This window comes from Lepidothrix coronata, unplaced genomic scaffold (assembly GCF_001604755.1).
Source record: "Lepidothrix coronata isolate B3197 unplaced genomic scaffold, Lepidothrix_coronata-1.0 Scaffold1, whole genome shotgun sequence".
NCBI classification, from domain to species: Eukaryota; Metazoa; Chordata; class Aves; order Passeriformes; family Pipridae; genus Lepidothrix; species Lepidothrix coronata.
The window spans coordinates 5,708,401-5,852,579 of NW_016690181.1; the positions used below are offsets into that span (position 1 = coordinate 5,708,401).

General features: G+C 40.4%; 2 protein-coding genes across 3 annotated transcripts; both read right to left on the minus strand.

Annotated features, from left to right (window-relative positions):
* Positions 1-3,430: 3,430 nt before the first annotated feature.
* EXT2 (exostosin glycosyltransferase 2) lies at positions 3,431-77,184 on the minus strand. Its single transcript, XM_017812629.1, has 14 exons — positions 77,131-77,184; positions 74,697-75,256; positions 74,435-74,524; positions 69,370-69,486; positions 66,120-66,315; positions 62,653-62,792; positions 61,690-61,783; positions 41,618-41,749; positions 31,899-32,088; positions 21,054-21,220; positions 13,786-13,929; positions 13,127-13,255; positions 11,853-11,935; positions 3,431-6,020 (listed from the first exon to the last, which is right to left on the minus strand). Exons 2-14 carry the CDS (start codon positions 75,230-75,232, stop codon positions 5,882-5,884), a joined length of 2,157 nt encoding a protein of 718 aa, XP_017668118.1. The 5' UTR covers positions 75,233-75,256; positions 77,131-77,184; the 3' UTR covers positions 3,431-5,881.
* An 8,329-nt stretch (positions 77,185-85,513) lies between these two features.
* ACCS (1-aminocyclopropane-1-carboxylate synthase homolog (inactive)) lies at positions 85,514-100,753 on the minus strand. 2 transcript variants are annotated; one of them, XM_017813650.1, is made up of 15 exons: positions 100,075-100,753; positions 98,336-98,949; positions 96,771-96,830; positions 94,046-94,116; positions 93,433-93,502; positions 92,244-92,310; positions 91,694-91,791; positions 91,052-91,129; positions 89,928-90,028; positions 89,136-89,225; positions 88,096-88,141; positions 87,806-87,947; positions 87,060-87,202; positions 86,533-86,686; positions 85,514-86,325 (listed from the first exon to the last, which is right to left on the minus strand). In XM_017813650.1, the coding sequence occupies exons 1-15, from the start codon at positions 100,709-100,711 to the stop codon at positions 86,027-86,029; spliced, it is 2,670 nt and encodes an 889-aa protein (XP_017669139.1). In that variant the 5' UTR covers positions 100,712-100,753; the 3' UTR covers positions 85,514-86,026. The 2 variants fall into 2 exon arrangements, with proteins under 2 accessions (XP_017669139.1, XP_017669147.1); XM_017813658.1 differs by having other exon boundaries at positions 85,515-86,325; positions 100,252-100,753.
* Positions 100,754-144,179: the final 43,426 nt, after the last annotated feature.

Genomic DNA, 144,179 nt, shown 5'->3' on the forward strand with positions numbered 1-144,179 from the left:
TGCCTTTTTCTCTTCCTCTTTGTAAAAGCAGGTTATTAACCTTTAAACAGATGCATGTACAAAAATCTTCTCATTGGCAAGGAAGGTAACAGCCATGCAAGGTGCATCTACTTATGGCCAGCTGGAGCCCACATGTAAAGGTGTTGCATTTAATCTGAGACAAACAAGTGTTTATTATTTGTGAAGGGATCTTCCACTTTCTCTTGCTTTTCAGTTCGTAACTTAGTCACAGGACAAAGACAGATGCTCTGAGTTAGCTGTAGTCTTGCTGAATTCCTGGATCTCATTTTACAGTCCTTTCTGCTTCGAACATTTCCCCCTGCCTATTTGTATGAAGTGTGGCAAAGTGGTTATTGTTCCCATTAGTCCTCAGCTGAAGGCACCCAGGACTAACTGTGCCTAGCACCCAGCTGAGACCTGGCCCTTCCTATCAAAGAGGGGTTTCACAAAAGAAGGATCTGTAAGTTTGCAAACAGCCAGCAAAGCAGGTGAGAAACAGTGACTTGCTTGAGCGTATGGCACATGGAAAACCTCATGTAGGTCTGCATATCTCAAGTTCTTCACACCTTCATTGGTCAAATGGTCCAGCTTTCACCTTTGTCCAGTCCCCTGCCAACTAAAACTCAGGTTAAAAATCCAGTAGATGCGACTTAATAATTAGGCTGGTATTTTCTTAGTCACAAAATCCACCTTGCATAGAGTCTGGTACTGACCACTAATGCAAGTTCATAGACCTAATGAAATCATGGCCAAATTGCACTGATCTCTGTCCACAGTCACTGCAGAGTTGTCATCCTTATCTGGAGCAGGAACACTTCCTGTGTATGTAAGTAAACAGTCATTTAGCATGACTAAAGGAAATTTGAAAGAGAATTACTGGATCCTTTTCCAGTCAAATGAAGACAGCAAACAGGCAGCCTTGCAGGAAGAACCTTTGAGCAGCACTGTTTTCAGTCGGAAAACTCCCTGCATGCTGCTAACTCCAAGCCAGTCCACTTAATTGCCTCAATTGTCCCTGTTATCCTTTAATGGGAAACATAACTCACTTTCAAAGCAACCACAAGAAGCTGCAGACAGGGGAATCCTGAAGATCAGCAGAGGTGGGACTGCATTACAGACATTTCCATCAGGCTGAAATTACACAGAGTGCACCAGGAATGTCACTAAATGGCTTCAAGCCAGGGCCTGCTGAAACATGCTGATACTTAAAGTCAAGGCTAACGGTTCTCTACCTTGGTAGTGAGCTACCCAAAAGTCCAAATAAACAACAGTTCAGACAAAAGTGTGGCTGTTCTGCTAGATCCCAGCTTTGGGATACTGGTGTTCAGGCCTTGGGTATACGACAGCTTCTCTCCATTTCCTCATCTGCAGTTACAGATCTTACCCACACAGGAGGACCGTGAAGCTCAATTTCTTGCACTTGGATACAGCAGTGGTAGGCATCATAAAAAGAACTCGCACCATCCTACATGCACTTCCAATAGCATGAGATAAAACTTAAGGACCCATGACTCATCGGTAACCAACATAAACTCTAGCTGATTTTTCTGCTAAGCAAATGCTATCTCTGTCACATACCAATGTTAAAAAGAGGTTTGAAATGACCACCTACACATAGGATAACTTTCAGATGCTACAGAGTATTGTGTTCAGAGTTTTCTGGCTGTTTTTGACAAAAATTAATTTTTTTCCACCCTAGGAATTAAAATGAAAAGACAATATAAGTGGAGTACTTGCCTAGGATTTGTTCTGCTCTTCCCAGCTCTTCAGGATCAGACCAAAGTTAGCAATTGGACCAATTGGATGCTCATTTTCTAGCATAAATTTAATCTAATACAAGTTTGCAGAATGCTTTTTTCTTAGTTCAAGTACATGGACAGGACTATCCATGACTACAAGAACTACCCATAGTTTACATTTCAGTTTACAAAAGAACTTGTTTTGCAGCAGTCCTTGTAAAATTTAAGTATGCAAGTCTTCAAAAAGAAAAAAAGAAAAAATTCATACTCACTGTATGGCCTCTGGCCAGGGCATTTAAAATCCATTTTCTCATCAGCACTATCAATTTTATTTTTTCTCCCCTGTATCATGCTTTGACCCTGTTAAGACAGCAGCTTCCGTGTAAAAGGGCTGGACACAAGATTTATGCAGTACCTGCTAACCATTCTGAGATCCTTCCCTACTCTCTACCTGTGAGAAGTACCCAAGGTATAAGACATTCATTATGGAGGGAATTCATGCCAGATCTTGGAGGTACCTTTAACATTAAAATTGCCCACCTAAATCCATTTTCATGTGTCTCAGTATAGCATTTTTCTAGTGCTCAACACTCAACAACACAGCCTAAAAGTAAAATGAGTCAGAAGTACTAGGCATCTCTTAAATCCCTCTTCACAATTATTTTGATATCTATGTCTCCAAGGGCCTTGAGTTTAAAAGGACCTTGAATTGATAATTAACAGGGGTGAACTTGTTGCCAAAGTAAAGCATATTTGAACCACACTGGTGGAAGCATGATGGATGGCAGGAGGTTCAAGATCAGGATCTGGAGATGGCAGAAGAGAGTAATTCAGAACATTGGGGCCTGAACTGACACATCCTCTAATAAGATAATGAAGCTGTGAGGAAGGAAAGATTCAATGCATTGTAAGGAGAGTTGGTAATGCTAAAAATGTATCCTTAAGACTTACCATGAGTGGCAGGGAAGTACTGCAGCACATCTCCCCCTTGCTATGCTCAAGTAGCAAGGTGTGCCATGCACACACACTGTCCTTTTCCAGCATGCTCCACAGGGACAGTGCTGCAGGCTTCTGGAAACAAAGAGCTGCCACCGCACTGGATTCCCTAATCTCAAAGAGTCAGCCAAAACTCTCTTTTCAAAAGCACAATTCTTTAACATCTGCTGTATCTCTTTGCAAAAAAAGAAAGGATCTGTTCCCTGTTTCTCCAAGGTAAATGATATTGTCAGATCTCAGCAGAAAATTAAGGTAACATCTACTCTCCCAAAAAAGGTGACTGGGATGAATTCATGCAGAGCAAACTTCTGCTTCAGAGACAACCATCATACTCCAGTTACGTGAAAGATAAAATATTGACAGATCTTGACAAAGAGCATTGTGGATATTCAAGTTTAACACAAATTTATGTAGTAAAACAGCCTGTCGCTGCAATTCTTCCTTCTAAATTCATTCATGTTTCCTTGTGCCACTCCAGAAGTGAAATACAACAAACACTCCTTGGATTTACTTTTTAATAGACAATTATTAAGCTTTTTTGATATCATATATACAATGAAAAATTAAAAATTATCTTAATTTAAAGATTGACAACAAACCCATTCCAAATCAGACATACAGGTACATCTTACCTTTACAGATTTTCCATCAAGAACATCACAATCATAAATGCAGAGGTGAAGTAGGTAAGTCTACTTTTTTTTTTTTTTTTACAGTCAATTACCCAATTTTCTCCCTGGCACAAAATACAGATGAATTGCTATGTAAATGATCTAGCCCTATAAAAGACCAAAGGACAAAACATGATTGTTAGGGGTCACTGGACATTTTGTCCAAGGGGAAACCACTCAGATGCTTTTGGATGCAGACACAAGGACCTGGTGCCTTTTTACTGACCTAAGACTATAGATCAGTTTAGCAGGGCTGGTTTGGCTGTCCACATCTAAAAATATTGAACCATCTATTTCAAATCCTCTGTGTCTTTTAAGAGTGTGCAAAACATAAACTTTTTACTGGCTTACTGAGAAAGACTCAAGAAATCACAGCAGCTTCACAACTCTGTAAGGAAGATGTTATAACTCAGTTAAACTGCTAAGGCCTGCCAAGCTGAGATCAGCCCCAATAGGACAGCCAAAACTGACTACTGCACTGTCACAGCTACTCTTTTAAAATAAACTTCTCAAGGGAAATATGCTGATATCTCATGATACTCAAGCACCAGGACATAAATCAATAGGTAGATTCAGTAAGAAAGTTCATGTGAATGAACCTGAGAAGCTGCAAAGGAGAAATAACGAGCAACAAACCTTCCTCTATCTTGTAATACCCACTGTGCAGACAGCAGTTGTCACTGCAACAGCTATCCCTCTGAGCTCCCCAATACTCTCTCCCATAGCAACTCAGGAATGAAACAAAGACTGCAGCGAAAAACATTTACTAGTAATTAAACGTTCCCAGAGAGTCAGACAATACAGTTTACAGGCACATCCCAGGGAGGTTATGAAGTGAAGCATCCCCTCAGAGCTATTGTTCCAATATGATTTTCATTCACAGCACATCCACTGCATTGGGCAATAAGATAAGTCTTAGTGGGGGTGAGACAAATAGGAGCAGATGTTTCCTGTTTCTAGCCTGACTTTCATTTGGTTTCTGTCATTGCTGCGTATCCAGCTTAAGAGAGGGGGTGAACCGTGATGTCTAACACTTGTCCTATTGTTTGGGGTTTGGCAAATCTAAGGAATAAGGTTGCTTGCAGTGTAACAGAAAAACAGCCCATCCAGTAGGATGTGTCTGTAACCAGCAGCAGTGAAGGTTTCAAAAGACAGTGAAATCACCCTTATCTAGTAACAAACATTATATCAGTGGAGGTAGAAAAAAGATTTCTTTCTCAGCCAAACTTGGGATCCTCTTTAATATCCAAGGGCAAGAGTAGCAGTCCAGGCAACTTTCTAATTTTGTTGTATTTAATTTTCACATTCAGGTTAACTTCGGTATTGAGGAACAATTCAAATGCTCCTAAGAAATGTAAATCTTCTCCAAAAGCCTTCCTAAGCTGCGTTTCAGTGGCAGCCTGTGGCAAAAGGTTCTTTAAATTACAAGTAAAGACACAACAGTTTTTCCAACAAAACTAATTTACAGGAGTTTGTAAGTGTGCATTAATGGTGTCTCATACATACCTATATACCTGCACATTGAAGACGTAACTGGGAATTTCTGTAAATTTAGGTGTTTTACAAATCAGTACAACACACTGCTTGCTGAAGAGGATTCAGATGTGAAAAACTTACTTCATACTTCATCCCTGTGGGTGGCTAAAATGTAAAACTGTAACCTGATAATGAAAATATAAAAATTAAGAAGACTAAAGATACACCTTTTTTTTATAATACAACTAGTTTTGACAAAGAGTCAGTGTCTTGCATGGATGCAGCAGAAAACCTGAGATTCACGCAGGAGGTGCAGCAATTGCAGTTATGTCCTACAGGTCTCTGCTTTGAAGGAGACTGTCCTCCCAACTACTGTGTGTCTCAATGTCCATAAAAATAATTTAATTAACACAGAATGTTTTGCCCTTTAAGTCATATGACCACAGAAAAATTTTTGCTGGTGATGTTGTAAAAAAATAAACATTGGTCTCACAATGCAAAAGAAAATGTTTGTTACACAGTTACTCAAGCCAACAGTTAAAGCTAAAAAGGCAGAGGCCACCAGCCCACAGGCAGTAAGCTCCTCCCAAAAGAGAGCAGCTCTACATTGTAGACAGTTGCTTTGAATGAATGGATGCTTACTAACCAGAGAGCTGCAACACATTTGATAGAAGAGGTGAATCATGCCAGTGAGACCATAGAGAGCAAGATTCTGTTTTATTCTTCCAGGTGCGTATCCTCCTTTGGACAAAAGTACGTGTCTGACATTTTTGAGAGAACCCATGAATAGACTCAATCCTCTGTGAGCAACAGAGAGCAGTTGTTCAGCTTTCCATTATACCTTTGTGCAAAGTAAGGGAAAGACAACATACCAGAATACAACATTAATTCCCATTTCCCTTCCCACTTTCTAGCGATTCTTCTCTTCGGGGCCTTATATTCCTTATAGCACCTTTTCAGCTGTCATATTCATCACTCAGGTCTGTCTCACAGCTGCCTCTACAAGCTGCCGATATTGGGAAAGCTCTTCAGCTTTTCAGGAAAGTCATCTTTGTACAGGACGGGGTCAGCACGGTGCTCCACCACTTTTAGAGGCATGGTCCCAAAGACAGAGGCAAACTTATTGATGCATTCAGATCTGGTGAAAGGGAAAGCAATATAATTAAGAACCCCAACAACTGGGCTGGCTACCAGATCCCACACCAAAATAACTGGTAGAAACCTTCCCTCTTGCGCTTGGAAGTATTTAATCCATGCTGGCTACTAATAAATAAAAAGAGAGCCTCACTGCAGAGAGAACTGAAAAGAAGCTGGTGGTTTTTGATTTATCCATTTAATCACAGAGACGAGCAAGGGGATGCTGGCAGCAGCACATGTGCACTTGGAGGTCAAAGCTTCCCTTCTCCCTCCCCCTAGAATTCCAGTCATTCTTAAAGCAATGTACATGCTGTAAACCAGAACAGATTAACTGCCAACATGTCTCTTAAAGGGCCACTGTTGGGTCTATTTGGTTTCTAACGAAGGTTTTGCAAAAACCAAGGCTTTGTGAAAACTGAGGTCTTAAAAAAAAAATTTAAGCCTGGGTTTTTTCAGGCTTCTTCAGAAGCTCTATCTTTTCCCACAAAATAAACACGCCTCAGAGAATAGGCAGAGTTGATTGTACTGTAACTTAAAGGTGAAGCTCAGTCTTAATAATCTCAGGTGTCAGTAATGTGGAAGCCATGTGCTTCAAAAAACAATCAAACAGATGTTTAACCTTACATTGCTCCTTTAACTCTTTCACTGAAAGGCACAGTACCTGTGGAAGCAAGGCAGAGAAAACTTGGTTCATCTCACCCCAGCTAGTGCTCCTCTAACATTAGCTGCCTACTATATAAACCAGCTTTTAAGAACTTCAGATACTAAGAATCATGACAACAGTTCCCCACACATAACCGAGATAGCTACAAGAAAACAGGTCACATTTCTTTTGCCATTCACAAGTGAAAACAAAAAAGAAATGAGTATTTTGACTCAGCTACAGAGACTGACATGCTGCAGGCGCTCCCAGAGCAGGTCTCTTGCTCTCCAACCACTGCACCCTCTCTCGACCCCTTCAGAGGGTTAGGGGGTCACTGTGGCTCCAGGATAATTTTCCTCATCAGACCTGGTCAATCACAGCAACTGAGTGTGACAGTTTTGTGATGGGGACTGCTCAACACTGCCCCAAACACTCTTTTGAAGTAGATGGGACAGCAAAACTGGTTTTCAAAATTAATTTCTCAGTCTACATAGCTGTTTCAAGCTATAATGGTTATACTTGAGGCCATTTTCTGGCCTGAGAAAAGTGTCCAAAAACTACTTCATATGGGATGATACTTGAATATACAGGTAAATGTAGATGCTTCACTTTCTGCTACCTTCCCATCCTCTCATACCTCTTCCTATCTCATACCTTCCTACCTTCAGATTCAAATAATTGGGACCAGAAACAAAAGGAACAAAAGAAACAAAAGAAAAGGAATTCAGAGTGTAAGAGGAAACTCTGTACAGTAGGAAGTAACCTCTACACCTGTCATAAGCACTGTTTGCTCCAGGTTAGCACAGACCTGAAAGAGCAAAGGAACCATCAGTGAGGACTGAAGTGAAGACCCAGGTTCAATGTCTGCAATAACAAGGAGAACAGTTGAGAGAGATTTGGGCTCTGGGCACTGAGAGGTTACAGTGACATGGAGAGCAGGAACTGTTTTCTCCAGAAACATTAAGCAGTTTCTGTTGCCTCCAGGAGATGCCCAACACCAGATACCTTAAACAAATCTGATTTTTAGGTAAGGTTAGACTTTCAAATCATCTGTTACTTCTGAGACATGTGGCTAACTAATCCATGATGTGTGTATTGGAGACGTCTCATGGCAGAAAAACCACAAACTTCACAGGCAAGGAGGTAGATGCACTGGGAGATGTGCATGTGAGAAGTTTGCACAGCTGCTGGCCCTCACTGGTTTCTGGAATACAAGAATACTTCTAGTCTACTGGTTCAAATCCTGCCTTTGCCAGTAATGACTGAAAGACATTGTAATGTAACAGCTGCTTGGTGGCCGGTGTGAAATGAATTAGTTATCTCAGCCTGTTGCCTGGTAGGCAGGTGTCCACATCAGACCAGCCATTGTCACAACCGGAACTAAGCAGCACCCTCAGAGCAAAAGACAAAACTAAATGGATAGCAGAGACAAAATTGACCTCTTCCTTCCAGAGGTTATACTCCCAAATCAAAGATGAGGTTTTAGAAAATATCAGGATGGAATCCTTCTACAGCCAAACTTGTTCTCATGGCAAATCCATTCAAGCATAGCAGTACAGTATCTTTAACGACCAAGAAACCACTTCATTGATAAAGAAATGGAAAAAAATGAAAAATGGAAAAATTAGTATGTTCTAAACACTCTGGCTGAAACAGAAAAGTTAGTCCTCAGGAAATCAACGTCAAATTCAAAGATCAGAAACAGGATATTTTCAAGGAAAGAAATGTCATGCACAAGTCACAAAATGTGTTTGAAAGAAGGTCACCTCTTTCCAAAAATTTCATCTCCTGCACTGAACTAAATCACTTGAATTCTGAAGCCTTTGCCACTTTTGGAAAATATAAACCAGAAAGGATATCAAGAACATTAAATGCTGAAAGCTAGGTAGCAAAGTGAATGTAATGTGTCATCTTAATATGGAGGGAAGGTGTTTTTCTTGGCTCTGTCAATAGTTTTGCAAATTCATACTAACAGAGGCATGTTCACTTCCAAGAATTATTCTTTTTGTTTTTCCCTGCTCTGCTGACACCATGCAGTTGTGCTCAGCTCAACAAAAAAATAAGATTATGTGAACTCAGAAATTGAGAGCCCTACTGCTCCTGGACGACTGGATGAACTGGGTGTTTGTTCAGGTGTCTCATAATCAGTTTCCTCACTGTTATAATCCCAATAACTTTTTGGCAGGGTAACTCTGTACCTGCAGCCTTTGGCCAACTGTTACCTGGTTAGTTTGCCTCTTAAAGGAATGGCTTCCTATTTTGACTATAACAAACATTTATATGTCCTAAATAAAACATTGCTGTTAATGTTGCTGCAGAAGCAGCTCAGCCCTTTGCTGTATTTACTGCACAGGCAGTTGCCCTCCAGACTGCATTTTACAGAGTTCTCCATTTTTGAGAGCCAGATGCAAAGATGCTGAAGGTAGAAATCTCGTTGCTACTTAAATAATACCTGTAAATACAGGGATTATGAGATCTTCCTACAGTTTATTTTGTGACCTGATGTAAAAGTTAACCTAGGCCCAGAAGGGGATTCTTGGTTCAAAGCTTTCTTCAGTTAATGTATTTTAATGATGGAGTTTGATAACCTTGGGGACTAAAGTCTTTTATTTATCTGAGATAAATTACACAGCAGGAAGAATAGCAGTGTTGGCTTTCCCATGTTTCACTGTATTGCTAAAAAAAAAAAATATCTCTTAATAAGAGAAAAGAGTTCAACTGTACCATCTTTCCTTTGTCTCTACTGAATGTGTCAAAAGGCCCAACAGAACTGGTTAGTTACATGTCTTTCCTGGCCAGATCTCCACAAACTTTGTTTTTGACTTCTCAAACCTTTTCCACTTACAAAACCATCAGGCAGTTACTGGGCATCTCTCTGCTATTTCTGAATCAGAAACCTCATGCTAAATGTTGTGCATGTACATGACAACCCTGATAAACTGTTTGTTTCACAAACAGTTCGTTTCACAAACAGTAGGTTGACCCCTGGATATCTGGGCAAGTAATTAGCTCAGACTACCTGCTTGCTATTTCTGAATGCTAAAACACAAGGAGTCAGGCACTTTGGGAAGCTGCAAGTGAGGCTGATAATGGCTGTTTGCTTGATACCTCAGATATTGTTCTTGATACCCAACACCATGAAGTTATCAGTATGAAGTTATTCTTTTAAAATATGACAAGGATTCCCTTCTCTCCTGACCCTGAATATAGCTAGTGCGTGTATATATATATATGTACACAAGAGTCTTACTCACTGCTAATTAAGGAAAATTTGCTCTAGGAGTTATCATCATTTGTTATCCACTTCTAGCTCAGAAGATTAAAAAAAAAAAACCTCTTTCAGACTTTCAAATAACTCCCTTATATTGAAGGTAGAGAATAAGCAGTTTCAGTATGATATCAAGGATTTTCAAAATGAAGACTGAATATACCCAAACTGTGTTTCTCTCCAGATATCCTCCTGCACTCAAACTCTTTCTCAGCATGTATTTCATTGGCTGGGCAAATAAAAACATGTGGATTTGCAGTCAACCTTTCTCATGGTACAGTATTCTCTACTTTTGGAAACTACAGAGAAGCAAAGCAACAGTTTAAACATGTTCTCAATAAACTGTCAATGACACTTTACTCTGAGGGTACAAGAACTGCTATAGACATGGAAACGTGACCTTTACTCTGCATCATAATGCACTTCGGAGCAAAAGCACTTTTTCATCTTCTGTTTTTATAGTGTTTACCTTAATGAGAACCTAGTTCATGACCAAAATTCCTATGTGGTGTTGTAATGCTACTTGTAGGATCATAGGAAAGCTTAACTGGCTTCAGGTAGTCCATCCTGTAAGCCAGTGCAGAATTGCCAGACACAGGGCATGCTCTTGTGCTTCCCCTTCAGCTAATATTTAAGATTTACAAAACTTCTAGCCCCTTCCTTAAGTATTTTTCTGCAGAGTAATTTTTATGATCTTAATGGGGTATGTTTTACTTCTGACTTGTATACTCCTTGTTTTAATCCAGCCTTATTAAAACCCATATAACACTTTACACTTGCTGAGTTCTGCAAAGAAGGACAGAAAAAAGCTCACTGTTAATATGATAACTAGGTAGTAAGATAACCATTTTATGCCTCTTGCTACAAATCTGAAATGGTCTATTTTAAATGCAGGTCGGATTTTGTTTTTTGTCACCTCTTAGAATCATAGAATCATCAAGGTTGGAAGAGACCTTTAAGATCATCAAGTCCAACCATCTCTTTCTTCGGGTGGCCTCTTCTAGTATTATGCCCCTGCTTATCTACCCCATCAATTCTATGGCTGCAAATATTTTCCCCAAGTTTGCAGGAGAGATGCAAAAGCCCAAGAAACCTAAAGTGAAATGCTTTAGTCAGTCCTAGATCTCACATTAATGCCACTTAATAACTAGTATGCACATTTATTGTCAGATAGCCCATTGCAAACTTAGGTGTTGAACAGCTTTGCAAAAGCAAAGAAACTATCTCTTATTTTACACATTCAGAAGGCAATGTGGAGAGAAGTTTTGTATCTTGGTTAAGCTTGGGAAGCTCTTTTGCTGTAAACCAGGGATTGCAAACCTCATACTTACAAACTTTCAATATTTCAGTCTAAAGTCACTGCCCTTCCCAATGTGTACCTCATTTAAAAATTAAATTCTAACAAAAATATAATAGCGTTGCCATTGTTAAAAACTGTGACATGTAATTGTGCAGGCAAACGCCCTTCATTAGTGGAAGCAATGTGCTTCACAATCCTTGGAGAAAAGACAATGTACAAATATCACTTCAAATTATATTGCTGCTCTTTGGTAAGCTAGCAACTGTCTGGTTAAAAAAAAAATCATACTTAGTAAGTTGATATTCCACAGTAAACAGCGATGTGGTATTACTGAAAGTACTGCCAAACCCCTGAATTCCATCTATGTACCCTAAAAGCTTTACAGAAAAGCTGCTAAAAAGTGTGCCCTTTTAAAGTCCCTTTTTGTAGTAATCCACTTTTCAGTGACACATCACTGATTGTAGGAATGATTTATGCTAATACAATCCATGCAACATTATTTCAAAATTAGTAATTTACAGAAAAACAGTCAGTGAGCATTCTTGATCCTAATTTAATGAGACACAGGATAAGACTTTAGGGATCAGAACAAGGCAATCAGAGAAAGAGAGTGGTCACTCACCTTTCCACCATGTGTGTCTGGTCCAGAGATAACCCATCAATTGCCGTGCATTCTGGACATTTGAACTTCTTTCGTGGGGTCACCTGGAGGAAGGCATGCCAGATATTATCAAATATCAACAGAAGGGACATTAATCTCCTTGCACAGAGAGCAGTGCAATACCTCTGAACATGCCTGCAGTGTAAGCTGAGCTGTTTCAAAAAGGGGGGGGGGCATATAAAAAAAAAAAGCCACTCCATTCCTCCATTCAGCTCCATCTGGCCCAGCTGACTGCAAAATTCACAGGGGCCCAATAAAAACGGCTTGGAGGGTTTTTTCCTTCTGTAACTGAAAAGAAGTGGCGATGACAAGCTCCTTAATTCCTGTTTAATGACTGTTTTCTCACTGCCAAGGTCCCTGTATAAACACCATTTGTTCTTGCAGCCATAACAGCGATGAAATATAGCTTCCCATACTTCACCGTAACGTTAATCCAACAGACGCTCTTTTGCTCACTCCAGTTAATAGCTGCCTGGCAAACTCTGCAAGACTCTCCGAATCACACAGAGGTGCCAAATTACTCTGCTGTGCCCTCATACAGCTCAAAAACTTTTCTAGCAAAAACATACACTTTATCTTCTAAAGACTATTCTAAGAAATGCAGCCACCAGTCCCAGTAAATGATGATGGACAGATGGGAAAATGGACCCTGCTAATTGAAGTAACGCCTGGTGGCCTCTAAATCTCATTCCAGGTTGACACACTTTGAAATGAATGTACAGAGTGAATGTCTAGACCTGAAAACGTGTCGAAACATGTCAGGAAATTAATTCAGGGATAAAAAGTTCATTTAAAGCTGATCTTGCAATTAACGTTCTTGCAATTAACATTCCTATAAATCAGCTGTTGTCAGGCCACAATAGAGAGAGCTGTGGACAGTTGGCAATTTCTTTGCTCTAGCGCTCTCAAATAGTTAAAATATATGTATGTGGGCATGTACAGACATACACACGTATGTACAGCTGTCATTTAAATTATCTTTTTCATCCCTCATCTAGATGGCTAAAATAACCACCAGAAACAACTGGTAAAAAACAATTCTCTGTTCCCAGTTAGCATAAATGTTTTACTGAAAGGGCTTTTCTACCATGGAAGCAGAACAAGACATCATACTGGGGGAAAATGAGAGAAAAAGGAAGATTAGGTAATATATTGAGGCCCACAAAATAAATTTATGTAAGTACTGTACATCACATTTTTAAATTCTGTGAAGCTAAACAGCAGAAAAGTCCCACCTTAATGACTGATTTGCCAGTGACATTTGCTACTAGAAAATTCATGGCAATATCTTCACAATTCATATGAGCATCCACCCAGTTCTTGATGTCTCCAGGCATTTTATAGGTGTAAAGATAGTTGAAATACTGCATGATAGAGGGAGAGAGAAAGAAGGCAATTTTAAATAAAGATACAGTAACTGCAAGACTAAATATTTCAGTCACAGAACAGCAGGCAGCTAAGTGATACTGCTGTGATACTGCCTTCAGCCAAGGACTACTTCAGCAGATAGAAAATAAATTTTGGGTGCTGAATTGCGTAATTATTCCTTTCCTGACCAGCACACAAATTGCTTTATTATTAGTTTTCTTTTCTTAAACTGCTAGCTACAAAGCTACATTCACTGCAAAATTTGCTATTTACTTTCAGATCATGCAAACTGGCAAGAGTTCTGTAAGTTTATGAAGGTAAATAATGCTTATTTATACAAGGACAAATAAGTTGTTTTCACAGCAACTGAATGAGGTTTAGGAAAAGTCTGCAATCAGTTCTCTGACTGTTGTAAAAAAACATAATCATAGCACCACATAAAACTCATGGAACAATGGTAGACACACATACAACTCTTTTTTAAAGGTTCACATTGTACATTAGTATAGTACAAGTTGTATATTACCTTGTGATAAAAGGCTGCCCCAGTGAGCACCATTGAGACTTCATTGGTCCATTCTGATTCATATTTCCATTTGTTCATTTCATGGTCCCAAAGATGCAGGCGACCTGGATATCCAACCAACCTGTCAGGGAACTCACGCCAAACCTGAAGAGAAAAAGATATGACACGCTACTAACCAGGTCTGCACAGAAAGCAAATGCAAATGTGTGAATGCAACACATCTGCTTTGGAAGGGCAGAGTTACAGTGGTGCAAAGATCAGTTAAATTCTTCTAAGTCCAAATTCTTGGAATAAAAAGTTGCCTGGAAGAAGTACAAAAAAGCACAAGCTTGCTGTGGAAGGACCCTACAACTCAAAGAAGCCATGTCCTAGAGCAAAAGGCCACTAATGCAATACTAAAATAATTGTTACAGAGAAATACAAATGACTATTCAGAAAGATTTTAGCCCTAACTAAAACCGAGCATGATTAAAATGAAACTTTTGATGTTAACTTCAGCAGATATGGCTACAACTAACTACTTTCACAGCTGGCTTTGGATCTAACCAACCTGCTTCCTTTGACAGGAACCGGCTTAGAAAAGGCTTATATTTTAATATTTCTGGTATTCTTTAGTGGGTGCTTGGCTGGAACTACTGCTACATGGAAGGCCTCTTTGCCCTCGACTTGTTCCAGACAGCTGGATACAATCAAGATACCATCCTTGTCACTCCATACATTATTTTATAGCTGACTACAGGATCAAATACAGTAGACAAGAACAAGGAGAAGGGCATCATTAATGCAACCTCAGTTCTCCACACTGCTGGCCACATTAAATAGTGGATAATTTTTGCATTAGGAGAAAAGGGAGAAAGGATTATAATTATTTGGAGGATCCGAATGCTATTTGCTTGCTAAATACAGTTTTTATTTTTGCTGATCAATAATGAAGCTAGTATTTATCTGCATTATTTGCAGACTTATTATTCAAAATCTGCTTAATACAAATAACTGCCAGGTTTATCGGAAGAGTATGAGTCCTGACTCTCCAACATACAGTTAGGTTACAAGAGTTTCTGGTTTAGTTTGGTAGTGTGTAAACAAGCAGATACACAAATTTTATTGTATATGCAAGATCAACAAGAAGAACAAAGCATCTCAATAATCCCACTAGCCAACCTCTTTTCTCTGTACAAAAGGCAAGGGAACCCTACACTTGAATGCACAGTAAAGAAAGTGTTTTCTGGAATTCCACCATCCTGCAAACCTCACCTCATCAGCAGTTCACTTTGGGCACCTTTTATGTGTCAGTCCATTCCAGTTGGGAGGCCTGGACTATGAGGACTCTATGCAAGTATTTTGTCAAAGTAAATATGATAAAACAATCAGTTTTAAGTTACTGCTTCTGCATCTACATTTCCACGATTTTGCATTACCATATACCTTTTCATCTATACATCTCAACACATTTTATTGCTGTCAGTTAATACAGCTTCAGAATCCCATGATGAGAGCAGTTATTATTTCAAATGTCCAGATGAGGAAACCTGCCAAAAATCATACAGGAAACAAGAATGGGAACCAGATCTTCTGACTCCTTGACTTGAATTTTATCCAGAAATCAATCTTTCTAGACAGTTCTAGGGCACAAGTACTGGGATAGTATTTAGATATGACAATGCTCCAACACAGAGGGTTCTTGAAAGCAGAGATAATTTGGAACTGAAGAAAGAGAATTCATAGGACACTTACAAGTTGGTGCCATCAGCTAATTAAAACAATACAGACTTTTGGCAGGCAAGCCAGAGAGGGCTTGAGATATCTATTTTGACACGATGTAAAAACTATTAATAAATAGCACAAAACTAAATGTATGACACTCAAAATTTTATTCCTCACTCTCTAGAACTCAAAAAATTAACGATTTAATTTTAAACCTGAATATTAAGATGTTGGAAGGCACCACCACATAAGCTACTGAGGCTCAACAGAGGATTTGACGGAACACCACAGATCTGCACTGTACTGGGCTAAAAATTCTTATAGAGGACATGGCAGCTGAAAGAGAGATTGAAGTTAGCTACTGCTTCCAAAGGGGCTTCAGTGCCTTCTCAACACAGAACCCTAGATTCATATCCCTTCTAGTTTTTGTCCTTAGTGTCATCTTCAGGAGTCCAAATGACATAAAATAAAAGCCAGTTATAATGCACATTACTCATACAGATTTCTTGTATCACTCTGAATCTCAACCCTACTCTGATTCTGGCCTCTGAAAATTGTCAGTTCGATGCATCTAAAAAATAACTTAGGTGTTTTAAAACAAAGAATCCTTTCAAAAGTAATGCTTTCAAAGTCAGTGGAAAAGTTTGGCTTCACTAGCTCATTCAATGGTAATTTCTGGAAAGGCTCCCAGTACCTCCATCCAGCTCTTTGCCCAAATCCATACATATGCTTTGTGCCAAAATTAATATAAACAGCTACTGCTTATAAGGAAGCTTTCAGAATAAAAATAGTGGTAATTATTCTTATACTATTCTCTATTTTGTACTTCAGTCCATTTTCTTGTTTGATGGCTGCCTATAATTTATTAGTCTGTTAGGAATACATTCCATTTTAGCCAGCAAACTTATTAGCTTTCTCAGACTAAGACGGATGGCCTGATTTAATACTGGTAAGGGACACATCCAAGGGAAAACATATTGCCAAGTGAAGAGGAGGTATGCTTCTTTGCAGACAAGTCATTCCAAAGACTCCGCTAGTCAACCCTGAAGATAAATATTTTTGGACGAAGCATCTCCCAGATGAAATGTCAAACAGAAGTTCTGACTTAGTAGTTTCACTAAAGTCTTGTAAGAAAAACCAGGAGAAAATGATAGTAATTTTGTTTCCAAGTCAAGTTCCCCAAGTGACATTAACAGCACAGCTAAAACACCCTCCAGTCTCAACTCTCCAGAGCTATTTCTGCCTCACAGTCTCAACTATTCTGTGCTATTTTGCTGTGTCATCAGAACAGCTCATTCTCCACATAGCCAGAAGGACAGAGAAGTATTTCCTTTTACAAAATATTCTCAAACATTTATGCATTAAATTTAATAGACTTTATTAAGTCACATGCAACTTCAGCAATTTAATGAACAGAAAAATAATCAGCATTTCTAAAGCTATCATGGCAACATTTTAAGAATGAAACAGACTATCCTCTATAAATGAAAGAAACCCCAACCTATCAGTACTCCTTCTGTCTCCCAGAGCCCCATCCACTCTTAATTCTCCCCCAGTCCTCAAAGGAATGGCTTGTGCTATTACTGAAAAAAAACAAAGCAAAATGTAAAGACAGAGTCCATTAAAAGATAAGCGATGCTTCATGTGCACACAATTTGTAAAACATCATCAGTTTGAAGAAGAGCTTTGAATGAGGCCAGCAGTGGATAATTCTTTTGCTAAGAAGAGTTACAGTATTACTCATAAAGGAATGCTGAAAACTAAACTTTCAATTGTCAAAATGGGTATGAAAGAACTTTTCTGAAGAAGGCATTCAAACTTTACGACAATTTCAGCCTAGTGAAAATGCAATTCAACAGAGAGTAGATTTTTTTAAAGGAATGCCAGAGACATGAAGCACTGAAAACCAGTTCTGAGACAGAATAAGATAATCTACTAACAGAAGACCAGTTTTCAACAGACAAAATGCAAACTTATCAATGCACCAAACAGTACATTTTATGAACAAAAAACATGGACTCAGAGCAGTAATCCCCATTTAGATTATTTCTATTATTGCTGTAATAAAAACACTTTATTTTTGAAAGGACAAAGTGCTGCATAAGTATGTGATAAGAAATCTTCATGAACTTCATATTTGGAACCTGTTATCCCCATTTTTCAGGATGATAGAAATGCTAAGTCATCTGCCTCAAGGCCAGCTGAGATGCAGAGGTGGGAATACTACAGTGCTTACTTTCAGTCTCTCACTCAGACATCAAACACTTCAGAGGTGGTCAATGGTTCTGCTTTAATTTTTTTAAGATTATGATAGTCTAAATATTTGCTCCATTTCCTGGATCTCTCTGATACTCCCTCTGAACAACACAGATTGGTAAGTGGGAAAAACATTGACTAGTTCTAACAGGTTTTTTTCCAGTGTCCCAAGTCATGACTGTGATTTTATCATGTAACTTAACAGAAATACTTTTTTCAAAGTCAGAATGTCAAGAGTATTCTTCTGCTACCTTAATACAGGAGCACACAAGGACTATTTTTCTGCTTGCTCCAATAGATTTATGCGAGGTCATAAATCACTGTACCATAATAGTTCACTTTTAACAAGTAAAAAATGTCTGACACTTTGAGTGTTACTATAATTTTTTATGGCTGAAAGTGTACAGAGATCAAAGTTTTCTGAATTTTTTTTTAGGCTTGCTCTATACATTCAGACAAGTCTGTGACAGAGGGGGTTTTGCCACATGTTTAAATGTAAAGTCTCAAGGATGTCAGGAGGAGAAAAGAAAATTACTGAATGTCACGTTTCCAGCCCTTCATATGACCAAAGCAGAAGCAGACCTACTTTTAAAAGAAAACTTTCTAGTAACATTATATGCTGCTACTGTTCCCTCTGGATTCCCCTGCAAATGAGTCAAGAGCTTGAGAGATACTTTTCTGGTTACACACATAAACAGATAAATAAATTATCACAGGCTGAGGACAATTTAAACATCTGGGAGCCAGCTCAGGCCTGTCAAGCAAGTCACAGACACTCAGGGCCAGAAAAGATCAATCTTCAGCCCCTGATTTCTGTGCCAGAGAGTAGGAATTACATCACCTACCCCCTATACGAGGAAAATTGTGTATTTATAAAATAATCCCCTATGCTTCTGTATTCAAAGACATTTCCATTCATTTATTCTACAGGGGGGGAAGCCAAATTCAAAATATAAGGATTCAGACCACTCATAGGTTTGTCTGAACTATCTGCTCAATAAGGCAATTTAATTTTCCATTGACATTACTGTGTAGTAAGCTGAATTCCCAGAGTCAAAAAGGAATAGGACTTATATTAAAATGCAAAAAACTGCAAAAGCAATAGTTTTCAGTCTGCCAGACTAAACAATCTCATGTCCAAACAGTTACATTCACACACTGAATATAAGGACTGTTACTCAGACAGTCCCTGCAACCAAGGCACATCGTCCACAAAAGGTCAATAAATTAGCCAGCACACTCCAACAGCTAGGCCTGTTGGACTTCATCCTAGGGAATGAAGAGTTGTAAGTCCCAGCTGCCATCTAATCACACTGACTACAGGGGAATTCATGTCAACTTTTCTTAGCCTCATTTTGGTTTTCACTTCACTGTGTGAGTGACCAGACTCAATATATGTGATGTTACAGATACTCTTCATTGAGGGTGTTAAAATTAACAGTTCAGACACACAAACACCAAGGTTCTGCTTCTCACAACTTCTGGCTGACACAGTTGGAAATCAGCTGCAGTTTGAATCTCTACTTCAAAGCCCTTCAAGCCTGCTTTGCCAGTAGCAGTGATTCATTTGGAACTACTTACCCAAGTCACCTACGTGACTAAGTCACTACTTACACTTAGTCACTTTATTTACTTTGAGACAGCCTGATGAAAATGAAAACCAAACTGCAAAGGGAGCCAGGATTTACAAAACATGCACATTATTGATCTGCCATCTTAGACTCCATCAGATCACTCTCAAAACTAGTAGTTATAAGCACCAACACAGACAAAAGTAAGTCAGCTTGCAGAACTGCCAACACTTGATTGCTCTGCTGCTGCAGTACAGTCAGTGTAGACAACAAAATAGAGAGAAGGCATATGTGGCCAAAAAAACCCCTTCCTTCAGTTGTCTTCTCTTCATTCCGTCTTTCACACTTCATGTATTAACCTGCAACTCTTAACCTGGCAAGGGAAGTATTTCCTTCCTGGAGACACATATGATAGATTAAACCTCTGTCTCCACTACTTAACATCTTTGTTATTACATCAGCATACCTACATCACCACCAGACATTTCTGGAGCACAAAAGCTTGTTACAGAGCTGCTAACAGTCTCTTTCACTGGAGAGGGAGAAAGAGCCATGTTTTACCACATACATATACATGTTAAAGAAATACTTCCAACATATTTTAAAAAATATCATCTTGTACTGACAACTCCACTAAAGACTGCTAAAAATGAGACAACTATCACATTTACAGAATCACAGAATATTCTGAATTGGAAGTGACCCACAAGGATCATCAAGTCTAGCTCATTGAATGGCCCATACAGGGATTAAAGCCACAACCCTGGTGTTATTAGCACCAGGCTCTAACTGATTGAGCTAACATCAGGGTCAATTTAGTTAGCTTCTCCCCTTTAGAGAAATAGTTTTCATAATTTCACTCCACTTAAGTAAGTTTCATGTTCTAGCTCTCACATACAAAGCCTAGTGCTGTTTTGCTCTTAATACTGCATATACAGATGTGACTAAATAATTCAAACCTTTCTTAAAATATGGTATTACATTTTCTAATGTTTATGATTTATTTACATATATAGCATGTTTGTCTTAAACATACACATAACAGCAATGTCAGATTGTCGACTGTGTCATACACTCAATTAAAAAGGGAAGATAAAACTAATTTGAAACATAGTTTTGAAAGGAAGACAACAGTGTTGCTTCAAGTGTACCTTCAACAAACAACTCAAATGACTATGAAGATGTCACCTCTTTGTCCTGCCACGGGTAACTGACTTGGACAAACTTTCTTTTTGTCCATACCCTCCTTACCACAGCAGCTGTTGAAGCTTTGCCATTTAAAGCATATGATCCATGTGTCCCCTCCTTGACATTTTTCAGTTCCTCTTTTCATTGCACTCCACCTTACTTCGGCATGTCCTCAAGAGGCCTTCTCTGTTCCCAACACTTAATCTCTGAAACTTGTCTGTCGAGACTAACTTGGCTAGCACCTCTGATTTGTTTGAAAACTGTTTGGAGCTGTTAAGAGCAGTCTCCAGACTGCTTCCACTATACCAATTATACAATATTTTCTGGAGTCTCTTGGCATTCCTATGCCAGTGACCAAAAACCTTCTCTTAACTGGAAGGTTTTTGCATAAAGTAAAGACTATCTGTAAAAATATTTCAGTCAGCATTGAACTGTTATGGTGAAGAGGGATGCAACAATCTGAATCAGCAGACTGCGCAGTGGTTCCTCCACTTTATATACACATGCAATGTTGAAGTGGACAGCCTAAGAGACAGGAAATTCTCTTACCTCATAGCCAAACTGGAGTTCATCTGAGGTTAGCATAATGATATCATCATCAATAGCCAACACTGCTTCTGTTTCAATCTCATCATAGGGGAAGAAGCGGTTGCTAAGTTTATTTTCTGCAGTCCTAACAACTTTCAAGGGAACACGAATCTTTGGCCAGAGAGAATCTAGAGAGAAAAATGAGAAGAAATAGAATTCAGTATAATACTTTACTTCTGCGCACCTGTCTTTGTGCCTCTTTACTCTTTTTTCTTCAAATCTAACAAGACCTTCTTAATGGTGAATTTACACCTGTTTCAGTTTGGCAAATGTGAGCATATGAAGGTGAGAGACAGAAGTTCAGCCACCTCTGTAGCTCTCTACAGAGAGCTTCAAGGACAGCTACATGGGGCATAGCTTGCCCAAAACAGCAATCTGCAACAATTACAAAAGAGTCAGAGATAATATGTATTGGTTTAGGACACACAGCAAGAAAAGATACTTCACTCAACTGCAACTAAAATAATTTGAAGTAGCAGTATACAATCACTGACTGTGAGTCTAGGGTCATAAAGAATTTGAAAAAAAATGTTAGTTCTATCACGTGCTGAAAAAATAAATTTTATTATATCAGTAAAACATTAATCACTATTGACAGATAAGGAGTAGATTCTGTGTCTCAGTAATTTCTTTCATCTTCAAAGTCCTAAGTCATAGTGATAATTTTAAGCTAAATAAATACAAATGGATTCTAACTTGTGCCCTACAGCATCCTTACAAGTAGAACAGAGCACTGGATTACATAACATAAATATTAAAATTCACAAGTCAAATGATGATTTAAAAAGCAAGAAAATCCTCTGTAGATACAAAACTGGACCCAATTCACTCTATGATGGGATTAATTTCCATTTCTTGCTATGTGTTTAACATGTAGCACCTTAAGTGTCACATTAACAGCTTTGGCATATATTCCATAATTTTCAAAATCCTATTTTATTCCTACAAAGTTTAACTGCAGGTGTAAGTATAAAGCACCAAGCTAAAAGAAATAGAACTAAAGACTGAATATTAAATCTTAATTCTGAATGCACATAACCATATGTTATGTGCATATATATTTTCTAGCACAAAATATACATTTTCTAGCACAAAGCTAGAATACATTTCTAGCACAAAGCTTAATAGTAGTCATTATTACAGTTTGATGTATCCCAAAAGCAACTATTCATCAAAAAGTATTTTAATTAAAAGTTAAACAAATAGCTAAACAAGTACAAATGTGATATGTTGGTTTCTTCCAGCTTTCACATAAACGTGTATTTTAACAAAAATTTGAGGGAAAAGAGAGCATTTTAAGATGAGTCTAAGTACCTTCCAAACAGCAGACAGATGACCACTTGAGTTTCTTACACTAGTGAAATGGAGGGGATGACAATGGTAAGAAAAATAAGGGAAAATACATTAAGTCAAAACAAAAGGACTGCTCAGAGAATTTGTAAGTTGTACTCTGTGTCAAATGAAAATGTGTATAAGGACACACCTTGATGGAGCTGATTCTTTTTCTCTACTCAGGAATATTGAGGCCATACCTGGAGTACTGTGTCCAGTTCTGGGCTTCAAAGTGCAAGAGAGACATGAGGAGACTGTAGAGAGTTCAGCAAAGAACCATGAAGGTAATGGAGGTACTGGAGCTTCTCCCCTATGTGAGGAAAGACTGAGAGGTCTGTGGCTGTTTAGCCTGGAGAAGAGAAGGCTCAAGGAAGGTCTTGTCAATATGTACAAATACCTGAAGGGAAGGTGTAAATAAGATGGATCCAGACTCCTTTCACTGGTGCCCAGTGACAGGACCACAAGCAATGGGCACAAAAAACCACTAGAGGTTCCCTCTGAACATCAGGAAACACTTTTCTGCTGTGACGGTGATTGAGCACTGGCACAGGTTGCCTGGTGAGGTAGTAAAGTCTTGACTCTTAAAGATATTCAAAAGCTTTCCGGAGATGGTCCTGTGCAACCTGCTTGAGATGGCCCTGCTTGTGAGGGGGGTTTGACAGGATTATCTCCAGAGGTACCTTGCAAGCTCAGCCCATTCTATGCCTCTGTGGTAAGTGGAGTCTCTAAGAACTGATACTGGGCCCTAAACTACTGAAATTTTCATCAATGGCCTGAAATACATATGAATTGCCAGTGCAATCTGCAAGTGACACAAAGCCTGGAGACATGAAAAATAGTGAGGACAATAAGGTCATACAGAGCTTAGTGAAGTCTGTATGACTGAACTGCTTAGTAAACTAGATGCATTTCATCAAAAACCAGACTGTCACTCAAACTGACACACGGTTAAACACTAGAACCAAGGTGATTTTTTCCCTAAAAGTAGCTGCTGAAAAGGATTAAAGGCTCAGAGTGGACATTAGTTCTCAGCACACTGATGGGGCAAAATGGATTGATGCAATTTTTGCATATGTAGATGGGTATGTAGAAAGAAATGGGGGCAGAAAGAAGAAACGTTACTGTACACAGACTGAGACAGATGCTAAAATACTGTTTTATTCTACTGTTTGTATTTTTCAAACCATATTAAAACACTGAAAATGGTGCAGGAAAGAACCATATAAGTTATTTGACAAAATGCCTTGTGGTAGAACATGAAGATCAATTTGTTTAGCTTACTAAAAGAAGGAACAAAAAGTGGATTTGATTAACATGTACATGTACCTACACAGGAAGAAAAATGCCATGTATCCTCAACAAACTGGAGAAAGACATAACAAAAAACAATGCCCGGAAACTGAAGCCAGGCAAATTCAAAGAATAAGACATTTTTAATAGTAACAGTGGTTAACCTCCGGCAGAAGTTAACAAGGACAGCAGCTGGTTCTGTACCTCTTATCTTTCAACAAGACTGGGTATTATTATAGAAGATGCACTCAAGTTAGAAGGCACTGGATTGAAAAGAAAAATAATGTAGTGACTCATGACTTAAAGGTCAACCCAAATGGTCTTACAGCACCTTCTGCCTCAAACTATGAACGGTGAGATTGTTGACTGTCACGATGAGGAGAATAGGAAGTTCATATATAAACTACTAGAACATGAAAAGTAAACACAGAGATTCAGAAAACAGCACAAAGAAGTAAGATAGTTGTTTCTGTGTTTTCAGAATGAAAAGTGGAAATGAAAATAGGTGTCGATGAAAAAAAGCCACTGTAAGGACCAAAATAAGAGAAATCCTAACCTGAGAAAATGGTTTTGGTTTTTAAACGACAACATATAATCAAACTCTGGAAGTGTTCTCAGCAGAAGAATCTGAAGAATGCTGGCTGACAGACATCAAAAATAATGGGTTTCAACATGATACAATTATGCACGGGCACTTCCAATTCCATTATAACCCAAGAATCAGGTCTGCTTCCAAGACAGTTTTGCACTCTTTCCACTGTCAGTCCGTTCCACTAGGAAGATAGATAGTACCAGAGAAGAAGACGAGCTGCTTCAATCCCATATGCAAAAGTAAAACTTGCTCTTGGGAAGGAACGTCCACATCCTCATTGCCACTCAGATTTAACAGCTCACAGAACACTCAAAAACCCACAAAGCTGCACACTTTTTAAAGACACCAGAGTCCAAACAGTGCTTCACTGGGGAAAACAAAGCAGTATTTCCAAACCACAGTAAGTCTTCAAAAGTCAGTTTTTCTTGGAGCTATACTTTAAAAAGGAGGATTGGCATGCATGAGTGGCCAAAAGAAAGGAGAAGAAATATAGTGTGATATTAATTGGCAAAATTTTTATTCAGTTTCCTACCCTGAGGTTTCTATTGTGGGATTGAAAAAGTGACTGTAAAATCTACCTTTATCTGTGTGGTCTTGTATACCATGGTCTGTATTTCACATGTATGCACGTTCTTGTCCTGTTTTACTTACCTCTTGTCCTTCTACCAGAAGGCATGAGGCATCAGCTCAAACAACACCACACTACTTGAATGGTTTATAATATTGATTAGTATCCAACTAGAAGGATTCAACCCCATTACTGATGGACTCCAATGGAAGTCACAGTCACCCAACAGGTGGGGAGATACAGCAAGTTCCTTGGGGCCACAATAAAAATGTTTCAGAGCACTGATTCCAATTATAGTGTTACGAGCTCAGTAGGACACCACTGAAATTCCAAAATTTTCAGCTTACTAGTTATCCTAACCTCAGGAGTCAGTAACACTGAATGACCAGAACCGTTTACTGCAAATTAGTACTCTTGAGTCCGCTCACTGCTTTCTTACTGGTTTACCATATAATGTGCAAATACCCATTTATAAGACAGTTACAGGTACCTAACAAAGACACATATCACTGCCTCATAAAGACTGCAGACTGTGTAATGTTTGCAAGTTACTTACAGACTTTTAGATAATTGCCTATAATTATCCAAATGTAATCCCAGCATTGGTATCAAATAAGTTTAAGCAGCCTCCTAGATCCCAAAAATACCAAAAATTTGTATTTATAAGTATCAACAAAGTTTACATTTTATACATGTTAAGTAGCCTTTTATTCAGGCTTTATTTCCTTTCCTGTCTACTGCATGTTAAAAAAAAATGACAACCCAACTGCAACAAAGGAACATACTGTAACAAAAATTGAAACTGAAGAGTCACTAGGACTGAAAAATAATAATTCAGAAAAACAAGCAGACATACACTTTTAACTTCCAGTTCTTCAGAAAAATCAATGATTTGAGAGCTTACTAACAGACATGCCACTTGCATAAAATATGGTAACAGAAGAAAAAGTAATGAAAACTGTATGAAAAATGAAGATGTAATCTAATTATAATCAGCACTCATCTCGGATGTCAGTAAATCCTGTTAAATCCACATGATTTACTAAGGTCTTGGAAAGTCTCTCAAAATGACCAGTTCTCAACAACAGGTATGTTACTGTCAATGATTTGTGCTTTGAGAAACTTAATATAATATTTCTGAATTTAGCCTTAAACTAATGAAAAGAAAATGCAAGCCTTTTGGATAAACTTTGAATAAGACATGAGGGTACTAGTTACTCTGCAGCATGTAAAATGCACAAGGCTACTTGCTGCCTAGAGGCTGATTTGATACTGAAGGCTGCTGTCCCTGCGGAGATGGAAGTGCACGGGAGATGTCACGACTCAATGACACCTGGGTAGCCACTTCAGCAGTCTGGGCAAAAATGACTATCACAAAGGACAGCAGGCTCCACTCAGAGATCTAATTATTACAAATTCGCTTTGCCATAGGAACTCCAAAAAGAAATATAAAGTCAATAAAAAAGACAAACTCACTTCAGAAATCAAAGTTTTAGAATCCATCGGGAGGGTTAAAACTGCCTATATTTATTTTAAAGGACCACAAAAGAAGAGTATTTGTACTTTTCACACAGGAGGAATGCACTTTAAAGAGAAGTCAGAAACAGGGTTTGCCACTTCTGTGATGTCACATTTTGAATTTTCAGATACTGCTTTGAAAGTTCTGAGAAATCTCAGCACTAGTAAAACATATATGGAGGAAATTCTCAGTTTACTACTTTGTTATAACCAAGGTAAAAGCATAGGCTTTATTCTTACAGTAAGACGGCACTGCACCCTTTAACAGAGTATGACAAGGACAAAAGAAGCCCAAGACAGGAAGGCAGATGAAATCTCACATCATGGCGTGAGATCCTTTCAGCATACAAAAATAAAAATGCATATTTGGACTGGGGACTACCCTTATTTTCTAAAAAAATCAGTGAAGACTTTCTGTGATGCAGCAGAAGATAGAGGTAAATTATGAAAATAAAGCTCTCTGGAGTGTATACAAGTCTATGGATATATGGAGTTTGAAGAGAACGATATGTGTTGTTTAGGACTGATAACCTGGCTCCAGAGTATTAATTCACAGTATGCTCTTACTTCCCAAAACTTCAAAGGAGCCCACTTAGAAATATAAAAAGGAAAAACCTTTACAGAAGTTGTGCAAGGTAGACTAAGATCAATAATAAACTGGCACAAAACATCTCTAAACATGCTGTATGTACCTGCAGTTGCACAGAATCCCATACACCACACTCAATTTTCATACCTAATCTTTTGTACAACCTCTTATCCAATGCTCATTCTAAGTGGTCTACAATAGTCTGCGTGGATGCAATGAATTGAACATTCTTGATGAAACCTACTAGTACTTTTTCATAATAATTCTAATACTGAATGGCAGAACTTAGCTGGAATCTGAAGTTTCAAAAAACTGTCAGAAACAACAACATCAAGCATGTTACCTCTATTCATTACCAGAATTCTTTCCATAACGGCTGAGTGAAAAAGTCTGTCCAGAGTTCAAAACAGTTGCTTTCTACCTACATTACAGTGATTATATTGTTCTACAGAAATGCACAGAATTTCTCTTGTATATATTAAAATAGAATATTTGTTTCTAGGACACTATTTGGGGCCCAGTTTTGTTAAGATGGGTTTATTAGGCTAACTTTCTAGACTTTCTTAGGAAATAATATTGCAAAATGTTTGTAAGATGACTTACGGGAGACTAAAACCATCATGAATTAGTTCTCTAGCTAACCAAGGAAAATGGCATTAAATCCATCATCGAGAAGCCAAATTAATTCAAAACTTAAAGAGAAGTTAAAAAAATTCCTATCAGTGTTGACTACTAAAGGCTCACTATGCAGAAAAAAAACAAACCTGCCACTGAAGATTTTTATTTTAAAGTTAATGCTTCCTTAAGATATAGTAATCCAAAGGATACTCAGTTTCCTTATCCCCAACTGTTTATATCAATGTTGCCTATTAGTAGCGTAAAATAGAAATACAAATATTATTATTTCAGTAATATCATAAGCCTTATAGTCTGTATCTTACTCCAAGTTTGTCAGCAACTCAGCGTCAGGAACCACTACCAACACAACGAAATAGGAAGGACACATTCCTTAAAATATACTTTTAATTTTTATAAAACTGAACCTACAAAGGAATCAAGCTACCACATGTAATTTGTAGCTTGTTGTGTGTTTACTAACAGTAATGCATTTATACATTTTAATACAATTTATGGGTAGACAAAATGTTTTATTCACTTGTCTGAAACAAATGTGATGACGTGGTGGTGGAAATTTCTATCACAGATTATTTTCTTGAATTTCAGAACTAGCAATTTAGAAAAATACAAATGAAAGGACAAAATTATTTGGCTGACGGAGAAAACCATCATTTCTATACAAATATTCCCAGCACCAGGCACTTAGACCACAATGTTTATTTTAATTGATGCAGAGCAAGTGAGGAAAAAAAAAATTGTTTTTTTTCCTCTGTAATATTTCAAAGCTTTTAATATTTTTATTAGTATTATCCACACAGTCCTGGGCCTACTGACATTACTGCTGGATTGATGAGCTTCTTGCACACAATGCATGGCAGAGAAAATATGCAAAACTCAGCTGAAGACACAGAGCAGAGATCACATTCTCTAAATCCAGAGAATACTTAAGATGAACAGGCTGAAGCTATAAAGTTTTAAGGTTCCAGATTAGAATCATTATTGTGTATGATATTTTCTCTCTGCTATTTCACCTATATAAGATTCAATATTTTTACCGCCAAAAACACTCTAAACTTCAAAATGTTTGCACAAGACATTTGTGTTGCTCATAGATTTGCGTTGTTTCTTTTCACTGATCCTAAAGAAAACACAGAACAATAAGTTCAGACTTGCACAAGACAGCTCTCAAACATGCTAAGTTACAAGAGTGATCCTTGCAAACTCACAAGACAAAGGGAAAAACAGTGCTACTGATGTCCAGCCCACATACATGTAGATCTCCAACTTTGCATTTTTATATGCTATTTGGTTGAAAATTTTTCAGTCAAGTGTTCAACTAATCCATTCCCCTCTTACCTGCTTACTTTTTTATCAGCCAATATGACCAAAAATTTGTCAGTTGTATCAGAGGTGCATCTGTCCTGATGGGCCTAGGTTTGCAAGGAGTTTGTTTCCACATACCTTGCACACCCCCCACACCTGTTACCACTACACAGCACAGCAGGCAAGTTCAGCTACAGCCCCTTACCTGTCCTGAGGGATGCTCAGCAGTACTGATGGCAGAGTGACCACAGTTCCATCTTGTCATTCATCTGACAAATTATCACCATTACTTCATTTGCAGGTCATGCTGACAAATACATCTTTTCACTTACATTTTACTAAATGCTGAGGACAAGTAAAAAAGGGGTTTTATCTTATGGAATATTGCATTTGTTGAGGGGTATAGCATCTTTTTTTTCTGGATGCAATTCTGTGCCATAGGATGACTCTGCCTGAGCAGGGAGGTTGAACCAGATGACCCACTGTGGTCTCTTCCAACCTTATCCATTCTGTGATTCTGTGATCTTAAATTTTGTACAATAATTAAGAGTCTTTAATTTTTATTCTGTTTTCCTCCTAAGTCATGAGTTTCATTATGTAAAGGCATTTTTGCAAGTACATAGCATTTACTAAAACAAACAAACAAACAAAAACAAACCCACCAAAACACAAACAAATAAAACCACAAACAAAACCCCCAAAATGAAAGACCAACATTCTTTTTAGAATTTGCATGTACTTCAGAACTTTCCATTCCTAGGGGCAGATTCCTTTTATTTCCAATACATATTGCTTTGATATTTTTCTGGTGCTGATAGAGGAAAGAAAGGAGCGGCCACATGTCACTTGTGTGGCACTATGCCAGCAATATCCCAGGAAACTTAAATCCAGTTCTCAATTTAGTGTACATACTCTCTAAGGAAAGCAATTTGGATGCTCTTCACCCAGCCCTCATATTTACACATGAAAAACAAAGGGTTGCAACAACAAAAGCCAAGATCTACCTATGTACTGAAACATGTCCCTTACATGGAAAGGACCAAGAAATACAGCATTTGATGCTCTAGAAGGTTAAGCACCTCTGCTTTACTACAACCAATTAAAAGAGAATAGCCATAAAAGTGCAGATACTACTGTAGGGTAATAAACCAGATTTTACCAGTGACAGTGGTGCACATTACAAACTTCAAACTCATTCCTTGTTCTAATCCATCAGAAACTTCCTGGCTTTAACAGGCTATAAACAGCAGAAGCTTTGAAGTCCTAGGATTAGGATCACTAATAGACAGACTGAACAAGAGACTGGCTGAAGAGCCAAGTGGAATGCTCTGCATGGACCTGGAATAAAACAAGGTAATTTAATCAAACTGACCTCTCTCTAGCCATAGGCCAAGAGATTACAATGGTTGTAACAGCAATAAAGGGATAAGGGACACTAGAAACAAATAGTTATTCACTTTAATGCAATGGTTAGGCTAATACAAGGACAAAACTGCCTATGCTTTCAACTGTGCTCTTGAATCCACAATTTTAAGCTCTACAAGCAAAGGCTTTTTTATTTTTTTTTAACCAGTTTATGACTTAGCAGTAGAGGCAGAATTAAACACACTTTAATTTAAAAATTAAACACACTTTTAACTTTCAAGATTAATACAATGATTTAAAAGAAAATGTCATTCTAATGATCTATTTGCTTCAACTCTTCTTTATCTCAAGGGAAATGTGGAAATAATTCATTTGGGTCAAATCCACCTGCATTCAGTGATCACATAATTAAATATAGCACTAAGCCTTTTTGCATCTAGAAAAGAACTTCTTACTGCAAAAATTCCAGTTGTTATCAATTTATACACAACAATTTTTACTCTAAAGGGCTGTAAAACATTAAAAAACCCACTAAACTAAAGGTATTTAGCGTAGCAGTATTACGAAACACTTTTAAAAGCAAACAATAAAACTACTGTGCTTTAAACTGGAGCAAGTTGCCAAAATGGCAAATGAGCCAAGTGAATGGTAGCAATGGTTTGGCTCTGAGAAGTAGTTAGGAGATGGTAAATTGAGACAAGCGGTCAGGGATTTATCTTTACGTTGTATCTTGCTGCTATGCAGAATAGCTAAGTGAACAGTAGAATGCTGCAGCAGCTGAAGCCTCTGAAAAGAGAATTACAAAGTGAGGAGTCCTAACACTACAGAAGATAGAAGAATCCACAACACAGCATTTTTTTGAACATGTATTCCTAGAAGGCAACATTTCTTTTCCCACAAAATCACCACATTTTCAGATGAGAATGACAGATTCATATGTACAGCATATGAGAACCAGGCTCATATACAGCTACTCTATCTACAGTATTTAATCCAGAATGACAAGAGGAGGCTCTAATTGCCTAGCACAATGCTCAGGATTTTAGTACTAGCGTTCAGAATCTGGAAGAAGGTCATTCTAGGAAGCAATAAGCATGGAAATAAAATGAGTAGTGTTGGAGTGTCTGTCTAGCACTGGAGAGGACTACCAAAGGCCAAGCCTAGCTACCTTCCTTTACACGGGGCAATGCCTCCCATTTACTTCATGGTGATTTCCTAATGGAATTCAGCAATGTCAGGACTTATGTTTCCAGCTGAGGACCTGGGAGAAGACCAGGAGCAGCACGTCCTCATGAGGCAGGTGGCCCAGGGCTGGGAAAGAAGGAAGTTGGTCAAACACAGAGCAGCCATGGAGCATGCAGTGGGGTTGCACGGAAGGAGTCAGAAAAACAGGGGTTTAGGTTCTTGGGTTTGAAAATGTAGGCAGCAAGCTGTGAGGACTGGGCAGCCTGAGACACAGGTCCTGGCATGAGGGAATACAATACAGCAGTATTATTTTGAAAGAACCATGAAATACTCCTCAAATACTAATGAAGTAGAAAAGAAGTCATTCTGCAACAGGTGCTATGCCCCGTTTCACCTTCCTCCACTGCACCTACCACAAGGTCTTACCTTCTGGTGGATTCTTATTCTGGTTGTTCCAGACAACTAACAATTTTGATAGACTAGGCACTTTAGACACCTCTGTGATGACTCGGAAAAGGCTCTCCACTCGGTCATAGGTCAGAACTACGGCTGTGAAACCTTGGGACTGAGGTGGGATCAGTGGAAGGAAGAGTGGGTTGCTCACACTGCTCCATTTCTGTGAAGGAAAACAAGAAAACAGAAAAACAATTTGATTAAAGTGACTTTTCACAGTAGGGAGTAATTTATATAGCCAGGACCAAACCATCAGATTGGAATTTGCTCAGACCAGGCAGGTTGACTCTCCAATTCTGACAACAGTGGACTTCAGAAATTTCTAAAAACCTTTATTCCAATCTCTTTCTTAATTCAATTTTCATTTTTGCCTAGCTGTAACATTGAAAAGAAGTAAGGGTTTCGGTAAAAAACAAAGTGGAAGAGGCAGATAGATTTGTGGAAACGGAAAACCAAGGTAAATTCTAAACCCAGGTGGCACAACTCTATTCTCATTTACTAATCACTGTTTCAAGACACCTATATTTACAGTCAGGACTCAATAAAGAGAAACTTAATCAGAACTACAATTTCAGAAGTGAAAAAGCATTAACGACAAAACCAAAGCAACAAAACCATAAACCTGGTACAAAATGTGCACCCAAGCAAAAAGGGCAAAAGCAGGCATGAAGTGGAATAATGTACTAGCTTCTACAAAGCTGAGTTTGTTCCATGGTGGAAAAACCCAATCTATTACATGAAATAAATAAATAAATAAATAAAACAAGGTATGAGATGCAAAGATGAATTTCAGAGAGTTATCTGCTTCTTGTGAATTTTAACTAGGGCTTCCCTTTTAAGACTTTAAAGGTCTTACTTTAATACACTCTCAGCATAAGGAAGCCAGCCCAGCTGGCAAAAGACAAGACAGACAGCTAAATTGTCACTGAATGTGCCAACTTCCTTTGGAGCTGACAACGTGGGGGAGGAAGCACGAAGGGCCCGTTTGACAAGAATGAGGGCACCAGCATTTTAGTTTCGGTTTTTGCAGTCCAACTGACATTCCAAGCAGGGGTCAGACTGAGAAGCAAAGGGAAAAACCAGACCCTTTGGGAAAGCAGAAACTTAGTGATGCTGTTTTGCAGGGAAGTTTTGAATCCTAGCCTGTAAAAACTATGAACACTCAGAAGAAGTTAGTAACTGCCAGCAGTTTACAGAAATACTGTGAAAATCTCCAGCTAAACTCATACCATAAGCTTGCTTGTATCAGGAAGAAAGAAAGTTTTGCAGATTCAAAGCTATCAGCTCATATTTGCAAGAAGTAAACTTTGCAATTTTCTGTTTTGCTATTTAGTCTGTGGTTACTTTATACACCCAAAAATCACCTTCCCATGTTTAATGGTTAGACACCTCTAACTAGAATAACTTCAAGGATGAGGAGAATAGAGAGCTTATTTACTCAAAGACATAATAACATTTTGACTATTTTGGCAAAGGAGAAAAAAATATGATGTGAATATGATTTCCTTCTATGAGCAAATCAAAACTGAAGTAGGGATAAATATGTGAGGTGGGAAAGTTAAGCACAGAATTGGCACACTGTTTTGTCCAGGATGGTCTGAGGGTATGTTCCAGGCAAGGATCTGTCACTAGGAGTAGTATGTTCAGACTTCCTGAAATAGTTGGAAAGACAGACTGGCCCTCAGCTACACATAGTTTATCAGGTCTGGTATAAGCTGCATTCAACTTAAACCATTTGTGAGGTTCCTAATGGAAAACATGAAGCTCTAGTTTTTACCCAACGGGAATAATAGGATAATGTAGAAATAGTAACAGTACAATATGGAACTTGGGTTCATGAAAGGGACATGGCTACCTGTGACAGTAGAGGACTACAGTTAGTAATTCAGAAAGATACATCCATTACTTCAGCAACTCATATGTACAGAGACAAATCTGCTTTCAGATTATTACATTTTCTAAAATGAAAGCTTTTGTACATACTTTGTTAATTGTGCAAGATGACTGGGGCAGACAGAGACCACCCTCTCATTTTGCTGCAGCTTCAATTCCTGCAGCAAATCACAATCTAAATGTTACCAGAGTGTAATTCACCTCATTAAAGCTTTACTACAGACTTGTTTCCACACAACCCCCACCCCAAGACTGCTATTATCCAAATGACCCTGGTAATGTCAAGCAGCTTCTTGAAACAACTTTTAGAAACCTCTTTTGATTAATACTTGAAACAGAGGTTTAACATCATAATCAGAATGCCAAGAAAATATTATGTTTCTGCCCTACAAGAAGAAATAACTGGTAGAGTAATCTATGGACAATGTTTTATTTATTACTTATGGGTGAGAATTGCTACCTTGATTAATGGCTCCCATTTGAAGTTTTTCTAGAAACTTTTTCTATGTCCACAGCACTTCCTAACAAATTGCTTGACATAATATCTTTTGAAAAGGATTATTCCTTTTCCATCATCTAGGACTATTTTAGGTACTTACAGAAAAAAATACATATACAAGCACACGCATATGTGTGCAAGCACACGCATATGTACCTAAAATGGTCATTATTTCTCTTAAAAACTTAAGTTTTAGGTACGTTACTTAAATCCCAACTTTTACTACTTTCAGAAAGGCTTGAAAATTCTCCCCTGCTGGTCATAACTTAGGAAAACTAAGTCAATTTTTGAGGTGATTTTGCTCATGCACCTACTAAAGGATGATGGAGGGAGGGAAAAACCTGTAGACACACACTAATGGATGGGAGAACCATGCCTCTCGTTTGAGAAAAGCATTTCAAAAAGGCAATTAACCATCTCTCAAGTGCCATTAAGAGCCAACCCCCTGCTGCCTGCCTGAAGAGTGTGTCTACAGTCTGAGACCTATTGACCCCACTTTCTGCAGGAAATCGGGCAAATTCAAGCCTCCATAATTTGCTAAAGTCTTCCAGATTTCTGCTTGGGAAAAGCAAACCATACAGGCAATTAATTCAACAGCAACCTAATTAAATGTCCATTATGGTAGCAAAGCATGAAATGGTTAATGACACAGGGATGGGTTCTCTCAGTAACTGTTCAAGCAACCAAGTGGTGCCTGTTCTCATTTTTATTAACATTCTTGATGGAAATTCACAGGAACTTTCACTCTCAGAGAGGAGAGCAAAAGGCAACAGTAGATTGATCATCCATCACCTTTCTTTGACAAAGTGCTGACACTCAGCTACGGATAAGACAGCTCTTCACTATCGCCCTCCTAGCTAATATCATTAGAAGAGCCAGGATAATTAATCCAAGATTAATAGGTCACTTGCTGTGAATCATTTTTATGGGCAAAAAGGATCAAGTTCAAATGCCAGTTTCCTATGAGTAATTTCATGTCACTTAAGTCTCACAGTCTCAGTTGCCTGACAGCTCTTTGCAGTTCATATGAAAATCCGAAGCAGTGGGACCTGAGTGACAGTGAGAATTTAGGAATAGCCTGAAGCTAGGGAGAGAGGAGAAGTCAGGAATGGTTATGTCTACATGTAAGGATTCAGACTGCTGCATCTGTCCTGTGCATGCTTTCTACAAGTGTGCATGTATAATAATGTCTTAGCAACAAGGCACCTTCCTTTATTATAGATAGATCAAATACTGTCCTCCCCTTTGGTCATTAAAAACAACCTGATTCTATTTCAGGAAAAGTTAATACATTAAGGAGAAGGTATCAAGGGTGCTAAATTCTCATTATGTGGGAGGCTCAGACTGGACTCGATGTGGAGTCTTCAGGTTTAACTTGGCAGAGAAATTTTTAACAGACCACTCTTAGCAAGACACAGAAGGGAGATAGGTGGGGGCTTCAGGACATCAGAGAGCACAAACAGACTGAGAAATGGACAATCCTAACACAAAAATGCTACAGAGCCTCAAAGACACTGGGAAAATATCAGACACAACTTAGATTCAGTCCCATCCCAAAACTTCTGATTTGGGTGTTCACCACTGAAAGACCTGCAGAAAGATATAGCAGACTCATTCCACAAACTGCATCACAGAATTGTCTATAGGAAAACAAGGCTATGTAAGATGTTCCATTTTAAAGACGAATCAAGAACTTCCCAGATATCACTTAGTGGAAAAACTCAGCAACAGCACTTAAGAAGAATAAAATGTCACTGCTCCCATGAACGAGACAGTGGGCTTTCCTTCCTGTGTATTTTATTTTCAACACCTGGATGGCTTGTTATAAACCAAATATTAGCGAAACCACACAGTCTGAACAACAGCTCACTGTCTTTTAAAAGCACAGAGGTAAGGATAGCAGTGTGTTGAACTTAGTAGTTAAGCAGTTCTTCTATACATCTAAGCAAAACAGAGATATATCCCCTGACACCGCAGTTAAGGCTTTTTCGGGGTTGTTCTTAATATCAATCTAACCTCAATGTGGTTTCAATTATGAATTACCAGACCAAAAAAAGCCTTGATTTATTCTATTTTTCCCCAATTATTTATGGTAAGTTCCTATTGAATACTTTGAGAAAGTATTTCATCATGCTTCCCATCCTCAAGTGGTCATAGGGCAAAACCAAAGGAATTAACCCTCTCTACTTGTCCAGAGCCAACCTCAGTGCTTATGCTCAGCAGAATCACTAACCAAGTTGCAGGGGCCAACATTTCATGTTTTGATGAAGATCATAAACCCTCCTCCAAAAAAAATTAGCCACAAGACACACGGGAGTTTCTACATACTGTAGAATAATCCACTGTGTAAAAAAAGAATCCTAATCTCTGGGCAGGTAAGTTAAAGAACCAACTGTTAGATCATGTTCCCCACTCACATAAAAATATCAATATTTACAGCCAAATACATGTGGTATACTCAACTTATCCATAATATCAACATCTAAAAATGATCAATAAAGTGAAATTTATTTAATATAAAAAGAATACCTATCTTCTAACATGATTAATACAGCAAAATTTTATCCAGTTGATTCAAACCATCACACAAAGCAGCTGGAAATGCAGCAGAAACAGAAATCTAATATTGTTCAATGGAAAAAATACCAGATGTGCACTGCCCAGAAAGGTGCTAGCTTGTTCTCATTTACAGATAAATAAAAAAGTGTATGTTAATATTTGCTTAATGCTTTGAAAATGATAAATAGTACTAGGATGGAAGTACAGTTGTAACAGTGGCATTATCTGGAAACTGAGGGCTAGAAAATACTAGTCAAAGAGGTTGGGAATAGTCTAATTTTTTTACAAGTGTCAAGTGCCTGGTAATTGGCAGAACCCACAAACTATTCTGTGAATGAACATCCTACTTAGGCTTTGCTAAATGAATGGCACTTTTGGCACTAAGTTAATTTTGCTATTTTAGTTTAAACCAATGACAGTGCTGTTTTCTGCCTCACTGGAAGAAATGAAATCTGGTATGTTTATTGTTCAGCATACCGATATTCTCAAGTGATTATTAAACTCTGTTCTGTATCATCCAAGGTTATAGCTCAAAAGCAGCCCCTGACAAAAAAAAACCAACCCTCTAATATTTCATAGATATTTTTATAATCAGGCGTGAAAGAATTTCAATAAAAGCAACTGAAGAAATCTGGAAAAACCCTGTCATACTCATTTTTCAGAAACCCATATACGTTAGCAAGGTGTGAGACAGAGAGGAGAATTTAAATTATCTACAAAGAAGCACAAGTGAGGAAGTAATTTACCTCTACTAGAACATAACAAAGTACTTAATTGAAGATAACAGATCACATCTCAAACGTAAGTCATTACTGCTAATCCAGCCCAAACTGGTAACCATCAAAATGCACACCACAGAACTGGTCATTTTCTGGCCTACTTGAACATAACTGACTGCCTCTGCCTAGTGGATAATGGCTAGCCCAAAAAATACAAAAGACATTAAACTCTCATGCTTGTAGCAAAAGACTGTCTGACATATAAAGGACTCAAATGGTCCAGGAATGAATTTCAGGCCCCAAAAGTATCATTTGCTCCTCTTCATTAAAAGGAGGAAATATAATGCATTTTTATTCAAAGTACTATTCCATAACATATTAGCATGTTATATGCTACTAGTTTTCCATTTCCTCAACAGGACAGTGAATGAGTAGAAAAATAATCCACTTTATAACTTTTTTTTTCTTTAGAAAGGCCAACAGTTTTCAGTCAACCCATACAAACACATAAATGTGCTTGGATCACCTCCCCAGTGCAACGTACTAAGTATGGATTTAAACCTATATGTATTCACCGTCTGTGTACCTTATACTCCCTCCTGGAAAAACACCCTCCTGTACTGCTGCTGTATCCACACTTCAGTGAAGATACTCAGGCAACAGTCTCACTAATATTTTGAGCCAATATAAGTCTAACTAATGCCAAGAAAAGCAGCCTTCCAGCTATCCACTCCCTCCCTTACACCACACCCCACTCCTTTTTTTTTTTTAATTTTGCCTGATAAGTTTTATATGAGGAAAATTATTTTGGCTAATTCATCAGAAGTGAATTAGAAAAATCAAAAAGAAGGTAGCACATTAAAAGAGAAATTATCCAACCGTAGAAGAGTGCAGGATTGCTTCTTTGGGTAGCAGTACCTATTGATAGTGGTTTAAAGTGTTTGGGGAAACTACAGACTCAACACAAATAGGCTGGTGCTTATTTGTGTTGAGACTTGAGAAATATATGAGGAACAGGAATAAGGTTTATTTATGTGCAGATCTATCCATGAGCATGCCTCACTGATTTTAAGTGAGTATCACTTTCATGCTGACTGTCCAAAAATCAATGCAATTTTGTGGTAAAGGGAATGTAATCATTAGTAAGTTTGCAGATATGTCTTAATTCCTAATCTGAAGTATCAAAATTCAAAAAAAGCAAAGAGAAGCCTATCAGTCCTACTTTGCAAGTGACAACAAACTCGTGGAAGCCTTTTGTGAAAGATGCAGCTTTTTTTCATAGGTGCTGCTGTTACAACTTACTTAATTGAATACTTAAGGCCTCTAAAAATCTTTTATCCAGCATATTTACAGGCTGCAATCTGCTAAGTATTTGCTAACTCAAAATAAAATCTATTCTACAATACTATCATCAAAATGCTAAATGGCAGAACTATACAAAATCATAGAAAATAGACTGAAGTCAGAAAATGAATCTAACTTTGGAAGCAAACTCATGAGGCTGCAATAGCTCAATAAAATGCACAGTACAATGTGCACTTTGGAGAGTTATGAGCTATCTTAATTGTAGAAATAATGGTTATACTGCTTTATCTAACACCTGAAGTAGCTGTAACAATTGAGCAACAAAACAACTAGTAATCAGAACATTTTACCAAACTCTTTTTCTGTTACTTCTCAGGATCCTAGTGACATATTAAACAAAATTAACCCCTATAAGCACACAAAGAAAAAGAAATCTTAAACCAAGGAGACAAGCAGGCAAGCAACCATGGCCAAGGATTCTTTCTAAGTATTCTCTGCATAATAATCTTGCACAGCAAGATCTTCTTTCTTTTAGAAAGGTGAATTTGTCCTAACAAGTAAGTTTACAAACCCTAGCAAGTCCTAGTAAGTAAGTTTATAAAGTTGGCATTTTCCGTATAAATATTCCATAAGCAAATCCATGCTCTCATTTTCAAAACCTCACTATTCAGAGCACAGGGATCTGAGCCCTATTAACAATCTTGTACTGATTAAAGAAATCTCTGGCTCATTTCAGTAAGCCCCTTGCCTTAAAACAGTGATTCCACCTCCGCACCTTCTGCTAATGTGCCTGCAGCTTCTACATATTCTTTCTGCACCTTTGTGTTCCTATCTAAACCACGTAACAGGAACAAGAGCATACAGAAGAGCATTGCACTTAGTCCCTACTGACCACAACAGCACAAGGAACAATAAGCAGAGCTAAAGGAACTCGATGCTGAATCAGCTGAGTTCAAAGGCAGAATACACACAGCAAGTTTTGGAGGTTAGTTCTGACCAGTAACATAAGAATTTACAACGCTCACTTACTCACACTTTTCACCGTGATATTAATGTCAACTTGCAGGTGCTTCATTTTAACAGTTAGCTATATCCTGGCCCCAAGGCTGACCTGAAATGATTTGCTTTAAAAGCTTCGGTCATGGAGTTTATTTAGAGAAGAATACACCAATATTCTCGTAAATCAAAAGCACATTCAAGCCATCTTTAGTTACTTTGTCATCTTATCAGAGTTAGAGGATACAGTTGCCATCTTCTGCTACCTCAAAAGTACATACCTAACTTCTTTCCAAGTATAATGTTTCATCCAGGCTTACTAGAAATTGTAACAGTTCTATGAGTGGATATTAGGTAGGAACTTAGATGAGAAACACTCTCAGGCTCAAGCGGATCATTGTTCGCCTAACAAGCAGACACCAACTGTGGAATTCTGACTAGTATAGTTATTTAAAAAAATAAGCACAGGAGAGCAGCCAGGAGAAGACATTTTTGCATTCCCTTTAAAAAGTGAGTGATTCTTTAGCCATTTTCTTCATTTTACTAGCCATTTAAAGGTGCTTGGTTTTGCTAGCATAATCTAAAGGTGTTAAGATACTCTGATCCCCTTCTTGTGAAGTACATCTTGTGCAGATTAATTTCGTCCTTAAATACTGACAAGGGCCACATTCCCTCTCCAAGCAATGACAACAGGAGATTATTAATGCCTTTGGCTAGGCAATGGAAAATCAACTCCTGAAACTCAGCAATGAGCTTCTAACTCTTTGTCAGCAACTGTTCACACCCCTCGGCCTGAAGAGTTTAAAGTAACACACGGTCTACTCCTGGAAGCACTCCTACCCAGCTTTCAGAGAAACTCCCTCTAAACCATCATAAAGCAAGACAGTTACCAAGTTTTGTTTTCTTAGTAAAACAAAACTATTTTTTGTATTTTGACACAGAGAAAATTAACTGATTATGAGTCAAAAACATCTACAGGCTTTTATACAGTAAAAAATCAGAACCAGCTGCTTGGTGCAAAAGGTTAATTAATACTCCAGTGTATTTTCTTAACAGAGGTGGGTTCAGTCAGTGAAACTTTAAAAAAACAAACAAACAAAAAACCAACCAAACAAAAAAACAAAAACAAAAACCCAAACAAAAACCAAAACAGAACACCAAACAAAAAAAAAAAAAAAAAAAAAAAGGAAAAAAAAAAAAACAGTAAAACTTTGATCATCAGTTTCTGTATAAGAGAAATTATTAAGAAATAACATGGAGAAAATTGTAGGCATAGGAATAATTAGCTATTTCAACATAATGAGATAAAAGATCCTTGCAGATTGTTTAAGATCTGCAGCATTTCCACTGACTATTTTCTCTGCGGTCATACATTTTTAAGTAGAAACTCCCTAAATTCAACAGAAATAAAGAAATGTGTGTATGTATGCATACAGGAAAAATAAATAAATATATAAACAAGGAAGCAATTTAGTGTGTGCAACAGCAAAAGTTAAAAGTTTGCATTTCAGTGCCAGGACATAAAACGAACTGCTAGTTATTTTGCCAGCTGTCATAAAATATATTAGCTTCATCTGTGCAAGTTACCAGCACAAGACATATACACCCAAATTCACATACACAAAATTATTACCAAGTTTCATAGCACATACCTTTTATACAAAAAAAACCCCACCACATCCACAATTTGTTTTATGAGTAAATCAAACGAATTTACTTACCACAGCTGGGGGATCATTCCATTCTTCATAAGAAATGGCAGCATATGGGTAAATTCTGTCATTGATAATCTGAAGAGTAGCGAGCGCAATTGCTTTCATTGATCTAAAATATGCTTCCCAGAACCACCTTGCCTGTAAAGAGAATAAAGTTCACTTTCACATTGCACAGATCCAGTGCTTAACAATCAATTTTGGTTTGCCATGCACAGTCTGTTCCATGAAGTCTACATGTCAGGTGGAAATTAAATTAGGAGGCATGTTTATTGTAGATAGAGTATCTCCACAGAGCCTGAAGGTTTCAACTCAACTCCACCTCCCAGAAGAAAACGACTCACAGCCAATAAAAAGAAGCAGCAGCATTATTTTCGAGTGATTAAATAGAATGAGAATATTTGAAGGAATCAGGTATTTTCACAGTTTCATCATATGTTTTCCTCTTGAAAAATGTCAAAAGCAGTTTGACTGTAGAACAGAAGAAATTGCTGTTATACTCATTTTTTTTCCAAGGCAGAGGAAACCACAGTGCAGCTAAATAGCCAAGTAAAATCATTCTCCCTAAAAAGTGGAACTTAGAAGTCACTTTTTAACACCAATATTAGAGACAGTTGATCAGATAGAGAATTTCAGTACTCATGAACCCTACCAGACTAATACCTTCCCATTCCAAAAAACCAAATTTTATTTATACAAGTAAATATTAAGATATTTACACAAAAGTACATGCACATGCCAATTTTTTACAATTGCTAATCTTGGCTAATTTATAGTACAGGCAGTGTAAAACTGGTGAAATGAAGCATGAGATTGTTATGCACAGGTGCTCTGAATTTCACAGATGAATCATTCTCAAGCTAAGGTCCTGTGCAGCAAGTTTTCATCTTGTCCCAGTTTCTGTGTAGGACAGAAATGCTAAAAGAAAAGCAAGAGTTTTGAAATGAAAATGCTGACTTATCTCTGTTAGAGAAATAAACATACTTTTTAAATGCCTAGAACCATCAAATGATCCTGGATGTCCCCATCCAACCCAGAAGGAAACATGCTTTACCAATAAATGTAGTTCAAGAGTTCTGGCCTAAGAAATATGATTTTTTTTTAACCTAGTTTTTCTTTGGGAAATGGCAGAACCTGAACTGTCCAGAAAGTAATTTAATTTTCAATCTTCTTATGGTTCATTATCAACTATGAGTATGTGTTTGCATGCAGGAGGTAGAACAATAAAAAATGCATTTTTTTTTATTAATTGGAAACTTTAGAAGCTTTCAGAGTCAGAATACAACTGAAGACAATGTACGAATTCGGGCAAGTGCTATTTTACTCATGTTACAGATTTCTTAAATGGCAAAAAAGCTCTACAAACAAGCCATTTTTAATCACATGCTATGAAAATATTAAATAATATTATTTACCTTATTTAGTTACTGTATTATTTACTTTTTTTTAATTACTGAAGGAATACCAAGCTTCTGGAAGCAAAGACCTTAGGATGAACCAAAAATAACTCTTGTTTAGCTGTTGTTAACAAGCGCCAACATGTGTCATTCTGCAGGTCAGTACTTTTTAACAGAAGACAAACAGTGCTTCCTATATGTACACTTTCTTTTGGAATATTCCTAGGCTAGCTAACAGTGTACAGGAAGGATTTCAAGTAGTATGGAAAATGAAAATTCACAAGCAAAAACTTGCAGATATTCATGCTTATGCTACCCATTCCTTTATTTTGAGTGTAAGCTATGGGATTCAGAACTACAGACTTCTTGTCAAAACACCAGCCCTAAAACTCTACTCTGTGGTTAGTTTGTAAAACAGATTCTGCAGAAAAGTTCTATAAATATTTAAGATGAAAACAATCCACATTACAATTAAATAAACAAACTAGGAAAGAGATTAATGTTCTCTGAAGCACTACTTCTCACTTTGATTGAGAGAACAGCCATAACTCCAACTACTTCAGACTATTTCAAAATTTTATTTAAGAGACTGATGAGTATGCCCAAAAATGACATTACTCTGGAGCTTGTTATCCAGGGAGAGTGCAAAGTAACTTCACTCTAGAATGGAGTCCCTTCCCTCTCCTTATTTCTTTCCCTAGTAGGACTTTAGAGCTGGATAACAGGCTGATTACCAAGAACACAGAACAAAATGAACACTACATCCAACTGTAAAAGCAGAAGAATTATATAAACAGCTAAGAATAAATAAAAAGACACTAAATAAAGCAAACACCACATGCTAAGCAAAGGCATAAGTATTCCTTTCCCCATGCTCCATTTCTTAGGAAAAATGTATTATCCAGAACTCAGCAGCAATTGATTTAAAAACAAAACCAGAAGCAGAATAAGAATTAAAATGGACTAGAACAGTCAACCGTTCAAGTATTCTAAATAAACAGGAGTAAGAACACAGACCTCAAATTTTATTTTCATGTTTAGAACGTGATTAGAGCAACAGCTATAAGCAGCACTAAGCAGAAGGAGAAACTATTTTATATAACCTATTGACATACAACTTTATAAGCAAGTAGCTATTAATAGTGTGAAATGCACACAGGACTATGTATTCCACTGTTACTAAATGACAGCATTCCTATACCGTTCTAAGATTGTCTATTAATACTGTAATATCTATTATTATCTAGCTTCATAATAATCAAAGCTAGTTTTCCTCCTTCAGCAAAACTAGGATGGATCTGATCTAGCTTCTCCTTGCTCAAAGAATGCTTCCAATGTCAGGCAAGATTACACCTTTACAGCAGAAGCAAATCTGGAGAAGAGGGCAGAAGTAATTAATATTTATGAAATTAATTTTTTGTAAAGAGCCATAAAACGTTCCCACAGTTGGTTGTAATATTTTTGGAGTTGTGTTTCTTTAAGGCAGAACTCAAAACTTTCTAAGGGGATTTGAAGTCCCCAAACAGATGTTTCAGGGTCTCATTACTTCCTCCCCACCTTGTTTGCTTTTATAAGGCAGAACTGATTAACATGGCTTGCTAGTGTCTGCTGCTCCACATGCTGAGTTACTAAATATTTTGGGCAAGTTTTCTATTGGGAAGATGTATGTTGATTTCATTTAAAATGTATTTTCTGCTCTACTTGGTGAGGTTGAAAAGCTTGTGCTGGAATGTAACAAACAGAGGGGATAAAAATCCCATGAACATATTCGTGATACAGGAGAGTAACAACAACAACAAAGATATCTGTTCAGGACTTCTATGCCAACTTACTTATTATTCTCATAGTTTTACTGAACTATCTGTTTGTCTTTTCCATATCTATGAATAAAAAGACTCAAGAGTAACGTTATTACACTGGGTAGTGTTTTTAAGGTATGGCAATTGTAATATACTAATTAGAGCTACCTGAGTGCGTTCCAGGATCTTGAAATAAAAAATCCATAAGCCTAGATCTTGTCTTTCACATAGACATATACACAGACTACAACTATGATCAAGTAAGGCTAGCATTCCTTTCAACTTGAACTGAAATTAGCTTCTAGTACTCTAGAAGTCTGTTTGATGAGGTTTCCAAACTTTCTAAGGAAACACAGTATGTAGACCACAGACTTGTAGAGAAGGCTAACTTTGTATACACCTCCATACTGCCTAGGTCACAGGCAATCTAAGTGGTAAATAGAGATCAAACATGTACTTTGTACAACTGCCAAAACAACACAAATCAATGTACATTGATTTCCAGGAATTGAAAACAGCTATTTAAGAAACGTAACTTCTCTTCTCCTTCTAAATTTCTGGATAAATAGAAAATTTAGGATAGATTCAAAACGCAAGACAGAAAAGCATTATATTCTGTAACAGTTTTATCAATGTTTCAAAGAGTCAAATGTAGCATACTGTATGACTTGTTTGAGCATGAGAAGTACATTGTATTATTGGGTTGCCCAACAGGTTTGAAGTGACTGGAAACTGTCATTACACAATAGATTCCCCATGAAATTAATTCACCTGAATTCAATTTCTGCAGTAAATTTAGCAAAGCCATGAGAACCTCATCATGGAAGCCATAGACTTAAGGAATGGGAGGCCAAACTCTCTCCTCTCACCAGTGAGTTCTGCAGACCAAGGTCACAAACACTGGCATATTAGTAAGTAGTTCTAAGCTGTTGCCTTTCCTTTCTTCCTCCCTGCCCCACTTTCAACTGCTGCATCCTCATTAGATCAGCCATGAAAACTTTATGTAGAGGTTAAAATTGCTTAATATAATATAGTGTTATAATTTATACTCTAAAAATACACATTCACACCTTGAGAAAGACTAGCAATATCTGAAAGACAGATGTTCCTTCAGCCAAATAAGCAACCATCCAAACCAAAAGTTCAGTTCCTCTACTTTTCAGTTCTGGGACTTTGTTCAAGCGGACTATGAAGAAACCAAACTGACAATATTCAGCACATATCGGTACATGCAAGAACTTGGGAAGGGGGCATTTGCAGTTATTTTCATAGCAGACAACAGGCAGCAGCAGGCAGCAACAGGGTAGCCTACTCACTGAAAGTAACATTTATTTAGGGAAGGTGTTATTTTCCTTAGGAATAAACACACTTGGGGGCCCAGCATCTCTTTATAAGCTCTTTACAAGCCAGCATAGCATCAGATTACAGAGCCCATTCATATAATGTTTATAAGTTCTAGTGTTAATGCCCCTAATGGTGCTCCGGTGTAGAAGGCAAGACAGATCAACGTAAATCTTCTGATTAGTTTGTGAAAAGACAAACACTGGGCATGAGGCAAGGAAAGAACTATTTTCTGTAACATTTAGATCAAGAGGAAACAGTCCATGAAAGGAACTTTCTAGCTTCCTGTCTTTTCACAGCCCATGATTTGGTGGGAGTTAGTAAAGTTAGCAAAAGGGGAAAAAACCAAAATTCACAGAAGAGTAGTAAAACTTAACTGCCCATAAACCACCACTTTTCTCAACTTTTAGGTCAGGCGCCATGATGCTGTAAGATTCTGCCCCACTGCAGCAGTTCAGTGTTTCTAAAATGCCTTGAAAAGGTTTATGAGGGCCTGAAATATGACTTTCACACTGGCTAGGATGACTCTGCTTAAATGCTTTCCCTTCTCGATGGCTCTTGATGTTCCTGGTTTTTACTCCCAGCTGGATTACAGAAGTTTAGCCAAAGAAAAGAGTGTGGCCTAGATGCTGCAACAGCTCTGGCCTGGAAGCTTGGTGATCTTACTTTTATTCCTTTCAAATTTTAGGATCATAGCAGAAAAAAAAAAAAGAAAAACCAACAAAACAAAAGAAAACAAGTTTATCTTCTTTTTAAATTTCTAAATAGAAACTTTAAACTAATAAAATTAATACTTGGCTAAGTAACTGAAGATACTGACTGCAGCAACCCCTTGCTAAACCATGTACCTTCAGCAGAGATATAAAAGCTATTACAATAAATATCTATAGCTCAGCTGTGCATCTGACAGCTCTGTGCATGTAAGTGCATCCACTAAGACCTTCTCAAGTTATATGTCATACTGTAATATAATCAAATGTTTTCTAACTTAGTGAGACCTAACAAGTTTTGTCCATCAAGTAAACTACTAGGATTGGTCACAGGCAACCTTTCCTCGCCCTAGCCTATTTCCATTTTCCAGTAGAATTAGATGGGCTACTGGGGTTCAAGATAAATTGAATTTTTATGTTTGCCCTATACCAGAGATGCATATGAGGGTAGTTGATGTTATACAATAGTCAGATAGCAAGCTTGAGCTCTCAAGCACCCTACTGACCTCCTCTGCAAAATGGGACTGAAGAAAGCATAAATTCCTCTTTTGGAGCAACAAGCATTTTATACAGTTTCCCAAGATAAATTTTGGGTTCTATAGCCCCAAGTTCCCACATTTTCCTGCTTATAAATTGTAATCTGCACCCTTTTTCTGTACTGCTTTACTGTTTCTACATCTGGTTCTCTGTTTCAACAACTTCCTTGCTGATCATACATACTACTTTCAGTACGTAGTTCTTCAGCAAAGATGATACCGGCTGGGGCAGCTAAAGCCAGTGCAATCTTTGGGTTTTTTTACACAGGCTTACCAAAACCCTCAGAAGACTTTATACTATTATGAATTAGACAGTATTTAGTTATTTCTCGAAAATGGTAACAATTTGGGGTTAAAAAAATTGCTTAATTGGTTTAGGACCCTTGGCAATATCACACAATCAAGTTCAACACACCTAGAACTGGTTGGCTCAATCTTTGTAACCAGTGCAGGAAAAAAATAGGGTCATTCAGAGAGACATTTAGAGCTCTGGTACCTTAAAATACTTCCTAGACAATTCGTTCTCCTCTTATTAAGGGAGCATGAGAGGATAAAGTAAGTGACTAGCTGTAGGCCATGATCCTTTTTCCCCTTAAAGTTATGTCTTCAGTAAAAACCTGAGATCCTCTCATTTTTCCCAGGGAGGCATGAAGGTTTGAAATGAGAACAAACAAAAATGTAGGCTATGTTTTTCCAAAATAATTAATGTGTTTCAGACTATGAAAAAAGTGAGAGAGCTGTACTCTGGAAAGTTGGGTCACTTTTGGGGTAGAAAGTGCAATTCCCTGAAACTGGAGGTAAACTCTTTAGAAATTGCAACCTGAAAGTAAAAATTAGTTTCTTGTCTCCATACATAGACTATGAGACAAGTCCTTTAAATCAACGGAATACTGGTAAAATAATGCTAACTTGCCAAAAACTGAAGTTTTCAGATTTATTTTCATGTTTTATAGAATATCAGCTTAAAAGCACCTTCCAAATTCAATCTAAACTGGTTATGTTGCATCTGTTTGTCAACACAGGCCTATCCAAGAAAAGCAGCAGTGCAGGCAGCATATAAAGAGGGCTCAGAACATCAGTGTGTCACTTCCAAAGCTAAAAAAATGGGGATTAGCAAGGAATTGCATCTTCGGGGGTGCCTGATCACTTCAGAAAAAGACTAATCCATAATTCAACATTGGGGTTACCTGAATCTCAAATCAGAAGATCCTCTACAAAGGAAAAAGAGGAATGAGCAGTGGAACAATGCAAGGCACATACTGTTGTTTCCAGTTAGCTGAAGCTTGCTTCTAATGTAACAAGACAACATTCTTTTAATATTATTTATGAATATTCATTCCATCTTTCAACTCTTGTTTCTGAGTTATGCATGATTCTCAACTAAAGCCCTGAAAATACTAAATTCATCTATATAACTTATACAAATTATATGAGTGGCTTACAGAGGAATATTTCTTAATTACAACACGCTTCTGCAGGATAAGAAAACAAAACAATAATTTGTATCATTACAGTCAAATATTTTAAGACAGAAATTCTAGATAGACATTTCATGGTGCTGGTTTTTATTGTAATTCAGCCTCAAAAATTATCTTTTCAAAAGTGAAGCAGCAAGTGGATTTAATCATTTGGCTCAATATTCTCTACTATAGTAATTTCAGCCATGAAACAATAAAATTTGCCTGCTTCAGACACAATGGAGAGTGAAAATTAAATTTTTCCATTATCCAGATTTCTTTTTTTCCCCTTTTTCTTTTTGAAGCTGCCGATTCATAAGGGGACAGGGGTCAGAGTTCAAAATGCTAGTCTTACCCTTCAGATACCAGCCACTTGGGAGTAACTCACTTCTACTGGCTCTCAGTTTTACTGCTGTAGACTACTTGATGACTCTTAAGAGTTAAGGGTAAAGGAAAATGTTAATGCAATCTCAGATATTAAGCTTCTTGCAGCTTTCCTCAGATTCTCCTCTTTGGTGCTTTCAAAAAAATCACTGACATAATTACAGTAACCCATATGCACAACAACACATACTGTGCATATACGAGAATAGTTCTTTAACAGACATGCCTCAAAGTTAATATTTTCATTCTTGCTTCCGTACTTTCAAACAATTGTGGGAGTTTGGGGGGTTTTCTTGGTTTTAGATGTTGTGTTGGTTTTTTGGTTTTGCTTTGGTGGTTTTAAGGTTTTATGTTCTGTTATGAAGAACCTTATTATGCTTAAATATATGACATAAAAGATGGTATTTTTAATAGAAGAGTTCCCATTCTCTCTCATGAAATGGTAACATTATACATAGTTTTGAAATCTTGCATTATCTTTACCTTTAAAATACGGATTTCCGCTATTCCTTGTCCCAGTGATAGTAACTTAGTTCTAAAAATAGCAAGAACACAAAACTTGAATAGATAAAAATATCACTGAGCACTGGTGTTCTCCCCTCCCTGTATATATTTCTGCACTTCAAACTTGCTTCTTTGATTAATGAGTATGTCAACTTAACAACTCTGTCACAGAAGGCAACATTGCACCAGCCAGGAAACCTGACTTACTGCCCTGGCACCCTACAAATCCGTGGCCAAAATACATTTCAGTTATGGAGCCAACAGATACCACCACTATTAGCAGCAAGGAAACACCCCATTTTCAGCTGTGGCTGGGAATACTGTTGCAAAGCACGGAGACAGAGCCAGCAAAGAGAGGAGCAGGATGAGAAGGAAAAAAAAAAAAAAAAGGCATTTACAGCTTTAGAAACATGTGATGTAAAAACGGCTACCATTTTCTGAATTTCCTTTGCTTCCAAAGAGCTTTCAGTCGTGTCTTCCTATTTACAGGCAAATGACATCTGTTGACACCACAGAAATAACACAGCTGAAAAAAAGTAATACAGCTGAAAAAGAGAAATACAGATCCTACTGTGGCTTTCAGATAGTCATTATCTACATAATCATCAATAGTGATGTAATGACACAAAAGTAGGCCACTCTCTTCCCTCCAGTTTCCAGGAGTTTACATGGCTCCCTAATTACTCCACTTTCACCAGGCTGTTACTGTGAAGGAAGGGGTAGACACACCTAACCTGAGGAGCAGTCAAAATTACCTGGATCTGTATCATCTTTATTATGATGTTTGTCCTTTGCACTCTCCCTGTTAACATGAAACCAGACCTACAGTAAGCTAGACTTACGCTATCATTGATTCAATGGCAGCCTAAAAAATAATAGAAAACAAATTCATGTATGTAATGGCAGGGAACATTCAACTACTGTATGACCAGAAGTTGGGGGTGGGAGGACATTTTAGCCACGTTTCTTGACAAGTGATGGACAGCTCCTGAAACTGAAAGCAATAGGTTTCTAGTCCTAGGGGTATTGCCTTCAAATATGTCTATGTTCTCAGGGTAGATCAGTTTTCCCTGCTGCAGGCATCCTGCTGAGAGGTGAGGTCCCAAGCAAAACACAGGAATCTGACTGCAAGCCTTTGAGGTGGCAGGAGCCAAGGGAGGTTCAAAGACAAGGCTGGCTGGTGGGCAGCACCTCTGAGTATTGCAGAGGTTAGAGGTTAGTAAAGCAGGAGCCACTGGCCAATAAAACAGTGTTTGGAGAGCCCAATCTACAGATAAATTGGGGATCTGTTTACACCTTTCCCAGCTTTCTGAGTTACACACAGTGATGCTTCCCACTGTGATCTTGTCCTCTGTCCACCAGCATCTCCCTTCCTTGGCAGCTGCCCTGCTCTCTGCTGGCTGGCTTTATAACATGCCTCAAGGATGCTTGGAAACTTTTAATCAGCATCCAGCATCAAAAATAAATAAATAAAAGCACAACCGCTTTTATTTGTGTCAACTGCTGCAACAAGATCTGGCTTGTTTGAGATTTCCCATGACTGCTGTACTAATGCTGGGAGAATGGAAGCTTAAATTCCCTTGATTAGAGAAACTAAACACAAAGCAAGCCCAGTGCCAATCACACACATGAAAGGACAGCTTTCTGAAGGAAAAAAAAAATCTAGGTAGGGTTACCACCATATTATAGCAGTCAAAAATCAGCAAATACCTCAATTTCAGAGCTTAAGCTCTATACCAGGAAGAACTTGCCCTTTTGATGAAGACATGTCTTGCTTAGTTTCCTGTAAGCTATATAGCTCTGTTTTATACAAACACAAACATAATACACATACCCCCATACACACAGTTCTCAACACTGGACAACTTTAACGACAGACATTACTGCCAGCATTGCCTGAACACAAATATATCTTGCTGACTTCTGGAAGGATAAAAGTGAAGGACAGCAGTCATGAGGTTTTTTCCATATCTACTTGAAAAATTCCATTTAGAACATGGTGCTACTTTTTTCCTCTGCACTTTAAAAATAACTGATCTTAGCTCAAGCTGTTTAAAAATACTTCATCCTTCATGGCTCAAACTGCACATGACTGCATGGCTATCTGATGAAATAGGTAAGGTGATTATTAATCATTGGTTGTGATAATACTATGTGGTAGTCACACTGCAATGGAACAGGGTTGAAAATAATTTTACATGAACAAAACAGTTGATAAACATCAACAAGAGTTATTTATTTCTTCTCAGCAAACATGTGAAACACCATGATATCCTTTACTGCATGAAATTGAATTTTGTAAAAAAAAGAGAATTAATCTCAAAGATAAATATTAAGGCTTATTACATAAATCCTTGCTACCCAAAAAAAGATGGAAAGTACTAAGCAGCATTTGCATATTTATTATGTATTAATCTTTTGCTTCACCTGAACAATTAAAAATGTGAGGAAGGAGTTGTTTTCCCTCTCCCCTTGATACATTCTGGCTATTACACATAGGCAGCAACAGACCAGAAACAAAACCAGCGGTGAGAGGAAGAGTGCAGAGCCTGGGCTGGTGCTGCTAACTTACTGAAACATTTCAGACAGTTGGTTCATGGTCACGTTTAACCTAATCACTAGATTCAGGATCAGGAAAGTTTCTCCCAATGCCTCAACAGGCACCACTGATATTTTTTGCCTTTGTTTGCTACAGTGTTGGGAAGCATATTTATGATAGACTCACTGTGTGAGGGGAAAAAAGATGAAATATTCTGTGGACCCCCTGAGACCAGAATTCCACTACCACTTGAATCTGGTTGCAGGAAACTGGATTTCTTAATCTTAACCATAGTCTAACAACTTCTATCCATGATTCCCTACTTCATCCTTAGTATCCTGGAATATGCACACCCTCTGTAGTCCTCCTCTCCAGAGCATCTGTACAGATTTAAGTCACCAGGATAGAGTATGTATTGAAAGACAACTAATGCCAGGTGCCATTTTAATTTCTAAAGAGCATTCAGAACTGTCGCTAATGAAAAAAAAGAAAGGAAAAAATTTAAAAAGGAGCAAAAGGGAAAGGAAGAAGCCAACCCCTAGATACAAATTACACCATTGGCAAGCCAAAGGGAATTACAATATATTCTTAAACAGCCCTCTATTCAATTCATAACAAAGATACATAATTTTCCCACATACAGGCATCTAAGAAACTATTGAATATATCTGCATAATTTACAAACAAAGATTAAAGGAAAAGCTGTCCAAAGATTACCTGGCAGCAGATTGTTTCTACAGAACATGTAAAACCTTTCTAATTTAAAAGACAAACATTCCTACTGTGTTGTAAGATATATTTGATTTAGTCATTAAGACATGATCCAGGACTTCCAAATTCCATTATTAATTTTATTATTTGGCCTTGTACAAGTTAATTTATGTATCTATCTACTCATCAGTAAAATGGATACAAGACCAAGGCGTATTTACTACCACTACTGAATATACTCACATGCAAATTACTACAGCACTGCAGTGTACTTATGCTATACAGATAAATGCTGAAGTTGTAACAATTTCAATAATGAAAGGGGCTAAGTGGAGCAAGGGGATTTGATAAATGTGATGTGGTACACACTAAGCAGCAGCAGAGGGAAAGCAGAGAGTAACAAAGAGAGTGGGACACCAGGAGATATGCTTAATCATCCATTTGTCTGCAGCTAACTGCTTCATGTGCACAACAGAATATTTTCAAATAATTTTTCTAAAACTATATGCCTTTCCAATTTTTGGATCATCTGGGTTTATTTGTAGTCAATCCAGGCTGTGTATAGCAACCTGAAAAGTGTAAGTAGCAAAAATTCACTGTGCAACAAGATGCAGACTCTTAAAATACAGACTCTTAAAATCTAATCTTAAAAACAAACAAGAAAATTGTCTTAAAATAGCATAATTTCCCTCTTACAGTTAAGTTTCACCTTTTGTTGTTTAGAAGCTGCAAACGTAGATACAAAAGCAGCCCAACTGTGTCCTATAAAAATTATTCATTGAGGTGTTGATTGGTCTCGAATTTTGTAGTTCTTTCTCAGAGATGCCATGAAGACAGTTTTCTTCATTCTGAAAAGCAACAAGGCAGGAGAGACAACAAGAAAAAAATCTAGGATAAGGATACTCTCTGCAACAAATGAAGGGAGTGGGGAGCAATGAAAGTCTCATATATAAATGCCAAGGATTCTACAACTCCCATGGCGATCCTGGCAGTAAGCCAGGAAAAAGTTTTCTCTTTCCTTTGCTGTTTGCAGCAACAAATCTTTCCTCTGGGGGAGGGGTGAGAGGGCTGGAACTAACTTCACTGCATCTGATAAGATGGCAAATTGTCCAGGCCTGACATTTATGGGGGACCCAGAGCTCCACTGAAGCACTCTGGGAGGATTAAGGCAGGGTTAGCCTCTGCAGTCGCGCTCCTTAAAATGCTACAAATGGCAGACAGATGAAAGTTTGCCTAAATTTGATAATGATGAGTCTAAGGAACCCTGAGACAGAAGCTGTCCCCTGTCAGAGAAAGAACTGCAGCTGTAAGTTTAATATTCTCATTAAAAGGACTTGTAAAAATCTAACTATGCTCAAAGAGCTTCCAGTGTCCAGATATTGAAATGAATTTCTGTTTAATTGGTTAACAAGAACTAAATCCCATCTCTTTTATGTAAGTTGCACCACCCACAGAAAAACTCCACCACCCATTTGCTTTAACTCTATCCAAGACCATTTCACTGCAAGAATGGGATGTTTCACACGCTGGCAGTGATTGCCTGGAGCCAGCAGAAAGGCTCATATAGCTGTCAGCAAGCTGATAAGAGCTGAAATTACTCTACAGAACTCTCTTTAAAGAGGAGCCAAAGAAGCACATTAAATGAAAAGGAGGAGGGGTCAGAAAAGCCAGCCACTCATGTTATTTTAACGTGGCACTAAAATAAGTCATTGATTTATGCATATGTCTTCAGCTCTGTTTGACCTGGAGTCTGAACTTTTCTTAAGGTCAGGGCTGAGGCACATGGGACATGCACTACAAAAACCACAACAGCTTGTCCAGGTATTCTGACTGTGGGAACAAACATTGCAAACTACATGCTTTCTATTCACATTTTTTACACTGAATTTACACTCCTTTTTAGTTTTTAATTGTCCACTTGGGCTGAAAACACAAGAGGTTGTGAGTATCTAAAACTTTAATTCATGAAAAGCAAGAATGCTGCATGGCCACTATTTGAGAAAGTACCTTGTGGGGCTTCAGAAAAGTGAATTACCCATTCATCCAAAGGAGGAAACTATACATCACAGTCAATATTCTACCACTGAAGTGTTCGGCAGCCAGCAAAGTCAAGACACACTTTGAAAACCATTGATGATCTGACAAGGTTATTCCACAAGGCATTATAACACCAAGGTCTTCTGTAAACCCAAGTCCTGAAGTTGCATTACTGTGCCTGCACCAAATGGCCTTCTGCTCCCATATTCTCTCTGACAATGCTCTGACAAGCAGGTACCTTAGGAACTCCCCTCCCACAGACACAGCAGGCATAAGCCACCACTTCCATAAAGTACTCTACAGCTTTCGGAACTCCGCAATGCAAGAACTCCTAAGGCAGAGGATATATCTTTGCTTTCATCTCTGACAGATTTTCCTTCTCTGGATTTCTTCATTCTGCCTTTATGTCAGTAAAACCCCTTCACTCTCACAAAATGATGATGCAGTGATCTCACAGACTACCTACTAGTTCTATGAGAAGATCATCTCCTTTTTAATTTTTTTAGACCACATTCCCAGTAATACAAGTCTTACGAAACATGAAAAGAAATCGTATCAAACATTGTAGAGTCATATCCATTCACTTTTTTTCATTACATTCTTATAGTTCTGTACTACATTCTTGCTTCACCTCATCGCCAATTGGTCATTTTCAAGCTGAAGAGTGTTAGGCTATTTAATTACCCTTCTCTTGAAACTTTTGATTATCCTTGTTCTGTAATATCCTTTTTAAGATGGGAGAGCCATAACTACAAACTGTATTCATGGTGCAGACATACAATAGATTTACATGGTGGCGTAGTATTTTCCACTTTCTTCCCTACCTTTTTTCTAAAAATTCTTGATTCTTTTGGTTTTGGTTTGTTGGGATTTTTTTATTAAAACTGACCATGGAATTTATACTTTCACGTAACTACTTATTACAGCTCCAAGAATTCTTTTCCAAGTGATTGTAGCTACTTGAGAGGCCATAACTGCCTATGAGAAGGCTGTTTTAAATTGTCTTTCTTTGTATACTGAATTTAATTTGTCACTTTATCATTTGGTCATGCTGCATCTGAATTTCTGTGGCCTAAGGTGTGCCAGTTGCAAATAAAACCTCTCCCAAAGCAGATCATTCATAATGGGTAAATGCAAGTGGTTTTCTGTGACTACTAACTCGAGCTGCAAATTTTCCCTTAAAAAGCCATGTTGTTCTAGGATGCTTACCTTCTACACAGCTACATAGCTTTATGGAATTTCTTATCTCCAACACCTCCATTTCTCTGTAAGTTTGGTCGAAATTGAGCAGTAACAGATATTAAAAGAGAAATCAGCATGCACATTTGTATGTGATCATACCCTTGTTTCCCTAGGAAACCAGGATGGAAAGAATTCCCATGCTCAAGAACACTTGCTCTTCATTCTTGTACCATCAGAGCACACAAAGTCACCCAGTCTTCCAGAACAGATATTAATTCAGAAGTTTTATTTTTGGGAGATGGGGAGTATTATAAATTCAAAAAGGAATAGGTACACAAAGCCTTCTTTTGAAAGTAAACTCCTTACCTCAAATCTGTTCAGTGAGAAAGAAAGCCTAACTAAACAGAGGAATAACTCTTCTATTCCCACTGCACAGTACTTCCATATTCTGATCCTATGCCTTAATGAGTCTAGTTCCATTGAAAGTATACTTCTAAGTATGTTGCTATTAAATGAGGAAAACTATTTACAAGATGCTTGTATATTCAGGTAGACTGAGTCATCTCACAAAAACAGGAGGAAAAAGGCACAGAGGCTGAGATGCAAGCTAAGGAAAACATTCATATCAGTTAGAGACATTTATATATCAACTACACTGCTGAAACATGTTTCCAGAGACTTAACAGGCTTTCAAACCAAAACTTATTTCACACTTCAGGAGCAAGACAAAATTTCAGATTTTACTCTCTATCATACATTTACTTCTATTTCTTGCCCCTCCACTTCTAGAACTTTGCTGTTAGCTGGGTGCTGGTTAGAGGTGCAGAGAAAATGAAAGCATCAAGTCTGCTGCATCAGAAGCTGTGTAGCTGAGCTGCTTATCAGCTTGCCTCTGGGCACTTCTGCCAGTGTTTCAGACTCCATATGGAACTATTTGTGAAAGAGGGATAGTTCAAGGAAGCTTCAAAGAAAATGAGAATGACAACATTACTGTAGAAAACAGACAAGACAGCAATCCCAGAGATACGCAAGTTTCATCCAGACTGCTATTAATTTTAGCAGGTCAACTTGCAGAGACTGGTTTTGATGGTCAAAATGTTGCAGTTTTTAAGAGTCATCACATGCTAGTCTCCAATTTTCAGAAACATAGGCTGTACATGTAGTATTGAAAATATGTAACAATTTTTTACAACAGCGTAGACTAGGCTACAAGCAGAGAAACTATTCCCTTCCATGAAGAAAGACAGGAAATTGAACCAGGAATTGTTGAGAACAAAATTTCTGCAAGTTTGAACAATAAAAGCATAAGTTAATACAGTTAATTCCCAGAGATCTCAGTGCAATCAGGTATAATGCAGGACAGTAGAATTAATTCTGAATTCCCACACTCTTTCCCAGTGTATACCATGTCCTATCTGATAAAACAACTGAGCAAAATGAAATTGTGTTATAGGAAATCACAGCTCAGATCGTATCAGTCACAAATCCTATTAGATGATGTCTCCATAACTAAAACACCTGTATTTAATCCTCTTCATGACAGTATTGTGTGATGCCCATGATAGGTGTACAAACTATAAGAAAATACTTTCAAATATGGGTTCTTATATAATTTAAATGTAATGACTTCTCTTTAAGAGCTTTCCTCTCTTCTCCAGCAGATGTATGGCTAGAAGTATCTCCAAAACCAAAGCAAAAATATAAGCGTAGAGAAAATTTTACACATTAAAAGCAGACAATCTATTTCAACTTGAAAAAAATTACATATATGTTTGTGTATGTATATATGTTTCTGTCTACATTTTAACCTTGATGGATGATCTCCAGAAAATCAATTGTAATAAAAGACTGCAAAAAGATTACCTAGTCCACAAAGAAAATTGGCAAGCTAACATTTACAATAATATTTGTTTTAAGTATGGTGTTTTCCAACTAAGAATAAGAATTATGTCACGAGACAACACTGAAACCAATGTAATCAGACAGCAAGGCTTCAATTCCACAAAGGTTATCAGACGTAGAAAGTCTGTCAGGTATGATGAATGCATGCTTCAGCCCACTAAAAACCAGGAGAAATTTAGAGCAAAGATTTGTTCTAGAGATAGGATGATCTCAACCATACACATCAACTGATCTCAACCCTATATGTCAACTGGATTCGTAATTTAGTGAAAAAGTACATTAATTGGTAGGTGCTTGCACAACATACTTCACAAGTCTTTATCAAAAATTTATAGTCTCCCCCAGTGGAACTCTTTTGTGCAATAAAACCAGTTTTTGAAATAAAACCTAAATACAACCTAACCACAAAGGAAACCATGAGAAGTTGTAAGACAATTTTCATACCAATTTTAACAAAAGCTCTTTGCAAAGATCACATTTGCCCCATTTTAACATCAGTAGCAAACCCATCTTTTTATAACTGTTATATCAAACTCCAAGTGTTCCACAATGTGAAAACAAGAAAGAACATAACTATTGTGATCTAACTATCTATGTTTCCATCTCAATAAGAGCAATGCTTAGTGAAAACTAGAGTGGGACTGGAAAAAAACAAACATACCAAAAGACCAGTGTCAGTCATTCCTTTTCACTTGACAAAAAACAAGCATCAAAATACTGTATATCAAGTGTTATTAGCCCTTGAAGTTGAAGGAGCAAAACAAGGTGCTTAAATATTATTGAGAAATAGGGGTTACTTGCAAAACTAGAATATTTTAAAGCTTTTGTTGCCCTTCCATGGCTAAGTAGCATGAAAAACTGCTATAGAATACATCTGAAAACATGTATAAATCACTCCAGTTCTTTTGCAGATTCATTCTATAAATGGCTATTAGTTGTTTCATTTCAGTAATTCCTTGCCCAAGAAACAAAATAGAGTACTTGTGATGAATTCATGTTGCTTCTGAACTTCCCTTTAGCACCAGTCTCCTCAAGAAATTCATTCCAACTTCAAATTCTCTCTTCTATCATTTCAGGCTTATTATGCGAATCTTTATTCATTCATCCCTGTACATTGCTGCTGAAGTGAAGACACTGAAAAAATCTGAGATGATGTTTTGTCTAGCCAGAAAGTCCTAGGATACTTTCCCAAACCATTTAAACTGAAAACCAGAAAGTAAAGTGTGCAACTGCTCCCTACTGTGAGACTGAGGAGGAGGAAGGAAACAAAAATTTGTAGCACAGGTGTAGTATTAGTGCACATTTATCAATGAGGAAAAGTAATTAGGTTACTGGTAATCCACACAGTATCAGTCACCAAGATCTCTTCACCACGTTAGATAGCTAGAACATAGAACTATGTATCAGCAATGGAATTTCACTGGGATTTTGCCTTATAAATAAGGCTGACAGGACGTGAAATGTATGGATTGCATGTTTAAATATTCTTAATATGCAGACAGAAATAAATTCATAAAGACAAGAGAAAGGCGGACCTTATGATTTTATCCTATTACTTTTACTATCAAAACACACAACTATATCCTTAACAAAAGCAAGAAGGTGTGAGAGGAAGCTTTAGAAAAACACACTTCAGTCAACAGAATCACATTTTCCAATGATATTCAGGGATGCTTTGGACCCAATGACAATGACTACTGCAAACCATCTACAATCCAAGAAAACTCACTCCAGACAGAGACTATTATTAGTATTATTATTGGAGCATTATTAGTATTAAAATATCTTCTATTTTAACTTAATTTTACTGGAGTTACAGATAACATAAGTAATTTATGCATCATCCGAATTTAGGGAGTTATTGTTGGTTTGTTTCATTGTGAATGTTTAAGGGGTTTGCTTGCTTGTTTTCATTTCATTTGCTTGTTTTTTACAGACTGTAGTTGTTTCTTGATTTTATACTTTGAAATTAGTGTTTAAGCTGCCCATAACATCCAGTGCATTCTCCATAGATGGAGAACACTATCCTGAAATGATGATTTTATGTTTTTAGTAAAATGGACAACAAGAAAAGTAATGCACACTTTAACAGATGACTAATGTCAGTTTTTAAACTTTATTATGCAAAACTCCCTAGTGTTAACATCTCTAAAGCAAAATTGCATCTCTAGGAGCTGTAATGCCAAGGCTACTTTATCACCTGTGTTTCTGGTGGCATGTCTTGCTGCCAGCAGGCTCCACCAAAACGGTTCATTTGTGTGAAGACACTAAAGAGAAAGGAGACCCCTGACGGCTGCTGTGGTATTTGCACACTCTCTGTACACAGAATGAAGTTGGCAACAGAATTCAAGTGTGAAAGACATTTACTTCTTAATTTGAGAGTCTATTTTCTCTACACGTATCAGTATTAACATACACCATGCAACTTTTAGCACTGCCTAAGTAGAAGTAACTAGAGTGTTTTAGGCTACACCCTGAAAAACCATGTCTTGGCTCACTTTTTACAAGGACCACACAAAAGATGACTTTGTCACTAAGGTTGGGTAAGGGAATTTCAGAAACATGACTTCACAATTCTTGCAGAAATTTGACTGCAGAAATTCCATGCATCTTTAAAAGTCACCTGAGATCAGACAGTTAACTTTTTCCTTTCATACCTCACTCTTACTTCCTCTATGTTTTTCCTGATGAGGAACTGAGGCGATAATAAGAGTGTCTTCCTACCTTACAACAATATATGCTCAGGTACAATAAGATGTCAAGGATGAAATATCCTAGATACAAGTGTACCATATATGTTAATATCTTTGCTGGCCTGAAAATATAATCTATATATTCCAACCACCAAAGGAACAATGTGCTTGAATCTGAGCCCCTAATCTGACAGCAAAACTTCACAGTTTGTGAAAATTCTCATATGGCTAAAAGTCCTTGTTGCTGAGCTTGCTCTTTCTGTGTAAGGTCTAGAATTAGAGCAACTTATGATGATAGTATCCATAATAACAAGGCCAATAAACAGGAATTAGCATCAATTGGAGTTGGAGTAAACTAGGAGACATTTCCTGTGTACCCAGCTGACACAGGCTTCATTCACAAGTTTGGACAGTTCATGGTCTCTGCTCTTCTCTTATTTTACCAAATAAGTAAAACATCCCTCTCAGAGGAATGATATTTAAAACCTTTTGGACTTAATGCTTCTCTCGCATTCTAAGCAATTAAAACTTACTACAAACCAAAGCTTCTTTTGAGATAAAGACAAGACTCTTGAACTTCTTTGATGCAATTTAAATACCACGTAGAAAAAAGAAACAAATATACACTGTTATTTCAACAGAAATATGTTAATAGTTGTGAGTAGACAGTACATTCAAATTCAAGGAGAGCTTCTGTCCCGTTGGAAAATTATGGTGAATGCAGATGTTTAGCATAAGGAAAGAATAGGGTCAAATAATCAAAATATTAACATGAGAGTACAGTGGATGTTTCTGCATTCCAACAGCTTTCAGAGCAAGGCCGGTATATGAACCTACACTCCAACTGTAAATAAAAGGAAAATAATTTTAACACAGTACATTATTTTACCTGTCTTTGCATTTCTTCAATCTGTCGCTGGGGGATACTTTGCAGAATACTATACATTTCAGGCATCTTTTCTTCAGGGATGACAACAGAGGCCCTATAAGCAAAAAACAGAAAACAAATGGCAAGAGGAGAAGAAAGAAATTCTACACTAAAAGATGTCAACTGCTTCTCTAACCCCGAATTTTTTACTATTTTAATAAGACATGTTCAAAAGACAAGAGCAGAAAGAAGTAGTCTTCTGTCAGTGTAATGAATTACTCTGTAGCAGTTCCCCCACACCACCAGCCAGTTTGCCCACAGATAATGTCGCCAAAGTCTGTAGACTGATCTGTCCAGACAATCTAATAACTATGGAAGGGACAGAGACCCAGAAATCCTGAATTCTCATCTTTGGATTGCTACTGAGTTGCTGTCAGCAGAGATTTTTGGATTGACAAAACAGTAATAGCATATACAGTGTAAAACTAGTAATTTTTACACATACTATCCCAAGATCACATAACTGGGCATAGGGCACGCATAGAAAAATAATCCAAGCTCCTTACACAGTGTACTCGGCTACAAAATAATTATACCTTTCCATCTCAGATCAATTTGGGAATCATGATGCAATATAGAGAATTTACATTTCTCTGATGCAATCTTTAGTAAATACTTTTAAAAGCCTGAATGGAGACCAGTCCTCATTGAATTCAAGCACAAGATAATAAAGCAAAACTGTTTCAGAAAAAATATAACTGGCTACAGGATAATCAAATGCTCTGTTATATCTGTCTCACTTATTTTCCTCTCCTATTTTTGATATACAATATATCAAGGGTAAATACTGTGTGTATCTTACTCTGTTTTCTACTCCATGTAGCCCCCAGTACACTTCACTTATCACACAGATTTTACTCAAATCACTGAAGGTAATGAAGTATCTAATGCAGCAGTATGATATACAACAGTGAGGGTACAGACCTCTTCCAGTCCAGAACCTCAGAGAAAGGTAAAATGTAGGAGTCAGCAATGATGACTGGGACACAGCCAGCTTGAAGAACATCACTCAGCACAGCCTGCCCCAGGCGGGCTCCACGTAGAACAACGCAGAACGTAGACTCCTGTCAACAAAAGCATCCAACACACAAATGAGGAAAAAAAAGAAATGTCAGATTTGCATTGTGTGTGTATGTATATATGCATTATGTTTTCCTGTTCTTCCCCTCATAAAAAAAAAACAAGTCAAAAGGAAAACTGTCTTGCTCTGTGCAACCAATATATTCTGTATTATTAGCTAATTAAAAATAATTATACAAATAATAATAAAAAAATCATAAGTAGAGGGATGAGAAATCAGCTAGTGGGTCGATTCTATTTATTTTAATGGCCAAACTGCAAGAATTCTAATTGAGAGAACTCAAAGAGAAAAATAAGTTTAAAACATTTTGAAACTGTGGCATAATGAGATGAGCAACAATTAGTATGAACTTACTTGAGTACAAACTGTACAAAGCCAACTTAATTTTCTTCTGTTATAAGGTAATGTAGTTCTATGGATAGCAGGGAAGTGATGGACTTCATATCTCAATTTTAAAATTCATTTGACATTTTTGATAGCATTTTCAGAGACAAAGTAAGAAATCTGGGGCTAGATAAGGTCCTCATAGGCTTTACAGTTACATAAATTACAGTCAGAGAACTCCAATAAAGAAGTTAGCAGTGGCTCACAAGTAAAAACAGTGATGGACCAAGTAATCTATCCTAAGTACAACAGCATTCAATGTGTCCTTTTGTTAACTGAGTAGCAGAATTAAGACCACACTTATTAGATCTGACGACACCTATGATTTTGTAGGATTAGCTGGTATTAAGGATAGCAGGATTAGACTTTGACATTATAGGGATAAATCAGCTAAAAAATACCGATACGTGTAGGATTCAACACTTAGATAGAAATAACAAACTGCACAAACATAAAGCATGAAGTAACTGGCTAGGATTTGCACTTTGCAGAAGAGGACATTAACTACAAAAGAAAAGGCAAAGAAAGGATAGCAATGTTGTACTGTTGAAAAAACAAACCAATCCACCCCTAGTAGTATTACAACACAAAAAGAAGAACAATTTGCGAAACCTGAATGATTCACTCACTCCTCTCAGTAACTAAAGACCTCAGACAGAGCAGTGTTCAGTCTTGGGCAACGCATTTACAGTGGTAGGCAAAGGATGGCTACTTACCTTGTAAGTATGATCTACAAGGTAGAATTGACTACATCAACACTACTTATTCTGAAGGGGTGAGGACAGGAAGAAGGGAGCTTCAAAGACAAAAAAAGTTGTTGCAAAAAGGAAGAACATAATCCACCTACTCACATCCATGACACACAAGACAAAATGCCATGAGCTTAAACTGCAGCAGAGAAGACTTCTTGACTATGCCACACTCACCTGTATATAGGGACTTTAGTTCTCACTGCCACTGAAGAATCTTGCTACAGATTCAAGACTGCAAAATAAATGCTAGTAGAGTTCGGCTACACAACAAGGAAAAATCCTAAGTCAGTACTATCCCTAAGTTTAAGAAAGAAAAATTTTAAAGTTGATACAGGGGCTCCCACAGATAACAAAACATCTTTCCAGCTTGTGTTCTGTGGCCTGAAGAAAAGGAGCCAGAAGCCTCAGTAGGGCAGCAAAACATCAAAATGGAAATAGGAAATACAAGGGGGTTTGCTGGCTCTGCACTTGTTTCCTACTGCAATCAGAAGACCTATGTTCATACCCATAGACTACTAAAAGCCCCAAAAATCTCATCTAAGAGAAGATTGCAAACAGGAAGCATTAACAACACAGAAGCCCAAGGGCCTGTCTAGTAGGAAGTCTGTAAAGGCAGTACTGGAAAGGATGAACCGTGATCAAAGCCCCCCTTCCCCTACTCTTAGACAGGTAGAGAAGGAAAAGAAGGGTGTGGGGAATGGAAGGAGCTGAGAGAATGAACAAGCATTTTAACCATTGACTCACTAGATCACACAGCAGCAGGTGGAAGAGAATCTAGTAAGGTCTGGGAGAGAAGAAAAAAGCACAGATGTGGACACACATGTTCATCTGCCCAGATAACCATTTTTCCTGTCTAGACAAAGGTTACTATAAATATATCTCCTCACATCACCGCTGTTATCAGCCAGACATTCCAAAGGGAAATGCAGGGCTCTACAAAGGAAAGTATTTTAACAATCTCGGCATGCGCCAGCTCTCTTCTGAGTTACAAAATCATACATAGCAAGATATAGATTCCCTGACTTGCTGTCCTTTAGCAATCCAGTTTGTATTTAAAGAAATAAAGCAAACAAGTTTGTTTTTTTTCTTTATTCCAAGTTTAGGACTCCGGGTGACCCTTTCCTCCATCTCCTCCTCCACACGAGGAATTTTAAACATATTTCCTACAAAACATAACAGGGGGGGTGGAAACTTTGCCTTCCCTCAGCTTGTTTGTTATTTTTCCATCATTTGCTGAAGTTCAAAGACGGATTATATGCTGGTGGCCACAGACAGAGCACAGTGGCCTATGGCACAACTCGCTTTACCACACTGCATGCCGAAACACCTCTCTGTTAGTGAATTGCCAAGAGACACAGGGGTCTGAGAACACTATCTAGTTTTATCTTCAGTGACACATCAAAAGGCCTCTAGAAGTTGAGTCAAAGCCATGAAACACATTTCACCTAGATGTTTTCATAGCTGCATGCTGACAAGTCTTGTAGCTCAGTCTGTCATATCTATACAGATAGTTCTGTACGATTTAACTACTAAACTACATACACAAAGTGTAATCTAACTCTCCTTAAATGTAACACTTTTTTTGGCCAAATACATCCACACATATGCTCTTTAAAGTTCATTTAACCTATCCAATTGACAAAGCCATCTTTTGCTCCAAGCTTCATCTCACAAGGCCTGGACTGTCACATGTGACAAATCAATTCCAAATTCATGCCTGCTGAAGGGCCTTTTACCAGCTATTTTGGAAGCTGTAGATTCCAATGTTCCTCCCCAGTTTTGAAGTCAGCAGTTTTATCTGGCCTCCAAAAGTTTCTCCTCACATTACTGCTGGATTTGGCAGTATCTTCGTGTAATTTTTTATGTTTACATAACATTGTCTTGTGTTACTAGACCACCATGACCAATCTCAAGAAGTTGTTATACACAAGCAGTGTTTTCAAATTGCAGCATAGCCTACATATCAGTTTGATTATATAGTTTTTGGCCCTCTTAAAAATAAGGATAAAGTTAGGATATAATATTCAAGCTTACATAACAAATTATGCAGTTTCAAAACATAGTCAGCAAGTTAATTAAATACAAGGAAGTACCCCACCAGTGCTAAACAGGAAGAGCACCACAGCTAAGACAGACATCAAGGTGAAGGGACGTTTGCAGAGAGACAGCCTTACCTGAAGCACCTGAGGATAATCAAAGACTTGATTCTTGTAACAGCGTTTGCGAACAGCAGGGACCCCATCTGACAGATTTGTACATTTGTCTAGGATCAACACTGATTCCCCATTCTCAGCCTGAAGAGCTTCCAGCTCAGACTGGTATTCTGGGTGCAGAGCCATTTGAGATGACAGAATGAAATACCTGCGAGGACTGAAAAACCACAGCAAGGTTAGCTAGCAGCACTGGGAGGTTACTTCCAAGATGCCCTAGAACACATTTCCTTCCATCCTGGAAAAGCAGAGCAGGATTAACTAAATGTGGACACACTGCCAAGACCATATTTTCAGACAGGGCTGGAAAGGGTAATGGTGCAATATAATTGAATCTGGGATAGTAAGATAGTTATTTACAACTCTGAATAAATTTGTACTTGGAAAAAATGCTTATTACATTAGAATAGGCACTCACATTATAACCTCTATTATAAACTGAAATAAACATTATTTAGCTACATATTAAAATAGCCTGCTACTGATGCCAGGATTGTTTGTACTTTTGTTTGATGCTAAAACAAAGTAGATAGGACACTGAATGCTGCTGCTAGTTTCTCCTCCCATATATTTTCTCACGAATTTTGATTGAAAAAAGATGCTGAACTGGCAACTCAGTATTTAGTATTTAGCTTATTTAGTGTCAATATGGTGACAGAAGCAATAGGACAAGCTCATCTTTTTTAACTGTGATTCAGTTCTGTCCCTTCTGGGCAATATAAGGTAAAATTTCCAGGGAAGAGTTGAGGGCCTGTTATCCCATACACTCTCAAGTCCCACCATGTTCCAAAACTATGAATATTTAAAATGTGCCTTGACACTGAAGTGCTTAAAAACACTAATTAACACTGGAGGTGAACCACACAGGAATACAGGCTCAAATTAGGTGCTTGCTGCTCTAAAAAGCTATATTAATATTGGAAAATAGCATGTCATTTAATTGTTATATTGGTCTACTTGGGTTTCCTTTTTAAACAGGTCAGCTAAGTCAGACTGCTCTACCACTCCCCACTGAAAGGAACACACAGAGAGTGACTGCCCTCATGCTGCCAAAAGAACACAGGAAGCACGAGGCTTGCACTTAGGATTCCAGTTTTACTCCATGTGATGCTATCTTTAATTTACAGCTCTGAAAGCACATACAAACACACACACTTTATAAAGTCAGACCTCTCCTGCTGCTCTTCTCACCTCTTCTACTCATTTTCATGCTGGTCACTTTAGTTGCTCCAATTAACAGATGAGACTTGCATAATATTTTTTTTAAACATTCTTTTTCCCAAGCTTCCAGCTGCTACCAATTTGCTACCAGCAGCTCTACAGAATATATATTTCTAGCAGAAGTGGATTTTAAGCAATCCAATTAAAAAGACAAGCACCCTTCAGTTCAGCTCGATAAAAGGCCTTTAAAAAAGGAAATAATGATGCAGATGAATGAGAATAAATGCCTAATATCAGCTAAAAAATATGTAGGTTTGTTTGTGTGTATGTTCAAAACCAAATTTTGCCTTGAAACCGTCCTTGTTCTATGACACTCATAATCTAGCTATCAAATCTTGCAACAAAAGAAAATACATCCTATCTCCCAAGAAATAACACAGTAGCATTGTAGAATGTAATAGTTCATCCCAAGCAAGCCCAAATTCTGAGCGGTGTGTCCTTGCCACACGACTCCTGCACAAAGCAATTAAGCTGTGAATGCGTCTCACTAGCAACGCTAACTGGCCACTAGATGGCACTCCGTAGACCAGTTTTCTCTTCACCATCCAAAAAAAAAAAAAAAAAAAGTTGAGGAAACGAAAGCTCCTACACCTTCACTGAACACAAGACTTGTTTTCTCTTATCAGACCCAAAACCAGGCATAGCGTTTAGCTGACTACATGGACACGAACAATATGACTATATCTGTCTTTACAGTTAGTTCTATACATGCTGAAGCCTATAATCATGTTCATGCTTTCCAGACAGAAACATAAAGTGTGTTTTCACTCTGTGTCAGAACGTAGTAATACTTGAGACCTGTGAATAATCAATTGGGATGCAACCAGATGCCCCTACGCTGGTCTGGCCCAGGAGCATCACAAGCAGGAACACAAAGGGTGTGAGCAAAGTAAACCACCACTGCACAAGGTTGTTCTAATTGACTGCAGTATTGTACTTGGGAGCAGCCCAGAGGAAGAGCAAGAGCATTGCCCTTACCAGAAAAGACAACTTAAACCAAAGACCAACAACTTTTGTGTCTGACAGAGGCTGTGCCCTTTCAATCACAGTTTTCAACTTTGAAAATTCCTATTCTCTACAGAATGCTGTCAGAAGAAAAGAGCCTAAAGTTTCTGCATTTCTAAACCTGATCTTCACGAGAGGAAACACCATTGATCCCCATTGCCTCAATCGACAGAACTTTTAAACCATAGCAGAGTAAAACCCTGTTACAGTGAAACACTTTCAGCTCTGTAATTAAAAGATTTATGAAATATTAAAAGAGCAGCCTTTCATAATCAATTAAAACATGTCTTTCAGACTTCTACTTCCTGTTGTTCTGAAGACATGAATGGATTAGAGAAACCACCATTTTCTGGGGTAGCTCATTTCAATGACTAATTACATTCTCTGATAAAATTAGTGCTTTATTTCCCAATTGTCTTGTTTTACTTCCAACTACAAGGTTCGGGGAGGAGGGGGTTGTGTTGTTTGTGTTTATGTCTTACTCCACTATTTTCAAAAAGAAACAAATAAAAACAATATTCCAAGCTCTGGATGTATGTATTCCCATAATCAAATCAGTTCTCATTTTTCTTTTTCATGAGATAACCACAGGTTAGGCACAAAGAGTTATAGTGAAAGGGGTAACATCAGATGGGCATCCAGTCACTAGTGGGGTTCTGCAGGGCTTTATTCTCAGCCCAGTTCTCTTCAACATCTTTGTTAACGACCTTGATGCAGGACTCTAAAGAATACTAAGTAAGTTTGCCAATGACACTAAATTGGGAGGAGCTGTTGACTCCCTTGAAGGCAGAGGCCCTGCAGAGAGACCTGGAGAAAAACAGAATCACTCAAAAAAATCCTCAATTCATAGCTATATTGGCAGATGAGCCAAGACTATTAGCATTGGAACCACCAGTTATAAAGCTAGTAGCTATATTTATATTTTATCATCATCAATACCAAACATGATATTGAATATACTTTTCCAAATTCATGGTGATTACTTTACCCTGGTCCTCTTTCTGGCAGATCTACTTCTGCTGACAACGGGCTGTAAACAGGAATACTGACGTCATAGCCTTGCCGGTAAGTCCATGTGGAGAAGCCTCCACCAGCCAACAGAGCTCTGGAAAATAAAAGAAAGCAACTTTGAACAGAGAATCTATAACATTCAGACTCCAGTAATTCACTGCTTGTGAATACCAGAGAGAGAAGATGCATGCTCTGAAGTAAGTTTTTCCCTCAACTTTAGTCAGTGGCATATTTCCATGTTGTTTTTAGGTTCACTTTAGTTTTCATGATCTGAGCATACTGCTAGATTGGAACTAGTCACCAACAGAATGCTTACATTTGTGTATGATCACTGAGGAACGGACTATTTTTGTTTTAATATAGGGAAATTTAATATATTGCTGTCATTATGATAACTTTGCAATTAGTAAGCTTACCTGTCCTAAGTCAATTTTAACTTAAAGAAATACATTCTGAATTATTTATACTAGTTAAGATATTCCTTGATGCCTGCACTAAAATAGGGTATGGCACAACTTCCAAAATGTTAGAGACATGCTACACTTCGGATACAAATGATGTACAGTAAGATAGTAATTTGGCATTTTATAGCAACTCTGGACTTCTCAGGCTGCAAAATACAACAGTTATTTGCCACTGTATTTTCAAAGTTATCATACAAGCTAGTGAAATTTATTTCATTTTTATATTACACAAAAAATTCTATAAACAGGAGACAAAAGAACAAGAAATCTGCATGTTATGAAATTAAGTTCCAACAGCTTGGGACATTATGTGCTAGAGAGCATGGAAGTCACCAAGGACTGATAAATTAAAATGCAATTCAACCTTCCAACAGGATGACCCTCATTGTGCCTTTTCCTAGATGGAACAATCTTTTGCCACCCAGAAGTGCAGAAGACAACAAAGTGTACAGAAGAAAGCAATATATCATTTACAATTCCAGAAAAAGGTTTGTTACTATATACTATCACAAATCAAGCTTCTTTAAAATATGCTATTAGAGGTCAGCAGCTTTTCTGTTGCCATTTCATCTCCAGTGACCAGGTGGCACCATTAGTGCATCATCCTAGTTCCAAAAGAAACTCAGACTCAGCTTCTTTAGTGAGACTTCTCAAATAGCTGATCAAGCTTTCAGTCCTGTGTCACTCAACAAGAGGGTGCACTATACTTTCAGTTGCCCCAGGATACTGAGTCTGCTTAAGGTACCCTACAAAGTACTTTGGACAAAAATATTTCTCAACTCCAGTTTCTCTCCTCTTTCTGTGGAAAGAAGCAGAACACAAACACACCACTAGACAAGGCACTACGGAAAGGATCTTGAGGAGCTGTATGCATAGTTGTAGCTATGACTACAGCCAAAAGCCTTACTATCACCAGCCTGCATCCTGTCCCAGTTCAGATCAGAGCACCCACACATCTCATCAGTAATCAGAACAGACACATAGGAAGTTGAGACTGGAAGAGGCACTGACAATCCATTAGCTGATATTCTTGTTTTCAGATATCACTGAATGAAATCCTTAGTATGGTGTCTGGAAAAACAGTTTTTCCACAACTGTTAGACAACAGATTATCATTATACCTAATTATCACCAAGACCCATATTTTTTCCCATCACAAGACACCCTGGATGAACACCAGTATGTTCTGCCTGGTCTAATCCCCATCAGATGTCCCACAGGATACTTCACTTCCTGTTCTGACTGGCAACACGGTTGTTCAGTGTTCAAATATCATGATCACGCTTTGCCATAAATGTGACTGATTTCACTCAAGTAGTCAAGGCAAACACTCTCTGAAGATCCCAGGCTCTGGATTAGAGGTTCTGGATTGGAGATGCATTTCAGCTTGGTAACTACAAAATCAAAACAACTTGCCCTTTATTACTCTTCATTCAGAACACAAACAATGATAGGAGCAAAAATCAACTTGAAAATAGGATGATAAACCAAGTACATGCTGAGTTAGAATTTATATTCCAAATCAAGTGATTATTTTTAATTCCCTTCCAATGCTCCCCCATCTCCCTGCCTTTGGTGACATGTACTGCTAGAACTAGGTCTCACCCTTGAAGCTGCATGTTCCATGTCTTATCCATACTAATTCAGTCACAAGCAGGGAGAAAAAAAATTGGCTTGGGTGTTGCTGTTCTTGCACTCTATATCCCCCTCCTCTTTGTCACCCCCCAGCCCCCAAATGGGAAACCAGAATCAGATTGTTTTAATTGGATCCGGTGAAAACATGACAGCACCTCATCAGCCTTGAGAAAGCAGGTGTGTGTCATGCAGACTTCTACCTAAATAAACCCACAGGGAACCAACACCAGTTAAGTAACTCCATGCGGATTTTCATTTTACAGTGCAGTAAGGGAGTAGGAATATTAACTCCTAATGTACTCAAGACAAATAATCTTTAAATTGCACCGATCAGTGAGGAATGAGCCTGTTCCCAAGCAACTTTTCACCACTTTTCAAATAGTGATCCTTCTCTCTCTGCATGAAGTGTGCCAGCTGGCCTCTACTCTAAAAGTTTCTGCCCAGCTGCCAACAGCAGCAGCTTTCTGCCAACTGAAATCCAATTCACAAACTGTAGCAGAAATAAATAAAAAGTATCTTAGTTTGTATGTTCAATTCTACAGCTACAGATTAGCTTTGCAAAAGAAATCCTTTCAACATCATTATTGTACCAAATTCAACAGCACTAATTAACGAATAATATAGAGCTTATGTTTTAAGTTTCATAGCAGGAGATTACATGCATTATGAAAGCTAATACCAGCAACATAGTCTCCATGCCCACAAGGCAGACTTCCACCTTTGAAATTATGGGATAAAGCCCTTTTGTACTGTCTTTGGAAATTCGATGTAACGATTTAATAAACAAACAACCCCTTAGTGAAGTACCTTAGATAAGAACAATTCCAGATGTAAAATTATCATAGAACTCTATTCCCCTTTGTGTGTAAGGTCTTACTTTACCTGGATTAATATTCTGCAGAAAATCAGCAGAACACAAATCTACCAAACCTCATGATCCACTGTCATTCAGCTATTTATGATCTCTGATACATGCTGACTGTAGAAGGCAGGCCACACTCCCTGTGCAAACTTCACAAATACTACCTATGTATTTCACAAAGTTCCACAAATGCAGTGTTTCTGGAGTTGTCTCGGTACAGTTCAGACAAGTCACTGAAAAACAACTGAACTCTACCAACATATGTTTAATTTGGCCGGCAGCCTCTCCTGCTGTGATGCTACAAATAACTGTCTTTCACACTTGGTTAAGTACCCATCCTGTAGCACCTGCAGACATTCTCAAATACAGAAAACACACTCAGGTCACTTGTTCAGTTAGACTTGAACTAAGAACTCCAAAGGTCTCCAATATCATACTGAAAGCTCATATTGCATCACTCAGGCCTTTTCAGTACTAGGTCCACACTAGTCTGTGACTTCTTTCACAGTTCTCTTGCCTTCACACCTGTGACCTGTGGTACAGGTTCTGTAGATGGAATACTCTAACTGTTGGCTGCCTACAAAAAGGAGTTTCTACTTTTTTGCTGTCCCAAGTGCTGTTATTGCCTATCTCACATATTACAGCTCATGATCATACAGCTGCAGGGTGAGTCAAATTGGCAAGTTACAACAACAGCTGTATGCCAAAAAAAGATTTTAGCTTTTTACTTAAATTACTCAGCCTTCCATGATAGTATGAAAAACACTTAGGACAAACACCTACCGAAATAATACATTTCCTGCAAACTAAACCATATAAATGGAGATTTCAGATGAAAAGAGTAAAAAAACCAAAAAAGTTTTGCAGTAGATCTACTGCATTCTCTTAATAAATCCACTTCTTCAATAGACACATGCATCCACAAACATGCAGTCCATCCCATTAAACAGAGTATTCTCAAATGAAAATTATCCTTAAGAATCATAAATCGAAGATAACAAATGCAAGTATCTACCATGAGATTAACAGGTTTCGTTACGTGAGACTGATGCTTGACTGCCCTCTCCAGGCTAACCCACATACATACAACATATTTCATGCAGAGAAGTAAAAAAGTAAATCCTTACTTCACAATGAGCAAGTTTACTCTTTAAACATGTCCAGAAAAAAATCTGTTCTGGCACTGAGGGATGTTCTAAATTTTCTTTGCTGTAAAGAAATCAAGATAGACTCCACACACAATCATCTCAGCAAAGATCCCATATCTCAGGCAAGATTTTATTGACATTTAGCAGGAGAAAGTTAACCTTGACCTTCAAGAAAGGCACTGGTTACGTGGGAGCTAACTTAGCAGAACTAAGCACACACAAGCTAATACACTAGAAACATATTCAGTAACAGCATCTAAGCTAAATAAGTTTGTCTTCCTCTTCTTCCTATTTTCTTTGCTTTACAACCTCCTTTCCTCTTCCAAAAGTAAACTATTCTGCAAGTGAAAATGGAGCTCAGAATTTATGCCTTTTAAGTTCCTGGCAAATATTTTCAAAACACTTACCAGAGAATAACTAAGAGCATTTGTCCAATTACTAATACAGATTAAGTATTAAGATAACAAACACAATTGAAATTCATCATAGTTTTGTCAAGCAGAGAAGCTGCTTTAAAATGCCCTGAAGTACCTGACTTCTATCAGAAAACTGCAGCTACAATCATCTTTGAACTTCTAATTTGCATCAAATGGGACATTCTGTAAAGCATTCAGGTTCAGTAACACACCAGATCTAGGTCTAATCTCAAGATTCTCCAACCTTACAAGTCCAACACTTAAAAGCACACAATTTCAGCCACATCCTAAATAAAATTAAGGATGGGGATAAACTTTCAGATTTCAGAAGTAAACACCTGTTTTATACAAGGCAGGGACCTCTTTACTTCCCTTTTTAAGAAGAAAGAAAGTCATATTACAGCTTCGTAGAGGTTAAGGAGCATATTCTTTGATATCAACTGCCCTTCTGAGCTTGTTGCTTCTTCAGTGGCATTTAAACCCAGATCTGTGCACTCAAACACAGCACAACACGTACCTATCTCTAGGAACATCTAGGGCAGTGTTATAATCTGGTGGCCCTCCAGGCAGCATATTGAAGAGCAGGTGATTTGTGCCCCGATCCCACCTACAGCAAAAGAAGAAACAGACAGCAATTAGAAAGGTGTTCTCTGCATATAGACAAATTCTGTCAAAGCCTAGCTCTGGCATGAACACACTGCATCCTCCCCTCCTGCTTTAACCTTAGTTTTTTCCACTTTGTGTTCTTTAAATTGACACATTGAAGTTTCAGCATGTACCTGGATAATTGTGCCAAAGCCTGAGCTGTCTCCTTGATACGGAGCACGTTCTGATTGAGGACATCTATGGATGGCACAAAAAGGCAGGCCCGGTTGACATCGTCAGTGTAGAATTCGCTGTCAGAGATGGCCGTTAGCAGCTCATTGTATTCCCTGGAAATGGTGTTGCTCACTGCCGCCCCAAATTCATCCACATACTTTTTCAGTGAGTAGATGTACACCTTGATTTTGTTTTTGGGATTGAAGCCACATCTATAAACGTCGAAGCAGGTGTGCATCCTACAGCTGAGGTCTCCCCGCTCAGGAATAGGGCTATCAGCAGGAAGCTTGACCACGGGCACATCATGGACGCTGCGTTTTTCAACAGTCCAGTCACTGGATGACTCAATGGAGTGAGGCCAGAACTGAAACATTCCTGTGGCAATTAGGCCAAGTAGAACTATAGAAAAGAGAGTGATATAATAGATGCGATGCTTGGTTTTCATCCTTGGGATGAGGGCTGGACCCCGGGTGTTATATTTGGCCGACGCACACATAATGGAATCAATTATCTCTTGTCTCTACAAAATAGAGAGAGAGGTTTTAGGATGAACTCTAGAAGAGATACATAGTTATCAAAATGCAGAGAAACATCCAGTTAGCCCTTTCATGGAAGGTTCCTCATTTCAGCAGATTGCAGTAAACTTTCCTCAAATGCTCACGTCCTACTAGAATGTAAGATGCCAACCAGGACTGCCACCAGATCATCCAGGACAAATTGAGGATGATCTGCTGGGCCTGGTTGTAACAAAATGATGTTGGCCGGTTAACAATCACAAGTCAGAAGAAGGCATGGCTTGGACAGTGAGGGGAGGAGGAAATCTCAGACACAGCAGAGCGCTGAGACCCAATAGGTCCCACTCCACCTACAACCAAGTGTATTGATAGTGAATACTAATAAAAAACCAAAACACTTATCTACAGAAGAGAAACAACTTGGATACCCTGCAAAAGACTTACAAAAGGGCATCACACAGAATGTAGGATTATGATACCATCTCTAAGGTAAAGGTGCTTTCAAACTGAATTTCATAGCAGCCCCACAATATCTGACTAGAATGATGGTAACTACTTCTGAAAAGGAAGTAATTAAGGAAAAGGAATTAATTTGTCATCTTTGTCAATATGCCTCTTGGGGCAAAAAAGTGTTCTATGAGCTGCCAGTGCAGCCACATTAAGAAAAACATTTAAATAATAGTTTGCTATAGTCTGTACTACAGTTGTAATGAAAAACATGATGCAATCTCAAGTATCACAAACAACTGTCACACAAATATTGTCATCTTTGATAGTTTTTACAAGTTTTTACACACAGAATTGTGGTTCCTGCATAAGGCAATTTACATTAACTACAGACTGGAGAATTGGCAAAAAAAAACTTGTTTAGGTTTCTGACTAAAACTTCCATAACAAATAAATTCAAACTGTATTCTCCACAGTGAGAGCCTTTTAAAAGTAGTAAGTATGTTTTCCAGAAAAAGAATGTGAATGGTATAATTATGTGTTTTCCTTTAGGACAAACGGGATATTTTCTTGCTTTGTAAGCTACCAAGAAATTCTGACAAGTCAACTGTCCAGCAGACAACAAGAATGAATAAAATAAGTATCAATTAGCAAAAGAAGTATCAGTTTCATTATCAAACAAATGGTCTTTATAACAAATTGGGTTATTTGGAAATTCTTAACAAAAGACTGTTAGGATAGGGTGGGTAACACATGACTGTACTTACACTCAGTAGCACTAAAATAATCTGAGATGACAATAAACATTCCATTTTAACAGCCGCTCTCATCAATTTACATCCACGTTCTGACTCTGGAAGAAGCTTCTAAAGCTTCCTGTACAGGGCAATACCTGTGTGATGCTGTTATCAGGACAGATGCCAGAACGCTACATTACTATCAGTTTTATAATTAGAAACTTTCCTTACGCTTCTGACTCTTAACGTCATTCCTCCTTCCTGACACAGCGCCAGAACCACCTGCGTGATGACAAAGGCCGCACATGTGCAGCGAGCATTTCGGTCACCCGGCAAATCTGTCCAGACCTGAGCCCGAGGGGAGGAACCCTCAGCGGAAGGTACCTCTCCATCCATGGACAAGTTCATTCAATCTCACACAGCACACGGTCCACTGGGGAAACAAGGCGCACTCGCACTTGGAATATTGGAAGTAACGGGAACAAGAAACAGCAGAGAGGTGGCAACAACACTACGGGACATCAGGGATGCGGGACGGGACGGGCCCCTCCCGCCCAGGGACACGGCGGGCGGGCCCAGGCCGGCCCGGGACACCGTCGACAGGAGCCGGGCCCCCGCCCCGCCGCGGCTCCTTCACCTCCCGCTCTCCTGCCCACCCGCAGGGACAGGAGGCCACCCCTGCCGCCCGCACTCACCTCCGCCCGCAGTCGCCGGGGCCTCCCGGCCGCTCCCGCTCCGAGCGGGGCCCGCCCGCCCCGCCGCTCTGCACCGCCCGGCGCCCCCCCGCGGCCGGAGGCCCGCACTGCCCCTGGGCCGGCACTGCCGAGGGCCGGCACTGCTCCGGGGCCGGGCGGCGCTGCCGGGAGCAGCGCAGGGAAGGGGTCTGTGCCTGTCGTGCGCCAGGGCACGGATGGAAACCCGCGTTTCACACTGCCAGCGGCCCCAGGTTAAGGCCGTGCCCTCTTCTCCTGCCCTCGACAGCGCTGTCCACTGTACGCCCCCTCACAGCTCCCTCGCCCTGGCTCCCCCCGGAGCCTGTTTCATTTTGGGGAGTTTTCTTCCCTGTTAGTGATTTTTCTTCCAACACTGCTCCGGATTAAGCCCCACCCCGGTGACTGAAGTCTGGCTGCAGGATTTGGGAAGGCCTCCCCGCTGACGGGACGCTTCTCCCGTCAGAACAGGCACTGGGACAATGTTGGTGTTTACCTGGGTGTGCAAACTTTGTACCAATGGGCCAACACCTGACTTTCGATACATTCGCATTTTTGACTCACTTTCCTCCGGTTCTGTGCACCTTTCCAAAACTATATTGAGATTTCTTATTCACCAAGGACTTTTGGGTCATGTGTCCCTTTCCCACCTGCTGGATCACACTACTTGAGTGAAAAAAACAACCCAAACCTACACCTTCCCCAAACATTTCTCAAAAGTGACTTGAACCAATGTCTCTCCTGATAGAAAATAGAGGAGGACAAATTTGTTGCACAAAACTCGAGCTGTGTAGGAATCATGGACACTGGTTTCATTACCAAAAATGGGCGCTGACAAGGTCTATAGGAAAGGGGGGGGGGGGGAGGAGGACAGGTAAGATCACAGAATCATAGAATGGTTTGGGTTGAAAAAGAACTTAAAGATTATCTACTTCCAACCATTCTTCCAGGGCAGGGCAGGGCAGGGCAGGGCAGGAACAACTTCCAGGACAGGGACACTTTCCACTAAATCAGGTTGCTCAAAGCCTCATTCAGCCTGACCTTGAACACTTGCAGGGATAGGGCATCCACAACTTCTTTGGGCAACGTGTGCCTCATCAACCATATAGTGAAGAATTTCTTCCTAATGTCTAATCTAAATCTACCTTCTTTCAGTTTAAAGCCATTTTCCCTTGTCCTATCACTACATGCCTTTGTAAAGTCCCTCTCCAGCATTCTCATAGGCTCCCTTCAGGCTGCTCTAGGGTCTCCCCAGAGCCTTCTCTTCTCCGGCCTGAACAACCCCAATCCTCTCAGCCTGTCTTCATAGCAGAGGCTGATGCTGCAGCTGAACTGTGCACACTGCAATGGTACAGTGGAGACGTTCCAGCAGCAGCAGTGTAGTGTCCCTGCATGTGGCACCCATATTCTTTATCTTTCTCTGCTCTCTGGGCTGATACACCCTGACTATTTTTTGTGCCACTGAGGTGGAAACAGGGATTACTTTGTATCTGTCACCCTGTAAACAGTTTTAACTGTTACAACTGTCACTATTTCAATGGTTACAATTTAACACTAAACAGTTTTTGGCAGTTTCCAATTGCTTACTGGTTTCTCCTGCCAAGCTGAGGACAAATATGGGCTGTTTGAGGAGTAAGTCCTCTGCTTCGTAAAGCTGCAGGTCTCCAGGGAACATTGCCACAGTCTGCCTCTGGAGCTACCAGAGGTCAGTGATATCCTGCCACAAAAGCTTCTCCTGCTGCGGCCCCTTCAGCCACCCGATTTCTGGGACAGAAGCATCTCCAGCCTCATACCTGGTCTCTGCTGCCTGGGCTACCAGTCAGGCCAGCTCTGCTCCTATCCTGTAATCCTTCGTGGTTTAAAAGACTCTTACCATGTGTATCTTATAGTGTCAGCTTTTGGTGGCCTGAAATGTATTATTCCCCTCTTCAATTTTTCTTGTAGTCATTTTTATGTATCTGTATCTTACGTACAACGGTGAGGTGGTGGTGGGCTATCCTATAATGTGTGACTGCGAAAGGATAAGAGGTTGCACCTGTCCCTGCTCCAAACCTCTAAAGTGAGTCTCTTTCTCTCTGTCACACACACATGGAGTACAGTGTCCTTAAACAGTCTTAGCTGTCCACAATGGATTAGTTCTCTTTCATTTCACCTGCCCTTGGGAAAACAGCTTTCTGCAAAGCCATCCACATGCACGCACAGAGACAGCCTGGTACTCCCACAAGAAAGGCAAAATGCTGTCACTGCAGTTGCTTTCTCTTTTCTTTCAACCTCTCCTCATACACGTTGCATAGCAGGTGATGTAGCATTCTGCTCAGTCTCACTGATACCTTCTTGACCCTGTCTGTGACATTCAAAGCCAATGACAGAAAGCACTCACAGATCTTAAAGCATCTTTCTGAGGGCTGGTACTGGCTTCTCCTTCCTCCCAAGTGCAAGCTACTGAAGTTTGTTAGAGTACATAATGTTTCCGGGTTTAACCCATCAGCTTCAAATTGCTGTGAACTGTGACATTCATAAAGCAGAGGCAGGAACTGTCCTTCAGGAGGCAGATGGACTGTGTCTAATTTTTTGTGAATTGGAAGGGATACCGTTCATGTATTGGGAATGCCAGAATGAGCGCTGGATCTCTGCAGCATACGGGGCTCATCACCATAAACCGTGCCTGGATGTGTCTGAGCCACAGAGGGGGGTCCCCGGCCCTGTCGCGTGACAGGGACACTGGCCGGTCCCCGTGCGGCGGGGGGTCACCGAGCCCAGCCTGCGCCAGCCCATGCAGTGCCCGCGGGCGCTTCCTCCGCCCCCCTGCTCTGCCAGGGAGAAGAAAGTGCATCGAATCAATTGTAGCTGAAATATTCATGGAAACCTGATGATCCTTTCATCCCTGTAGGAAAATCTGGAAATCAGTGCAATTCTATTAAAAGCTAGAATTAAACAAATGCAAGCAGCATCAGCTATTTTATTTCAAAATCACAAGAAAAATGGAAGATGTAGTCTGTTTTGATAGAGATTTCCCTGAAACCACATCAGGGAGCCTGTTTATATTCTAGTGATGTAGCTAAGCCAGACAAGTCTGCAGCACAGACTATTTTTAGACTCCAGGTTGCCATTTATAGCTTGTAAAAATATTCATCAGCATCTGGATAACAGGCTATCAATTTTTATAAATGCACAGGAGAAATCAGATATTTTACCTCTCTTTGCTTTGCCCTTTTATGTCCTGTCTTATATGGCTTTTTGGGGGTCATTTGGAGTTCGTTTTTAAGGGCTTTACCATCACATCATACATTAGCCTGCTGTCACATACAGCATCCTGTGTTTTCTGCTGGGATGATCAGTATACAGAAGAGAAAGAAATGTTCGGAGAACCTTCTGTTAGCTGTTGTATCTCCACATATGAAGTAGCTGCATGTGAGATTATGGTGCACCTTATGCAGTCAGTGATGAAAGCAGCACATTCTGAAAACACCTTTATAATAAAAGGAGATAATTTTAGAAGGCAAATATGAAGGGGAAAACTAATGGATTGAGGACATCTTTTCAGCCTTATTTTCAACATATGACATAGCATAGCCAAAAACTCATAGCTCAATTTATTCTTCTGAAAAATTTGGTAATGGTTACTGCCAATATATAAGGTACTGAACTAAATGAAAGAATTTCTATTATTAAAAAAAAAAGTAGAATATTGCAACAGCCTTGGTTAACTGTTCCAGTTTAAGTCTTACAATTAAATGATACCTGCATCTATATCAGTAGAGTTTTTAACTAGTCTGATCAATAGCTAGCAGCCAATTGCATGGTTCTATCTATTGATCCAGACCATCATACACTTCCAATGCTGCTCCTTTGTGATGGGTGGCACTGCTCAAAACAGACCTTATGTCTGTAACTATACTTCCTCTACCACCTTCCTAAATTGAAAGGAAAAAGCTGAATATACTTTGGAGATCTGTTGCAATAGCAACCACTGAAGGATGTGAGACACAAGAAGATTCAGTTAGGCAAAAGTTCCCTTCAAAGAAACTATAATGTAGCACAAAGGTGTAGGTAGAAACACTCTGTCAGTGTAGGTTCCCCCTCCCTAAAGCTTTCAGCTGTCACGGTCTGCAGATGCATTAATCTTTAATCAATTGAACTCTTTCTGCAGTGAGGTATCCAGGGAAAGGACAGGTCACGACAAGCATTCGCCTAGAATAACTAAGCACTCGTGCATGAGCTGTGCCATCAGACCTTGCTGGATAGCAGCAGGGAATAGACAGAGAGCTAAAAATAGCCTTTCCTTGCAGTGTTTTTCCAGACTATTTTTGATTCTTCATTTTGATAAGGTCGACTGGCTATTTGCTAAAAATAACCAATCCAGGCAAACTGAGGACAAAAAGTAGAGTATTTATAACCATCTCAGACTCTTTAGGACATTTGTTGGCTGCAGATAATTTAGGATCTTGTCGTCAGTCAGTTGACAGTGTTTTATGTAAGTCGGTAATAAATAAAGCATTAATTGGAATGGAAAAGGAATGTATCTTGCCACTGATTTTTTTCAGATGGAAAACATATCTTTTTGTCTATATGTCTTGCCCTGTTCTTCATGGTGCAGTCTGAACTGCTTCAGAAATAGCCAAGACAATCTCCTGTTAGGTCAGCCAATATTACAAAAAGAGTTGCATATATAATTAAAAGTGCAAAATGCAGTTTTATCCTTTTGCATGCTTGATACTTCAGATGCAGAAATTTTTAGGGGTGTGACTCACGTAGCTTAATCCATGAGAGTTTTTTTTATCCAGCCCTTGTGTGCCACTATCTCTCTGATTAAATGAAAACACCACTCTGCCAACAGGATGAGAGCTACAGAGGGATTTTGTAAGCAAGTAACTGGAGGAAGACTGCAGAGAAATTGTCAATATAAATGATAATTTGACTCCAAGGCAGGTTTTAAGAAACTGGGTCGCTATGGGGATGGGAGGAGCACACAGCAGTCAGCTCAACTGTACGATCACTTAGATGTTCCAAGACAGAAAGACACAATTAAGGTATTAACATTTATTTAAAAAAAAAACAAAACAAAACCAAAAACAAAACCAACACCAAACCAAACAACAAACAAAAAACAAACAAAAAAACCCCCCAAACAACAACAAAAACCTAAAACCAAAAGAACAAAAACCCACAAAAAACAAACAAACCAACCCACCACCCCCCACAAAATCCCAACAAAATCTATCATATAGTATATTTTAGCAGTTATCCTTCTTTAGTTCAGGTTGTTATTACTGAATATTTTCCTTACAGATATTTTGCTTAGGATCTATTCAATTTCTGTAAGGGAAAACTCAGCTTCACAGATTCTTTCTTTAGGAATGCATGATCCTTCCTAAATACTTATTTAGAATGGGCCTCACTTATGTTGTCTGTTTAACTACAATGTAACACAGGTTAATAATTTGGAAATCCAGAGATTTTCCCCTCCCACAAGCATGAAAATGTCAAGTCTATGCCTGAAATGTGTGTTAGGGAAGTTTCTGTGACTGAGAGCAGTGCTGCACAGGAAATTCCCACTTCTAACCTAAAAATGCTGAACATTTCTCTAGAGTAGAGAGAGAGAATGGGGTGGGGGTGTGGAGGAGGTGGACAGAGAGAGAGACAGAGAGTGTTATTGGAACATGGCAAGGACCATTAAACTATCTAGGATCCTTTCTGTGGTCAAATAGATGATAACTGGAGCACAAAAGTTGTATGCAAAGCAGATTTTATCGTCTTGTTTGATTATAATGAGCACAAGCTCACACTGGTATATCAGTCTTGGTGGCGTTACCTACTTTAGATGAAACGCAGCAATTTTTAAAAATATAAATCTGACTGGATTCATTTGAGATGCTGCTCTTTTTGCCTATTGCTTGACAAACTGGTCAAAAGAAATGCAGGGGCAGGGGCAGGATGGGAGAGTCCTTAATCATTTCTCTATTTTTTTTTCCTGTAAAGATTTGACACACAGGAAGAAAAAAAAAAGGCCATTAATGAGAATTATGGTATACAGCAAGCAGAGAGAACATCTAACATGGAGACAGCAGAAGGAATGAACAGTTTGTACAGACAGAGCTGTGTTTTTTCTCTCAGGGTACTCAGCAAATAAGAGTTGATTTAGCTTCTATATACATATGCACAGGACTTTCTACATGTTTACCAATTCTTGTCAACCAGTAAAGGCCATTTGCAAAATTTATGGGGTTTGTACAGCCGAAAAAAACATTGCTTATTTCAACAGCATACTCATGACACCACATTTCTGTCTTGCCTCATTTCCAGTTAATTTTTTGGTTTCTGTGACCAAGCTAAAATTCCTTAGCAGAGAACTCCTCAGCTGAAAAAAACTGAACAAAACATGGAAAATACTCCATGCAACAAAGTTGTGTTTGTGTGTTCTATTATTTTGAGTTCCAGTAAGCTCAGATGGAAGTGACTGTGGGCCATACTATATTAGCTGTGAGGATTTTGAAAGCATATTACACCCTCTTTCCTACAGAGGTGTGCTTTATCAGCTGCATCCACAGAGACACTACAATAAACCCACTTTCTGAGCAGTAAACATACATGTGTGAAAAATATTATATTAATTGTTACTATTGTATATTCACATACTCCAATCATAAGAGTGACCAGAACATCAAAAGAAAATGAGGAGTCATTAACAGGTTGAGTTTGTTGTAGGAATTCCCTGAAATACCACTTCAACTAATGCCTATACTGTCTTATCTGGTTCTTGATTTCAAACAGCTTGCTCCCTAAACTTTTGTTGCTTAGATCCTCCTTGGGGTACTAAATATGAGGGGGTAAATCAGGAAGTCCATTTGTATTTCGGCTGTTCATCTCACCCTCCATTCCATTAAGGAGACTTGTCTTCTACTATAGCTTACTTTGTGGACACCTAAGATGAAATGGAAAGTAAATTACAACAAAGAATGTCCTTTAAAATATTGAACATGGACAAATGCCAAACTAGTAAGCAAATATGATGCTGATAACTATCCCTGATACTGATCTTACCAATCACCTTGCCTCATTGCTGGCTTCTGAGGGAGGAATTGGTTACTGCTAACAGCAGCCACGTGCAGCATCATCTCCTCAGCCACTGCTCAGACTTTTCACCGTCCAGACAATTCTCCACCATCACCATACATTAAAGTGCAATCACATTAATTATTTGCTACCTATGCCTGGGTAATTTGGTTTATAATGCAGACATATGCTTTTGTCGCTCTTGCCCATCTACCAAAACCTATGATGTCCAAGAACAAAACTAACAGAGCAATAAGGGTACAACTGTGAGCCAGCATTCCCTGACATCCTACCTCACAAAGTAACTATAAAATGGTTTTCTTAAAGATTGAAACAGAGACTAATCTGAATTTCCTGTTAATTCTCAATAACAACCTTCTTCTGAATGAGTTACAAATCTAAGCAAGATGCAAGACTTCATGGGACCGAGGATTTTTTTCATATTGGAGCTTGATCAGAAGAGTAGAAGATGGTTCTTCATTTGTGATCAGCAAATTTCAACTGTTTTGACAGCACAGAATTTAGCCAGAATTTTATCTTTCACCTCTCTAGCTCATTATATAAACAGATTCTATAATGCCACCAAGATGAAACTTGGTTGCTATTAGAACAAATTACAGGAGGGGAAAGGTGCACTTCCATTCCATCTTCACGGGCAATTTCCTTCAACTCTGGACTAATTTGTATGCAGAAGAAACAGTTTCAATTTCTTTAAGATACATCAAGTTTTACAGTACTAGAAATTAAAGAGTTTTGTATCTGTGAAAGAAGCTTTCCAACTGAAATACTCTATCACCAGCATACAGAAAAGTGTCTTAAAATGAGAAAGGAAGGAGTGGAGGTGGAAGAATACTGTTTAGTCAAAAAATTACCCTGCAAATTGACATACATAGATAAAAAATTGCCTTAATTATCCTGATAATGGTGGAATGTGCCACCTTGAAAATCTGTGGTAGGTGACAGAAGCAGGTGTACTTGTAGGAACACCTAACATTCTCTGCACTGTCCTGCCAATATACTTCACTGTTAACCGGACAGGATGGACTTCCAGGAATACGAAGGCTGTAGAAAGAACATTCAACTGCCTCTCTGTTCGCAGCTCTTTTGTGGACATTCTATCAAGAGGCCAACGGATGCTGTTTATTTACATGAATATAAAAAAGTAGAATAAAAATAAAAATGGGCATTTCACCAACCGAGGGTGTTGGATACTGTCTGATCTGAGGTTAGATCTGGTTTAAACTGAAAAAGAAAGTTTTACAGAGCTCTAGATGACCATGGTTCAAACAGCCTCACTCATGCAGATGAATCCATACACATGCTTATTTACCCTTAACTGGGGCTAAGTTCGGGCTGACACCAGGTTCTCTCTTCCCAAAACACCTCTTTGAGACAGCAGTCATCTTTTGTCCCCAAAATAGTCACATCCGATCATCATTTAGGAAAAGGGAAACTTTACACATTTTAACAATCTCAAGTCTCTGTCTTCTTAGAAAGTGTGAAGTAAGAAGAATAAAAAATAACACCACAGAACCTTATAAGAGAGTTAAGAGCATATTCATTAGAAATGAAATACAAAATACAATGATGCTGCAGGACAGGGAGCAGCAGACAAACAAGACCTCCCCATTCCCTACCCTCACCCCAATCCAAGGAATACACCTATATAGTACAAATTAGAGATCTCAAACAGAGGGAAGAGAAGGGGGTTTACAAAGTAATTTTCTTGCTATACAGAAAATATATTATTTGCTGGAAGTCACTCCTGAGCTGTAAGGGGCCCAGGGTCAGTCACTGCTCAGGAATAGCCCTGAAGAAACACGGACCGCTACTGCTTCCCCACCAGTTTGCTGAACACATCATAGATCTCTGGCTTTTCCTGTGCAAACTGCTCGGCTGTATTTTTCTGTAGCCAGTCAGAAGAACGCATCTGTTGCTGCAGGAGGCCAATGAGGTCACCAAGGTTGGAGCTGCTGGCGCAGGTAGGCTCCTGGTGGCGGGATACAAAAATGACTTCATCTGTGCTATCTGCTTTGCCATCCTGATCTGACTGACAGGGCTGCTCCTTCTCCTCTGCCAGTATCTCCTGCTCCCGCTCTTCCAAAACTTTGCGTATCCGTTGCATACCTGCAGTGGTATAAGGAGGAGAAAAACTAGTAGATTAATTTGAGCCACAAGTGCCCCCAGATCCATCAGATCCAGAAAAGGAGGATGGAGAAAGGAAAGACAAACAGAGAAGACAAGAGGATAGTAATAGACTTCGGATTAAGGAGAGAAGGGAACAGTGCTACAAAAATTCTGGTGAGAGAAAAAAGAGAAGAAAATATTACTTGCCTAACTGTAGCCGGTGGGTCTTGTCAGCAAAGATGATGCGGAACCATCCAGGTTCACTGCATTCAAAGGCTTTTCCGCAGGACAGGAGGACCTTATTATCCAGAAAACGCTTCCAGAGTAGCAATTCCTCCTCAAATGTGCCTGTCTTAAGGTACTAGAAGAGTCATCAGAAGGGTCAGATGTTAGTAACATATAGATTAGATCACTGAGATCCTCATGAATTTGTGATTCCCATGAGGTCTGCAAAGGCCAAGGGAGACACCTTTTACCTCTGAAGTACAGCAGTTGTGATATAAAGGAAGAAATGGGGAGGAAAGTAGCTTGAGAGTAGTAAGATTCCTGCAAGGAGGGAAGTTCACAGATAGACGAAAGGAAAAGAACAGACTGAAACACCTGACAGTCCTTTCCTCATTAGACAACAGATTCGTTAAAACAAAATGCTTATCACAATATTAACCTTTCCCCCAGACGCAGTTGCACTACCTGCCCTCATCCCAGGAGAAGCCTCATTTTCTAAGACTACCAACCTTTCGGAAATCAATCCAGACAAAGAAGCCTGCATTGCGGTTGAGAAAAGGAACCCCAAGTGTCTTCAGCTCATCTGTCACATACGTATGGGCAGCTTTTAGGCGGGCATGGTTGGCCCTCAGGTACACCTGGTTGATCCAGTCTGACCAGAAGGAGAAGATAAAGAAAAGAATTGCAAACTGAGAAAGTATTCTGATCTGTTCAAGTTTCCAAAACACTCCGTGTCTTTTTCCATTTCACCTTTTTTTCCCTTCACCTCCTTCTTTTGTTTTCTGTTTACTCAAATAGCAAAAAGACTAGAAAGGCAAAAAGGCAAGAACTACTTAGCAGTTTCATGTCTGTGCAGAAGAGTATCTTCTTGACCTTCCTAAGGAAGTTTCCCTACATTCATAGCTCTTAGTTGTTGTAGACTGTTAGCATTCCATCCTGGGTGGAGTTAGAAATCAACTTCCATTTCCCTTGTCCCACAAGGTGTGGTTCTACACAACACTGGCTATTTCTGTACAAATAGCTACCACACTTCTTCCAAGCTGCTCCTCTAATTCTGCTGATCAGAAGCTCTGCAGAAATGATCCTTTTATGTAGAGCTGGCAGCCTTGTGTTGCATGGGCAGTTTCAGGGTAACAGAAGACTGTCAGTTAAGCTGTACAAACAGGAGACTACTTAAGAAAGTGAGGGGAGGGGATCCTTCGGGTACCAAGACACACAGAATGGCAGAGGATTTTACATGGAGCTACTGACTCACCTCTGTCTTTAAGCAGCTGCGCAACCTTGTGCTGGATAGGTCCACAAACCCCATGGAAATAACACAAAGAAGCCACTGCGTTAGCAACGTCTTGGTTCTCTGTATATAAAGTACCAAAACGAATCCCAGAAACAGCAAAATCCTGGAGAAGATGCAGAGAGACTACTTTATTAAACAGGAAGGCTGGGATCCTATTACTACTACCTTGCTCTTTTCAGCCTGAGAACCTGAGGACCCCAGACCAACCCCACCAGTCACAAAGCCACATCACAATAGCAACCAGCACTCACCTTGGTTATTCCCCACATCACATGAGTCCGCTGTGGATCAGGCAATCTGTATGTAGAAGGATGCAGATGGGCAGTTAGTGTCATAGGTGCTGAAGCTTTTGGATCACCAGTGCAGCATTGCAGAAACAGAGAGGCAGCATTACACAGTGATAGATAGTGCACCAGGAACATTAGTCAAGTAGGGAAAATTCAAATGCAAATAACTTTAGAAGCTAGGAACTCCCTGGAAGTAGTTTTAGACAGAATTTTTAAATATTTCAGATATACAGATGCATATCAGTGCTACATTTTATACACAGATTTCCTGAACATATGAAGCTTGTACATATAATGCTAGAAATCAGGCCTGTGCCAATGCATATTCCAAGAATCAAAAGTCATTTTCTTTTACATCAAGCCTAGCAACACTGTGCTAACACCTAACAAAGAATATTTTATTTCCTTGCAACTGTGCACAAAAGGAAAGATAGCACCACTGGTAAAGACTAGAAATTTAACAAACAAACAAACAAAAAGCCCACCTCCACAACAACCCCTCCCACCATATTTTAAAAAGATTTGAAAAGTTTTTCATCTCATTAAAAAATACTTAATAAAAGCCTTTATCAAGTCTGTAATACCAGACTGTGATCTGTGACTACTCTATTAAAAAAAAGGAACTAAACAGCAAAAGAAAGTTTTTCCAGGCATCAACAGAAACGTGGTAAAGAGATTACGATGTTTAGGTAAGAAGAAAAGTCTCAGCATCTTCGACAAATGAAACATCTGTTTCTAGTTTTGGGGACTGCCACAACCAAATATTGAAGCACACCTTGAAAAGTGTACTACAACAGAAAGCTGTCGTTTTTTACTTGCTAGATTGCACACAAAATGCATTTGCCATTCAGAAATTACAAGAAAAAAAAAAAAAGAAAGAAATCAGTATAAGACGGATTCAGAATTTGCTTGCTCATGACTTAACTTCCAGTCACAAGTTCTCAGCAAGGCATCATGTTGAACTGTCACTGGAAGATGGCCAGGGAAGTAGGAGCTGATTTTACCTGTCCATGCTTAGGACACTGTGAAACGTGGCTGATTCATCAAAAACTGACAGCATGTAGATCTCATCTACTATCACATGCAATTCATGTCTGCAAAAGGACAAAATGGAGATTACTAAAGAAGGCTGCTTCACATTTAGAAGCAGGGGTAAATTCAGGCCTGCAAATACTTGCTTTAAATAAGGAAGAGGGGATGCCAAATTTTGCAAAGTAAAGCAGTTTTTCTTAATTCAGGTCTATTATATGTACATTGAAGTGATTTGAGGTACATCCACTTAACTGTCACCCACTGCAACCATATAACAAGACAAAAATCCGATAATTTTCAACACACTAGTGAAAATTAATTCCTGTATGTACTATCCATCTAGAAAAAGTTGTATTATCATCCACTCAGCATCTGACGGATTCAGAATCTCAGAGAGTATTATGATCCATGATGAAGCTGGGAACCCATATTCCTATACTCCTTTGTCTTAACAGATACAGAGAAATCAAAAAGAAAAGAACTCAGCTTTCTACCAGGGAAGTACAGCACTACAGTGTTTGCTAGGATTACTGAAAAATAAAACTTGCATTCCTTGATGCAAGTTGCTTTACCACCCCAGATGACTGCATGATCCATGTTCCCAGTGCTCCCCTCTCCTGTCTTAAGTCCACTACTGTGTGTGAAGAATAGACAGTTTGCCTGACTTGAGAAATATTCACAGCAATTCAGGGACATCAAGCAGCACACCAGGTTCTGGAAGCTCTATCTGACTCAGTATGCCTCAGCCTTCCAAACTGACATACCTTTTTGCAAATTCCAGGTAATCCCGTAGCTCTGACAAGGAGTAGATGTCCCCAAGGGGATTTTGGGGATTCAGAAGAATTAAGGCCCTTACAGTGACACCCTGCAGAGTACAAATAACACAGTATTAAGAGTCCCCATTATGGGATAAATTTTCAGTCCCTCTACTTGAGCAGTGAGCTTGACACAAGATTCCCCTTAAGCTTCCACCATAATTTTTCACCTCAAAGGTTAGATTTGTATGAGAAAACTTTTAGCCACAAATCAAGATTTTTTTTAAATAATTATATCGCCTGCGAAGTGAACTGAGGAAAATATTATAGAATGAATCTATGATTTTTAAAAGAGGGAGTTGCTACAATCACTGCCATCTGGTCAACCAATTAACGAGAAAGATGCTCTCACATGTTCTCAGCATGGGAGCACTTTCTCTGAGCTGTATCAGTAATTGGGAAGTAATAAATTACTGAAGTTTGCCCACGAATGTGGCAAGAAAGATGAGAATCTGAGTTATGTGGATGCAAAGTTACTCATTTAGAGCACACTTGGCTGGAGATCTCAGAGCCAGTAATGATCCAAAGATGCAGCTAAGCATTTATGGGACTTACGACAATGTCAAAACTTAGAGATTCACTCTTCAGAAAAGTGATATTCATCTGCATTTTGTCATCTAGATTTGTACCTCTCTCTCTTCTGCAAAAACTCTCAGCGTTCTTAGTGGATTCAATTGCGCTGCTGTGGCTGTATAGAGCAGTCAGTTTTGGGGTAACTCAGTTGGCCTGCCTTGAAGGTGAAACCCTGGGTAGTCCCAAATTTTAGTGCAAGCCCAAGTATTTTATTTTTTTTTTTTAGTGATATGGATGGGTTCCAGTGCTTTGTGAATGGTCTGGTACTCCTAGTTTATCCTTTCTGCTGCGACCAAAATTGGACAGACATGACACTGAGGGAGTCCCCCTAAGACTGCCCCCGAGTTTGCAAGCAGCCTAATCTCAGGAGGTCTACAAGGACAAACAGAAAGCCAGGTGATAGGTTTTGAAAGTGCTTTGATCTTTAGGCCACTTCTGGGACATCATGTCTCCAACATATTGTAGACTGAGGTAGTAATGTAAAGCTCAGCTAAACTCACCTCTGCCTGGGCATCCTGCAAAGCTTTTTCCAGTTTTTCCACTGTGAGCTGAAAAGGTCGAGTGTTTGTTCCAGTAATCTGAAAGACATAAAAGAGATAAAAAAGGCCAAGTTATTTCAATAGAGACTGCCCTCAGCCAATCCCTTGAAAAATCTTTCCTGAAAGAAAAAAAAAACAACAATAATGACCTAGCAACCGTCTTCTTATCCTTTCATACTACAGAGATAATAAATAAATAAATAGAATCAAAGAAATGGTCATCATAGGCTGGCCACAAACTGAATTCTCTGGCTATCTTTGAATAACTAAAACAATGCAAGATCTCCATCTGCTCTTCCAGCCTGGGACCATCTTTAGTAGGACAGACACACTTCTCTCTCCAAGGTTCAAAATGGTCATTTTTTTCCTTTCAAGGGCTGTTATTGGGAGTGAGATACAAGAAAAGGACAGAACTGGAATCCAGATTTGCAGTCTCAAATTACTTTCTTGCAAATTATGTGCCCAGTTTCCTAGTAATAAACTGGGAAAATGTCCGCTGGCTGCAATGTATCCTTGTTCTGAGAACGGCTTCCAGAGGTTCCCAAAGCTCATCACTTCCCAGTATCAATTTCACTACAGAAGCTGGTATTCCTCAGATCTTACCTTACTGTCTAAACAGACATACACCAGCTTGACATTACCATAGAGGAAGATACTCTGGGTAATACCACCATAAAAGGGAGTAGCAATCAGAACAGCTTCTGGAAAAGAGAAAACAAAAATGGTTATCAACAGGTCATAATCCTTCTCTCTCCTACTGTTCTTCAGCTAAACATGAAAGCTTTTTTACAACTGAGCCCTCTGGAACCACTGCAGTGTTACTGCCTTTGCCTTCATTTTATTTTTACATTAATTCTTTAATCTTCTGCAAGAACCCAGGTAAACATGAGTATAGCCCATGTTTAGTCTAGTAAACTAAAACATAGTGAAGGCAGACAGGGCAGACATCAAGTGTAAGTGCATGACATCTGCAGACCATAAAGATGAAGAATTTCACACCACAATCTTGCAGGAAACAAGAACTTTGAAGAAGGCAAATGGCAATTCCACTACTTCACTTCTGTCAAACAATATTTAAACGAAGTAACACAGTATTTTATTTCCCAGCAAAAACCCAAACCAAACCAAAAACATGTTCCAACCATCCACTTACCCCCTGGATCACAAAGGACTGTAGCTAATGCAGAAAATAAAGAGCCACAACCATTTAAAACAATCACCTAGAAAAGAAAGAGAGAAGATAGTGATAAATCTGTACATAGAAAGACAACACTATAATAATTCCTGACAATATCACCGAAATACATTTTCTCCCCAGTTGTCTAGTAGAATTTTTCTGCTGAAATCCCACTTCTACCAGAAATAACTTTAATCCTGTTTTTTGCTTCAGAGACACTTTGTTCTGATGCCATTATTGATTCTAACAAGCAATTTAGAAAAAGAATAGGGAAAAACTGGGGAGCAGTTCTGAACTGCTATGAAGGCAAACTACTTCTCAACAGCTAATATGCGATATCGTCTCCTTGTGGTAATAACAGTTCTGACCTCCTAACAAATTTGTGCAAAAGTAGAAATAGGTCTCGTACACGAGCAGGTTTGACTCCTGCTTCTGGAAGACAAAAGCTCACAGGTACCATGAGTTTCATTCCAAGTAGCAGGAAGAATCAGGTGCCTTGGAGAGGTAGTGATCGGCGAACTGACCAGCAGTAACTTCAGTTCACGAGAAGAATGGGATTCTGCTGAATCACTGCAGCCAGAAAAGCAGTGGCTGCACCAGTTCCTGTTGCCCTGAACGCTGTAGGGAGTCCCTGATCCCTACAGGTACCTGTATCTCTCCCAAGTCAGCAAGTTCTGCAGAGACTCAGGTCTTGATCCCTTCGTTACAACAACGCCATGAAGTTTGAAAAGGTCTATTTTACAGGCTAAAACTAAGTCTTGGTTCAATTACAAATCTTTGTCTTGAGGTATAAGAGCAGAATGGGATGAAATTAAACTCAACTGAAACAATGGGCACTCTTTGAGTGAGGAATACAGGCATAGTAGGACCCTGAGCTGAATAAGGAGATGAAAACATAAAGCCCCACTGAGAGTGCTGGCAGGAGACATTGGCACGCAAAAGAAAAGCATGAGGCAAATATACAGTAGACCTGAAATGTTTTGGCTGAAGTGTGCATCAAAAGCTACCAAAATGAAAGTGTGCATCAAAAGCTACTGAAATGAAGAATCACTCTCATTTACATGATAAAAGGCTGCATTCTTACCAAATCATTTGTTTAAAAAAACTGATTACCAACAAATGGCAATACATTAGAATATACAGCAATGAACACTGGGTTACTTACATTCTCTGCTTTAAGAGGTGCAGGGGCCTTGCAGTAATAGGTCAAAAATCGAGCCACTTCCTCACGTAAACTGAAAAATACACAAAAGCAAATATTGATTCAGCTTATTCTCCAAGAGGCTGGGCTTCCAAGACAGGTTCACATCTTAGGAAAATAAAGTCAGGGCATAGTAAAGTGTGATGGAAATGGTTAAAAAACAGGATAGACCCATGCAACAGACAGGATTTTTACACACAGCAGAGGTCACGGATAATGTTGATAATGTCAACAATGGTGCCGGCATTTCTCATGAGCTTTAATCATGCACAGAAGAGAAGGATTACTGTCCCCAAGCATTCACATTTCAAAGAACTGCCTGGAGTTACCCAATTTGTTAACGTATGCAGTGCTTTTAAAACTGTGTTTTATTTAGAAAACTTGCACTTTCTCTCCATAAAAGAGCTTTTGATTGGATTAGCTGGTAGGACAGCTAATTTACAGTTTTGCAAAGAAAAAGATGATTATATGACCTAGAAAATTTTTAACTAGCAAATGTAGCATAAGTGCTTTGTCTTCATCCACTCTGCTTATTAAACAAGTAGTCAAAAAGAGAAGCATTACAGAAAAGACTTACAACAGATGTCCCTTCCAGTCAGGATACTGAAGCAGTGAAGGTTCCATCAGATCCATATCAGTCTGTGTCAGCTGGAAGCAATGAGAAGAACCATTAAAAGCACATTCACTACTAAGGGAAACATGCATATAGATGGGATCCATGTACAGGCACACACCTGCATAGACACACACCCGTGCAACTTCAACAGTTGTAAAACTGGATTGGGAAAGCCAGTGACCATCAAAATTAATGGATGTAGGAGAACAAAGGACCAGCAAACTGATCAGTGATAACTTCAGGTTATATGAAGTATGGGCTTCTGCTAAGTTGTTGCAGCCAAAACTTCACTGCACAGAGACCTACAAAAAAGGATACAGGACAGGCAACACACATGATGCCCACAACAGAGATGCCTGCAGAAGACTTTCGCAGCAAATGAAGAAACCCCAAGAGTGTTTTGCCCAAGCTCTGAGGACAAGAGCTTTCAACTCGAAAGACAAGTCCCAGTTGTAAAAGTTCATGTCCAGACTGTTAGAAGGAGTTAGAAAGAAATTTGAATCACAGTCAGATACATATTTTATTTAATAAACTTTCAATATGTTAATTCTTCATTAATTTCTTTTTAATGAATAGCTTCCATTAATGTCTCAGTTCCAAGTTACTGCAGCTCCTTCAGTTCTATAATTCTGATCAGTTTTGGTAAGTGTTGAAGTATAATGTGAGCTTTCAAAAGACAGAAGAAAAATGAAATTATCTTCTTGATAATTCTTCCCCTGGGCAGGCAGTTTTTTCCTTATGAGGAGTTCATTTTGCTCTCAAAGACAGATTCACCTGAACTGTGGAGTCCATTTTAATGTTTATATTTAGATAAAGTATGTACACTGCTTTTACCTAAATATTTTCGAGGTTATAAATATCGGGGTTTCACATAATCCAGTTCTGTGAAGTTGCAAAGGAAAGCAAAGCATTGATACAGATAAAGAGAATAGGACATTTTAGATAAACAAAAAGGGAATAAACAAGTATCCTGTACAATGTACCTTCCAAATATTTAACAGCAACCAAATCTATGAGTTAATATTAAAAAAAAGTAAAGGCGGGGGGGACTCAAGTAGGTGATAGTGCAAGGGTGGAGGAAAATTCAACATGCAGCGTGAAAATTTCACACATGATAACAAAACCACAACATTTTGTATAGGTGTTCTAATATCTGGTGCAAAGCTCTGGAGTTTAAAGGCACTGTCCTTATCCCATGCAGAATTACAATCTGATATTGTAGGATTAAAGTTCCTTTATTGAGCTGTAGATGTTCTTGGAGCCGACACAGCACAGAACTGTGCCTCAGATCTCTCTCTTAAACTTATCTAGAGAATGCTACACAAAACATATCAGCAGACTTGGTGAAAAATGACTATGCAATAATAAGAGGAGAACTCTTAAAAAAAATGTGTTAAGGGCTAAGGAAACCAGATGGGCTAACTAAAAGGAAGACCATCTGAGATCTCACACACCACAAAATATTGTCTAATTTAAGGGTCAGAAGTTGAAGACAGAAATCGTATACATTATTCAGTGGCAAAGTTAAGTATTTATTGCCCCAAACAGCAAAAAATTATTTGCCTACAATCCCAGCTGGTGCTGCATTCAGTGAATCCATACTGTAACTCCAGGCTGCGATGACTGAGAAGCTGGCAACAGTATCTTTGTTCAACTTGTTGCCACAAGCTTAAACACTATAGCTGAAGTCTCAACTCATTTTCATAGAAAGGCTAATTAGGATGTAGCTGACTACTGTCTGGCTCTGCACTACTTACTGCAGGCTTGGTGTTAGTTTAAAGGGGAAAGGATAGCGAAGGAAAGACGGTACCACCTATGCAGCCTAGAAGGCACCATTTTCGTTCAGGCAGCAGCTCCGCCTTACCTGTTCTTTTAGCTGGAAGGCGGAGTGGTGGGGTAGCATCCCCCACCCCGAGTCAATGGAGTGGCAGGCAGAAATAAAACAAGGAACATTTTGAAGGTGGGAACTGGTGGAATGGGAGCAACCATGAACTTCAAAATGTAGAGACTGAGCATCCAACCCTGAGTCACCTTCCCACCCCACAGACAACTGCTGGCAAGAGAAAGTACCACCTGCCCACCTCGAAGGCTGCCACCTGGGCAGTGATTTTAATGAAAATCTAGAAACATTCCTCTACAATTCCTTCGTTTTGGCTTTTTCTACTTTTTCAGTTGTGCTGCGTGTTTCATTCCTCTGCCTGGTGGAACTGAACAAAGTGAGCAGGTAGCAGCTGACCCAGTCTGATTTTGAGGGATTTCACTGCTGCCACCCTTGCACATTTCAGGTGAGTTCAGAACCATTTATCCAAATTGTGTGACCTCATAATGGACAGATGTGAAGATCCTTGAAATTAAATAGAGTTCAAAACTAATTTCAAAGCATCTGTATTAAATCATCAACTGTCAGCAGAGGAAAATAAAATGAATCTTATTTTCATTTCGTTTTCTGAACCAAGTACATCCCCAAAGGGAAACCCATCATAAAGAGGAAGAGAAAAACACCCATGTTTTTATCCTCCTGGAAAAATAACATAATGGATTCAAAAGTGTCTTCCAACAAATAGGAAATTCACAATGAAAAACTCTACCAGACAAGCCTGAGCAACAGCAGTAACTCTAGGAAAGTGCAAGCATTGAGGAGGAACTATAGAGCAAATTCAGTGTTTCTTTTTGGAATAGAACTTACCCGCTTAGACATCAGGTCAAAGCAGAGTTTATTCTCACTGGTGCCAAAGTTTATTATACCCTAGAAAGAAAAACAGTGTATTGTTTATAGACACATAAAATCTGCAGACATCACCTTAGCTATCACTTCACTAAATTTCTTCCAAAAAGCTTACCAAGGAAAAATCAAAACACAGTTCACATAAACTTCACCATATATAACTCGAGACACGCATCTATGTGTGTGTGTTTCCATATATATCCCAAGTACTCAGCTTCTGAGCTAATAAACAGTCTGTAAATGAATATGTACTAATGGTTTATACTTCTTTACAAAATATGTTTAACTTAATCTTGAATTCACTTACTGGTATATGTAACTAAAAAAAGAAACCCTAAAACAACTTTGAAAAAAAAATGGGGTTTACCCTTCTGCAGCTGTTTTAAACAATGTTTTGGACACGTTTCTTTACCTAAAAGCATTTGTGTATCAGACCTTACCATTCCACACCACTGATTTGCTTAGAAACCACATAAACATGTAGTCATGAAAAGTGGTTATAACACTGAATTTTCCCCTCTGGAGAGATGGCCCTACAGTTCCATGTACGATTTGGCCATATATAGCATAGCATTAGCTCCTGAAGAGTTCAAATCTACTAGCACATTTTCATTACTGAAAGAGGTTGGGTGAATAAATTTTAAAAATGTGAAAGAAAATCTAAGTAACTGTATGCTTCTAATGTTATTAAAGTACAAATCCAACTTCAAGTATTTGTTTAAAAAGCTGCTTTCTACATAGACAACAGTTGGTAGAAGTGGCAGCTTGTGCCTCATAAAACACCTTGTAACAAAAACTTGCCCACATTTTTCTAGCTTAAAAATCTAGTTTTCACCTCCCAACACAGGGTGACTAAGTCAGGACTAATAATAAAATATTTTTAAAGTTTCAAGCAGTTCAGTATCTGAATGAAGGATCTATTTTAAAGTAATCCACATATAAATCATTATTTATATTTAGTATACTTGTTACTCAGCAATAATTTGCCATGAAGTATTAACACACAGCCTTTGTGCCACAAGAGGGCTATGATGAGCTACTTAAAACTGAACAGCTAAGCATAAGCAGGTAGAAAAAGTGCCGAGTGTTATTAAAAGTAATTAAAATAAAAAGTCTACTACTTAGTAGTTGTATCTCCTGCACCTATCACCTGCAATAATCAGATATAATCAGATAATCAGAGATGGTGTTCATTGGGTAATAGAGGTGATGAAGTGCAAGGAGGAACATGAGCTCTGTTCCTATAGATTTCTTACATCTTTTAAGGTCTACCACTGGTATTATTACCCCAATAGGGAAATCAGAGTGTGCAAACCTGAGCTGAACACAGCATTCATCTTTGATATCTAGATGATCTGCAAAACTATTTCTAATTTTTTTTCCTCAAACAAACAGTTTGATCCGCCTTGTATTAGAAACATCAAAAAAAACCCCCACACTTCTGGCATATCTGTCAGCAAACCTCTAAGAAAGTGGTTTTTTTCCTAGCAATAAAGCCAGGAAAACACTTTGAGCTTTTCACTCACATTGGGGTTCTTGTCTTCATCATATTTGTCAGCATGATAAGCTTTGTACCCTTCCTCAGTGGAGCCCTGAAACATGTTGGCAAAGTTGCCACGAGCAGAGAGATAGGGGCTTCTCTGGAAGCCGTTGGGGTTACAGAAGCCATGCATGTCAACCCTCCTCTTGGTAAGTGGACGAAACCTCATCTCTTGCAGATTGCCCCCTCCTCCTCCCATTCCCTCCATTTCGGACAATGCCTGGCTGAAGTCCAAGCTCCGAGGCATGGCAACAGAGGAGGAGGAGCTGCTATGGCTCTGCTTTAGGATGCTGAGCATTTGAGCAAAGACATTGAACATGCGAAACTCATGCTCCCGCTCCAGTTCAAACCGTCGCTGCTCCAGTTGCATTCGACGCTCCTCAACATCCAAATCTCGCTGAAATCGGCGTTCCTCCATCTGCAAAAAGCGCTCTTCCATGGCCCGCTGAGATGTCAGAGTCTTCAACAAGAGATCATCAAGTGGATCCCTCATACGTTGGCCTTTCCGCTTTTTTCTCAGTCGATGCAAGGCAGAGAAGCCAGGTCTGGGAACAACATTCTGAATCCGTGATGAGTTTGCCATATTGGGCTCACTGAAACCTGTGAATACATAAAAGCAAGGAAGAAAAAGTAAATGCGCAGCAAACAAAGTGGTATGGACATGCTTTGCTGCCTTTCCCTGCCTGTCCTTGGAATGCCTTTTGATCTACTACGGGGTTTACAGAAAAAAAACAAAGTAAAACCTGTCAGGTACATCTTGAGGTTTGCAAATTTTTTTGAAGTTTGTTTTTTAACAGCACACGTTGGGCATACCACTATGGTGCCAGCCCCAGCCCCATACTCGGCCTCCGTATTAACCTGAATGATCGATCACCAGTTGCCTCCACTGGACTAACTATGAAATCACCACAGAGAAGAGAACATAGCATTTCTTCCCGATCTCAGACATTAATCTCACACTGATTATCATCCCTCTTCTCCAACATGTCATGCTCTTCCATCAGCCTATTCTAGACTGGTTTGAAATCCCCAGGATTTCCAGACTGTACCCTTCCTGACAGCTAAGCAATGGCCAACTCTACTGTCAGTGCACGAGTCTAATCTCCTATAAACAAATATGCTGTTTCTGCCCGTGACTTCTTTACAAGTCCCACTAAATAGATTAGAAAGCCAGACAATTTATTCCCAAGTATTCTTCATTGTTGAATATCCTAAAATATTAGATCTGGAATACATTTTAGAAGAATGCAAGGGAAGTTTCACCTGCAGGTTTATAACGCAACCATGGCAGAAGAGGGTCTCCTGATACAATTCAGCATGAGGACTGCAGACAGCCCTGGTTATGTTCAAATTATACCAAAAAGCATGCAATTGGGTTTTTTTTTCAGTAAGGTAAGCACTGTCAGCACTATATGCAGAAATCCAGCACAAACGCCTAGCCCAGCTTATGGCTGACATTCCAGCCCTTTGGATTTCATACACAGTATTTAGCCTAGCTCAGTAATTCTAGACTTTATTTACCTGCAGCAAGATACATTTTAGGAATGGCCAGAAGACTATGAATGCAGATACCAGCCTTCTACTTTAAAGCTTTTTGGGATGTGGAAAAACAAGGATCCGAATGTCAGTGTGACAACCAGGTGTCTACCTCTGCACCAGGAAAAAAATCTCTTTCTGGGAAAATGGGCAGAAACCTTATGCTGGAATGTAAAAGGCTATCCCTACCTGAAGGTGAAACATTGGTTTCAATGGGAATCTCCACCCTGGAGATGGGAGAGTCGTTTTGGGCCCTCTCCAAGAAGGCTCTCTCCATCTCCTGTTCTTCAGGGGAGCCCTGCTGGTAAGACATGGCTTGTGGGGGCTCTGGGGTCAAGCTGTGGTCATCAGAGTTCACCTCCTCACATTTGATTTCCATCAGTTCAGGGTGCTGGGAGTGTCCAAAGGGCAGGGCAGAGGAGGCGAACTGGTGGTGGTAGCTCTCCACCATGCTGCCCTGCAACACCTGCTGAGCCATCATGCTGCTGCTCAGGGACCCATAGGCCAGGGCTGGTCGGCTGGTCAGCACCCGGTCCATCACCTCGTAGAACTTCCACGTCCGCCCGCCCCGCGGGGCCTTGCTATTGTCCTTGATCCGCCGGTACTCCAGCTTCATCTTCTTGATCTTCTCCCGGCACTGGTCGCCCGTCCGGTGGATGCCCTTCTCCCGCAGCACCTCGGCGATGCGGTTGAAGACGTGCTGGTTGCGCAAGCAGCTCTCCAACTCTATCTGCACCGACTCATCGGCCCAGAGCTGCAGCAGCTCCACCACCTCGGGGTCCGACCAGTTACTGCCGCGCTCGTACTTCTTCCCCCGAAAATCCATCGCTGCCGGGGGCCCGCCCGCCGTTCGCCCCGGGCTGCGCACCTGCCCCTGCCCCGCCGGGAGGGGCTCTCGCACCTCGGCCCTCGAGGGCGCCGGGGGGCCCGGCCTCCCCCAGCCCCTACCGGGCTGCAGGGATGCGGGCACGGCTTGGCACGGCTCGGCTCGACACGGCTCGGCTCAGCCCATCCGCTGGAGCCAGGCGGAGCGAGCTAGCGGGGAGCCGGGCCGGCATGTTCACATCCGGGGTGACGCACATGCGTGCAGCCTTATTCCGGGATAACTTTATCCCGTGCCAGGCACTTGTCGCGCTCCCGGGGTCGGGCCGGGCTCCGAGCGGCGCCGTGGGGTCCCTCCGTCCCTGCCTCCTTCCTTTCTTCCCTGCCTCTCTCCCCCCTTTCTCCCTGCTCCCGGCGCGGCCCGGCGGGAGGCAGCACCGTGCTGTGCCGGGCCGGGCCGGGCCGTGCCGCACCCCCCGTGCCGGGCCGTGCCGAGCCACAGCGCGCCACGGCCGCCCCGCCCCGGCCCCGCCCCGGCCCGCCCCGCCCGGCGCTGCCAGGCACGGCCCGGCACGGCTTCGCCCGTGTCACCCCAGCCCCGGCGAGGCGGAGCCCTGGGAAGCGGGGCCGACGGGCACGGCCCCTCCAGCCTCGAATGCCGATCCCGGTCCCACCGGGCCCGGGTCACTGGCGGCGGGGTTGGGGGGCGCGGGCCCGGCCGGCGAGAGCTGCGGGGGTGCGGGGGCAGCCCCTGCCCGCGGCTGTGCCCGCTGCCCGCCCGGGCACTCGGGCAGGGCTCGGGGACAGGCAAGGGGACGGGTCACTGCCTGCGACCCCTGGACACTAGTGAAGGACTTGTGCTTCCAGGCTGGCCGTCCGGAGGGACCAGGCACTACACCAGTTCGCTCCTGTGTTTACACCCCACGGTCAGTCAGCTGCTGGTTTCCAATCTTTCCGAGTACCCCCCGTCCTCGGACTGCCGAGAGCGAATGCAGGATTTCTTACTTTCCCTCTACACCACCAGCTCAAATTCCCTGCAGGGATCTATAATTGCGGAACTCGACTTCACAGAGCTGTCTTGCTGCATCAGCCATGAAGATGCCTCAAGCCACACTGCAGGACAGAGCTAGCAGCACCGCGGCCCATCGGTTTGGAAATTTCAGTCCAGACTCGAGCCTGGCAGGATAAGGAATGAGCTCTAAGGCAGCAAATGCAAACATAAAAACAATAATTTATGAGAAGACCAGAATGAAACCCAGTGTATCCATATCCTGTGTCACCTGTGGCCAATGTATAGGTGGTGAAGCACATACAAAGTTCTCAATTTTCCATTTAGATCAAAAGATCTACTTCATTGCAGCACTGTAGGTTTTTTATCCCACTCTTATTAACTTCACTCTGGATTTTAATAAATCATTCACAGCCACTATTATTCCATTTCTCAGTCTGTGAAATGGAAACAAAGATCTTGATCTTCATTACTTTTTGTGAAACACTTCAAATACTTGTCTGTATGGGGGGAGAAATTAAAAAGAAAAGTGGCAAGACAGCTTTAAAAATGACACTACCTTTCTTAGTAATTTATGATCAGAGAGTAGTTTGGATTTTTTTCCAGTGGTCTGCTTAGCTAGAGGTTGTATTTCCACATGCCCATAAGAAAGATGGTCCTTTACTTTCCTCTTGTGTTTTTTTTTTTTTCCCATGGGAATGGCACTCTATGTTCTACAAGTACAGACATAATTATATAAGGATTTTTACATTGATTGTATGGGATAGCACACAAAGACCAGGGCAACAATGAATAGAGCCACTGATGATAGAAGTTTAATAGTAAATATAAATAGATTAAAGGCAGCATGGAACAGTCTTTTTAAAAAGCTTTTCAAAGAAACCTGAGAGCTTGGCTGCAGCCTATTATACTTGAGGGCCATAACTTAGCCAGACAGCAGTAAACCATTCTCAAAAGTAACTCAACTTATGCACTGGCTTCAGAAAGAGCCACTATTTCAAAATATAAACATTAAAAGGAATTGAACCTAGATTCATGATATAAAACAATAAATAAATCTTGAGCTACTGTTCATGGTTCAGTTGTTTTCACCTTCTTATGCCTTGGAAAGTGGAAACTTGAATTTTAAAATGAGATTAAGAGCTTCCCTTGCAATCATGGGTCAGGCACGCATCGGATTGAGAAGAAACATATCATGTGCTGTTATATTGCTGAGATAGTTGTTTGAGCTGCTAGTTCTCTGAGCTGCTTTTCCCGTTCAAATGGAAAAGAGGACTAAGTGCAAGAAGCGATGGTGTTGAAATGTGCACAGAGCAAGCCACTGAGAATTGCAGAAACAAAAAGAAAGACTTTATTTTCTGAGCTGTTTTGTACACCTATTGAAGTGACAAAAGTATAGGTGCCATATTGAAAGGCTAATTCTTTTAACACTCTTTTGACAAAAAACCCCTTCTCTACCTTCGCTTTTCATGCAGCAAGCTCAGGAATGCAAACCAAATACTGTCATGGAGTTCCTTCCTTGTTTACAGCAAATTTAATGCTTCAGTTTCATCTCAGCAGATGACAGCCAAGTGCTGCAGTTACAGAGCATTCCTTCCCCAAGCAAACCACATACCACAACTCTGCTTCTAGCAAGCTGTGATGTGTAATCCTGAACATACCACCTTTAAAAGATGGTATTAAGCTTCACTATTTTGTTGCTTTTAGTTTATTATAGGACTACAAGAGGTTGATGCAACTAGTTGACAATCAGCTAAATCTTAGACGATGTTTGCCCTACACATTGCAAGCTATTGGAGCAGGGGACTGTGCTCCTCTGCCAGTGCTCCTCTGCCAGTGCCCGTAAGCAATGATATTCAGAACAAATGTCTGTCAAATCTGGAGTCTTGCTCAATGGCATGGTCACAGGCAGCACTGAAATGAAATCCCTGGAAGCCAGAATTTCTGTTTATTTCCAGCACGTTTGAAAGCTGAGTGGAAGCTTGAGTACGAGGCCTTGAGCTGGCAAATAGGACAACCATCACAGTGGTTTTGGTAGGGAAAACTTTCACAAAAGCAAATGGAGGCCTTGCAACTTAGTTCAATGTTGGATGGTAATAATAAATTATTTTGTTAATTACAGAAGTTTTTCTTAAAGAATATTAGAGCCTTAAAATTATAGATGCCTTCATGCTGCAAAGAGGATGGTCCATACCAAGCAGCACTTGGGTTAGCATCTCCATAATCATGCTGCTCCCCTTTCCCAAAGTATGTCCTTCGCATCCCCTCCCAGCAGAGCAGGCATTTTGCAGCTCCCACTGCTGACACTCCCTGAACCGAGGCGTCGCACAGCACAATCCCTCTGCCCTTTTAGCTCCGTCCATCTCGACAGTGCGGAGGAGCGCTGTGGGCTGGAGGTGTCCCTGAACACCTCCTCCCGGGCAGGCGGCTCCGCTGCCGGCGCCGTGACGGGAGGAAGGTCCCTGCAGAGGGTGCTCCAGCCCCGGCTACCTTCCTCCGCCTGGCGCTGTGAGTGTGCGTGGAAACTCACCGGTGGGAAGGAACACGTACGAGCAGGGGACTCTGCCAAGTCGGGACTGTGTTAGCAGGAGATTTAACCGGAGGGACAGTTGCCCACAGGCCTATTTTCCAGAAGTTAAGTACATGGTCCTCCATGGTTTGGTGTAAATGGGAGTGTCTGCTGCAGCAGAGTAAAACAACCATTTTCAACAGCCTCCAGCACGTGGAAGGATGCTGGTTTGGCTCTTACAATGCTGTAGATCAGAGGAAGGTTACTTCCCTAGGATGTGTAGTGGCTACTGGCAGTACTTAAGTAAAGCCCAGAAGCACCATGACCGAAACCACAACTCTCTGATGCCCATTTCTGTGCTGACTTGAGTCTTGAGGAGACTCAGGTCTAGTTCCTTGAAGGTGGCACTGGTAAAAATTCATTGCAATAATTGCAGCTTACAAATTAAAATCCAAATAGACTATTGAGAAAAAATATTTTGCATCTCTCTAATTTGGTAGATACTATAAATAAATATGAGATTTAGCCATGTTATTGGACAAATGAAAACAAATTGAAACTCTCTTAATTCTGTAGTTTCTCTGGAGCTGAGCTAATGCCCTGGACAGTAATGGTGCAGAAGAACACCCCCAGGCACTGTCTGTTCTGCATCTCATTCCCCAGACTGCCAAGGGACGCGGAGCAGCTGAAGCTAAAAAGCAGCAGTTATTTTTACATTCTTTAAAAACTGACCATTGTAGAGAAATGCCAGAAAACACCATTTCTGTTTCACAAAGAGTTTCTAATGTATAAATCTTATCAACAATATTTATTATTCACTCAATTCTCTGGCAAAACCCCTCAGCCCAGCCTCTGAACACCACAAAATGATGACTGAAACAAAGCACCTCAACCAAAACTAAGGCAGGATCTCATATGTATCAGGATCTTCCTTCCCAACTTATCAGTAGTTCTTCCATTTCTGTATGTTTCTTTGGAGATGAGTTTATATCTCACTGGCTTTCAGAACAAGCAAGACCAAACAGCCACTACAGATGCCTTCTCTTAGGCTTCTTAAAGCATTGGCAGCCACATGGGGGGTGGGAGGGTGTACAGTTGGCCTTGTTAAATTAAGATATCATTTTAATAAGCAGCTGCAGCACATGGGCATGAGAGAAGCAAAAGTTTCTGAGGGAGTCATGTCCCAACACATGCCCAAAGGGTTATTTAAAGGTACTTTACAATAAAGTCCACAGAGGGCAGTAGGACAGTCTTCAAAAATCTTTTGTAAAGTGGAGCTGGACAAGGAAAACTGCAGAAGAAAATAAGAGTTTGTCTATTCAACTCCTAGATTTGCTGAAACTGATTCTTCTTTCTTTTTTTTTTTTCCTTTTTTTTTCCCCCCAGGTGTCAGTTTTGTAATTGATTAAACAGCACATTGTGTTTTTGGTGAAAACTACTGTGGGCAGAGGGAACTACTGGAAATGCTGAGGGTTTTCCACCCTCACAGTAAGTATAACATCTACACAAATAACTAAGAAATTGTGTTTTTCACACTTTCTGTGCAAATTACTTTGATAAGAGCCAGGTCTGCTTACTTATCCAGTGCCATTATTTTAAGGTGTTCCCTGGAGCAGGAAGCGGTGTTCAAGTTGGATGTGTTTTAAGTACTGGCTAACCCTGTGACTAATAGCAAACAGAGGTAAAGTGAATCTGAGTGTCTAAATTCATTTGCTAGAGGGATGCAAGAGAAGAAATGGAACCAGATTCCTATGACCAAGCCTACTTCTGCAGTTGCAGTCCTGAACAGAACTAAACCAAAGAGAGACCAATTCTCTTCTTTAAAGATATCTAAATTCCTGTAGATTTAGCTGCCATAAGATGATTTCTGTAAGTTGTGCCTGAATAAGTGTTTATGTTACAGATGAAATAGTGGCAAATTTCAGGGCAGGAGAAGGTTGCACTTCTGCTAAACTGATGAGCACACTGCATTCAACTAGGGAGTGACAGGGTGTGAGTTTTCTTCTTCATGGTGAAGAAACAGTGGCAAGAAATCAAATCCAGTATGTCTATTAGGGCAAATAAATTTAACTTTCTATATGACACTGACATGTGTCATATAGACTGCAGAGAAAGCTCTTGCAGTACTTCATGTCCTCCACTAAGGCTTGTCAGGCACTCATGGCCAAGACAAGCAAAGGCATCTCAGCACTTGCAGATTCACATGTACATGTAAGTTCCTTGCAGGGCTGGTTGAAACCTTCCATTTCTAAACACAGAGATTTTTGTATTGCCCTAGAGAAAGAAACCCTGAGAGGCTTCACCATGAAGGACATGGTGTGGCAACTGATAAAGTGATCTCTGTTTGCAGATTCTTTATGGCCACCGACACTGGAAGAGGACAGCAAAGAAAAACCATGTTGAACAGAGTAGAGGAAAAGAAGAGCTACTGGCTCTAGCTAGGAAATGAGCACTAGAAGTTGTTTCCCTTTTGACATGCTGTTTATATTAGCCATGCATTTTTATTTGTCTGGTTTCTTTCTTTTTTGGTTATTGCCGCTTCTTGGACTGACTCTGGTCTGCGAGTTCTTTGCAAATATTTTCTCCCTCTCTGCTGCCAGAAAACAACGTGGGTCGTTTCAGAACCCACAGACACTGAACCAAGAACCCCTTGGCCCCTTTTATGGCCTTCAAACTGACAATTGCAGATCACTGAGGTAAATAAAAGAGATAAAATTCCCCAAGTAATGACACAACAAAATGAGGTATCGACCCATTTCTCTTGATGTGGCTGGTTGGACTGTGCCCTTCAGTTGCCATGAGGTTTTTTTGTCTCTCTAGTTTTATGTAAGGAATATTCAGGATCTGTTACATCTACCTTAAAACAGAAAAGCCATCTGATGTTAAAGATAGACACAGAGACCTCCCTGTTTGATCTGATAGAGTAAACAGTTGGAATTCAATTTCTATATAAAACCACAGGTGAGAATTCTTCTGTATTTTAATTTATAGTTGTGAGGAGTTTACACTGCTTCTGCCTGAAATAACTACGTGAGTTGAAACAGTGATCTTGTTTTCTGTAGTATGACTAAGAGGATACTTCTAATGTCCCCCCAAATGACCTGTTTGTTCACAATAAGTCTTTTTTAACATGGATGATGATGTTAGTGAGGGTTGGTGGTGTCAGTGTAGTTTTTTGCAATTACAGGATAATTGAAGTATTTTACACACTGAGAAACCGTGTACATAAAGACAACTTTCCCTTAAAGCTGTAATGCTGGCCTGCAACACCCACTGCTGTGACTGTCCTTGGTTTTCACAGGGCTCTACCAGTGCAAATCAATCCTGCCAGAGCTCCACAACTATTCTGCTCCAGCCTCACTGCACTGACAGCAGATCATCATCCTCATCCCGACCTTCTTTTCTGCTTTGCCAGGCCTGAGAATCACAAATGATGCCAAAACTGGTAGCCTTGTTTCTGGAGCTGAAGGCACAAAACTTACAACTGCTTGCCTTGATCAGAGAGCTACAAAGGCAACATCAACATACCCATCCAGTTCAGCTGTGCTCAGCTTCTGCTTTCCTGAACCGAGTATAATCCACAAAAAGGGATGTTTCCCTTACACATTGTCAGTGCTGTCTATCCTTTCTTAATAAGTGCTAATAAATACTCTTTTATTCTGGGTTGATTTTTGGTTTTTTTAAGCTTTTTCTTGCAGTCAGTTCATGAGAGCTGGAGACCTTTCTGTTCTCCTTCCCTCATTCTCCCCAACTCTGAATAGGAACAAGAGCTCCAGTGCTGTTGCCCTTAAAAAGTCAGTAATTTCTCCCAGTAACTTTATTGTCCTTGTGTAACTACCAGCACACTCAGGGAACAGCCTGAGATTCTGTGGGTCAACACTGGTCCTGCTGACCAGTGTGATGCCAGCTGCCTGAGCTGTACAACTGGTGCTGCATCCAGCTACATTATCATTATCTGAACTTGATGTGGCCCAAAAATAAAGTCCCATTTTTTAAATACTATTTTACTATTAAATACTATTTTATGGCAAACTTACTGAGAGAAGGCACTGTCTGACTGTGCAAGTGAGCAAATGAGAGGGAGGTTTTTGAGCTTCCTGAAATAAATTTTTAAGTAAAGCTAGCAGAAAATTTATGCTAATATTTAAATTAAAATAACCACACTGGATTGATTGTTGTCTGGAAAGGAGACACAAGCAGAAGTCAGACTAGTACAAAGTTCTGATACCTATAAGTATCTGTATCAGCCAGTGCTGCTAAGAGTCTATCTTCTCTTCAGAGTAGTGAATGGATGAAAAAAATTGGTCAGGAAAAGAAACGTGGAAGTGGTTGGGATGGAAGTCAAATCTTCCAAGACTGGAAATCCTTCCAATTTCTCACATGGCTCCAGAACCAGAACTCGAAATCCCTTTAAAGCCAGTGGCCCCCAGACCATTAAAGTGAAGCTGAGAAGAAGATCCTCTTGTTTCAACAGTTGCACAACCTGTCGTTAGTATTTGGAGACTAAAATAAGGCAGAAATAGTCAATAGAAGTGTGCAGGTGGTGCTGCTACCTCTGTTTCTAAAAACGCTGCCAAGCACCTCTTTTCTTACTGAGTGATTTCTCTTGCCCTCAGCACAGACTGGCAGGGACACCGTATGGTCTGTTCCACAGCAAGATTACCAATAGGTTGAGACTGGAAAAGAAACTTATTTGCCCAAAGGCTTGTCTAGTTTTCACAACTATACTATCTGGGTTCTCTGTTGTTTTTGTGTTATTTACATCTCTACCCATGGCAGCACTACCGTGACAATTCCTGGAAGATGTGAAGGTTTTGAAATCTCTCATAAAAGACTCCCAAGCTCCCCTAAGCAACTTATTCAGTGCTTTACCTCACTTGGCCTCAGAAGGGCTTCCTAAAGCCTAACCCTTATATCTTCTGCTACAATGTAAGTTGTAAAGGAGCATTCTTATCCTATCTACCACTGACTCAGAAAACTCTCTGCTTTCTTTCACAAGAAGCTGAGAGCTTAGTGTACAACCTTCTCAACAAATCCAAAAAATGCAGTGACTATCTTCTCTACACTTCTGATTATTTTTGTTTTTCTTGTCTCAGCTCTTTTTAACTAATCTATAGCTTTTGTGAAATATTCAATCCACAGTTAGGCATAACACTCAAGCCAAAACCCCACCAGTGCTATGCAGAGAAAGGAGGCTATTTCAGAGTCTATACTCACGTCTGTTTGTCCCAGGATAATGTTGGTCTCTTAACAGTAGCAAGGCATTTGAAACATTCATTTTGTGATCCCTTAAACCCACTAAAACCTTCCATTCCCTTGCTGTATGGATTCCCTTGCTGTCCTGCAAGCTGTCACCTACCTTGTATTGGTGCAGTGGATTATTCATTCTTATTTTGTACCTGTCCATATTTAATATTGTTTCATTTGGTCCTCCCTTTGAATTCTGACCCTGTTCTCCCATGTGCTTGCATGACTGTCAGCATGACACTGTCATGACATTTGATAAGCATTATCTCTGTTACAACTATGGAGCCATTAATAACAAGTCCCCTCATTACTCTCTCGGTGTTTGATACAAAGTTCCAAGGGCTGTTCAGTGAATAAGCCTTCCCCTTGGACTGTGCACTCATATTACATGAGTTTCACGGGGTGTGGGTCTGTAGCTGCCTTACAAGTGTCGTGGGAAGGAATATGGAAAACTTTACCCAAGTCAGAAGAAAGGACATCTTTTTCTTCCCTGATTGGTTCCTCTGTCAGAAAGAAGAGGGCAGGTGGCTCCGATAGGATTTCTTCTTGACAGGCCTGTGTGCCTATGACTTACCACCTTGTTATCTTCTATATGCTTACACACTGCTCATTTGTTCCACTTTTTCCAGGAATTGAAACTTAGGTGACTACTAACCAGTTCTTTTCACTTCTTTTTCTCCTTTCTTAAAAGAGTATCACTGCATACACTCTTTTCCTACATTTTGAGATTTCATCCATTTCCCATGATAGCTCTGGAATATTCCCTAATATTTCTGCAGCTGTCTTAACCAGTTTCCTTGGTGCTGGACTTCATCAAGTGTGCACGAAGACATGGATCTAAGTAGTGCCTGAACAATCCTAGGACTGGCTTTGTGAGTGGTACTACACAAAGCCAGCTCCAAGCTTTCAGAGGCCCATTCCCTCCAATGCTGATCCTGAGACAACCCAGTCCTCAAAGCACAACAGCCACATTCATGCAACATTGAGTTTGACACCATTATCTCTGCCAGACCTCAGTCTTCTCACTCCCTGCATTACTATGCTGTAGAAGGGTGCAGACACATCCAGGAGATTGCCACTAAACTATTTAGATCATCTGCTGGGCCTGGGTTGGATTTGGTTCAAGATGCAGCTCCTCCATCCCAGTATCTATCTGTTCTCCCTTTCCAGATAATTATTGGTGTGTTGACTAACAGTCAGTCCACTGCACTGGTCCAGTTCCAAAAAAGTTTGGCAGAGGAAAATAATTACTCCTAAAAATACAGCTGTTTGTCATCCCAGTCTTGTTTACTCTTGTAGAATAGGCAAGTGCCTCATGTGTGTTTCTGAGTGTAACACCACAGCACAGTCATACAGCTTGCTCCCACTTTACGTCTAAGAAAGAGAGGCACGGAGCAATTCAGAGGCTTGGCACAGGTCAAAAAAAAAACATGTAGGGAGAAGCACCATCATGTCTTAGAGTTCAGTGCCTCATAACAACAACAGTATCATTTATCCATATCTAGAATGCTTCAGAAATTACTATACTCATTGTCTAAAGCAAACAAAAATGCTTCTCCATACCTTACAGCTGAATCAAAACAGAGTTGGAGTAAGATACAAATAGTCTGCTCTTACCTGTGGACTTCACTGGTAGAAGAAATGGACGGACTGATTGACAGACAGTCAGTCAGATTTTGCCCTATGATCCTGGGTACAGCTACAGTTATAACTCTGGAAAAAGGCTGAGGAAGTGCTCTCTGGTGTTTGTTTGCTTTGTCAGGTGTGTTCATTAGACTCAGATTGCATCAAGGAGCTCCCAGAAAAGCACGTGTGAGAATCACACACCCTCTTACAAGGTTTTCCCAATCAGAAACCACGTCCTTGTGCCCTTGGTTAGGGTCATGTACCTTTCTTGCAGTATTTAAAGAGCAGAATGTGTCCTGGTTATAAATCATCAGGTGTATGCCTTCTGGGGTGGAAGGGAACATTCAGAATTCACAGCTATTGCTAGAAACTTCTGAAAATCTGATTATTTGGAGGCTGACAGGTGTTTTATTGCATTAAGGAAAAGAACAGAGTTTGTTTTGCAGCTTCTAGCAAATCTTTTCTTTGAAGACTCAATCTTAGTTCAGATTGTACTATGTTCAAATCACTTTAACTGTATGATGTTTACTAAGCTGTTGTTAAACAGTGATTCATTCTAGGGAATTTCTTAAAGGTTATAAAAACATTTAAGAAAATAATTCTAAATCTACAAGTGACAGGCTATTCAGCTACTTACTGTTCCAGACGTCAATAATAATCAGATGTTGGTGCCTTGAAGAATGTCAATGCTAACTATGTTTTTCAACCTCTTACTTCAGAATTGCAAAGATGAGGGTTTCTGCAGAGACCACCTCCTAACCTGAGACTGTCACAGCAAATTCCCATTCCAGAGCCTGTGGCAATACTGTGGACTCCTCTTTCCAAAGCTAATAAATCTCTGGCAAGTTGAGGCCCAGCACCTTTTGCAGGTGTGTGTCTCTCAAGCCTACTAAAAGCCAGTTCCTGCTGCTGACAAATTGAGGTCACTTTCCAAATACGCTACATGGTGGGAACAAAATAATCTCCTCTGGTTTAGTAGGTTGTTTTTTAAAAAGAGTAGGTAAATGCAGTGCCAGTGAACTGAGTATGGGTACTCATACCCTGAGTGCAGCCAGAAGGGGAATGTCGTGTTCAGTCAACAAAAGAAGCTTTTGCCGTGCAACCTGTCATCATGGCACAGCTTGAAACTGGTGGGTGACTGCAAGAGATTAAATAAATTTTTGTAGTCACTGTTTAAGTCTTCAATGCATCTGGCAAGACTTCAGAAAGGGAACTGCTTTTGTGCCATGGGAGTTGTGCAGTGGAAACTGAGCAGAGGCCAGTTCCACCAAACTCTCCCCTCCAGACTACTGGACTGTGTCCAGGACCATCACAACCCTAGCTGACAGATGGAAGGAAATGGAGATCACCAGTATTAAAGATGTGAGCTGCTTGGCTTGAATTTGAATTCAGTCTATAACCAAGACTGTAGTAGCAGCCTTCATCCTTCATAAATCAAGGACAGGTGGGAGAGAGAGGAAATGCGATCTCACCTGCAGTACTGCCAAAGACTTACAAAGAAGAGTCTTCATATCATCTTCCCAACTTCTCAGCCTTTCAGTTTGTCCTGTTATCTGACTGTACGTTCCTTGAGTATGTTCCTCACCCTTAAGAGACTTTGTTTTAATTGAAACCAAATTCGAGTCTACCCTAAAGTTAACTTACTGACCACATTTAGTTCATGTCCCTTCACCCTTTCTCCTCTGCAGTTTTGGATCCATTGTGACTGAGTAGGGTAATTATCAAGGAAGACACACATAAACTTTCCCTTTGCAATGTGTATATTATGGCCATCTTTTCTCCCTCTGCTTTCCTGTTTTTCAGTTTGACTGAAGCTGCTTTCATTCAGAAGTGACCAAAATTACAGAAAAACTCACGAAGGAAATCAGTTACATTTCAAATCAGTTATTTAGGAATGATGAAAAACTCATAGAAAAGTCCTTAAATGTTGCTGGCCCAGAGGTTATGACTCAAGCAGGCTGTTTGTCCCACAAGGGAACTTGCCTTTTTCCAATTGGAGGCAAGAAATATTTTGGCAAGCAGAGGCAGCATACATTGAAGTGTGTTCTGCCTGTGCCTAGGCTGCTTGAGTCTAAAGGATGGGATTTCATTCACTCTATCTCCATGCAAATATGCAAAAAGAGAGATATAACAGTATAGTTATGGTCAGAAAGACAGCACAAATTTCCAAACCAACTCCCCTCATTAGCATACTTTGAATTTCTTTGTCTGCAGACAGAAGAATACCTCTCTCAGAAAGTACTAGAGTCTGTTTAAGCTAATATTAATCTGCTTTAACAGTAGGAGTTAGTTTTAAACCACTCCAAATTTCATCTGCATTACCAACCTTTGATGCGCGGGCTTTGCTAAGTGGCAGTGGTCACTCAGTACTCTGGAGGCAGCGTTTTCTCTCACATGTCTCCAGGAGTGGAAGGCCTTGAAGCAGATCTGTGAGCAAGCAGGAGTCACCTTAACTGTGTTGTTTCACCAGGCACTCTGCTGTGCCCCAAGCCACTGCGGCAAGAGCAAGATCAGTGCTGTCTCTCTTCCAAACCCAGGTACAAGCCACATGCCTTTCCCACGTGGAGAATATACCAGATGCTCACAAGTGATGCTGGGGAAAAAGCACAGCTGTTGCACTGATTAAGTGGTCAAGGTCTGGCCTCTAGTCCAAAACCAATTGTAGTTATTTACAGAACAATTTGCAAGAAGGGAGAAGAAAAGAATTTTTATTTACAGCTTTCATAGATTTTTTTTTTCTCTATCAGATGCTTATCTGAAAGAAAAATATTTATATTAATAGACACAAAAATATATAATTCCCTGAGGTCTGTGTATCCTCCATTCCAATTAATAAAGTTAGCAATCAAACCAGCATCTATTTTCCACCAAAAAGTTTATTATCAATATATTGAGTTAGCAAGCATTCAAAAATCATTTAAACATGAATAAATAAACACTGATTTCCATGAAGCTCAGGCATTAAGAAAAGCAAAAGCACCCACAATGTTGATAGAAAAATCCAGACTTCAGCATGCAGTGCTAGTTCACTTCCTCTCCCATTTGCATTCAGTCAAGTTGTTGCCTTAGCTCTTCCCTCTCTCTCTCTTTCCCTCACTCTTATCCACTGGAAATATTGATTCGCATGTGACCAGGCTTCATATGTTTTCCACAAAGTGATGAACTAACAAGTACAATGCTGTGCCTGGGCTGGTGCAAAGGTACTGCACGTCTGAGTAACCAGTAGCCCTGTTTTAATACTTGCTTGTAGCCCAGAAGCAAACCAAATGGGAGCACTTGGTGTTATTGAGCGTATCTTGGGCAGAGGATGGAAGCAGGTGTGCAGTGTCTCTACTCCCTCTTCCAAACCTCTTCAAGGCCTTGTGCCAGCTGACAGGCAACTGATTAAATATGGTGTTGCCCTAACTTGATTAGAGAAGCTCTTAAAACCTTTAAAATGGGCAGGAGGCAACTGAAAGATGCAGCATGCTCCAGTCACTACCAGACAGGGCAAGCACATAAAGGCAGCTGGTCTTTGTCTGTCTCACTCATCTGGACATGAAGGATCCTCCATGCAGAGTTACTCCAGCATCACTCTGGACCTCTTTCTCCAGAATCTCATTTGTTTTCAATTTCCTCTACTGCTTTCTTGTCCAGGGTATCTGGCAGTAGAGGAGAAAGATCTGCTTTCATGAACATGTCCAGTCTGAAGGCTTGGAGCTTGATTCCAAGCACTAACACCCAGAAGCTACTCCAAACTTCTGGTACATTTTTCAGGCTTTGTGCTCTGGTTTACAGACTGTCAAAATTAGCTGCAACAATATAAGTAAGGTAGACAGTCCCAGCTATATGTTTTACTTCTCTGCTGAAGAATATCACTCCTACAGGTTGTGTTAACCTCTGGTAAACTTTTGCACCAACTTCTAAGAGAGGTTTAGAAATCTCAGAAACTTTTGCAAAATCCCTGACGCCAGATTAAGCTCTCACAGCAGTAGAGGTGATGTTTGTCTCAACAAACATATGCTCCAACTGAAACACATTTATCCATAATTCCATACTTCAAGAAAGTACTGAAATATTAAAAGAGGAACGAGAGGAAGAAACACAAAGATGATGAGCTTCAGTGAAAGAAGTTGATCCGGTGCTAGGAGGGGTCTGGGATCCTACAGGATTAAAAAGTCACTACCACACTGTCATCTTTCAGTGGTCTGGGGCTAGAAGTGAGTTGAGTATGGTGGTACTTTAACTCTGATATCAGACTTAAGTGAGTTGCTATGTTGACTATAATGGTTGATAGTTTAAGTATAGGCCTTTCTGCTCCAAGACCTTTTATAGAAATGGTGTGATACATCTTTTTCTGCACATACTAAATAATAACATTTTATTCTAAGGGATATTCAGAGTTTCTAGTGACACAGATTCATTGCTTTCTCCTAAATACTTGGCTGTGCAAGTTCATGCTGTTCAGGTCTGGAATGTCTCATGATGCAAGATGGAAATGAGACTGCCTGGAGCTGGGCCCAGCATTTCTCTGGCAACTGTGCATTAATAAAACAAAACATTTACAGACATAAATAAGAGATGAGAGATCATAGGGTAAGAGGAGGGGGGAACTCAAATCTCTCTCCCACTGTGTCCAGCTTTAACTCAAACAAAAATATTAGAGATGGGGGGGAAGGGACAGAGGAAGAGGAGAACACAATAAGCAGAAAAGAATGTGAAAAAGCTGTGTTCCAGCACAGTCTCAAACCTTCCAGGGAGACAAATGGGAATAAACAGGTAACACCATATGGCCTTTTATAGGAAATCTTCCATTCATAGTAGTTCTCTTCATTTCTGTGTGACCACATCTCACTGGTCTTTTTTCCCACCATTGTCTGATTCTGGAGTCACAGGTCACCTCTACAGTTAACTACAGCAAATGTTCTGAACACAAGTCACTTTGCATTTCAAACAATTTTGGAGAAGAAACCTAAGACAGATCCATGAAGAAAAGCCCCAGAGCTAGTAATTTACTCTAATAATAAAGTGATCTCTTTTAAACCAGCATGTTTAAGTGGAAAAGGATGCAACCTTTCATCAATGGATCAGAAAGCAGTGAACGGCATTTCTCTTTCAAACTTTTCTTTGTGATGTGGTCAATGAGATGGAAGCTGTGGTGGTTTCTGCCTGGAGCAGAGCTGCCCCTAAGAACATGCTACTAAAGAGCACCAGGTGAGAACTTGGTTGCTACAACCTCAAGAAGGAGTCAAGGAGCTGACAGATGCAAAAGAATCTTCTTTCATTTCAGAAGTGTCTTAAGATAACAATGTTTTCATGGACTTTGAGTCAATCTGTTACGTTCTTTCAGGGAATTTTAGCTTTAACTTACTTTCCGTGAAACCAAAATATCACTGTATCTAGAAATCGGGGATGTCTATGAGTTGCTCTCAGAGATGCATAAATAGGCGCTGACAACCCTTTTTCAGTTTCCCCAAAATTAGGTGATATTGGGATAGGAATGCTCATCCAGAAAATTTCAAAATAACCATTTCAGCAAAAATGCAGGAGGTGGAAATCTGACATAAGCAGTCAGTTTTGGTCTAGGAGTGTCTGAATGAGGGTGTGTATCATTTACCCCTGACATCAAGGAAAGGAAATGTTAGGAGTTTCAGAGGTTCCTAACTTACCAAGAGAACAGGGCAATGAGAGACTAGGCAAACTGCCTTTGCTGGTGCTCTAAAAACTAAATTACTCCTTACAAATGATTCCGTAAAAATATTGCTCAAATTTTATCAGCAATCAAAACCAATTGATCTTAAGGCATGCTGAAAAGATCACAAATACTGAAAAGTGTAAGGAATTAGTTAATACTGAAAATATAATGGAATTATAGGAATTATGGTAGTCTGTTTTTTGAAATAACAGTGTTCATTTTTCTTTTTCAAAAGAAGTAGCCAAAATAAAATTAAAAACTGTGAAGGAGGCACTAGAAAGATTTGGAAATCCATATAAAAACATAGAGAGGGATACAATGAAATGGTTCTGTTACAAGTGAAAGAAAGCAGGTGAACAAGGATAGGAGAAGGCAGGCATAAGCATAACCATGGAAGAGATCATTTAGGTATGCCTAATGACCTCCCTTTAAAACATAAGACCCAGAGAACACACATTTACAAGGGTCTCCAAATGTAGAACTGTCCCACCCACCCACAGAGCTTGCTACTTGCTAGTGAAATGGGTAGAGCTGAAGCAAAGCCTTTCGAGTTACAATGTGCAGAGTACAGCTGCACAGATAGCTCCACAGAAATTTAAAAAACACAGGCCTTGTCTTCAGATCTTGCTTGAGACAAAGTGTTCACAGGAATGCAAAAAAATCCAGCAGAGATTTATGGAAACAGCAGAAGTACTCTCCATAGCCAAACATGGTTGTTAACATATTGATACCCACTGTCCATTTTAATCGTGTTTTGTGCTGTCCGGTGAAGCAATGAAGGCCTGGCTCACTGATGAACCCTTCGTTTAAACCAGTGCGGCAATTCCTGTGCTAGAGTAGTGCACTCATAAGGTTCTGGTAGACATTTCATTTTCTAAACTACTTCCACTAAGGGAAATCCATCTTTTTGTTTTAGATTCCAGTGGTTTTCCTTCATTTTTCCCACTGAAAAAATAAACTCCTAATAATTCACTTGTATATTGCTCAGGAAATTACCTGTAAGCAATACCTGCTGCAGCACAGGACAACTGAGCAGCCTCCTCCCCGACTTCTCTGAAGCAGCTGAATTTCTGTGACCACAGCCTCACTTTTTTGGAAGACACACCCTCACATCAGAGAGGCTACCACTGTTCACTGCTGAATTTGAATTAACAAAAGTTTTTTTCTATTCATTGTTATTCAATGACTTCGGAATTTTCAAGAATAGAACAAATTGTAATGACCAAATTTCTGCATTCACAACAAACTAGCACCAAGAAGGGGATAATTAGTCAGATGAATTAGTCTGTGGAGAGGGAGTTAATATGGGAAGCCTGTGTTTAAGAGAGCAATCACAGAGCTCCAGAGACAGGCTCCCGGGTGGGTTTTCCAGGGATCAGAGAAATTACTGAGACAGCCAGACCAGCAAACAGCTGCTGTAACAAAAGCACAAACCAAATGCCCGACAGTATGAGCTCAAGCGAAAATACAAATGAGGATCCGATGTTGAATACATGAGGTGCTGACGTCAACAGTGTTGCACCAGGAATACTCTTGGCCCCTGCGCAAACCCAGCTTCACCAGAATTCCCCCTGCGAATTCACCATGACTCCCATCCAAACCCTATGCCTTTTGAAGATACTGGACCCCTTTTGTGTTTGTCTGTTGAGAACAATTGGGGTTGAAAGCCTGTTTTTCACTTTGCATCCCACTGTACAGAGTCTGGCATCTGTATCAATTAAAGCCAACTAGCTGAGTCTGCATTGATCCCAGCTGGTGAGCAAAACCCAGCCTGGAACCAGGCGAGGTGCTCCTGGTCTGGGGTTTCATTACAAGCTGCAGTGAAGGCAAGATCTGCTCAAGTTCACAAATGCTTTGCAAACCAGGTTATGCTTTGATCACATCTGACTGTTTTGAGAGTTAAAAATGTGCAGAGTGGAGAGATCCAGAGCTGGGTTTTTTCTCAGAGGACTTTGTATGTGAGAGCTCAAGAAATATCCAGGCAGCTAGGGCAGCCAGGATTGTCAGGAATTTCGCTCCCATTTCCATGGGTGGGCTGGGTTGTGAGTCAGGCTATGACCTGGAATTTCAGGCCACAATTTGGACAGGCACCTGAAAGTCTTGATCTCAATAAGAATGAGCAAGATGTTGCCCAAAGCCCCCTTCCAGATAAAACTCTGTTGGAGCAATAACAAAGCCCTGGATGAGGGTTTGGACTTGGCAAATTCAGCCCCATCTCTGAGACCTGCCTTGTCTGGGATACTTACTCTGGGACAACCTTTCCTCCAAGACTTTTAACTTTCTAGATCCTGGTAAATATTGTAGATGGTGGTGAACCAAGTGCAGTTTCACAGCTCTGTATCAGATACATAAAGACAATGCACACTAAGAAGAATAAATACTTTTCAAACCTACAGCAGCAACAAACACCTGACCTGAACTTCTTGTATTTTCAGAGGAGGTCTGAGCCAGTGGAGGTTCTGGCAAGAGTCAGCAGCTTTTATACCCATTCCATGTAGCATATCACACCAAATCGCAAGGGAAGTTTTCTCTGCAGAGACTCTGTTTTGACGGATCCATTGCATGTAAGGCCTTGCAAAACATCACAGTACAAACAAAGAGCAGATGGAACCTGAGTAGTCCATGAGACTTTTCCAGCTGTGAGTCTACAGGGAGCCAAAGAGGAAGCCATGACAGCTGCTGACCCCAGGGGACCCAGAGCCCCAGGCATCACCTGCAGATCCGGGAAAAGGAGCTCTGTCAGCTGTGCTCACCCTCTTCATCATCCCCTGTTTGCTTTTTGCTAAATCAGGTGGGAAAAGGTTTCCCTTTTCTAGTCTACTCTTCATGACCCAGCTTGTCTTTTGTTAACTTCTATTCTCCTTCCCTTCTCCTTCAGTCTGGATTTTACCTATGTATTTGTTGTGATTTAGGAATGGTACTCCTCAATTCAGTACCCTGTTAAGGCTCTCCCAAACCACATGCCGCTCTCTCACCTTCCCCTGACTCTCCAAATGTTCCTGTCAGGTTTTTCTGTGCATGAGGGAGGTGAACCATGTGGAAGTGTGGTCATCTTGTCTCTGTCCTGTGGTCATGTGTTTTTTCCAGGTGGGGGAGGCCAGCTACCATCTAGATTTGGTACAGTGGGTAGGGCTTGGGAAGCTTCTCCTCACTGTTGGTTTAACCCAGTTTTATCAGTATTGTTATTAGCATTTCTTCTTGGTAAAGAGTTATTTTTTCACTTACATCTGGACATATTTGGTCTCTCTCTCTGTATTGGAGAAAATCAGGAGTATTGAATCTGAGGGAGGAGACTTCTGTTGGAGTTCTCCGCCCCTCTAAATTGTCTCAAACTGAGACAAAACAGCAATGAAATAAGAAAACTAATAGTAACAGCAGAAATATTAATAAGAAAAGACAGGGTGATTCACGTGCAAAAATGCTCACCACGACCCAAAGACAATGAACAATGTCAGATACCTTCCCACCCTGCCCACCACATTTTTTCAACTGGAAACCCCACCCCTTTTCTAAGAAGCCAGAGAGTCCCTTCCCCCCTACCCCTGGCAATGACATGAGGTAGTATAAAATAACATCTGGGTCCTTATCAAAACCAGGACAGTGTTGTTACTCCCTCACAGAAAATATCAATCAGTCCATGCACATACCTTGGATGATGTGCAAGGGCAGTTCTTATTCATCACCCACGTGCCTCAGCTTAAAAACCAGCCTCATTCCATCTGAAACACAGCCTTTAAACTTAATAATTTCTACTAATAATTTCTAATAATAACAATCTGAGAGATCCTATGGGTTATATAGACTACCAGACAGAATATTCTCACAGACTGTGCAGTTTGGTAATGCAAAAGCTACAGGCCTTCCAGATACACTAGTCTCAAGGGATTCATCCTTACTCCGAAAGGATTACCTATTATAAGGATTAAAAACTACAGAAATAGGACATAAGCAAAGTGGGAAATAAAACAAAAAGATGGAGAAGGCATATTCTTGACCTACTCTATTACCTAATTTCTTTGAGAATTAGAACATTGAGGCCTCTGGTAATAATTTCCTAGTTTTTTATTATTATATGCTTTCTCAAAATATTTGAATATATGTCATCGTTTTCACCCACACTTTCAAGGGGTACAGCAATAGAAGGGTCTCCATACAAAGTGATATCACAGCCAGCATGGAAAAAATCTCTGCAGCGTGGGAAGATTGCACTGAATTAGAAAAAAAAAGTTCCTAACTGAAGAAAAGGGGGCTGAACTGCTTTTGCCATGAGAAAAGGAACAGAGAAAAAGGGATAAAGGAAGGAAAGAAAGTAGGACAGAGCTCACTAGGGAACACAATAACCAACCTGACTTGCCAGTACTCTGGCACAAGTGCAGCAGGGGTCCACAACCCGATTTGCTGTCCCTGGGGGTCTCTTGCCCTAGATCTGGCAGGGTCAAAGCCTTCCTCAACTAAACCTGAAAAAGTCAAGTCTGTGGTAGTGTGGGGGAAGCTATTCTGCAAAAGGTTTTTTTATCAGAATCTGAGAAAATGTATCATGCCCTGAAGGACAGAAGGGACAATCCAATCCTTCTGGTTAAGATCTGTGGGTGATGTTCTCTGGATATTTTTGCTCAGTTGTGTGTAGCACATTGCTGGTAAGACATTATCAAAGTGCAAATTCAGACAAGAAAAACAAACTCTAGCTAGACTCAGAACTGAGCTGTCTCTGCCATTTGGCTGAAAGACAAAACAGATATGCTCTGAAGTCTGCAAATATGGCAAAAATAAGCAGAATATTTTTTTTTTAATGCGTGTGAAAAGGACTTTACTAGAAAAAAAAAGAAACACTTGACTAAAGAAAATATAATGTAATAGAGTGGATTTGAAAGCTTCAGTACAAGACTATTTTTCAAGTGAGACTGGCCAAGATACTAAGAAATCCCGCAGAGGGACTGGATTTGTTTTAGCAGAAGAGACAAGAGGGAAAAGGAATTATCTGTGATGCTGGGAAATCACAGAATGAATTAGGTTGAAAAAGACCTCTGATGTCCAACCTTTGACCTATCACCACCTTATCAACTAGACCATGGCACTAAGGGTCTTGTCCAGTCTTTTCTTAAACACCTCCAGAGATGGTGACTCCACCACCTCCCTGGGCAGTCCATTACAATATTTAACAACCCTTTCCATTAAGAAATTCCTCCTGATATCCAACCTCAACCTCTCCCAGAGCAGCTTAAGACTACGTCCTCTTGTCTTGTCACTGGTTGCCTGGGAGAAGAGGCCAACCCCCACCTTGCTATAACCTCCTTTCAGGTACTTTCAGCTCCCTCAGCTGTTTGTCGTAGGACTTATCCTCTAGATCCTTCACCATCACCATTGTCCTTCTCTGGACACATTCCAGCACCTAAATGTCCCTCTTGCAGTGAAGGGCCCAGAACTGGACACAACACTCAAGGTGTGGCCTCACCAGTGCCAAGTACAGGGGGACAATCACCTCCTTCTCTAGTCCTGCTATAAGACACACTATTCCTGATACAGGCCAGGATGCCATGAGCCTTCTTGTCCACCTGGTCACAGTACTGGGCTCATATTCAGCTGCTGTTGACCAGTACCCCCAAGTCTTTTTCTGCTAGACTGCTTTCCAGCCACTCTTCTCCCAGCCTGTACGCTGCCTGGTAGTCTTGTAGCTGAAGTGTAGGACCCAGCACTTGGTCTTGTTGAATCCCATACCACTGCCCTCGGCCCATCAATCCAGCTTGCCCAGATTCCTCTGCAGGGCCTTCCTACCCTCCGGCAGAGCAACAGTCATGCTTGACTTGGGGTTGTCCATGAATTTACTGAGAGTACACTTGATCCCCTCATCCAGATCTCTACTAAAGACATTAAACAGGACTGGGCCTAATACTGAGCCCTGACAAACCCCACTCATGACCAGCCACCAGCTGGATGTGGCACCACCACTCTGAGCCCGGCCATCCAGCCAGTTCTTAACTGAGCAAAGAGTGCACCTGTGCAAGCCATGGGCTACCAGCTTTTCCAGGAGAATGCCATGGGAGACAGTATCAAAGGCTTTACTGAAGTCTAGGTACATCGACATCCTTTCCCTCATCCACCAGGTGGGTCATCTGGTCACAAAAGTCAAACAGGTTGGTCAGGCAGGACCTGCCTTTCCTAAACCCATGCTGGTTGGGTCTCATCCCATGGTTGTCGTGTATGTGCCATGTGATTGCTCTCAAGATTATCTCTTCTATAACCTTGCAAGGCACCAAGATCAGGCTGACAGGCCTATAGTTCCCTGGATTCTCCTTCTGGCCCTTTCTGTGGATGGGCATTACGTTGGGCAGTCTCCAGTCATCTGGGTCCTCCTCAGTTAGCCAGGACTGTTTATAAATGATGGGGAGCAGTTTAGCAAGCTCTTCTGCCAGTTCCCTCAGTACCCTTGGATGAATCTCATCCAGTCCCATAGACTTGTAGTGTCTAAATGGCACAGTAGATCACTAACTACCCCCTCCTGGGTTGCGGGAGGTCTATTCTGCTCCCTGTACTTGTCTACCAGCTCAGGAGACCAGTTGCCCTGAGGATGACAGGTCTTACTCTTAAAGATTGAGTACTTCAGCCTTTTCCTCATCCTTGGTGACAATGTGCTCCACCATGTTCAATAAAGAATGTAATTTTCCTTGGTCCTCCTTTTGTGGTTAATGTAATTATAAAACCAATTTTTATTATCATCTTTTACAGCATTGGCCAGATTGAGTTCTAGCTGAGCTTTTGGCTTTCTAATTTTCTTTCTACATGACCTAACAACATCCTTTTACTCATCCTGAGAAATCACAGAGATCCATTTTGTGATGTCTGAGGAAAAGATGTCAGGTCCTTGGGTATTTTCAAAGACCTAAATGCTTTTTCTGGAGTACTCAGCTCTGATGGTCTGGAGAAGTTATTCCATTTCTTGAGTGAGGATTCATTGGAAAAGGAAATGTGAAGAACACTGCATCTAACTCCTTGCTCTCCAAAAAACTTCACATGTCCATGAAAGACATGGCATTTCTTGGTTGCCCACTGAATGCCATCTTTCCACCCCACTCATGTCAGCCCATCTGCTCCAGTCTGGAGCTTACAGAAGTTACTAAACCACTCAAGTGCTTAAGTAACACAAAAGTACATGTAACATAGAAAGGTTGCATGAAGGCAGCTTTCATCATCACCTCTGTTTACCTGTCCAGCACTTCTTCCTGTACTTCACTCCCCTAATTGAATCCTGACCTAAAACGACCTGTGTGTTTTTTAAAAACTTTCCACCCAAGTGACAGCAGAAATCTTGCTGATTTCAGCATGCAGGAAGAAACCACTCAAAGTAAGAAATAATAATAACACCAAGTCCTAAAAGTTTAGATTAAGCTATAGAAAATTACACTAGTGACTCATTCTGCCCGGTGAGTCCTCATTTAGGATGCTGAGAAATACAGCTCTGTTTGGAGATGATTTTTGTGTGTGAGTGTACTAAGGGGAAGGATGACAGATGTACCAGAGAGAAAACCTGCACCACATGTTGGTGTAATGGGACAGTGAAATGGAGCAGACCTCACTTTTTCCTAGGTATGTCCAGATTTCAGACTCTGTGAAATCATAGAATTACGACAGATCGATAACATCCCAAAAGCAGCTGTTGTGTGTCTGAACAGCTGAGCAGTGCAGTCCATCTGCTCAGAGTTTAGCATTTTGGTGTGCCCTGGCAGAACAGCATCAAGTGGAACCTGAGAGCTGGGCAGGCAAGTGGTTACAGCTTGGGGCCTGCAGCAAAGTGCTTTAAATCACAGACATAGAGAGAGGATTCATCAAAAAATTCTTAAAAAATAACAGTGGGGAAAGGCCTGGGCAGCCCTTCCAAATGCACGAAGAAAACAAACATAATTGAAGTCTTTGTAGTGTGCCTCAGAGCAGGGCTGCACACAAGGGTTTCCCAGCAGCAGGGTCCTGTGCCTTGCAGCAGTGGTCAGGAAAGCTAGAAGAGCTTCAGTTAGCAGACAGGGTGGCAGGTCACCCAGCCTTGCTAGGATGCTGGGGTCAGGGGAATACAGTAGCAGCTGCCCTGCAGAGAAGGGAGGGAGCACTCAAGCACCATAAAGCACTGCAGTGGGGGTGGGAGATGGAAAGAAGAAAAGTGTTTTGCTGGTTTCCATAAGAAGGGAATAAAACTGAAAAAATGAGGGCCTTAATTGCAGAGTAGAGACATATCTTCCCCTCCTCTCTGCACCCCTGTGAGGATGTGCTGCGCAGATGTCTCTGTCTGGGGCGGTTGCCAGCAGGGCTTTGCAGAGGCTTTGTCTCTGGGCTGTGCACTGGCAAAGAAATTATGGCTTTTATGTGCTTGGTAACTGCAATTGCAGCTCCAGCTTTATGTTCCTGCATTGCTGGAAGACAGTTTGTTCCTCCTTTTCCTCATGTAGCCCTTGTGAGGAGCAGAGGGGAGTTATCATGGGCTGAATGACAGATGAGGAGAGAAACGACTGATGAGTAAAAGCACAGATTTGACATTAGAGGCTGGGGTGAAGGTATCCCCATAACAGACAGGCATCATGCCTGCAGGCAGAGTTGCTGGGAAACAAGAGAGCCAGAGGCAGCAGCTGCAGGGGAGGAATGAAACTAAAGCCACAGCACCACCATGTCCTTCCCTGGACACTATCTTTGGTGCCTGGAGGAAGGTCACTGTCACGACAGCAGGAACTGTGATCCTCGATACTGTTAAGAAAGACAGACAACTCGAAAGAAGCAGCATCTCAGTGGTCTCAGGGCATGTGAAATGAGCTGTTCAGCTGTCAGTGGGTAGAGGAAGGTGTCCAAAGGACAGATGGTGTTGTGAAATTCATCCCTTTGTCAGAGGACAGCCCTGAACCTATGAACTGCTCACATCTCAGGGCTACTTGCAGGGCTACTTCTTCACTGAGAAGCAAACAGGCAGGTGTGACTCACTCTCTCAATCATGAGCTAGACCTTGGGTTCAGTGGGTGCCCCCTTATTGATCCCCCCAATGCTTCCCTCAGCCTGAGCCTCCTCAAGGCAAGGGGAAATAGTGCCGCCACACTTTTGCTGCCTTGCCTTTGGCATGAGAGGTGAGGCACTAGTTAATTAATTCTGTTCTGTCATGGAACAGGAAGAAAAAAAAAAAAGGAAGTTTTGTTGTGGGTCCCTCTGAGAATGACATATTTTGGAATATCTGGCAAATTGAAAACATTTGGCTTTAGATTAAGTGAAATGTTTTATTAGGTGGAAAACAAATAATTTCCCTTGGGAGGCATTTTCTACAAAAGCCAAGGAAATCAGACAAAATGTCTGGATTCCCAAAAGAGCAGAGCTGTTCCCAGGCTACAGAAGAGAGGTGAGACTGCATGGGCTGCACAAGGCACCTATCCATGGAACCCACATTGACCTTAGGAGTTATTGGAAATGAAGAGGATCAGAGTCTTCCAGAGACGGTTAGACAGCAGAGTAGCCCTGGTACTGGTTGATCATCATGTTGGAGAGAATCCCAAGTTGGTGTACTTTTATCTGCCCTCATTACCCTTCTTCTTAAAGGGTCCCAATCAACAAACCATCACATATGCCACCAAACCATCAAATATGTTCCCTATGTGTTTCAGGTGTCTCTTCTGAAGGCATCTGAGCATTTCTACAACAAAACATAATGAAGACTGCCTGGTGACTGAAGCACCTGGGCATCACCCTTTGCAAAAGGAGGCTTGGATGTGGGTCTCTCACACCACAGGATCTTCTGCCCTAGTGAGTGGACTAGGAAACCCAAAAGTAAGTGGTAGACAATTCTGCATAGGATCCTAGCCTGAAAAACATGAAACATTCTATTACAGAAACATCAAAAAAACCCACATAGGTCTACATTCAGCCAAAGATAACCAAAACAATCTGCTTCTTTTTACATAAACTAATCAATCATTTTGAGCAATCAGGTACTGCAATCTTTGGCAAAAATAAAACAAAATCTGCTAAGGTGGGGGGAAAAAGTAATATACACATATTTCTGGATTTAATTTCCCTCATAGCTTTGCATTAACTATTTTTTCCTTTGGTCAGTGACCAAGATGGGCACACATTTTATTGACCACATGCAGCTTTGTCAGTAACATTTGAATAGGCAAACCAACTGTGTGGCAGAGCCCTAAGCTGTGTGATACCATGTGGATGTGCAATACTCCCAGAGAGATGTAAGCAAAGCCTCCTCTGTTCCACTAGTATGTGGGATCAACAAGGGTATGTAGGATCAACAAGGGTGCTGTAAATACTAAAGGGAAGGACAACCAGATTTGGCATAAACAACATCAAGGTCCTTTTGTATCAGTAGTCAGCACCTCAGAAAATTACCTCATGACAAGGCTTTCAGGGAGAGAAAAGTTCTACATAGATTTCCAGCTTCCTTGACGTAAGTGCTTGCAACACACATTTACTGAACATGCTCTTCTTCAGGGTCAATTTATGCTTGTTTTAATATCCTTTCCAAAATATCTTGCTGGGGTCATGGGAAGTGCTACACAGCCAAGTCAAGTGACAAGCATCAGCATGTTGTCAGCCTATGAAAGCAAAACCAAACTTTTTTGAAGGAATTAGAGAGTCTAATGACTGAGCTAATCTGAAACAGTTCCAGCAAAAAATACATCCAGTAAAGGAGAGAAACTAGAGGATTTTACCTCCAGTTACTCCCCTAGGTGAAACTCCTTTGCACTTCAGTTGCAAAGCCAAGCATAGCAGTGACAGCAACAGGACAGCCAAAGCAGGGATTTGGCATCAGAACATGCTATTCCCAGCCTAGACTGATTAGTCCATCATTTCTAGCACTGCCTCAGACAAAGCCAGCTCCTCACATTGCCTTTGCCATCTGTATAATCAGGAGAACAGGTGGATTTGTGGTACTTCCAAACCAGTTATGGCCAAGTGCCTTACAAGCTGTACTATATTCCCATGCCTGTAAGACACAAAAGTACTCCTACCCTCACTTGGAAAATGAGGAGCCAAGAATAGGTGAAATATAACTGTTTGCCCAAATTTTCCCATAAAACTGGTGACAGAGCAGCTGACTCAAAACCAGTTGGCCTGTTCCTAGGTCAGGATTTTAATCCTTGACACCTTCCTCCCAGCCTGACCTGAGATTTGATCTACAGGTAAATGCTGATGACTGTGGGTGAGTTTTGCATTCTTCTTGAAGGACTGCAGTTCTTAGAATTCATCTGATTAAGACCTTGGTCTCTGTTTACTTATAAGCGGCAAAACTGCAGCACAGAGAAACTTAAGCATCCCCTAGCCAGCGTAATTTCAATATCCTGTGAAGCCACTTGGAAATGAAGGTGGTAGGCATGCCATGGCTTTAGAGTCATAATAGATTAGATTAGATTTCAGTCTATAATAGGATAAAACTACACAGAATTGGGTCATAGGATCTCTTTAGCCAGTAATTAAACTTCCCTAGAGATTTTAGTTCTCTGGAGTGTTTGTGGGTTTTTTTCAAGCACTAAATATACTTGTGACCAAATTCCCAAGAAAGTAACCTCAATATAGAAAATAGCAATACTTTTTTGTTGTTCTTGCTGTTGAGCTTCAAACTCATTCTGTAGAGACAAAACACAGCAATATCTTAGCCTGTAAAACAATTTTCCTTCTTGTGAAGAATTTCAGAAATGGCCAAGCATGACCTGCCCTTAGTATCCACTGAATGAGCCTCTGGAGCCTGTGTGCAAGTAAACCTCAGTATATATTGTATGATACAGCAATTAAAGTAACTGCTATCTAGGAGCATAGTGGTTGTCATAACACCTCCAGCCACATCTGCTCAAAATCTCAGCAACAATAAGGTAAAAGTCAGATCTCAAGCTAGCTGAGTAATAGGATTTCATTCTGTAGACATTTTCAATAGCTTGAAATGTAATTTCAAATAGGCATAAAAAGGTTCCAAGTTTCCTCTGAAGCAGAAATCCTGTAAGATTTAATTTCAGAAACACTGATAACATAGTGTTTCCGAAATATTAGATGTAGCCCAGGACTTCAGTAGCTGTTGAGTAAAGTTGCCATAGTCGGGTATTTTTCCAGTATCATGGCTGCTCAGCACCAAATAGGGACAGCAAATTTATTTGGGAGCGTGCAACAACAAAACTGAAGAGTCATATCTGCCTCACACAAGAACCAAGTTTCCAGCTTTTAAGGAACAAAAGAAGTCCCATCTTGGCCAGTGAGAGGATGCCAGGATTGTGACTATGGGGCAGCAATTCCTGGGCAAACCTCAGCAGCATTTTTCTCTGCAGTTCTGAGATCAAACGTGATATAACAGACAAGTTATCCAAAAGAAGACTGACAATGGAAGTTTGTCAAACCATGTGTTTCTATGAAACAATTCTGCTTCAGCACATACACATTTTCTAACTGCATCATCTTTGTTGAAACATTGCTAACAAGCTCTACTCGTCTCTGCTTGCTCCCAAAATTACAATTTCTCCTCATACAGGCTACAGGAGAGCAGTCATTATGACCTTATCAATAAAGACACTTTGAGCGTGTAAATGGACTGTATAATTCTGTCACTGGTAGTAGCATCAGCTGTAGCAGGTCATGAACATGTTCTCCCTTAAGCAACTAGTCACGGTACTTAGAAACACAGTGGTCCAAATTAAATAGGTAGCATTGACCAGCTCTGCAACTCTTCAATAATTACTGTAGAGTCATAACCTAGCACAGGTAGATCCTTTTCAGAGGGGAACCACAGAGATCGAGTCTGTTCTGGAAACAAGCACCTGGAGAGTCCATGAAAGCACAGGACATCTAAGAAAGGAAAGCACATTCCAACTAACCACTAGTGACTGACTTTCCTTTGTGTTGAACAGACTGTGCTGAACAAAGAAACCTAGACCTTGGAGTATTTAAACAAAAACATAAAGTAGTGCATTGAGACACTATAAAAGGAAGCAATACATAAGAAATCTCATTTCTGCATCCTCTCACCTAGGAATGAATAGTACTTGGTACAGATGCAGTATTGGGGCTGTTGAGTTCTCACACTGCAGTAGGCAACATAAGAGGCATAAGATGCTCTGCAAATGACCGAATTCTATATTAATGTATAACAAAAAACTCAGTCACCTTCATTCCCACAATCAAAGAGGTCACATCAGTGCGTGAAGACCACAAGGTCCCCACTGTCACAACAGTCCTTGCCAAGTCACTGTTGGCCATCAGGGATCCTGGTACCCAGAATACAGACAGAAGGAGCAGGACAAAGTGGTAGGGTCTCCTAGATACGGGGACTCTTCACATGGGTTATGAGAGCAGCTAGAAGCATAGCACGCTCAATGACCTGCCCCCTCATGAACAGCCTCCAGGCCAGACTGCAAAGTAGCCTAAATAGATGTGCCCAAACACATGACATCCCAGGAGATGGCCTCCAGACCCTCATGAGATTGTGGTGCTCTTAAAGGAGTCCTCCAGCTATGGTGTCACTTACACTTCTGAGTGCTCTTTGGAGTAGGGATTGTTTCTTGTTATTGGCCTGTATCAGGTTTGAAATCTCTGGATGTCACTGTCATGGGGGACCAAGAAGGCTCGAATTAGATTCCACTAGATGCAATTAAGTAGATGTATCAATGCACTGAAGAAATTACCATGGCTCATTACTGACCAGGGGTTAGTTTTACCACGCTGTGCTCATCTGTACAACCTCTATATCAGGCACCATATTTCATCCAGTAGAAGACAGACAGACACCATGAGAGTTTTTCTCTTCCACAAGTTCAAACTAAGAAGAGTTAAAACAAAAAGGACCTCTGCCCCAGCTGCATAAATAAGAATATTTCCACTCAGAACAGAACTGAAATTGAGGTTAGATAAGCAAGGCCTTGGCAGCAGGAAAAACAAACAAGTCGGTCCCTGCTACACCCACTAAAAAGCAGCTTGTTTTGCCATCAAGAAGTTTGCCACGCAAGACCTGCAAAGACTCAGTGGCAGGCTTTTGCCTGCCAACTACAACCCAACTACATTTCTGTGAGCCCAGCCAGGAGGACAATTGGCTCCTGGATAGGATTATCTCAAGTTGCATATTTCCAGGTTGTGACAGGAAGGCAAAGCTGCAGCCCATCCAGGCAGCTCAGCAGCTCGGCAGCAGGTAGATGTTCCCTGGGAAGAAGGCTCACCTGGAGGCCACCCTGATCCTACACACCATGTCAGTTGAGAACAGGGAGCTAGTTTAATCAGACCATGTAACTGGAAATTCTCATTCTTGTTAAAGAGGCTTTCCATTAGTAACAGCCCATCTTGGCTCAGACGCCGGTGGGAGGCTGAAGTCCTTCTGCTGAGATCTCAACACCAAGTTGAAAGCAAGAGGTATATGAGACCTAGTCAGATGTCAGAGCACTCACCTCCCCACACCTCTCTAAGGGATCCCAGAGTTTTAGGAGAGAGATCTGGGTTCTCCCTAACACGCTCACAGAAATAACACCATTTGCAGTCACTCATGGAGGAACTACAGCCCAGGGGCCTTGTGCTGCTGACAGCGGCAGCACGGCTGTGCTGAGCCCAGCTGCATCCACTAGCCACCTCTCCCCTCTGGGACACCTTGCCCTTTGTGCCTTGGGTGGGCTGGCTAACGAATAGTTCCTTGACTGAAGGGATGATTCAGGTACAACTCTAGCAAGAGGAAACTCTGCTATGACAGCAGCACAGAACACAGCATCATCTCTGTTGCTCAAGTTTCCTTTCCCCTCCTGCACCCCTTTCAGCTCTCTCCCTCTAATTTTATTCCCAGAGCCCAATGACTGCTTTTAACAAAGATGGTTGAGTCATTTCCCAGCTCTGATGTGCCATCTACCAAATACTTCAGATGACTGATGTCTTAAGAATGAATCCAGCCTGTTCCCCTGCTGCACTTCTTAAAGCTGCCAAAATGGAGCGATTATACCCAATTTCTGTGACAAAGAACAAGAAGTCCTGTCATTATCACAGCTTCCCCTTGGAAAGGCAGTGGGTGAGAGAAGGAAATACATGAGCAGTGTCACAACAATAACAGGCTGATGAATGCCATGAACTGCAACCGGCTGTGAGTTGGCATCAGGATGATGTCTCTTCAGGCATGCAAAGAATAAAGCCCATGAGAGATTGACCTGGGCATTACTGGAAAGCACCACTGTTCGATGGTGGGCCCAAGGGAGCAGTGGTTGCCCCTGCAGAGGATCCCCTACCAGATAGTTGCCACTGCACCCAGGGTCCAACTCTGGGCACTCTGTACAGACTCCAGAGGACATTAGACATGACCCACTTGACTCCCCACACCATGCAGCCTGGGCTTAGCAGAGCATAGGATACCCAGGGCCTCCAGGACAGGCAAGGCAGCTCTGTGGGGAGGTACTTAATAGAGCATTACCTTGCCTTTGACTTTTCAGCACAACACTAACCTCTACAGGGACAAAATGCTGTCAGACAGCTGACAAGCAACTTTTTTATGAGGCTACAGAACATTTACCTGTGGCTTCACATCCACTGCGGGAAAACACGTGTGCCTGAGGCTTTTCCCTCCTGTACATAGTTCCATAAGGAATGTTAAAGGTTGTCAGATAGGCCATGCCTATGATCCCTGGGTGACTCTGGCATCTGTTGTGGATTTGGGCAAGTAGAATAGCACCTTGCTGAGCACTTCCCTGGACACCTCAAGCAACCAAGGTCAAACAGTGTACCCCTCCATCCCTGCACTCCTTATGTTCTTCCCCACAACTCTCTCACCCTTTCTCAGTTATCAGTCTCTCACAGACATAACTGATAGTCTGCTGCCTGGATCAGAAGATGCCTGGAATGCTCCAACATGCCTGTGTTCTCATATGCCTGACAGCAATGATGAGTCCTTTCCTGGAAACAAGCAGGGAAGGCAGCAGGCCATGCTCTCTACTTTATACAAGACTCACATGCTGCAGGTTGGAAACCTCCAGCTTTGTTCAGCTACAGTGTCAGGCTGACAGAAGAAGGAAGAACAAGAAGAAGAGACAAGGGAAGTGGACAAGTCACACTCCTTGAACTTGATCTTCTTTGTATGACCCCTTGTGTCTGAATGTACAACTAATATTTAGAACTTGGATTTTGTCACAAGTTTCAACAAACAACACAGGAAATTTTTCGCCAACCTGACTATGCCCTGACTATGTACCACTCCAGCTTTTCCCTTCCTACTTTCCCACCCCATTTTCTTACGCCTATATTCTTCTACTCCCCACTCTCCTCCTCTCTTTTCACAGCCTGTATCTCTTCCAGCTCATCACATGGATTTCTAAAAGATAGGGACCGGTTACACCCAGTCAAGCACTTTGCATGTCATGGTTAAGGTTCTCCACTTCCCACTCCCCTCTCATGAGCCCGCCAAAACCCCTTTCCCCTCTGACTGCTGTCTCCAACCAACATGGACATTCTACACACCAGCGCAACCACTACCAGCCACTGCTCCTCACCCTTTGCTGTTTTAAGTTCAAACTAACAAAATAACCATGCAAGTCCCAGGCATACCTTCCTCCCCTTGTTACATGCTGTGATTTGCTAAGGTTTGATCTTGAAGGTCAAAGACCAGACAGATCTCAGTTCTCCCAGTCATCTCCCTGTGCTCAGCCTTCAAACTGCTAGTTGGTCCCAATGAAACAAATTGATGAGCAGCCTAGGGCTTGGGCCTGCCTTTAAAGCTGAACGCTTGTCTCCCCAGAGCAAGTCTCTGCCTCATACACCACTGCCTGTCAACTCATTTCTCTGTTGTCATCCAGAAGAAGGAATAACAAGTGAAAATCACACACCAGGGTGGCCTGGGAAAATTTTGACAGCCTGACAAAGGAAAGCAGAGGAAGCATCTACTTGTTTATACAGTTTCAGATCTTTGAATAAAGATTTCCCTGAAAAAACATCGTGACTTCCTCTAACCAGAGAAAAAAAAAAGAAGATATCAGCTTGTATCTCATCAGATTTTCTGGTGCAAAAGCTAAACCAGGTACTTAGATAGATCATGCCATTCAATGACAGTAATGTCCCTTCTGCAAAGCACAGCCTGCATTTAAAACACAGACTAAACCAAACTCACCAAAAGAACAGAGTGTACAGAAACTACACACCACCCACTCAGTCTCGCAGATGCAAAACAACTGAACTCACAAGGAGGAAAACAAACAGCGAAGGCAGTCAGAGCACGACACCCAGCTCAGGCAGCAGCAATAAAGAAGCAGCTGTGTCACCAAGGTGGGCAAAGGGCTGCACAAACACAGCCCTGGGCATGCAGTGCCCTGTGTCACCCAGAGGCCTCTCTGGAAGCTGACAGGGGTCCCAGCTGCCTCCTGCCTCTACCATGCTTCTCTCTTCTAGCCCTAGAGCATATTTCTCAATATGAAGCACATTTGGAGAGCCATAGTGCTCCAGACTCCCTCAGGTACAGCAAGTGCATGCTTAGCCCCTGTTAGTTTAGACACTTCAGGAAGGGCACCAAGACTAATATGGGAAATGAAAGGGAAAGCTTCATGGGAATATGTTAGATCTCAATAAAGCGGACAACAACAGGATTACATGCTGTTGACAAAGGACAGAGACAGGGAATTTTCCGTGGGTATTAAGCCACAAAGCACTGTTTGACCCTGATGAAGATGGTCAAGCAGTGCAAGAGATTCTTGGAGAGGCTGTGAAATTAACATTCACAAAGATATTCAGTAATCAGACAGATATGGCCCTAAGCAGCCCGCTGTGGCTCTGCAGTGGTCCTGCTTGGAGTGGATGTAAGGATCATATGGTCTTCAGAGATCTCTTTCAATCTAAATCAGACTCTATAATGGTGCTTGATCAAAAGTTACCATTAAGTGTTGGAATAAAACAGTAGCTTGAGAATGACTATTTAAGTATTTAAGAAGAGAACTGTGATCAGTGTGAAGAAATTAAAAGCAGACAAATTTGGAAACATTCTGCTATTAAAATAAACTTGATCAAACAGGTTTTAGGGAAATCACAAGTCTGTTGTATGCCTGACATTCCTGATATTACTGGATGCATCTGGGATGGGAAAGGCAGACTGGGAGAGAAGGAGCAGTACCTTCCTCCACCTTCAAGAGTTGACTTTCCTTCCCACCATGCTGTTGCGTGTTGAAGAGGTGAAGGTAAGGATCCGCTCTGGGAAGAGGCAGTCCAGTGCCGGCAGGTTCTGGCAGACAGGAGTGACCTCTCCTGGAGACTGCCAGCCTGGTAGTCCTGCTCTAGGAATGGCAGGAGTACAGCCACAGGCTCTGGTTGCCTCTCTTCAGGCAGAGTGCAAGAGAGGCCCCCAGCAAATATCTGCAGGCTATCCAGTGTCAGCCCCCAAGACACATACCTGACAGCAGGCACACTGCAAAGAAAGACATCTTTTGGAAGCACCTTTGATTTGTATTTGGCATGAGTAGGATTACCTGATAATGAAGTGCTCTATATTTCATCTGTAACCACAGAGTTCATTAAGCAGATTAGATATAAAAGATATTTAAATCTGTGGGGCCTATTCCAGTTAACCTGTCATTGGAGCAGTATGAAATGCAGAAAGGTGACTATAGAGAACAGTGACAGTTATTATAAGTAGTAACCTAATTAGTCACGTAATTACATAATTACAGAAAAATTGGGATTGGGAGGGACCTCTGGAAGTCATCTCATCGAAGCTCCTGTGCAAACAGGTGTGGTTACATGGTCAGGTTACTCAGGGACTTGTCTGGTTCAGTTTTAGTATCTGCAGAGACAGAGAGTCCCCTTTCTCTCTAGGAAAGGTGCATATCTTTTTTATGGGAACAGGCCTTATTAAAACACACTTGGTCCTATATTTGGTGAGATCACTAGTTTATTTAATGTAGATAACTCTATCAGTATGTTTACATCAGGAGTAATTTTACAGCATCACTTGACATTGTCATATAAAGACAGCAACCCACAAAATTAGTATTGCTCATGAGAAGCAGGTAGCATTCAGAATGATACAAAAATGGTAAGCTTGGAAAGTCAAGGAGCATGGTCAGATGTACAGGCTTACCAAAAAGCCTGTCCAGCATGACAAATTAATTTGTACAATATGGTGGTTAATGCATCCAAATTGGGATCACTCATATGGTAGCGAAGGATGGTGATGGTTATGTGTGTACAGGGGAAGGCAGTCCCTTGCACAGTAACACCTCCATAAGGGATGATTACAAGTATGACTCTACCCAGGGGTCATGGAACACTGTCATTTAAACATGATCCCTTGACATGATACTGTTGGTAGGACGAATGTAATGCTTGGACCTATAAGCATGAAAGTATCATGCAAAAGCAGAGAGGTGGCATTACCTCAGTATACACTGCTGTTGAAACAGCAGCAGAAACTACTACACTACATCAAAAGAGAATGTGTGGTTATATGTCAGTGCTCACAGTTCAAAAACAAAACAGCAGTGGTCAAGAGTTCAGGGAAGAGCTTCAAGAAAGATACAGCATCTGGAAAACATACTTCTAGCAAGAAACTTAAGAAGGTCAATCCAAGTTTACCCAACAGAAGGTCAAAAGATTACTTGAGCACTGTCTACAACTATCAGAACAAGAAGAAATTCTTAAGATTAGGGCTCTTTAATAAGGTAGAGAGAAATAAAGCAGGAATATAACTTCTTGTGGTCGTTGGAAACAGAATCCAAGCAAACTCAGAGGAACTGTAAGGAGCACTGTTTAACAAAAGCCTTTAACTACTAGAACCATTTGTGTAGGAATGGGGTAGAACTTCCACAGTTTGAGGTCTTGAACTGAAGACTAAACAGCCTTTTTTCGAAAATACAATGCATCTCAGGAAACGCTGAAGCAGAAATTATTGAGTGAGATTTATTGTCAGAACAGATAATCATAAAGACCCCTCTGGTCTTAAAAATATGAAAAGTGCCCAGGAAGAACAGCAAAGACCTCTGAAAGCACTGAAAGATATCAGAACAAATTGTGCTGTGTTATGGAAGAGATTTTAATTACTATTAGAAGTTGCAAAAGAAAGTGAAATCTTTTTGAAAGCCACAATTTTTTTAATAAATATTAAAAATCCAGTGAGGAAATCCTTCATGTAGCTGCCAACAGCTGAAGGAAATAGAAAGGGCATTTGTAGAAAACAAAAAAGAAGATGCAGAGAAATATTTATTTTCTCCAAAACTTGAGTATAAATCCAGACTAATTTTGGTGCAACTGAGAGCAGAATCTGGCGTCTCATTTTAAACGAACAAGGTAGAGTTTTGTACTCTCATAAAATCAAACACAAAAAACAAAGAAAGGTGTAAAAATTACACTCTAGAGGTTGCTCAGTGTTGTTGGGTTTGCTCTGCCCAGTTTTTTAAAGGTGACCCTGTACCTTGTGTTTTTGCATATTTGCAGAGGCTTCGTGGGTACAGAATACCACCAAACCAGCCACTCTGTGCTGGTGCCAGTGATAACATGCAGTTGCAGGCTGCAATGGAGAGTCAAACAGCTGACAGAGGAGTGGCTGAGAAGTGTGCTGTTTTGATGTGAAACCAGATGGTATTTCAGCAGTGTTTTGCTTTGAGATTTCTGGGTTTGCTCAAATCCGGGAAACTTGGGAGGAGGGGAACCATAAGCAGATGAAAACATGCCGAACTAAGAAACACAGAGTTTGCACAAGCTCCCCTGCGCACAGTCCCAGGAGAAACGTAACCCCACGCCTGCCCACTGGAGCTGCACTGGGACCCAGCACAGAGGAGCCATGCTGTGAGTGAGGACATGTGGACAGTGGGAGACTTACAAACCCAGCTCCTTGGGCAGATGGGAAAGGAAACAGGAACTCAAAACAGAATAATGCTTTACACAAGATGGTTTGTTTTCCAAAATAAATCCAAAATAACCACCAGCTGGTTCTCATTTCGGTCTGCAGATGAATAGATTTCGAGCAGAAAAGCAGCGACATATGCCTCGGTGCTGCTCTGCAGGAAGCAGAGAGGCAATTATCCACATGGAACTCTCCCCTGGGACTTCCAACCCACAAGGCTGTGCAGTGCAAAGCTCGCCTGGGGCAGGGGAGCTGCACCCTGTCAATGACTATTGCTTTTCCAGCCCTAGGTGAAACCCTTTTGGGAGGCACAGGGTATGGTTGGGCTGCGAGAGCTGGAATAAAGGCTATCCCTTCCTTTCACACCCTCAGAGCTGCTCATGAGCTGGGCAAGGGTGGAGGGAGGTACAAGAAGAGTGATGTCTTGGGACAGTCATGGGAGACAAGACTTTCACAAGTGCCCTCAGAAGGCAGGACGGGACCTGTGCTGAGCTCTCAGTGGTCTTTTGGGGATGGAAAGTAAAGCTGATCTGACAGTTACAGGTTTTTACCTACTCAAGTCCCTATAGTTACACACAAGGGTCGTAGCCTCTCAGGAAGCATGTCATCTCTCTCCATGTGCAACCAACCTCCATGCTCACCTTACTCTGGGTGAAAAAACCCCTTGAGACCAGCTTGCACAGGCCGTACTGGACTTGCTCTGAGGGCCTCTCCACTTCATCTGCAAAACTGTTTGGACCTTAAGGGTTCAAGTTACATCAAGTAACACAGTCTGGGACATAGTCCAGCCATCCAAAGCCAAACAACCCCCTGCCTGGGACTTACCACTTCTCATGCCACCATCCTCAGCCATGGGGGTCTGCCTGATAGAGCAGCAACAGTCTGGGCAGCTTCAGCTGAGGAGCCAGCAGAGGGAAGCCAAGCAGGTAGGGAATTGGCTTTGCAAGATGGCTGCACATTTCCTGCGCATTCAAGGATGACCCCTGTGCCAAGAAGGGGACCAGGAGGCTGGACTTGCTTTCATGGCTTTTGCAGAGTCTGCAAAATCCTCTCTCCAAGGTGGTGTATATAAGGAAGCTGCACTGGCTGATTAGTTGCAGTAGAGCCTTGAGGAGGAGGCAATAGATGGATTGAGGTTGGGATAGGACACATATGTTCATGCTGCAGAGGCAACCTTGTCCTTTCTAAAGTTTAGCCCACCATTCCTGCTTCACAGGGCTCTTCCTGGGGCAACTGGCTCTAGGGGTGCTACAAGGTTTTCTGATACCTGCTGGAGCTGGGGTCAAACGAGTAGAGGCAATACAAGTAGGGATTTAGCACAGTGGGTTTGCGGCAATCACTGTCTCTTACGAGGGCAGGGTCCTGTGTGTTTTCCAGCCGTTCCCACTCATGCCACAGTCAGCATTCTTTAGTGCTAAGTCTAGATCATAAGCTTCCTGGGATGGACTCTGCGTGAATTTGTGTATTAAACAGAAGGAGAGCACATACATGCTTTATATAAACGGATATTGAGTAAGGAACTCCAACCCAGTTAACATTACCTCAGGTCAATCCGAGTTCTTGTTATGATTGCAAATGGTTTCTCAAGTACAGCTTTTCCCATCAAGGAATGTGCATTTAAATATCTGTAACATATCTTGCACAAATACATCGCTATATAAACAGTACACACACATACACTCTCAATACTCCTGTATTATGCGGTTACATTGGTCTCATGCTCTATCCTGATCAACAGCCTTCTAAAAGCCTGCGCGCTTTTCAGATATCCTGTTCTGAGAGCAGCCTGCTAGTTAATGTCACATCATCTTGTTGTGACAAATCAAGAGCATTGATTGGCCTTTTACGGTCCTGGAAAAGAAGGTTATGGTTTCTTTGAGACTAAATAGTCCCATTTCTCTGACTGTTCCTACCATCAAACAGCTACCTGGCACAGAAAGCTGACAACCTTGGTGAGGGAGAGAGCCACAGAGGAACACAAGACTAGCAGGCGATAATTCTTGCACTTGTTTGGAGCTAGACTAAAAATAGAGGGTCTTGAACCCGTTTCGCTGTTAAGAGCCTGCATAATTCAGAAAAGTTTTACCAGGAAATTGCAACTATAAAGGAAAATCCCACAGCCTTAAAAGGTCTCTGGAAGCCCATCCAAAATAGTGTTCTGCCAAAGTGCCCTGTATGAGATAGCGTTGGAGGATTGGGTAGGAACGCAGATGCTAAAGGCAGCTCTGGCCTGCTGGGAAGAGAGCTTTGCCCTCCACCTCTGGTGTATGCCTACTGTCAGGACAGCCTGTCCAAGCACTCTGAACTCAGGGCAAGAGGCAACCTTTGCTTACTCATTTCTGTACTGCACCCTCAGTACATGCGCACACTGTGTACTGCCTCTGCCTTGGGAATTGATTCCTACCAAGGGAATTGCAGGAAATGATGAGAAGGAAACTTTACTTGCCTGACTGCAATGCAAGCCTTTTAAGATAACTTCTACCCATGTATTTATACAAGTATCTAAAGACAAAACTAAACATTAATTGCACAAGACCTCCCCTTTGTTTCTGCAACCCTGCAAATGTAAGGAGTTGACATTCTCCACCAGTCTCCTGCCTTCAAGTGTCATTTCTACTTTTCTCTCCTTTTATTCCTTAAGCCCCTGCTTGCTTCCTCCTTCCTTCTCACAGTCTGCTCTCAGCATTTCCTCAACACAAAACAGAGGCCGTGACCTTCTGCAGATGGTGTAGTCAAGGGCAATCTCTGGCAAAGCTCATCCCTTCCCATTTTGCCTATAGTTTCCTCACAAGTACTCAGTTTTATGTCATCCACTACCACTTTTAGATGTTCAGAGATGCAAACCTTCTTTTAACTCCAAGTGTTAGACCCTCTACAGAAATTCAATATCTTAAATGCCCCCAAACACTAGGTGAGGAGCAGCACCTATCCCTGAAAATACAGGGAAGAGAATACAGCTGAGCCAAGGTGACAAAGATGCATTTATTTTCCAGTTGAAAGTATTGCAGCACTTTTGGTAGTCATGAGGATGCCCAGGCTTTACTACCTAAGACACATATCGAAACTGACTTCCACGGCAGAACTGCATAAGAGTAAATCCATCTCTGTAGTGAGTAGGAATAGCTGTGACAAGGCAGTTGGCACTTCAGGCTGTGAATGCAGGAGTGCATGAGTGGAAGGGCATTTGTGACTCAGACCTGTTGCTAGGATCGTAAAATGTCCTTTCCAGCTTTCCCTGAAATCATTTGGACTGCTCTCTGGTACCAGCCCTACCTGAGATGGGGATGCTTTCATCTACACTCGCAGCAGGGGTATATATTGAACTAGTAAATCAGTAGCAGCTCCCTCAAGGCTCTAGCTGGCACAAGTAAGGCACCAAGGCAGGAAGCAGCCAAGAGAGTGGTGCAGTGAGCCAAGAGTAGTTGCCTTCTCCATGGGACTGCAGGTGCCATCCCTGCTATCCTGCATGCTCTCAGCAGCCTGCTCCCTGCCATGCTCTGGCTGTGCTGTCATGGTGCAGGGGGCTTGGAGTCAAGCAAGGGAAAACCATGCTGGGGTTTCACACTTGGGACTGCAGCATTATAATAGAGATGGGTGCACTTACAGAAGGCAAATCCAATTTTTCCATTAAAGATCCACCCAGAAATAATGGGGGAAGCCCAGGCAGGGAAAACAAGCATGGCAATAGTCAGCAAACAAAACTCCTCTACATTCATGATAAATTAATTAGTCTGGAGGGAGCGACCAGAAACTTCCCAGCTTGCTGCAGCAGAGTGAGTCATCCTATACTCTTCCCACTACAAAGTTCAAAGACTGTCCCACTCAACAACCAAACATACCTGTGAAATAAAATGAAACAGAATTGACAGGAGCTGGTAGGTAAGGGTTGCCATTTGTTTTCTACTGGAAACCTTACACAATCCAGCTAAAGGAGCTGTATTTCATTGTAAAAGTGTAACTGCCCTACTGGTGTTGAAAGGATGACACAAAATGGCTAAGTCAGGTTTATTAGCATTTGTCAGGCAACAAATGCACATGTCACAAGACCCTGACAGTGCACTGATGGAAGTCAAAAATAGCCACAAGGATGGTCTAGTCAGACTTCAGACTTGAGATAATTAGAAATGTGTTCTACCTGTTCGCCTCCAGCCAAGTCTCCTCTCCTCTCACAAAGCCAGTGAAATCAAATAGGAAGAAAAAGATTGGCTGATATTCCTTGAAGGCTTGTTTGCATCTACACAAAAACATGTCTGAGGGGTTCTGTTACTACCAGTCTTTATCCTTTTAAATAATAAAGAAACAGTAATTTAGCAGCATTGTGAAAATTCCTATATCATCCTGACATGTTTATTGTGACTGTCAAAACACATGACACGTATTTGACACATCGTAAAACATATAATTGTGTCTCAGGTCAGGAGAGAGAGAAAAATGGATGTGTACCATCGTATTCTTGAGGAAATGCAACATGATTCCACAGTATAGCAAAAAAATTATCATTGTTATGTTGACTTGGGGCCAGGATCATGGATCCAAAATTGCACCAAGTATCACATACTCAACAGACTTTCTTCATAGTACTGCTCATGAACCTCTTCTGATCTACATTTCAGATGCCTGGTTTTGAATACAAAGGTATCAATAGATTAAAACCAGATCAAGTGGTCTTCAAAGTCACTCTGACAAATGAGGACAGCAATACACACAAAGGTAGCAATATTTTCCTATATTTCTCCTATGGCAACCTCTATCAAGCCCCAAGATCTCTCATGTTACCCTCTCCCCTTCTGTTGGCTCTTTCTCCCTTGCCTGTCATCCCCTTCCCCAGGGAAATCAGGCAGTAACCCCCTCCCACATTATTCCTAAGATATGTTAAAATTGATTTAGAACTGGTGAAAACTGACAGTCCCAGAGACCCAGACAGACCACCGAGATAGAACAGTAGGGCAAGATCCTGAGGTACTGCCTGGTATCAAAATTCTTTCAGGGAAAGGGAGAATTTAATCTTCACAGCCTATTCCAGGTTTGCTTCCCTGGGAATGCCAATTAGTGTTCAATATGGCATTTTCTAAAATATAACTTTGAAGAATTTATGAACTTGGCAAAGATCATAAACCCACCGGAGACCACCGAGTGGCCATGAGATGACTGTCAGTGATGAATTTTGAACACAATTAGCCAGGGTCATGTTCTGAGCAGTGACTCAGAAATGAGTGCCTCTCTAACCTTTTTGCCAACCTTGCTTCTTGCCTCCTAATGATTGCTAAATTGAATCTGTAAACATCCACACTGATGACAAGAACAAGAACTCTGATTCCAGGGATCAAGAGTTGATGACAGGGGAATTGCTGGTTTTAGCAAAGGACTGGTTCCTAGGCTCTGCTCCATCAGATGAATGTTTCCTTATTATGTCCCCAAAATCCCCTGGGCAGGGTAACATGCAGTAGAAGCACACTCAGTTATTTTTCAGAGACTTTCCCCTCCAGGCTGTCAAAGATCTGAAGGAGCTGGCGACAAGCCCACACTTATTCTGATAAATGCTGTTTGCCACTAAAAATGGATTAAAATAGCCTCTGAAAGCTCATCTGAAGGGGAACAAGCAGTCTTCTTCAGAGATGCCATTAGCAGGAAGATGTGGAGAGGGCTATTCTTAGGGCTGCTTATTTTTGGCTTTCACCCCACTTTGTCATATGCCCTGACCAAAGCAGAATAAGGAAATTATAATTAGCACTTGGGGCACTGTCGATGGGAGCAGCAAACAGGCCCTGGTGAAAATTCAAACCCTAGGTTCCTCTGATTCTTCATCTGTTCCCCTCCACATGATGTGGACCTGGGGAATCTGAGCTTTGGCCACCATGTCCATCAGACGGCATGGATTCTCCATTCACCACAAAGTGACGATACATCAGGAGCTAGGCACTGGCCATCTTTTTTGCCTGCCCAATCCTGCTCTTAGTCTTTCCTGTCACGGATAGCTGGAAGTGAGATAAATGCCAGAGTTTTAAGGGTTAACAGAGGGACAGTGCCAATTTCCCACTATGATTTTTAATCACTAAATAGCCATGTTATTAAATTAAATGCTCTAACTGGCAGGATGAGATGAGCTGAAGCTGTGAGGAGACAGGTGCACAGTGAAAAAAGAGGGGGGCCTGTGGTCTTAGAAGACGAGCTGGGTGGCAGAGGTAGGTCAGGATTTCCAAAAGCTCATTCTGCTGCTGTAAGACAGCAGCTGACAGCAGCAGCAGGAGCTTTGCGAAGCATTGCACTGGGAGCAGAGTGAATCTCTTGGCCCTATATCTACCCCAAATGCAGGAGCATTTGCTGTTGCCGAAGTTAGTCGTCACAGCTCAGCTCTCCAAATTAATGCTTCTCAGATGGGACAACCCAACCAGATCCCAGATAGGACTAAATAGAGGAAAATGGGGATCTGTCTTCATCTGATGAGCTGGTTGGTCTGTATCGCCACCTCCTCACCACCATGAATCCCCCACAACCAGCAGACCAGGTGCCCATTACAATCTCAACAAACTACTTCTTACTTCTTTCCAACCTCCTGGGGGTCAGTATGTCTTGTCAGACATCACAGCATCACCACACAGAGCAATATATTTGG

Bases quoted from the DNA above. Each gene is read 5' to 3' on its own strand.
- ACCS (XM_017813650.1), bottom strand. From the start codon at position 100,711: ATGGATTTTCGGGGGAAGAAGTACGAGCGCGGCAGTAACTGGTCGGAC. The intron at 90,029-91,051 runs GTGAGTTTAGCT...TGTACTCTGCAG, and splicing joins TGCAGGATGCCCAGGCAGAG to GGTGTCACTGTAAGGGCCTT. The intron at 88,142-89,135 runs GTAAAATCAGCT...TTCTACATACAG, and splicing joins AGTGTCCTAAGCATGGACAG to ATTGCCTGATCCACAGCGGA.
- EXT2 (XM_017812629.1), bottom strand. From the start codon at position 75,232: ATGTGTGCGTCGGCCAAATATAACACCCGGGGTCCAGCCCTCATCCCA. The intron at 74,525-74,696 runs GTACATGCTGAA...CTTTTGCTGTAG, and splicing joins GCTTTGGCACAATTATCCAG to GTGGGATCGGGGCACAAATC. The intron at 69,487-74,434 runs GTACGTGTTGTG...TTTATTTTCCAG, and splicing joins CTAGATGTTCCTAGAGATAG to AGCTCTGTTGGCTGGTGGAG.